Below are 115,980 nucleotides of genomic sequence, written 5' to 3' on the forward strand. Positions count from 1 at the left end.
TATAGCAATGTGATAAGTTGTGTAACCAGAAGATGTCCATCCACAAGGGGATTAGAAGTGAAATCGGCAGGAGCGACAGAGTATATAAAAAAAAAAAGTGCCGCCAAGTGTAGCATTATGGTTACTTTTTTTAGAATTCCTTTTATTTACCAAAGAAAGTTGCATGTAACAGACAAAGAAAGCAATGTACACAGTATTGCAGTTGAAGAAACATTGAGGCACTTGGGAGCCAAGTCAGGAAACGGCCCAACGGTGCACGGAATTTTCGATCTTAATGTGTACAGTTGCAGAGATATTGCTCATCGTGCTGGAACAATTCTCAAACATTTAAGTTTAAATATGGTTACTTTAAATGAAGGTACAACATTTAGCAACTCACACTTTATTTAAAAAAAAAAAAGTTTGACTTGATAAATGAGATGTCTATGTAGCTTTGTGGTTTATGATTAAGAGGCGCATCTGGGGTAAAGCTGTCCACATAGACCATCCTCCACCTCCGGTTCGCACTGCTTTTAGTCTGCAATCGTGACCGGGAAGACTACCCTGCAGTAAAGCGATCTGAAACCGAGGCTTGAAGCACTCATGGAGCGCAGAGTGGAAGGGATGACATTGATGTTGGTGCAGAGGACGGTCTATGTCAGGGGTGTCCAAACTTTTTTCAAAGAGGGCCAGATTTGATGAAGTGAACATGCGTGAGGGCCGACCATTTTGCCTGACATTCTTTGAACCATTAAAATTCGGTCCAAGTGTGTTTGCCCGAGCACTAATACATTGCCCAACAAGAATTCTCTTGCCTTTGTGGCTGTGTGTGGTGAAGAAATGAGCTTGGGCGTGTTATTTGGATATACCGTATTTATCGGCGTATAACACGCGCCTTCACTTTAGGAGGGAAGTTTCAGGGGAAACAAATGTAAATAAAGGACTGTGAAGCAAAATAATGCCGCATACACATGATTGGTTCGTCTGATGGACCGTTTTCATCGGACGAACCGATTGTGTGTGGGCCCCATCGGTTTTTCCCCATCGGTGAAAAAACTTAGAACCTGTTTTAAAATTATCTGATGGTTAAAAAACCGATATAAAAAAACGATCATCTGTAGGGAAATCCATCGGTTAAAATTCAACGCCTGCTCAGAATCAAGTCGACGCATGCTCGGAAGCATTGAACTTCATTTTTCTCAGCACGTCGTTGTGTTTTACGTCACCGCGTTCTGACACGATCGGTTTTTAACTGATGTTGTGTAGGCAAGACTGATGAAAGTCAGCTTCATCGAATATCTGACGAAAAAAATCCATCGGATGAACCGATCGTGTGTACAGGGCATAAGGGTATTTTCCCATCAATGCAGCCAAATCAGTGCCCATCTGCAGCCTCTCCATTGCCATAAATGCAGCCTGGTCGATGCCCATCTGCAGCCTCGGAGGGGAGGGACGAGCGCCAACAGATTACATACAGGAGAATCGCCTATTTACACAGCAGCCTCTTTAATACAATGTCCTGCCTCCTATGATAGACAGAGGAGTCGTCCAATGGCAGCCCAGGAGACAAGACTTCCTATTACAGATGCCACCAAGTAAACAGGAGATTCTCCTGTATGTAATTTGACAGAACTCGTCCCCCCTCCCTGTCCCCTCCGAGGCAGCGCCGATAAATACAGTATATATCCAAATTACCAGGGGGGCCACATTAAACTGGAATGGGGGCCGCAATTTGGACATGCCTGGTCTATGTGAACAGCTTTACCCCAGATACCTGCATACTTTAGATGTGCCTCTTTTAGTCATCAACCATGATGTGACTTGTTAGCCTTTTTGTTTTTCCATTCGTCGTTTTCACATTCGCTGTAAAAATAATGGTCCCAAAATGGTGTCAAAAATGTCCCGATATGTCCGCCATAATGTCTCAGTCACGATAAAAATCGCGGATCGCCGACCATAACTAGTAAAAAAATAAAATTATTAATAAAAATGCCATAAAACAGTCTATAACTTTTGCTCAAACCAATTAACCGGTTAACCCCCGGACCTTTAGGCAGCTAAATGCCCAAGCCAGGTTTTGCGATTCGGCACTGCGCCGCTTTAACAGACAATTGCGCGATCGTGTGACGTGGCTCCCAAACAAAATTGGTGTCCTTTTTTCCCCACAAATAGAGCTTTCTTTTGGTGGTATTTGATCACCTCTTCGGTTTTTATTTTTTGCGCTATAAACAAAAATAGAGCGGCAATTTTGAAAAAAATTCAATATTTTTAACTTTTTGCTGTAATAAATATCCCCCAAAAACATATATAACATTTTTTTCCCCTCAGTTTAGGCCGATACGTATTCTTCTACCTATTTTTGGTAAAAAAAATCGCAATAAGCGTTTATCAAATGGTTTGCGAAAAATTTATAGCGTTTACAAAATAGGGGATATTTTTATTGCATTTGTATTGATTATTTTTTTTTTACTACTAATGGCGGCGATCAGCGATTTTTTTTCATGACTGCGACATTATGGCGGACACTTCGGACAATTTTGACACATTTTTGGGACCATTGTCATTTTCACAGCAAAAAATGCATTTAAATTGCATTCTTTATTGTGAAAATGACAGTTGCAGTTTGGGAGTTAACCACAGGGGGCGCTGAAGGAGTTAGGCTTCACCTAGTGTGTGTTTACAACTGTAGGGGGGTGTGGCTGTAGGTCTGACGTCATCGATCGAGTCTCCCTTATAAAAGGGATGACTCGATCGATGCAGCCGCCACAGTGAAGCACGGGGAAGCCGTGTTTACATACGGCTCTCCCCGTTCTTGAGCTCCGGGGAGCGATCGAGAGGGGTTTCCGACCGCCGCATGTACCGGGGGAGGGGTCCCGATCGGACCCCCGACCCGCGGAAAGACGGGGATGTACATGTACGCCCATATGCCTGTACGTGCCATTCTGTGGACGTACATGTACATGCGGCGGTCGGCAACTGGATAATAAACTCTTATTGCGATTTTTTTTTTTTTTACCGGAAATATGTAGAAGAATACGTATCGGACTAAACTGTGGAAAAAAAGTTTTTAGATTTTTTTTGGGGGGGGGATATTTATTATTGCAAAAAGTAAAAAATATAGCTTTTTTTGCAAAATTTACGCTCTTTTTTTTTGTTTATAGCGCAAAAAATAAAAATTGCAGAGGTGATCAAATACCACCAAAAGAAAGCTCTATTTGTGAAAAAAAAGGACGTCAATTGTGTTTGGGAACCACGTCGCATGGCCGTGTAATTGTCAGTTAAAGCGATGCAGTGCCGAATCGCAAAAAGTGGCCCGGTCTTTAACCACCAAAATGGTCCGGGGCTTAAGCGGTTAATGAAACTCCTGGCTTCTCATTAAAATGTCTTTGGCACTACAAAGATGAGATCACCCTGGCATTGTTTTTACCCATATTGAAGCCTGGTCTGTACCCATCCACATTGGGGTATTTGCCTCCTGCTGCATTTTCCATAATATAAAGTAAATAAAAAAAGTGAGACTCTTTATGCTCAGTTAGAAAGCTACACAGGTATGTCTAGGCCTAACTTCCCATGAATTTTGAATTAGGACCCACTTGCCTCCTTAAGCTGTGGCAAAATGCATATTATATGGCACATTAGCACAACGCAGGGTACATAAAACCATGGTGCAATGCACAGAGGTGACCTTTTGAATGACACACCAACACATTACATAGTAGCAGGCAACGCTCTGCAAAAAAAAAGAGTAAATACCCAATCTTCTTCTAATATCTGCTGAGATGTAGTAGTGATACGAAAAACCTCTGTACGCAGCAGATGACAGCTATTGGAAGCATAGGCATGCGCACAGGGTGTGCCCAGGCACACCCTAATCACCCTGTTCAGCACAGATTCCCCCTTCCTCCCACAGAACTGCTGGCTTCCCTCCTCTCCTTTCCCCCTGGCTGTTGCTGCAGAGATGTTTTAGGATTAATGGGGGAAGGTGTCGGTAAATATGTAATTTACCGGCCCCTTCTCTTTCTGAATGAACATTGTGAGTTATTGTAATACGTGTTTGAGCTTTGGGGTGCACACCCTAATCCAATAGGCTGCGCAGACCTATTTTTGGAAGTATTGGTTTCTCAGCCAGTTTCAAAGGAATATTTCTCTTCAACAGAGCTGTGTTTGATGGTGGAGGTAGTAGATATTTGCTCTTCTATTGTGGGGTGACAAGGTCACTTGAGGAACTAAATCCATTGATTTAACGGTTTCAAAAAACATTTACATTCCAGGCAGGGCCGCCATCAGGAATTATGGGGTCCCTTACACAGCTTCAGGCATGGGCCCTCCTGGAGCAGAGAACCAGGGGGGGGGGGGTGCTGCCGCCTGAAATTGAGAAGCGGGGGGGCCCCTTTACAAAAAAAAGAAGAAATAAAGAAATATATATATTAAAAAAGGGCCCTGGGGACCTCTGGGCCCTTTAATAAAAAGAAATTAAAAAAAAAATGTAATTAAAAAAAAAAATATATATATATATATATTTTTTAAAGGGGGGTTGCCATCTGGGGACCTCTGGGCCATTTAATAAAAAAAAAGAAACCTCTGGGCCCTTTGATAAAAAAATAAAAAAAATAAACATAAAAAAATATATATATAAAAATAAAAAAATATATTAAAAAAAGATTATTTTTTTATAAAAAAAAAGGGGGTTGTCATCCGGGCCCCTGGGGATCTCCGGGCCCCTGGGGACCTCCGGACCCCTAAAAAAAAAAAATTGGCCCTTTAATAAAAAATAAAATAAAAATATATTAAAAAATATATATATTTTTTATAAAAAAATAAATAAAAAAAAGGGGGGTTGCCATCCGGGGGCCTAGGTGCCTCCGGGCCCCTTACAGGTGTACTGCCTGTACCCCCCTGATGGCGGCCCTGATTCCAGGTATGCTGTTACATTTGCTTGTGCTCTCAACCAAACTGTCAAACCATCATGTCTGCTGTCATTACTGATCACATGTGCAGATCAAGCAGGGGCTAAGATGGCGGCTTCCTTGGCTGCAGAGTACAGGAGTGTTCAGTTCTGCTTTAAACCTAGAGCAGAGATCTTCCAACTACGGCCCTCCAGCTGTTGCGGAACTACACTTCCCATGAGGCATTGTAAAACTCTGACATTCACAGACATGACTAGGCATGATGGGAATTGTAGTTTCTGAACAACTGGAGGGCCATAGTTTGAAGACCCCTGGCCTAGAGTGTTTAACCTCTTCTGGACCACACCACGCAGATATACTGTGGCAGGACGGCCCTCTTGCGATAAATCGCAATCACATTGTGATTGGACACAGCAGGAGCCAATCAGTGGGTCCGGCAGACCTGATGTTCACTGGCACTCCTCAATCGTTCTCAGAAAAGGCAGACTGGCCTTCTGTGAGAGGGGAAGATGCAGATATTGTGTTTCTGCTAAGCAGAAAGACGAATCTCTATCTTCCCCCAGTCAAAGCATCCCCCACACAGTTAGAAAGCACTCCCTAGGAGCACATTTAACCCTTTGATTGCCCCTGATGTTAACACCCTCCCTGCCAGTGTCAGTACAGTGACTGCATTTTTTTTTTAGCACTAATCACTGAGCTGACTTTGTATTAGTGTCACTGCTTCCTAGAAAAGTGTAAGTTAGGTGTCCGATTTATTCGCCACGATGTCGCAGTCCCGATAAAAATCCATAAATATATACCATAGGTGGAGATGCTAAAAATTGGGTAAAAAATGTTATTTTTTTCAAAATTGTCAGGTTTTATAACGCAAAAAATAAAAACTGCAGAGGTGAGCAAATACCACCAAAAGAAAGCTCTATTTGTGGGGAAAAAAGGACATCGATTTTATTTGGGTACAGTGTTGCACGACCGCGCAATTTTCAATTAAACGAATGCAGTACCAACAAAAATGGCCTGGTCATGAAGGGGGGGTAAACCTTCTGGGGCTGAAGTGGTTAATGAGTTTTGTAACAATGTCTGTCAGTTTGTTTAAAATGGAAACAAACCCAATTAATTAAAGTTTCTCAAAACAGTTATGTGGACTTGTAATGGTTCCCTATGGGATCGCGTCTGTTAGCGGATGGAGCATCCGCTAACGTCCGCGACCATCCGCGTCCGTCAGGATCCGCTTTTGCGGACGGAAGAAAACCCTATTTTTCTTCCGTTCGGCGGAACGGATCGGATGCAGGCGGACAGACAGTCCGTCTGCATCCGATCCCACATAGGGGAGAGCGGAGGAGAGACAGGGCGGTCTCTGCACTGTGTGCGGGGACCGCCCTATCCGCCGACAGCTCAGCTGAGCTTTTGCGGACACACGGAGCGGACACAAAAACGGTCCGCTCCGTGTGAAAGGACCCTAACTGTTCGAAAAACGAGCAAACTGTCTAAATGACCGAGTTTCGGACGATTTTTCGTATAGTGTATGGCCAGCATTACATTCAAGGCAATGCCGTAAATAAGGGCCCTTTCACACTGGTGCGTTTTTTCCGCGTTTTCACTGTAAAAATAGCGCTATTAAAACGCCCATAAAACGCTCCCCATGCCCCCTCCATTGAAATGAATTAAAAACCGCTGTAAAAACGCGGCAAAAACGGAGCATTAAATTTGCGGTAAAACACTGCGATTTTACTGCGTTTTTAATTCATTTCAATGGAGAGGGGCATGGGGAGCGTTTTAATAGCGCTATTTTTACCACGAAAACGCGGCAAAAACGCAATAGTGTGAAAGAGCCCTAACTGTCACAGATTCTTTTTCTCTCAACTTAACTGTCAAGCCATCAAATAGCAGGTGGTATAACTGATCACATGTGCAGCATCATGACAACTGCAGATCAAACAGAGGATAAAGAAGAACTAAACCCATCTATTTACCAGTTTAAAAAAACAGTTACCGTACATTCAAGCATGGGCCAGGATTGTAACTGTACCATTTGCTTGTGCTCTCAACCAAACTGTCAAACTATCATATGGCTGGTGTCATAACTGATCACATGTGCAGCATCATGGCAATTGAGGAAGCTAAGATGTCAGCTTCGCTGGCTGATAGGAAACGATAGGAGAGTTTAGTTCCGCTTTGGCTTTAAAGTATTGGAAGCTTTGCCTCTAGATTTAGTATCTTGGGGGCCCTGACGCTTATTTGCTTCCCCCTTTCGGTGGAACATCTGGCACCTTTCTAGAGGGAGGGGGAATGGGTACCTGTTTTTCAGAGGTACTCTTCCCTACTTCCAGGAGACATCGCCAGGGCGCCGTTGTAGTGTCACATAGTGTGTGGTGTAGCAAGATGGCGGCGACGGAACGTCACTTCCGGAGCAATCTGTGATGGGGAACAGAATGTGACAAGACACCGTCCCTCGAAAGTTCAGCCCCCTCCTCCTTCCCCACCGCCGGGCCAGTTAGAATGGGCAGCGCGCTCCGCGGATTCGCAGCAGGGAACCAGCTGTGGAGCTGAAAGGCTTCACTGAGTTTCCCTTACAAGAAATGGGGGTGGTAGCACCTCAGAGTCGATCTGAAGATTGGCTGGGGTGCCGACATCACGGGTACCCTGGACAGGTAAGTTTCCATATATTAAAAGTCAGCAGCTACAGTATTTGTATCTGCTGACTTTAAATTTTTTCATGGGGGGACGATGACGACACACTCCTTTTCAATTTGCAGGGCTTGATCTCACTTCCTGTTTTGGCTATGGGACAGGAAGTGAAGGGAAATCTCCCCAATAGAACACAGATGGCAAAGAAAAAAACCCTCCCTTAGACCCCTTTCACACTGGGGCACTTTTCAGGTATTTTAGCGCTAAAAATAGCGCCTGTAAAGCGCGTCTCATGTCTCCCCAGTGTGAAGGCCGAGTGGTGGGGTGGTGCGCTTGTGGGACGGGAAGAAAAAGTCCTGCAAACAGCATTTTTGGGGCAGTTTAGGAGCAGCGTATACATCGCTTACCAAATCGCCCTGCCCATTAAAATGAATGGGGAGCACCTGCAAAGCAGTTCGGCAGCGCCGCAACATGGGCGCTTTTAACTTTCCTCAGCCGCTAGCGGGGATTAAAATTTCCTGCTAACTCTGGCACTGCCCCACTGAGAAAGTACCCTAACTCTATGTAAAATTAAAATAAAAGTTTTGCCTTTAGTCCTGTTTCTATGGTATTGGACGCGGGAATTGCAATTTGGTTTACTCTCCCCTACATGTGAAAATGAACATTTGGGAACACAATACAAGTCCATGTAAACACATGTATGAGAGAATTAATAAGGAAGGGCAATATTAACACATTAGAGAATTGTATGCTCCCCCCCGGGATATGAACTTGGTTCCTTCCTCGTCGTTTCCCTCAGAGTGGCGGTCTGTACCAAGTCACTGCGGAAGGTGGCACCGTGTCTGTCCGTGTAGTGGGCCCGTACCCCGGGACTGGAGTAGCTCTGTAGTCCGGAGAGGGGACGGACTGACTGACTGACAGGAAGGAAGGAACCATGTTGTCCCGACTGCTGCGACCTGGCCGCGGCTTCCCGAGAGTTTTGCTCGGTCTGGGCCTGGCCGTGGCAGCGGCGAGCGTTTCGGAGAGCCCCGGGGAGGAGGACGGGCAGAGGAAAAGGAAAAGCCGGGCGGCCTACGGCACGGCTATAGATAGGAGCCGGGAGTTACTGAGGAGGGTGAAGGTAACCGAGGAGGGCCGGGGGACTTCATACACTACAACTCCCAGCATGCTGTGCGGGAAACACACAGTCAGTGGAGGCGCCTAGTCTCCTACACACATGATGAACGCTGATATCAGGCTTCAGGAAGCCCTTCTAATGGGCACATTGTATGTGTGGGGAGAGGATGTGTTTATATTGCCATTAGTGGGCACGAAGTACTACATGTACAATCAAGTCCATCAGTGATCATACATGCATTGATTTTATCTGATCTGCAAATGGCTGAATAGACATAACCCTCCAATGCCATAGATTTGGGCTTCCTTCCAGATACGGTACACCTGTCCAGGCCAGGCCGTGTTTACCTGCACAGGTGTTCCATGTATCCCGTGCTGTTGATTGGGTGGTGGGGCGTGGGGGGCTGCAGCTCGCACTGTCTGTATTCAGAGCCCCCCACCCACACAGATGCCATATTGGGACACAGTGGCTGTGTCTGTGCCCCAATAGATATCAATGGCACACGGGCACATGGAACGCCTGCGCTGGTAAATCTGGCCCTGCACGGTATTGTACCCTGAGTGAACGAGACCTAAGCCTAGGTTCAGACTAGTGCGATGCAGAAACCAGCGTGATTACAGCGCTGTATCTCTCCTGCAGGCAGTTCACGCCGCTCTCTGCGGGTGTCAATACATTGGTAATGACACCCCCAGAACGGTTCACAGAGCGCAGTGCGGATTCGTACAGAAATCGTATGGCACCCATGCAATCCCATTCCAGTGCGGAGTGTGGATTGGTACAGAAATCGTATGGCACCCATGCAATCCGATTCCAGTGCGGAGTGTGGATTGGTACAGAAATCGTATGGCACCCATGCAATCCGATTCCAGTGCGGAGTGGGGATTCGTACAGAAATCGTATGGCACCCATGCAATCCGATTCCAGTGCGGAGTGCGGATTCGTACAGAAATCGTATGGCACCCATGCAATCCGATTCCAGTGCAGATTCGTACAGAAATCGTATGGCACCCATGCAATCCGATTCCAGTGCGGAGTGTGGATTGGTACAGAAATCGTATGGCACCCATGCAATCCGATTCCAGTGCGGAGAAGAAAAAAGTCCCTGCGCCTTTTTTCTGTGCGAATCCAATGCAAGTTCAGCCATACATACATCGCATATAATCAGCACCTATGGTGTGGGTGCAAATCGCACGCCATGTCTGAGATCACACTAGTCTGAACCTAGGCTTAGACTCGATTTTACAAAAACGATTTTACAAAAACGATGGATTGTGTTGCATTGATCAGTAGAACCGAGAAGCTTTGGTCATGATTAAGGATGAGCTCCGGCGTGTTCGCATAGAACACGTGCAGAGCCCGCCAGGAAGTCGGCACCCGCGCTGCGCTAATCACAGCCAGGGAGACATTGTCCGATGCTCGGCTGCAGAGATCGGGAAATGTCTCCCTGGCTGTGATTAGCGCAGCGCGGGTGCTGACTTCCTGGCGGGCTCTGCACGTGTTCTATGCGAACACGCCGGAGCTCATCCGTAGTCATGATTTGAGCCCCTGGTTCACACTGGTGCCATTTGACATGTCAAATTGGTGGCATTTGCCGGCAATGGCACCGTCCTAATCGGTGCGACACCGCATCTGCGGCGCTGCTCTGATTTCAACAAGTAGTTTCTGTACTATTTTTTGCGTCTTCGGCCCGCGATTTACAGAGACGTCTCTGGAATCGGGGCTGACAAGTGGGAGTGAAATCTTCATCTTCAAAAGCTTCATTCCCGCAGCTCAGTGTGAACCAGAGTCATATTTTCATCAGATTATCAGATTGATAACTTACAATTCTATCTTCCAACTATCCATTGAATTGCACTTCCTCATGTGCTAGCGGGGGTTAATACCGCACAGCTAGCGGCCGAATCCCGCGGCAATTCTGACTGTATAGCAGCGCTATTTTTACCGGCGCTATACCGCCACCGCACCTCCCGCCCCAGTGTGAAAGGGGTCTAAAGATCACATTTCTCGTGGCGTTACATTATACAAAAAAATTGGGTTAACTTTACTGTTTTTAGTTTTTTTTATTTATTTAAATTTTTTTTTTTTATTCTTTTGTGTATTTTTTATTTATTTTTTTAAAAAAATTGCATTTGAAAGACCGCTGCGCAAACGACCGTCATTTTATTTTCTAGGTTCTCTGCTAAAAAATATATAATGTTTGGGGTTCTAAGTAATTTTCTAGCAAAAAAGGTACTGTTTTTTTAACTTGTAAGCAACAAGTGTCAGAAAAAGGCTTAGTCTTTAAAGAGGAACTTCAGTCTGCTCACATAACTTGTAATAAAAACATCTTTGCCATTCTTAAGCTTCTCTCCAACCACTTTGCATATTATTTTATATATACTGCGATTCTGTAATTGCCAAATATGCTGCAGAAATCTCCCTCCGCTGAGTCTCGCTGCATCCATTTTAACTGTGGGCAGCTGAAGCTGCTGCCTGTTCACTTCCTGAATTTACACAGAGGAACACCTCCAACTCTGCAGCTCTCGTTGGCCCTCTTACGACTCACCCCCCTTCCCTTCCTGACAATGTCAGGAGCGTGAGAGTGAGAGCTGTGCATGATGACATAAGCCTAGGCTAATAACCAGACAAGAAACAGGAAGTGGGATGTATAAGCTATTTAGGGAAAAAAATTGTACCTTTTACAACCTCTTTAAATCTTCTGCCCTTGTTGTTTTAAAGCGGAGGTTCACCCTAAAACAATTATATACCATTACATCCAGCATACTTCCGACATGTACAGTATGCTGGTATGTTTTTTTTTTTTTTTTGTTTCGCCGCCTTATAGTTCTTTTTCACCCGTCTTCCGGGTTCTCACTCGCGCCGGGAGTAGGCGTTCCTATGAAGAGGCGTAGATGATGGACGTGCGAATAAGCGCACGGCTATATAAAGCGCCTGCGCAGTCAGCTCTACACCGCTCCTAGTCTGTGCGCAGGCGCTGTATAGAGCCGAGTCCCAGTTTGGCTATTTTCGGAACGCGTGACGCGCCTTATGCGCACGTCAATCATCTACGCCTCTTCATAGGAACGCCTATTCTCTGCGGGAGTGAGAACCCCAGAAGCCAGGTGAAAAAGAACTATAAGACGGTATGTACAGCGAAAAAATAAAAAATACCAGCATACTGTACATGTCGGAAGTATGCTGGATGTAATGGTATATACATGTTTTTTTAGGGTGAACCTCCGCTTTAAAACAACAAGGGCAGATGATTTAAAGGGGTTGTAAAGGTAATTTTTTTCCTTTACCTTAGTACAGTCCTCCTTCACTTACCTCATCCTTTCATTTTGCTTTTAAATGTCCTTATTTCTTCTGAGAAATCCTCACTTCCTGTTCTTCTGTCTGTAACTCCACACAGTAATGCAAGGCTTTCTCCCTGGTGTGGAGTGTCGTGCTCGCCCCCTCCGTTGGACTACAGGAGAGTCAGGATGTCCACTAACACACAGCTCCTTTCTCTATCTGCAATGTAGAGAGTATCCTGACTCTCCTGTAGTCCAAGGGAGGGGGCGAACACGACACTCCACACCAGGGAGAAAGCCTCACATTACTGTGTGGCGTTACAGACAGAAGAAAAGGAAGTGAGGATTTCTCAGAAGAAATAAGGACATTTAAAAGCAAAATCAAAGGATGAGGTAAGTGAAGGAGGACTGCACTAAGGTAAAGGAAGCTATTTAGGAGAAAAACAAATTACCTTTACAACCCCTTTAAATTCGTGAGGGGGGTTGAATCGAGACAAATAATCGTGCAGTTCTAGTGTATGGCCACCATGAGAGAGGCCAGCTTAGCCAGGGTTCTGTCACCTATATGCTGGAAGAGATGGCTGGAGATCAGGTATGTTTGGATCCCCCGTTCACATTGACTGCAGCTTTGAAATTGTGAGACTTCATCTGAAATCGCATGATTTCAAAGCTGCACGTCAGTGCGACTTCTGTGCAACTTTGAAGACATCTGTGAGGCTTTATGCACAGATATCTATTCAAGTCGCACCCACAATCGCCAAAAGTAGTGTAAGTACTACTTTTTCAAATCGATGCAGCACCACAAAGTTGGCGTGGCACCCTTTTGAATAGTGTGATTGCTGGCAATAGGATGTGACTGTCAAATCGTATGACAAGTCGCTCCAATGTGAATCCACCTGAGTTATCCCTCCAGAAGGCTGTTACTGCACACTGCCAATCCTAACTGGCCGAGGTGTTCCGCGCTCCAGAGCTGCACACATACAAGGGGGGTTTATACACGGGGGGGGGGGGGCAGAGATTGCCTCAGCCACTTATGATTGGTGGTGTGCAGTGACAACTTCCTGGCAGGATAGGTCAGGCAGGTTTGGACTAGGATATGAACAAGCTTGAGCTCATCCTTGATGGAGATTCCCTGGAGGAATTAAATGACTGGCACCAGGCTAAAGTGAGCTTTGCTTTTTTTTGTACCCCATGGGGGACGATTACCTGGCAGTTCAAGCTGCATAAACAAGCGACTGATTTCCTGTGTACAAACCTGGCTAGGCTTGATTTGGTTGGGCACATTGGGCCAAATCCTCAAAAGGGATACGCAGGCGGAACTGCTGTTCAGCCTGCGTATCCCTGTGCCTATCTTTGGAACTGATCCTCAGAAGCAGTTTTCCAAAGATAGGCAGAAGATCCGACATCTGTAAGAGACTTACACTGTCAGATCTTAGGATGCAGTACCGCATCCGCCGCTGGGGGCATTTCGTAATGAAATGCCGCTTTACGTATGCAAATGAGGACTTACGGAGATCCACAAAGCTTTTCAGCTTTGTTTTTTCTGCGTAAGTTTACGTTTGCATACGTAAAATTAGGGCTGCTTTTACAAGGTGTAAACTGTTTACACCTTGTAAAAACAGACCTTTTTTTCGATCGCCGCGATTTTTTTTAAATTTTGAATTTTTTTTTTACCCGACGCAACTTTATTGTCCCGTCGCAATCCACAAAGCCCGGCGTAACGTAATTTCGCGCGCTGCCCGGCGGGAAAATTAAGTCACGAGCATGCGCAGTACGGCCGGCGAGGGAGCGCGCCTCATTTAAATTGTCATCGCCCCCTGCAGAAGAGGACCGCCTTGCGCCGGAGACATTTAAGTTACACGGCCGAAAATTTCTAGGTAAGTGCTTTGTGGATCGGGCACTTAGGTAGAAATTTTCCGCCAGTGTAACTTAAATGGTAAAAGTTAAGTTACGCCGCCTGGCTGAGGATTTGGCCCATTGACACTGCCATGGTGGTGTGTTGCGTTAAGGCAGCCTAATTAAAGGAGAAGTCCAGCCTGAGCTCGTTTGGCTGGGCTTCTCCTGAGAGCCGGTTCACACTGCGGCGGCACGACTTCGGGGGCAACTCTGTAAGTCGTCCTGAAGACGACTTCAGAGGCGATTAGCAAAATGACTTCTGTATAGAAGTCAATGCAAGTCGCCCCCGAAGTTGTACAAGAACCTTTTTCTAAGTCTGAGCAACTTACGTCGCTCCTATTATAACTGTTTTATTGCATAGAATGGGACGCGACTCGAGTCGCCCCAGTGTGACCTGGCTCTTAGGGTCACAGGAGTGCAATTCGTTTTTCACTCCTATGACCTGTTTTCAGCAGAGAGCAGTCTGAAGTCTGCTCTCTGCTGACGTTCTAGGAATTGGTTCAGGCACCGTGTCATCCCGACAAATTCTGCATCTGCCAGGTACCTGGACTGATGCCCATCTTAACCTCTCAGCGAGCCGCCCCTCCAAAGCTCAGCGCTCCAGTGAGCGAGGAGGAGCAGAGAGGAGAGCTGCTGATTGACAGTCAGCAGCTCTCCTCTCAGGGATCTGTGAGAAGTGAGCCATTGTCTGTGTTCGATCACTCTGCTCTCAGTGCAGAGGTGCCCGGGGACCGATGCTGCAACCACCTAGATAAGGCTGGATTCGCACCTATGGCATTTTTTGTGCTTTTTGCATTTTGCACTACAGTCCATTTAACATGGTTTCCTATGGAACATGTTCTGTAGTGCAAAAATGCAAAAAGCACTAAATGCCATAGGTGTGAATCCAGCCTAAGTATGAATGGGCAAAAAAAACAACCCAATACTTCTCTTTTAAATTAATGTACCAACGCACCAGAATGGGCAAAAAACCCATAAAATCAACAATTTGCAATGCAGCACACCACAATGCACAGTAGAGAGTTGCTGTACATTGTGATATACTGTGATGAATGTGTGTCGAAGGCACACTGGAGTGTAATTTGAAATGAATGGCACTACAACACATAAACCCCTGTAACATGCGGTACTAACATATCGAAACGGAGAACTGTAAGTGAGCCGTAAAGCTTATGTATGATGGTGCATCAGACATGACCAGACGACCACATCATATTCTCGCAGTATGTTCTGTGAGGCCGCAGTGTAGGTTACAGTGTGTAATTTACCAAAAAGTGTGGTTTGCTATGGAATGTATGCTCCAGTGTGCGAGTATATGCCAGCTAAGAGGTGGCGTGCCTGAAATAAATTCTTTTCTCCACTATTTTTAGGTTTGTCCGGCCACGGTTAGCTTTTTACATGTGCGCCTCGTGTAGACACAACAACCCTTGAATTATGTACTGATATTGAAAGTGACTGAAAAAAACATAACCTAAGCAAGCCGTCGCCAATGTTGTAGTGGGGGTACGATGGGGACATCTGCAGATATGTCTGCTGTGGCTGTGACACAATCACATCACATGATCGCATGCTGCTGCTCGGAGAGTTTGGCTACTTTCACACAAGCGCCCCATCCCATTGAAATCAATGGGCAGCGCCGCTGGGCTGTTTTAACCTGTCAGAATATCACTGCAAAAACGACGGTAAAGCAGCGCTAAAAATATCGGCGCTTTATCACCGATGCCCCCATCGCCCAAGTGTGAAAGTAACCTTTTAGTTAGGGTTATCCCGGACTTCCATTTTAAGTGGTTGTAAAGGAGTCGGCATCTCTGTAATTTCCAAAATAAACCCTAGTTAACCGGAATGATTTACCCCTTAATGACCAGGCCATTTTTTTGCGATACGGCATTGCATCGCTTTAACTGACAATTGCTTGGTCATGCGATGCTGTACCCAAACAAAACGTCCCTTTTTTTTTTTTTTTTCACACAAATAGAGCTTTCTTTTGGTGGTATTTGAGCACCTCTGCGATTCTTATTTTTGAGCTATAAACAAAGAAAGAGCGACAATTTAAAAAAAAAAGTAAGTAATCTTCTACATATTTTTGGCAGAAAATCACAATAAGCGTATATTGATTAGTTCGCTCAAATGTTTTGGCGTCTATAAAATGGGGGATATATTTATGGCATTTTTATTATAATGGTTTTCTTTTTGTACTAGTAATCTGCGATTTTTAGAGGGACTGCAACATTGCGGAGGACAGAGCGGACACTTTTGACACTTTTTGCGACCAGTGACATTATTGCAGTGATCAGAGCTAAAATGTATTATAACTGTATAAATGACACTGGTAGGGAAGGGGTTGTCACTAGGTGACGATCAAGGGGTTAAGTGTGTCCTAGGAAGGTGTTTTTAACTGTGGGGGGTGGACTGACTGTGAGTAGAGAGAGATCACTGTTCCCTGATCACTAGGAACAGACAATCACACTGTACTCCTCTGTCAGAACGGGGATCTGTTTTTTTTTTTTTAAACCGGCAGATCCTCGTTCTGGCTCTCTGTGGAGCGATCACGGGTGGCCGCCGACCACGCGCATTGGCTCCGGCAACATGCGGCGGGCTATATCTATTAAACAGACTGGCATACAGCTGCGGTTTTTCGCTCAGCTGAGCCAACCTGCCGCGGCTGGTTGACGAGGGGTTAAAGTCCATGTAAAATTATTTAATCCGCTCTGTAAATGTACAGTGTGTTTCTTTATATAACATTGTAGAAAATACCTTATTTAGAGCGCCGCTGGGCCTGCTTCCTGCTCCGAGCACTGCTGAGGGAGATGCCGAGATCCCCGCTGACGTCTGCCTTATTCTGAGCACTGTAGGGGGAGGGACCGCTGTCGTCGGCCTTGTTCTGAGCACTGTAGGGGGAGGGACCGCTGACGTCGGCCTTGTTCTGAGCACTGTAGGGGGAGGGACCGCTGTCGTCGGCCTTGTTCTGAGCACTGTAGGGGGAGGGACCGATGACGTCAGCCTAGTTCTGAGCACTGTAGGGGGAGGGACCGCTGTCGTCGGCCTTGTTCTGAGCACTGTAGGGGGAGGGACCGCTGACGTCAGCCTTGTTCGGAGCACTGTAGGGGGAGGGACCGCTGACGTCAGCCTTGTTCGGAGCACTGTAGGGGGAGGGACCGCTGACGTCGGCCTTGTTCTGAGCACTGTAGGGGGAGGGACCGCTGACGTCGGCCTTGTTCTGAGCACTGTAGGGGGAGGGACCGCTGACGTCGGCCTAGTTCTGAGCACTGTAGGGGGAGGGACCGCTGTCGTCAGCCTTGTTCTGAGCACTGTAGGGGGAGGGACTGCTGACGTCGGCCTTGTTCTGAGCACTGTAGGGGGAGGGACCGCTGACGTCGGCCTTGTTCTGAGCACTGTAGGGGGAGGGACCGCTGACGTCGGCCTTGTTCTGAGCACTGTAGGGGGAGGGACCGTTGACGTCAGCCTAGTTCTGAGCACTGTAGGGGGAGGGACCGCTGTCGTCGGCCTTGTTCTGAGCACTGTAGGGGGAGGGACCGCTGACGTCGGCCTTGTTCTGAGCACTGTAGGGGGAGGGACCGCTGACGTCTGCCTTGTTCTGAGCACTGTAGGGGGAGGGACCGCTGACGTCTGCCTTGTTCTGAGCACTGTAGGGGGAGGGACCGCTGACGTCTGCCTTGTTCTGAGCACTGTAGGGGGAGGGACCGCTGACGTCAGCCCTGTTCTGAGCACTGTAGGGGGAGGGACCGCTGACGTCGGCCTTGTTCTGAGCACTGTAGGGGGAGGGACCGCTGACGTCAGCCCTGTTCTGAGCACTGTAGGGGGAGGGACCGCTGACGTCAGCCTTGTTCTGAGCACTGTAGGGGGAGGGACCGCTGACGTCAGCCCTGTTCTGAGCACTGTAGGGGGAGGGACCGCTGACGTCGGCCTTGTTCGGAGCACTGTAGGGGGAGGGACCGCTGACGTCGGCCTTGTTCTGAGCACTGTAGGGGGAGGGACCGCTGACGTCGGCCTTGTTCTGAGCACTGTAGGGGGAGGGACCGCTGACGTCAGTCGAGAGGAGAGCTCCGGCGGGTCACATGAGCGCTGTAATTAAGGTATTTTCTACAATAATTTTACATAAAGACACACACTGGACATTAAATAATCCTTTTACAGCGTGGGTTACATGATTGTACAAGGACTTTAATAGGGATTATTTTTGGGGTAGGGCTTATATTGCAGCCATCTTAGAAAATCGAGAGTGGTCTTATTTTCGGGGACACTCGGTACCTACTGTGCAAACAGCAGATGCTAATGTTGTGTTATGATGAGCATTACTTCTGAGCATGCGTGTCTGTACTTTGGACTTTTGTGTGAAGGACTCCTGTACACACAATCGGATAATCCGACAACACACATTTGTTGGCGGACAATTTTAAAGCGTGCTATCCCACATTTGTTGGCAGAAAAATCTGACAACAATTGTCCGATGGAACATACAAACGGTCAGATTATCCGACAACAGCCTGTCCTCACACAATTCCCGTTGCATTATTCGATCGTGTGTACAAAGCTTTAACTAAACTTGTTCAGAAAAGCTTGTTGTAGTCTGCCATGACGTTTTCTCCCAAGAGACATGTAAAAGGTAAGAAACATTTTCGTAGGCATGCTGTGTAAATGGGAACACATAACACATATATACAGTAAAACCTTGGATTGTGAGCATAATTAGTTCCAGAAACATGCTTGTAATCCAAAGCACTTGTATATCAAAGCAAATTTCCCCATAAGAAATAATGGAAACTCAAATAATTTGTTCCACAACCATTTATTCATCGATTTTTCAGTTTATAGTCCATATAAAAAGATTATAGCAATGTGACCAGGTTGTGTAACCATAAATCTTAGGCCCCGTACTCACGACCAAACATGTCTGCTGAAACTGGTCCGCGGACCAGTTTCAGCAGACATGTTTGGCCGTGTGTAGGCCCGATCGGACCATTTTCGGGCGGATCGGACAGGTTTCCAGCGGACAACTGTTTCCTGGACTTGCTTTAAAACAGTCCGCTGGAAACCTGTCCGCCCGGACATGTACGGTCGTCTGTACAGACCTACCGTACATGTCTGGCCGCCCGCCATCCCTCGCATGCGTCGAATGACTTCGACGCATGCGTGGAAGCATTTAAAAGGCAGGCCCGCCCACGTCGCTGCGTCATTGTCGCGGCGACACCGCGTCATCACCGCGGACACGCCCCGCGTATTGTTTACGCGCGAACTTCTGTTCGATGGTGTGTACAGCCATCGAACAGAAGTCCCCGGGCAGACATGTCCGATGAAAACGGTCCGCGGACCGGTTTCATCGGACATGTCTGCTCGTGAGTACAAGGCCTTAGTGTCCACAAGGGGATTAGAAGAAAAATCCAGCAGGAGGTACAGAGTAGTAAAGAGAAGAGAGGCGCCTCTAAGTGTAGCTAAATGTTGTACCTTCATTAAATGTAACCATATTGCTAAACTTAGAGGCGCCTCTCTTCTCTTGTATTCAGTTGTGACATGACATCGCTTGTGTATCAAGTCAAAATGTATTAAAACATTTAGCTTGTCTTGCAAAATGCTCTCAAACCAAGTTACTCTCAAACCAAGGTTTTACTGTAATGGGGTTTTCTCAAATCTGAATGGAAACAAAATATTGCATACCTACCTTTCTGGCCACATGTGTGTTAAAACTTGGCCCTGTTGCTGATCCTCTGCATCATCAGTGACGTCATCCATGTGCTGTTGCTCCTTTTATTGTCCAGTCAGCAGGATGAGCTTCTTGATCTCAAAGTATCTAAAACATTTTTTGTAATAAACTCCTTTTTTCATTAAACTGAACTGAGGGGTTAAACGCTGAGCCTCCTACTGAAAACAGATAATGAGAAGATGAAAGGGGCAGGACGGCAATTCTAAGCACTTTTATTTTTACAGATGATGGCTTTCATTGAGGAACAAAGCGTCTATTATTTCTCTAATATGGCAACACACAAAGTTACTGTGTACAGAGAACCTAGCTACCTTGTACAAGTTTAATGAAGGTCACAAATGAGGAATACATATGAGGACAATTCTACCTGTTTAGAAAGAGCTATGAAATCAAACATTTTATATGTTTTTTGATCTGTATTATTTTTTATTTTATTTATTTTTTGCTTTTTTTTTTTTTTTTGTCCATTCACAGCTAAATAGGCAGATTCCTTTTCACCAGTGCCGGGATACAGGTTGAGATTCCTTTTCACCAGTGCTGGGATACAGGTTGAGATTCCTTTTCACCAGTGCTGGGATACAGGTTGAGATTCCTTTTCACCAGTGCTGGGATACAGGTTGAGATTCCTTTTCACCAGTGCTGGGATACAGGTTGAGATTCCTTTTCACCAGTGCTGGGATACAGGTTGAGCGTTTCAGAGTCGCTTGCAGTCCATGAGCCCTCTTTAGGGTTGCACATATTGGGTATTTTAAATCATAGTTTCATCACTATTACCAATTAATGTGTAGTTACTTTAAAATGATAATAATGCTTTGTTTTTTTCTTTTTTTGTTTTTTTAATAACAAACCTGTTATACTTGCCTTCTCTGTGTAATGGTTTTGCACAGAGCATCTCCGATCCTCCTCTTCTCGGGTCCCCCACCGGTGCTCCTGGCCTCTCCCCCCTTGAGCAGTGGCTCCAGAACTGCTTCATGCTTGCTCCTGAGCTGCTGTTGTATGTGTCCATATAATACATAGAGCCATAGGCCCGGATACTCGTACCTCGGCGCATAGTTTTGCCGGCGTAGCGTATCGAATATACGCTACGCCGACGTAGCGCAGAGCGGCGAGCACAGTATTCACAAAGCACTTGTTCCCAACGTTGCGCCAGCGTGATGTAAATTCGTCGGCGTAAGCCCGCCTAATTCAAAGTAGGTGGAAGGTGGGCGTGATCCATTTAAATGAAGCGTGACCCCATGCAAATGATGGGCCGAACGAACGGCGCATGTGCCGTCCCGTGGACGCATCCCAGTGCGCATGCTCAGAATCACATCGGAAATACTCCTTAAGATACATTGAATCGCTGCCTACGACGTGAACGTAACCTACGCCCATCCCTATTCACGTACTACTACGTAAACTACCTAAAATACGATGGCTGTTTCCTGGTCCATACCTTAACATGACTTACCCCTGCTTTATGAGGCTTAACTTTACGCCGGACGTAAGCCTTACGCAAACCGTGTATATGATGCGCCGGGCGCAACTACGTTCGTGAATCGCCGTATCTCCCTCATTTGCAATGAGGCGGCCAGCGTAAATATGCGCCCAAGATACGCCGGCGTAGGAAAGTTACGTCGGTCGGAGGTAGCCTATTTTCAGGCGTATCTAGTTCTATGGGTACGGCGCAGAGATACGACGGCGCACATTGATACTTACGCGGCGAATCTCAGGATACGCCAGCATAAGTGCTACGTGAATCCGGGCCATAGAGGTTTTTTTAAAATCGAAGCAGTACTTACCGTTTTAGAGAGCGATCTTCTCCGCCGCTTCCGGGTATGGGCTGCGGGACTGGGCGTTCCTATTTGATTGACAGGCTTCCGACGGTCGCATACATCGCGTCACGATTTTCCCAATGTAGCTGAACGTCGGTGCGCAGGCACCGTATATTGCCGCACCGACGCTCGGCTTCTTTCGGCTACTCGTGACGCGATTTATGCGACCGTCGGAAGCCTGTCGGAAGACTGCCAATCAAATAGGAACGCCCAGTCCCGAAGACCATACCCGTAATAGGCGGAGAAGATCGCTCTCTAAAACGGTAAGTACTGCTTAGATTTAAAAAAAAATACCAGATTCCCCTTGACAAAATGAGCATCAATCTAAGGTTAAAAAAGAAGAACTTTTGAGATAAGATATCAGCAGCATGGGAAACGCATTGTTTTCAGTGTGTCGGTCCACTCATGGACATGCATTGTGGGAAGCCGCGCATTCCCTTTATGCCAGCAATTCATCGGTTTCCCTTAAATGAGAAGTACAGCCAAAGCTGTTTTGGCTGTACTACTCCTGGGGATCACAGGAGAGCTTGTTCATTCTGCACTCCTGTGACCTATTTTCAGCTGTCAGTGGGCTAAAATCCACTGTCAGCTAATATCACTTAGCTGGTCAAGGCTCAGGAAAGCTCCTGACTTTATAGTCGGGATCCACCCAGATGCCTGGACAGGCCGCTGGCTCACCCTCTCAGGGAGTCGCAGGGAGACTGAGCTAGCCACTCCTTCCTCCTCCACAGTCTGGTACTCCTAGGTGGTGCTAGAGGAGCAGAGAGCTGAAGACTGATCACAGCCTCTCTGCTCGCTAAAGACTGAGAACGGAGAGCGATCAGCAGTCTTTGAACACTCAGTTCTCAGTCTTATGCCGGCCACATACACGGTGCAAATTCGCTTGATTCTCCCATCAACACAGACAATGTTGACAGGGTGAATTCCTCCTGCTGAGTCATTGTATTCTTCTGTGGGGACAGCTTCCCAGAAGACAGTGATTATTGCTAGTGGCTATACCAGCCGCTAGCAATAATCACATGTAAGATCCGACAGGCTGATTGATCAATCGATCAGCTTGGTACATTCAGCCTGCCCATACGTGGTTTGAATATATCAACAGAATTGGTTCAGCAGGAACTGGCCGCTATTCGAACTGTCTATGACCGACCTTAGAAGTAGTGAGGACAGTTGAAGCATTGGATTGATGCTGCAACCAACGAGGTGACTATAAATGTTTATTTAAAAAAATTATTAAAATGCTTCTCTTTTAAACTTACAAGTTTCATTTCCTTTTGTTCATTTATGATCTCACTGACAACAATACAGTATAATTTCCCTTTTAAAAGTTGTAAACAGCAGGGGGGTTTCATGGTCTTTCCAGTCATATGATCACTGTGATAGGCTGTAACAATGATCATGTGATCCCATCTTACCAGCTCTTTATTGTTGCTGTGTGACCAGGAGCTTTCGGTGACAGCATGGTCACAGAGCGCTGGGGGGGCACGCAATTAATAATTATTTGCTCCTCTTTATCTTTCTCCTCATCTTGTGGGAATAGCAGTTATCCGATGACAGTCCTCTCATGATGTGGTTACCTTTGCTGAAAAAGAACTTGCTAAAGCAGGGGTCTCCAAACTATGGCTGTAGTTGTATAGGAACTACAATTCCCATCCTGTAAGTGAATGTTAGGCTGCATTCACACCTTGGCGTACCTAATCGCGTTTTGTCCCGCGAATTGCGGCGAAAAATTGCGGCGTTTTGTACCGCGATTTGCGGCGACAAAACGCAGCGATTGTGAATGCAGCCTAACCCCAGGTCCACATCTCCTATGCCGAACGCCGAAGCCGCCTGAAAAAAAGGGTCCGGGACTTGTTTTGAGCTTCAGGCGTTCGGCGTGGAGATGTGAACCATCTCCATAGAGGGCAATGTAAAATCATCCCTCCAGCGTATTAGGGGCTGCTGCGGCGTCGCGCTTCAGGCGTATATACGCCTAGGTGTGAACAGAGCCTTATGCTGCGTACAACAAATGTTCGATGTGGGCTTGTTGTCGGAAATCTGACCGGGTGTAGGCTCCATCAGACATTTGCTGTCGGAATTTCCTGACAACAAAAGTTCTTGTTGGAAATTCCAAACTTCTGTAGCCAATTCCGACGCACAAAAATCTTACGCATGCTTGGAATCAACTCGATGCATGCTCGGAATCGTTGAACTCCATTTTTCTCGGCTCGTCGTAGTTTTGTACGTCACCGCGTTCTTGACGTTCGGAGTTTCCAACAACATTTGTGTGACCGTGTGTATGCAACACAAGTTTGAGCCAACATTCCGTCGGAAGAAAATCCACGATTGTGTTGTCGGAATGGTGTTTGCACTATTTGTATGTATGTATTCACTTTAGCGCTAATCATTTATTTATATATACTTATTATTGTGTTGTCGGAATGTCCGATCGCGTGTACGCGGCATTAGAGTTTTACCACGCCTCATGGGACGTGTAATTCCACAACAGCTGGAGGGCCGTAGTTTGAGATCCCTGTGCTAAAGGATACTTTTTTGTTTTGTGACTTTAAGCTGATCATTTTTTTTTTCCTATGTAGGACGAGGTGGGATCTCCAGGAATAGTGGTGGGTGTGTCTGTGGATGGTGAAACTGTTTGGACAGAAGGTAAGTGTGTCTGGATTACTACTCTTTTAATTCATGAATGATCTGCACATTATGTAACAGCTGATAGTCTGGAGACAAATCTCATTAGTCCCTTTGTTTGCACAAAACACAATTTCAAGAACGTTTTCTGTTATGAAAACTGACTGCTTAAAAAAAAAAAAAGCTACACAAAGCTCATTTGTTTTCATGCTGGTGTGTCTTGGGAGCTCAGATAAAGATAGTTTGCACTTATAGTATCTAATATTTCATATTTAGTTTGGTTGCAGAAATGTGTCATTGTCCTGATCAGATATTTATGTTGTCAGTGTAAATACTTATAAATCCATGTTATAATGGTTTCATTTATTTTCCCCAGCCAGTGACATTTGACGTACTTTGCTTTTGAAAGAAAAGTGATGTGCGCTATATTGTCATGTTTTAAAGACATTCTGAGACAATGGGGTTGATTTACTTAAAGGGGTTGTAAAGGAAAAAATTTTCATAATAAGCATCCTTTACCTGCAGACATTCCTCTTTTCACTTCCTCATTATTCGTTTTTGCTCAGAAGTTGCTCTATTTCTTCTGTTTTGTTCACTTCCTGCTTGTCTGATTTTATTGACCACCGTGAAGGGAGGCTTTACTGCGGTGGTCAGTGATTTGCTCACCCCCTCCTGGGAACTACATCTGTACGTGTTAGAGACTTCAACGAGGTGTGAATTACTGGGTGTGCCGCAATTCATACTGGGAAATGTAGTTCTTACATGAACGAGCGCCGCAAACCAGGAAGTGAATGAGAAAACAAACTAGAACGCCGGAGGTGATAGAGATGAAGGAATTTAATAGGTATTTACTCGTTTTTTTAACAGAATCATTTTCAGCCATATCTGTGCAGCGTCTCCCTGTAGTATTATCAATGGATGAAGGAGATTACGCATTACTAGCATTCGACAATTTTAGTTTATTATTTGTTCTGTTCTTCTGCACACATACTGTACATTCATATAGATTTATACACACATATGCTCACATACTGTGTACACAGTCAAACATACATTGATACAGACCTATCACAGGCGCTTCTCTGCAGTCTTGGGCGTGAGCAGAGTAAATAGGGAGTACTCAATTTTTTGCTTCTGTTGCAGTCAGAAATTTTGTATGACGGGGCCTTCCCTGCTACATCGTAGCATGGCTCCCTCCCTAGGACACACAAGAATGCCCCTTTAATGTATCACTACTCATAGCTCATACAGCCAGATGTCTGCAGTAGGAAATAATCAACCTGTTGCTTGCTCTTACTTGCACCGCTCCTAATGTCTGCAGCCTATTTCAATATTGATGACCCCTAAATGTATTCATGTAGCCCCAAATAAGGTCATGACTTATGGGATACAAACATTGCACTTATGACAAGAATTCCAAAGCTCCTTCACTAAGAGATCACGATTTAGATGATTTATAAAAATCCATAAAATAACATACATCGCATTGCATCCTGTACTCTGTTCCCATAGGGCTTGGGTTTGCTGATGTGGAGAACCGGATTCCGTGTTCAGCAGACAGTGTCATGCGTGTAGCCAGTATCAGCAAGTCTTTTACTATGACGGCAGTGGCCAAGCTATGGGAGGAGGGTCGGCTAGATCTAGACGCACCAGTGCAGAAGTATGTACCGGAGTTCCCAGAAAAGGAGTTTGATGGTGAAAAGGTGTGAAAAGTCACAAGGATTTATTCTCATTGCAATAATGTTGGAGCTTCTCAAATTTGCTAACTTTTGCCAGTCAATCATATTTTGTATAGGGCAGAAGTATATTTTTAATATAAGAATATCATATAAATTAATATTGAAATGGTTATACTGATGGGTAACAAGACTCTGTTGCTTTGCTCATTTGGGGCAAAGTGAGCGTCTCGTAAAAGAACAATCCCTTTTTGTCATTGTCACTTTCGGCACGTTGTTCTTCTTCTATTCTTTTGTTCAGTTGGAGTCATACCCTGTGTAAGCTTGTAAGCTCTGTGTTGGGCGACGTTAAAGCTGATTTGATGAAGACAACACCTCCCTCTTGTTCAGGCCCAAACATTACATACTGGGAGGAGGTTTTTATGATCACTTGTACATATGTAAAGTGGATATATAAAGTTTAAGCACCCCTGGTAAAATTCCAGCTTTCAGTGATGTAAAAAAATGAGACAAAGATAAATAATTTCAGAACTTCTTCCACCTTTTAGACCCCTTTCACACTGGGATGTTTTTCAGGTGCTTTTGGGCTAAAAAGAGCACCTGTAAAGCACCTGAAAAACGCCTCCTCGGCAGCCCCAGTGTGAGTGCCCGAGTGCTTACTTACTGGGGCGGTGTGCTTGCAGTATGTTAGAAAAAGTCTTGCAAGAGGCATCTTTCCTCCACCGCCCCTGCCATTGAAATCAATGGGCACCGCTGCCAAAGCGCCTGAAAAGCAGCCCCAGAGCATGATGCTGCCACCACCATGCTTCACTGTGGGTATGGTGTTCTTTTGGTGATATGCAGTGTTGTTTTTGCGACAAAAATTTATTTTGTAATTATGGCCAAAAAGTTCAACCTTTGGTTTATCCAAACATAACATACAGTATTTTCACACATGCTTTTGAGAGACTTTGGATGTGCTTTTGCAGAATTTAGCCTGGGCTTGGATGTTTTTCTTAAGAAAAGTCTTCCGTCTTGCCACTCCACCCCAGACATATGAAGAATATGGGAGATTGGTGTCACCTGTACCACACAGCCAGTACTTGCCAGATATTCCTGCAGCTCCTTTAATGTTGCTGTAGGCCTCTTGGCATCCTCCTTGACCAATTTTTCTCTTGTCTTTTCATCAATTTTGGAGGGACGTCCAAATCTTGGTAATGTCACAGTTGTGCCATATTTTCTTTACTTGATGATGACTGTCTTCACTGTGTTAAATGGTATATCTAATGCCTTGGAAATTCTTTTGTACCCTTCTTCTGACTGATACTATTTAACAATGAGATCCCTCTGATGCTTTGGAAGCTCTCGGCAGACCATGGCTTTTGCTGTAGGATGTGTCTAAGAAAATGTCAGGAAAGACCTACTAGAACAGCTGAACTTTATTTGGGGTTAATCAGAGGCACTTTAACCACTTTCATACTGGGTCTTTTCTGGAACTTTTTGTTTACAAGTTTAAATTAGTATTTTTTGCTAGAAAATTACTCGGAGCCCCCAAACATTTATTTATTTCTTTAGCAGAGACTCTAGGGAATAAAAATCCCCTTAAGCTTGAAATAAAAAAAAATAGAAATAACCTGTCTCAGCCTTTTCCAGAAGTGTCCTCGGCATTGTTTACTTCTGCCGGGCCTGACGTGACATCATAACGTCGCGCCAGGGCCTTCGAGGGTCATGGAGATAACTGGGGACCATCTGGTCAACAGAAATCTCTATGCTCAACTTCTGGCGGTGACCAATTCATTCTCTGGGTCGCCAATCACACAGGGAAAGCTGGTAGAAGCACCGGAGGGGCGGTGTCCCCTCGTCCCGCCTGTAAGAATGATCACCCCCCCCCCTATGATTAAGGTCAAAGGCAGAGCTGCGCTGTTGTAAGCTAAAATGTGACACTAGTGACAAAGTGCTAGATAAATATCAATTAAAATTATGAAACACCGACAAGAAGGGGTTAATTCCTAAATTAGGTAGAAACTTGAAAATTATCAAGTGAATAAATAGCAGTCCGTGTGAACAAACCAAAAAAATTCTTAGGAATACCATTAACAATAACGTCAATCGTAAAAAAAATGTGAATATATTAAAAAATACTAATGCAGAGTGTCCATATAGACTTAAATATCCCCAGTGTTCAACGAATCCAATAGTCCAGGAAAAAGTGCTGACAGGATAGTGCCTCCACCAAACAAAAACACTGCCGCTTACCAGATGGATGTGATCTCTAATTATAGGAGATCAATATGTGCATATGGTGGATATCCCAGCCTGCGGTCTCTATTGGTAGCATAAATCCCTCAGTGTAGTTCAATATTGCATAGAAGATATCTCAAACATGTAGCAATTCAGGATGCACCACATAAAAAAAAAAAAGGAAGGAACTGGTATAACGTAAAACCATTACATTTTTTTTATTTTATTTTAATAAGTAACATAAAAATGCACACTTGCATCGAAGAAGTGAGATAAGGCATATAATACAATCGAGCCGGCCGGCTCTTCAATTTAGCAGCCCGTATCTTCCGGGTCTGGCGAACAACGCGGTGACGTCAGAACGCCGTTCCTCCCAAAGTTTCGTCACTAGAGGGACGTGGTCACGGGATCCCTCGAGTGACGAAACGTTGGGAGGAACGACGTTCTGATGTCACCGCGTTGTGCGCCAGACCCAGAAGATAGGGGCTGCTGAATTGAAGAGTCGAATGGCTCGATTGTATTTTAAATGCCTTATCTCACTTCTTCGATGTAAGTGTGCATTTTTATGTTACTTATTAAAATAAAATAAAATTTTTTATGGTTTTACGCTATGCCAGTCCCTTTTTTTTTTTTTTTTTTTTTTTTATGTGGTGCATCCTGAATTGCTACGTTGCTTGAGACATCTTCTATGCAATATTGAACTACACTGAGGAATTTATGCTACCAATGGAGACCCCAGGCTGGGATATCAACCATATGCGCATTTTGATCTCCTATAATTGGAGATCACATCCATCTGGTAAGCGGCAGTGTTTTTGTTTGGTGGAGGCACTATCCTGTCAGCACTTTTTCCTGGATTATTGGATTCGTTGAACACTGGGGATATTTAAGTTTATATGGACACTTTGCATTAGTATTTTTTAATATATTCACATTTTTTTTTTTTTTTTTACCTTTGACGTTATTGTTAATGGTATTCCTAAGAATTCTTTTGGTTTGTTCACACGGACTGCTATTTATTCACTTGATCATTTTCAGGTTTCTACCTAATTTAGGAATTAACCCCTTCTTGTTATCTTATTGAGGTTTTACAGATATAATTTTTTTTTCACTCAGTCGATGTTATATCATTTTAATTGACATTTATCTAGCACTTCATTGTCACTAGTGTCACATTTTAGCTTACAACAGCGCAGCTCTTCCTTTGACCATTATTATTAGTGTTTGTATAACATTTTTAGTTCCTGCTTTACTATTTATCGAATTAGCGCAGTACACCCCTCTTCTTCCCCATAATTAAGGGGCTGAACTGCCATTATGATTGTATTCTTACACTGCAGAGAATCACGGGCTGAAAAAAATGATATTTGAATGATGTCTGCAGCTGCAGGCATCATTCAGATATCCCCCCTCAAAGTCAAAGACGTCATATGATGTCCTTGGGCTGGAAGTGGGTTTAAATGATGGCAGGCGTGTACTGACTCCTTTTTACCATGAGTTTGAATGTGATTGCTTAAGGCCCATTTCACACTACCGCAACTTCAAAGTCATGTGGTTTTTCTGCAATTTTACGAACGCGATTTTAGGGAATGCCTGTGTAAACTTGAGGTCTATGGCCTCAATTCGCATCAAAATCGAGCCAAAGTAGTACAGGGACTACTTTTGAAGTCGGTTCGACTTGAAGTTGCACATATATGAATGGCACTCTTTGGAACTCATGGGGTATGACTTGACATGAGACTTTGCAGTCCCAAGTCGCAGGACAAGTCGCACAAGTGTGAAAGGGGCCTAATTCTGACACGGCTACATCCCCAGTTAAAAGTGGGTGTGCACACTTATGCAACCACATTATTATTTTATTTCTATTGTTTTTTACTTCCCCCTGCAGCCAGAATTGCATATATATACTTGATCCTGCACACAGCTGCTACAAGTGCTACAGGGCGGTTGAACAAGCTGATGTTAGAAGCTGATTGGCTCCCATGCACAGCTGATGGAAAGTAGTATAAGCTTTCAGTCTTTGATAGAGAGAGAGGCAAAAGGTAAATCCTGTGTGTGCTTTATAGTTGTGCCTCATGCCCCGAACACACAAACGGTTTTCCTGGCGGTCCACCGGGAAAACCAAGGGGAAAGTCGAGAACCTGTTCGGCAGCTTTCCCCCCCCTACACACGGCCGGTTTTCCTGGCAGCAAAACTGCCATGAGAGCTTTGGCCGGGAATCCCGGCCGTGTGTATGCTCCATCGCAGTGTTTCTCATAGGAAAACTGCTGGGAAAAAGACAGCCGGGAATCCCGGCAGGAAAAAAAAAACATGTTCTCATTTTTTCCGCCAGGATTCCCAGCGGTTTTACTGTCGGGAAAACTGCCATGGAGCATACACACGGCCAATTTTCCCCTGCCAAAAGCTGTTATGGCAGTTTTCCTGAAGGGGAAACTGGTCGTGTGTACGAGGCATAGCTGGCGTTTCTTGTCCAGATGCTGTAAAGGACATTGCTGTAATTTAGACTTCCTATTTCCCTTCTGCTAGATATTTTCATTTTACCTGTCACACTGTACACTTTTCCACATTGCTGGAAAGCAAGGCCACGTTTTCAGTTCATTATGTGGAACCTTTTTCCTCCACGGTGTATCATTCATGCAATGAGCTGTAATGCAACCAACCAAAGATCACTTTTCTTGTGTTCCTGCTGTAATGTCTGAAATATGTACGATTATCTTCATGGGAAGCTGTCCGCTGTCCACTGTTCCTCATACTGTTTTGTATCATTTATTGTTGGCATTGTATGCCCTTGATGTCCATGTTTCATATGTAAAGCCATATGTCATGCGTTTTCCAAGTTGACATTAATATGTACCTTTTAAATATTCATCCTAGTTATGTTGTTCTATGCACAGCTCCATTGTTTCGGAGAGCCACCACACATTGTTTCATGTCATTAAACATGTTTTCCTTTTATATAATCCCACCCTGTCCGGATCCTCATTTAAAGTCCCAATCTCCTTGCTTTTCTAATTAATTAGAACTACCAAGTTTGTTGCTTGTATGTCTATGTGCAGTATGTAGGTTCTAGTTTGTATTTACTAAATGTTGGCTTGTATCATAGGTGTCAATAACAACAAGGTTGTTGGCCTCTCACCTAAGTGGGATCAGACACTATGACAAGGACATCCAGAAAATCAGGAAAAGAACTGCAAAAAAAAATTCTAAGGCTGTAACTTCCTCAGAGAGCAGCACAGAGAAAGAGCGGTGTGATAATACTGGACGGAGTAAAGCGGAAGAACAAGGCAAGACCAAGGAAGCGGGCTGCAGAAAATCCAAGAAGGCTATAGCTCTTGATCCAGAAGAGTTTTATATCAAGGACAAATTTGACAGTGTGATAGATTCCTTGGAGCTCTTTAAAAATGATCCTTTGGTGTTTAAGCCAGGTATGTATGGTGTAATGAAGTGTCCAGTACTATACATAAAAGCTGTTTTTTGTTTTTTCTGTAGAACAGGATTACAGGGTCCAACTACACAAATGTACATGTGTTATGCGATTTTTGTGTACAATACTATATTTTTTGTTACCAGGGAACAAAATGATTGGGAAGGTTATATAATGAATACGTGTGTGTGTGTTTGTGTATGTGTGTGATATATGTGTAATATAATACACAAACATACATACACATATATATATACACACACACAGTGGGCCGGATTCAAAGAGATTTGCGCATTTATTACGGAGGCGCAGGGCAACGATTTTGCCCTGCGCCCCCGCAATTTTTTTGTGCTGCCCTCGATTCACGGAGCATAAGCTCCGTAAATTGCGCGGGCGCGCCGGCAAAATGCGCAAGAGCACGCAATTTAAATGATCCCGTAGGGGGCGGGAATCATTTAAATTAGGCGCGTTCCCGCGCCGAGCGTAGAGCGCATGCTCCGTCGGGAAAGTTTCCCGACGTGCATTGCGGCGAATGACGTCGCAAGGACGTCATTTGCTTCAAAGTAAACGTGAATGGCGTCCAGCGCCATTCAGGATTCACTTACGCAAACTACGTAAAATTCAAATTTTGCGACGCGGGAACGACGGGTATACGTAACATGGGCAGCCTTGCGCGAAAACCGCTGTACGTAAACGACGTAAATTGCGTACGCAGGGCTCGCGCAACGTTGTGAATCGGTGTTGGTATGCAATTTGCATACTATACACTGAGCACAACGGGAACGCCACCTAGCGGCCATCGCTAGAATGCAGCCTAAGATATGCGGGCATAAGAGCCTTATGCCGCGCAGATCTTGGGCTGCAGTCGGCGTAACGAGGTTCCTGAATCAGGAGCACTCGTTACGCCGGGGCAAGTAAGCAATTGCGCTGTGCAACCTATGGTTACACAGGCGCAATTGCTTCTTGAATCCACCCCAGTGTGTGTAAGTCGACTTTTTCAGCACATTTTTTTTTCTGCTGAAAAAGCCCCCCTCGGCTTATACTCGAGTGATGGTCTGTCATTCAGTCTTAACTTTTCGGTGGGCATCCACTGTAACAAAGCCCCCGTCCGTGATAGACTGAACACTGATACAATGCAATGCTGGGAAACTGAATCAGTGTTCCGTCTATCACGGAAGAGGAGGAGGCAGGGCTTTGTTACATTGGACGGCCCCTGAACAGTTAAGATTGCATTACACAGCAAGAGACCGTAATCAAAGGCACAGTGAGGCTGCAGGTGGGCACAGTGAGGCTGCAGGTGGGCACAGTGAGGCTGCAGATGGGCATTGTTTACCAGTAGCTGCTGCATTTCCCACCCTAAGCTTATGCTCCAGTATACTGCCTGTGATTGATGGCCTCAGCTTTGCATGTTTTCCTATAAGATTTGATGGGGGGGGGTGTTATTCCCTTGGGTCCTCACCCACCGCTCCCCTTTGAGCTGTGCAGTGTGTGAAGTCAGATCCCCTCCACCTGCCTCTGGAAGCTCAGAAATGCTGTGTAAATTCTGGACATTGAACTGATGTAGAGGAGAGAGGGCTGCAGATAAAATAGGTATTACTGTATGTAAGAGGATTTGTTTTATCTCCGTGTATCACCTGAGGCTAGTCACTGGGTAAGGGTTTACAACCACTTTAAAGGGAAACTCTCAATCAACATTGACTATTTGAAATCCTTACGCTAGTCGCATTGGTAAACAGAAAGGTATATATTTGTTTTAAACTTTATATTTATTTATTTTACATTTTTCCAGCTACTTCCTGGTTTCCATGCCTAGGCAAATGTCATACATCCCAGTCTTGAGAGGGGATGGGTGGTTTTCTCAGCTAAGCCCCATCTCCTGCATGCATGCCTGAGCTAAGGGCAGATGGGTTCCAGGAAGTAAATGATGCATGAATCATCTGGCCTTACTCAAGATGGCCATGCCCAAAAACGCTACTGGTGTTTTTCAAATTAATTTCTCAGAAGAATAAAGCATGGAGACATGGATGAATGGGGGAGATTTACTTTAAATATAAAAAAATTATTAACCACTTCAGCCCTGGATCATTTTGCTGGTCAATTGCTTTAACTGACAATTGCGCGGTCGTGCGACGTGGCTCCTAAACAAAATTGGCGTCCTTTTTTTCCCCACAAATAGAGCTTTCTTTTGGTGGTATTTGATCACCTCTGTGGTTTTTATTTTTTGCGCTATGAACAAAAATAGAGCTACAATTTTTTGAAAAAAAATGAATACTTTTTGCTGTAATAAATATCCCCAAATATATGTTTAGGCCGATATTCTTCTACATATTTTTCTTTAAAAAAATTGCAATAAGCGTTTATTGATTGGTTTGCGCAAAAGTTATAGCAAAAGTTATAGACCCGGATTCACATACATCAGCGCATATTTATGCGGGCGTAGCGTATCTAATATACGCTACGCCAACGCAGCGCACAGAGGCAAGCACTGGATTCACCAAGCACTCGCTCTTAAAGATACACTCGGTTTTCTCGGCGTAAGCCAGCGTAGGTGGAAGTGGGCGTGAGCCATACTAATGAGACGTGACCCCATGCAAATGATGGGGCAAGTGCCATAGAAGTACTTAAAATGAACGGCGCATGTGCTGTCCCGTGGCCGCATCCCTGTGCGCATGCTCAGAATCACGTTGGAACTACTCCCTAAGATACGACGGATCACTGCCTACGACGTGAACGTAACCTACGCCCAGCCCTATTCATGTACTACGTAAACAACATAAAATATGGCGGCTGTGTTCCCTGGTCCATATCTTGGCATGAGTGCGCCTCATATATGGGGAATAACTTTACGCCGGACGTACGACTTACGCAAACCGCGTATGTTATGCGCCGGGCGCAAGTACGTTTGTGAATCGGCGTATCTCCCTCATTTGCATATGTGCATAGAAAATCAATGGTACGGCAAATGCGCCCAGCGTAAATATGCGCCCACGATACGACAGCGTAGGCAAGTTACGTCGGTCGTAAGAAGCCTATTTTTAGGCGTATCTCAGATTGTGGGCACGGCGCACAGATACGACGGCGCATAGTTATACTTACGCGGCGTATCTCGAGATACGTCGGCGTAAGTGCTTTGTGAATCCGGGCCATAGCGTCTACAAAATAGGGGATAGTTTTATGGCATTTTTATTAATATTTATTTTTACTAGTAATGGCGGCGATCTGCGATTTTTATCGGTACTGCGACCTTATGGCGGACACTTTTGACACATTTTTGGGACCATTGGCATTTTTATAGCGATCAGTGCTATAAAAATGCATTGATAACTGTAAAAATGTCACTGGCAGGGAAGGGGTTAATTATGTTCCCTGGGTGTGTTCTAACTGAAGGGGGGTGGGACTGACTTGGGGAAATGACAGATCGCTGTTCATACATTGTATGAACATACGATCAGTCATTTCTCCTCCTGAAAGGACTGTGAGCTGTGTGTTTACACACACACAGCTCCCGTTTCTCGCTCTGTAACAAGCGATCGCGGGTGCCCAGCGGTGATCGCGGCCGCCGGCACCAGGCGCGCGCCCCTAGTGGCTGAAATGCAAAATCGCGTAATATTATGTGATTTTGCGCAGCCGAGCCGACCTGCCGCCGTAAAACTACGGTGGGCGGTCAGCAAGCGGTTAAATAGTGTTATTGGTGTTCAGATGCAGTGTAGTTTCATTTCAATGTGTAATAGACACTAGTGGCACTGCCCTCACCATGGAAATTATTGCACAGTGATTACATCTATTTTCAAATGATTTCTAGAAGTACACATAAATACGTTTTTGTGTCTTTTTTTTTTTTTTTTGACCCACGTTTTAGTAAGTGTCTGCATATTTTCTGGAAAACAGTCTTTAATAATAGCATGTTTGTTCATGATTCAGCTACATAAAATAAATGAAAACTGGTAATTTGTAGTTAAATCATGGGCACGTGTCTGGCTACCGTCTTTTGAATGTGTATACATTTTTTTTTTTTTTTTTTAACAATAACCACAAAGAACAGTTTTTGTTTGAACCAGAAAACAAAACCTGAGCTTATCATCACTGTTATGGCTTTATGACTTTTTCCAAGAAAGTGTGGGTAGGGTGATCTATGGTGTGTCTCTAAAGGCTGCGCCCATATGGCCCAGTCATGGTGCTTTGCTCAGGTGCCATGTGACAGGGTAGAGTTACTTTATAGTGTGTGGCTTTGAAGACCTGCATGCCACTAACTGGCCTCAAAGTTGATCAGCTTGGGTCTTGCCTCATAATCGGCAAATAAAATATCAGCTGGCAGCTAGTAACCACAATCTTAAGTTTTAATACATCTGTCGTTTTATAACATGCAGTAAAGGGATGGCTGGCATCCAACATGTGTTTATTTACCATGTACAGTACATTGGTACTGTTTGGTTATTCAATGAACTACTTATTAGAATCTAAGACTGAGCTTTTCTGAATTCTTTTTAAAATCTAGAATGTCATTACAAGTATAAATTGATCACAAAGGTCTTTTAAAAGTTGTACATGTTCTGGTAATAGGCCAGATGGTGAATGTTGCTACCGTTATCGGTTGTATTTTGTGTACCTTCATAGGTAATGCAAGGGACGGTGGTCACTTTAGCACCTGTATTTCTCACCTAGTTTATGCTTTGCAAGAGCAGCTTCTGAGACCTACAAATGGACCTGCTCCTATAGCTTTTCAATAGATTGTTTCTCTTTTGTTACAGATTCTAACCCCAAAACACATTTATATCCCTTGTTTCCTGATATTTCTTTCATTCTGCACATGTGTGTTCATTTTTAAGCCTGTTCCTTTCCACTCCAGGGACACAGTTCCTGTATTCTACCCATGCGTGGACTTTACTAAGCGCTGTGGTTGAACGTGCCTCTGGAAAAAAGTTTGTGGATTACATGATGCAGATGTTCCGGGATCTGGGCATGAAGAATACTGTGGCTGAGGAACATGAGCCTATTATATACAACAGAGCCAGGTAATACCATACTGTATAGAAAACATAAATGAGGAAGGGTAGTGTTTAAAAAGAGAGTACAATTTCTAAAAATTCTTTCTATGTACCTTTTTTAAAGACATTTGATGTAGTATTGATCCTTTTTTTTTTTCTGGTAGGCTTCTTTTATATCAGGGATAGGCAACCTTTCAGAGGTTGAGATATACCTGGACAACATGAAGTAAAGCAAAGATTCTCAGGGGGCAGGCGGGCGGAGGGGGGGCATGCACATCATTCAAGCTCTCAATAAAAAGACAGCATGAAGAACACATAGGGCTAGATTCAGCAAGAATTTACGCTGGCGTATCTATAGATACACAGTGTAAATTCAAAGCTGCACCGGCGTATCTTCTTTCTGTATTCAGAAAGCAAGATACGCCGAAATTAGGCTAAGATCCGACTGGCGTAAGTCTCTTACGCCGTCGTATCTTAGGATGCATATTTACGCTGGCCGCTAGGTGACGCTGCCGTCGAGTTCATCGTAGAATATGCAAATAAGCTGGATACGCCGATTCAGAAACGTACGTGCGCCCGGCGGATTTTTTTACGTCGTTTGCGTAAGGCTTTTTCCGGCGTAACGTTACTCCTGCTTTATGAGGCATAGCCAATGTTAAGTATGGACGTCGTTCCCGTGTCGAATTTTAAAAATTTACGGCATTTGCGTAAGTCGTTCGCGAATAGGGCTTTGCGTAAATTACGTTCACGTCCAAAGCATTGACTATTTGCGACGTGATTAGGAGCATGCGCACTAGGATACGTTCACGACAGGCGCATGCGCCGTTCGTGAGAAACTTAATTTACGTGGGGTCATGTTTTATTTACATAAAACACGCCCACCTCCTGACAATTTGAATTTGGCGCGCTTACGCCAGCAGATTTACGCTACGCCGCCGCAACTTACGGAGCAAGTGCTTTGTGAACAATGCACTTGCCTGTCTAAGTTGCAGAGGCGTAGCGTAAATAGGATACGCTACGCCCGCATAACCTTACGTCCCCCTACCTGAATCTAGCCCATTGTGTGTTGCAGTAGTGTAATTTGCCCCCGTTCATGTCACCCTCACACAGTAGTGCCCTCTGCCCCCCTTCACATCACCCCCAACAGTAGTGGCCTCTGCCCCCCTTTATATTACCCCTAACAGTAGCGTCTTCTGTCCCCTGCACATCACCCTCCCACTGTAGTGTTCTCTGACCCTTCACATCACACCCTCTACTGTAGTGTCCTCTACCCCCCCCCCCCCCCTCCCACCATAGTAGTATCTGTACCCCCCAATGCAGTGTCCTCTGCCCCCCCCCTCCCATCATAGTAGTGTCTGTACCCCCCAATGCAGTGTCCTCTGTACTCCCTTCACATCACCCCCCTCCAAAGCAGTGTTCTCTACCTCCCTGTCCCCCAAAGCAGTGTTGTCTGTCTATTTCTCACACAAAATCCCCCCCCCCCCCACTGTAGTGTGCTCTGTGCCCTCTCCAACAGTGTCTCCTCTGTCCCACACATGCACGCACGCACATGGGCACACACATCGCTGTGTAGGTAGCACTACCTACCTGCCCGCATGTGTACAGCAGAGATTGGGAGATGGCATAGTGCTGGGTGGAAGGCAGAAGTAGGGGCTGTTGGAGTTAACATAATGGCAAGCTGGTGATTGGTTGCTAGGATCGCCTAGTAACCAATCACTGAGGTGGCTCCGGCCCTCCATCCAGTACTATGATGCTCTCCACTCTCTGCAGAGAACATCCAGGGTTAAATTGACAACCCTCTACAGCAGAGGTGGGCAAACTACGGCCCGCGGGCCGTATACGGCCCGGCGGACCTTTTAATCCGGCCCCCGGGCGGATCACTAGAAATAGCATTGTAGTGGACGGCCGTGGCGGAACTACTGCCATAGCGACCCACGCGGGCGCTATGGGTCCCGCAGCTGAGTGAGGTTCGGGGGGGCCCGCAGTCCGATATTTGTTTATGACCGGGCCGCACAGCGGGAGGTAAGCGGGGACCGCGGCCTGGAGAGGGTTAACACAGGCCGCGGTCACCGCTTACCTCCCTTTATGCGGCTGTGCCTGTGTCTCCTCTAGTCTCCAGGCTCTCCTGCCCAATGTCATCTATCATCAGAGCAGGGCTGGGAGAAGCCGGAGAAACTCAACAGCATGAGTGCTGTGCAGGGATCCGTGGTTGCTAGGAAGCAGGTCGGATCCAATCAAAACAGCTATTGCTGTCCCCGCACACGCTCTGCTGCCTGCAGTAGCTAGGCAATGCCGACGCTGCCAGGGCTGGGGCCGCTGATGACGTATGACGTCTGGAGACCCCGCCCACCCAGACAGATTACGTCCATTCAAAAAACAACAGGAGGGAGGAAGACACGTGTGAAGTGAAGCCATCAGATCGGGAGACAAGTAAAGGAGACACAGAAGAAGCAAAACAGGTAAACGAGAAAGGGGGTAATGGAGGAGGAGACAGGAAAGTGTAAATCGATAAAGATGAATGGTGGCACTGGCAAAAAGGAGATAAAAAAGGGGGAAGAAGAGGGAAGAACAGATAGAAAAAAAAGGGGACTATATAAAGAGAAAAATAAGGAAAACAGAAAAGCAGAGGAAAATAAGAGAAAAATACGAGTGAAAAATAAAAAGATGATAGAGAAATGAGAATAGGAAAAAAGGAAGAAATGAATGGGAACAGGAGACAAATTAAGAGGATAAGGTACAACTGAGAAAAATGTATGAAAATAAACTTTAAAAAAAAAAACTGGTGGCACACTGGCAGCAATTGATGGCACACTGGTGGCACACTGGCAGCAATTGATGGCACACTGGCAGCAATTGATGGCACAATGGCAGCAATTGATGGCACACTGGCAGCAATTGATGGCACACTGGTGGCACACTGACAGCAATTGATGGCACACTGACAGCAATTGATGGCACACTGGTGGCACACTGGCAGCAATTGATGGCACACTGGCAGCAATTGATGGCACACTGGTTTATGTATGTCTTAGTGATTAACATCACAACTTCATTGATTTGAAATTGGACCCTTATTTTTTGTATGATTTTTGCTTTTGCTCATCACTGCCACACACATGCAGCCATGCATTGCACATGTGTGGCAGTAATGAGCAAAACTAAAAATCATACAAAAAATCATACGAAAAAAAGCTATCAATGAAGTTGTGATGTGAATCAATCACTAAGACAATAAGACATACATAAACCATCATTTTCACTAATATGAGTCACAAATAGTGAAAAATGTTCATTGTTTTGGGAAATTTTGTTTAATAAATTTTTTTTTCTTGTAAGGCAACCTCACTTTTTCATTGTTTAACTATAACAAGTACTTGTACCAGTTGTCCAACAATGATATTTACTGCTTTTTATAAAGAAATACAATTGATTTTATGCAGTATTGAGTTTAGCCTTTTGGCCCGGCCCTCCAAAATATTTTTAGTTTCTCATGTGGCCCCATCGAAAAAATAATTGCCCACCCCTGCTCTACAGTGTAGTGGAGCCTGACTAGCACCCAATGTGCCATTTCCTTTCCATTCCTAGTCCTGCTGTGCAGAGGACTATGTGGAGCTATTTATAGACAGACACAGTTACTTACACTGTCTGTATTTAATTATTATACGTATAACTTGATTAAATTGCCATCTTTTACTCTCCCAGGAGTTCAGCTTTAATATTTTCTTAAAGAGAGCAGCTTACATGTTTGTAAATGATGCAAATACATTTAGGAAAAGGGCAGCAATAAGGAGCATTAACCATTAATACAGGGACACTTGTGATGTTTCAACAATGTTTGTGACAATATACTTAAAGATGGGGAAATGCGCATTTTTTCCAAACTGAGCCTCTGGCAAGACAGAAAAACAGGTAATTTTATGGTGAAAAATATAAGGAAAGTACCAAAATTAAAGGAATCGTATGAATGAAATGTGAGGTATGGTCTGACAGTGTATGTAAAGCCTGGTACACACTATAAGGTGTTTTTTGTTTGTTTAACTTAGCAGGTTGATCGAATTAAAATGAAGGAGCTTGGGATAAGCTCGCTATACTAACTATGCGATGTTAGTACAGCGATCTATCCACTGGGCTATTGTGTTCTGACAGGGGGACTGGCTGCCAGTGCTGATTGGATGCTGGTTTTCCAGCATGCCTGTTTGACAGAAGCCTGTGTGTACCAGGCTGAAATTATTTAAAAAGTGAATGATGACAAAAAAGTAGTGCTGAGCAGAGAGAGAGAGAGTTTAACTCCTTCAGACCAACCGTATGCAAATATGCAGCCCCACTGCACTGGGCTTTTTCTGAGGGGCCACATATTTGCGTAACCCCCTTTGTGCAGGGCGCGCTCCTAGCATGGGGACTTACCGAGACCCCCGGGCCCCATTCTAATGATTGGGACCCAGAATGGCCGATTTCAGATTACCTGATCGCTGTGATGACCTCTGATTGGCTGTCACAGTGATCAGTCACATGATTTTTTTTATTTTTAATTGGTATCTGTGTCGGTGTGTTTGAGTGCCAGTTCACACTTGTGCGAGTTGATACCGAATGCGATGCGCTAAACACAAACTAGATTCGCATGTCATCCAAAAAGTAATTGTTTTCAATGATGGTGGTTCACATCTATGCGTTGCGATTCCTCTCCAAATGCGATGCGATGAAAAAAAGGGTCTTGTGCAAGTTTACAGCGTTGCGAATTTAGTCTCAATAGACATCAATGTAAATTGTTCTGGAATCGCATTTTATGGTTCACATATGTAAGAATTCCACCACACTACTCTCCGCAAAAAACAGGAAGTTAACACTTTATTTTTATTTATTTTTTTACATCATGATTCCATTGGCTAGAACATTAATGTCCCACTCCTGAAATTTGCATTCAAATCGCGGTAAATTCACAGTAAATTCACGGTAAATTCGCACCTGACTGATAAAAAGGAACAAATTCACAGTGCAGCAGTGTGAACCGGCACTTAGGTAGGATTAAAAAGAAAGAAAAATGCGCACTGTTGTTTTTTGGGCTGGACTATGGTACCCATATGTGGTATCGCTGTGATCGACAGGAGCAGGAGAATTTTATTTTGGGTTGTTCTTTGGTAGTAGGTTATGGTATTGGCAAATAAAATTGTTTAATTTAAAAAAAAAAAAAATTATTTACTATTTTGGGCCAGTTTTACCATTTTACCACCAAATGAAAGCCCAATTTGTCCTGGAAAAAAAGTTGCGGTATAATCTACCTGGATGCACAAAGTAGTTGTAGTTATATGTACGGTTTTACTAACACATGTCAAAGTTGCAAAATTGGGCTTAGGCATTTAGATTTGTTTTACGCTTGGAGTGCTTACACACTGAAAGCCCCCGGCATCGTCGGTAAAAAGCCGATATTTTTAACGCCGCTTCACCATCGTTTTTTGTCCACTAGCGGGGCGTTTTTAACCCCTGCTAGTGGCCGAAAAAGTGTTAAAAGCACTTGCAAAGCACCACTGCAGAAAAACTCCTCCAGTGTGAAAGGGGTCTTAGGCGGGAAGAGGTTAAGTGATTGCATGTTTTGCTAATAAGTTCGTTTTTTTTTTTTTTTCTTGCTATATGTGGGAACCTATTTTAAAATAACTACCATTACTATTAACAAGCTTGATGGACTTGTTGGTAGAGGTGGTGAAAAGGAAAGGCAAACACTTCTAGAACCAAATGAGGGAAAAAGCGCAAATATAAAATCTTGGTATCCCCAGTTCATATCTGTAATGGTAGCAGTGTTGATGGGTATACAACGTTGTAAAGACTCAATCCTGCAGATATTTAGAAAAGTCTACAAAGTACAGAGTTTCACTGCCTATGGAGATAGGTTTGAAGTCTTCCGATATAAAAAAAAAAAAAGTCTCAACCACAAAATCTTCTCACAATTTTAAACACGTTGTTGACTCAGCTGTAGGAACTACAGGAGGGGTGGAAATGTAGAGAGCAATAACAGTCCAGCAAGGGAACAAAGAGATCTGTATTTCTGATATGTTGGGACCCTTCTGTAAAGTTTTATGCTGGAGAACAGACAGGGAAGCCGTGCTTTAATCACTGTATATAACCTCATTAGTCCTTTTCCGAAACATAAAATATGTAAACTATTTTTTCCTAATATGGGGCCATTCACAATGAAGCTGTAACAGTGAGCTGGGATTTATGTATATATTTTTGGTCTGTGAACAGGATTTCTTATCAAATGTACATTTTATACGTAGAACTATCATATCCAAAGGGACCCAGAGACGTTAAAATAAACACGTAAAAAGTCCCTGGGCATTTCAAAGAGGTTACCATTAGTGAAAACTGTATGTCAGAACAATTGGTTAATCCAGAGACATAAGAATCTTAGGCCCTGTACACACGAGGAGACATGTCCGATGAAATCGGTCCGCGGACCGTTTTCATCGGACATGTCTCCTGGGATGTTTTGGTCTGATGTGTGTCCCCGCGGATAGAGAACGCGGTGACTCGGCAACGTGCGCAAACCAGGAAGTTCAATGCTTCCACGCATGCGTTGAATCAATTCGACGCATGCGCGGGATTCCGGTCCGCTGGTTAGACGTACTAACCAGCGGACATGTCCAACGGACAGGTTTCCAGCGGACAAGTTTCTAAGCATGCTAACAAACTTTTGTCCACTGGAAAACGGTCCGATAGGCCGTACACACGACTGAACATGTCCGATGAAACTAGTCCGCGGACCAGTTTCATCGGACATGTTCGGTCGTGTGTACGGGGGCCTAAAAGTGAGAATCAAATCTTTTCTGGTAACATCAAGCTTGGCCCTGCTTCCTCCGACTTCCTTAACCTAGCTGTTGGTCACCCATGAATAAGCACTAAGTCAGTGCGAAACGTCGGTTATCCTCCTGTTTCTGTTGCTGTGATCTGGTATGTTTTGCTGTTCGTTTAAATAAAGACAACCTGTTTGGTTTGGAGTGCGGCCATCCATCCTTCATTTTACGCCCATGCTTGCCTAGTGCACTGCCAGCACCCTTGGAATCCTACACCTGTGTATGACCCTATAGCAGACCCACCTTGAGCGGTGATTTTCCTTCTTCTATAGCTGTTGGTCAGAGATGCTGCCAATCACATTAAAATGCCAATAAAAGAGCAATAGGGGAGAGAACAAAAGTCAAAGGGCCAGATCCACAAAGAACTTACGGCGGCGTATCTACTGATGTATCAAACGTACGTCCGCCCGGCGCATTTTTTTACGTAGTTTACGTAAGGCTTTTTTCGGCGTAGCGTTACCTCTGCCTCTATGAGGTTTACGCAATGTTAAGTATGGACGTCGGGACAGCGTCAAATTTTCCGTCGTTTACGTCAAACGTTTGCGAATAGGGCTTTGTGTAAATTACGTCCACGTCGAAAGCATCGACTATTTGCGACGTGATTTCGCGCATGTGCACTGGAATACGTCCATGGACAGCGCATGCGCCGTTCGTAAAAAGCGTCAATTACATGGGGTCATACCAGATTACCATACAACACGCCCACTCCAAGCCTGCTTTGAATTACTCGGGCTTACGCCGGCAGATTTACGTTACGCCAGCCCGCATATGGGAGCAAGTTCTTTGTGGATACCCTAGGAGCCACTCTTATTTACGGCGGCGTAGCGCATATGAGATACGCTACGCCCGCCTAAATATACGCCCGTTTTTGTGGATCTGGCCCAAAGCCTGCTTATCACTTAACTTGACTCTATAGCTATGTTGGAGACATGTTTACCCCCAAAGCTGTAACCCAGGTTCAAACAGAAATGTCCAGTAGACACTGCTTTTATTTCCTTGATGCAGACATTGTTAATCCAGTATATTGAGCAACATACATTCTCCTCCCAGCAAATCCATTATATTATCATAGGCATTTACAGTATATAGCAGTGCCAATTACATATTGTACATTCATAAAAGTCCCTACCCTCAAACTGCTTCCAATCCAGGGTCCCCATCTTGCATGCGAACACATACTAGGGACAATTTAAAAAGCAACAATTAACCTAGCAGCTTGGCTTTGGAATGTGGGAAGAAACCAGAATACCGAAAAACCTGGTTGGACTTCAAACAGGAGCAGGAGGGCTCCACAGAACAAATAGAAAATAATCTCAGCCACCGCACACCAATCAAGCTCAGCGTGTAATAGGTGATGGCCTCAGCCCAACTCCTTCCAGGCCACAGACCCCGACACGTTTTACCCCACCCACGAGCTTAGTCATGGACAGGGGCAGACTGACCATTGAGTCACTCGGGCACTGCCCGAGGGCCCCATGCCACTAGGGGGCCCCCACCAGGGTTGCCAGGCTCAGTAAAACCAGGGACAGTATGTAAAAATCTATGTTTTTTTTTTTTAGATCTGTCCCTGATATGTCCGAAACTGACATGCTTTTGATGTGAAAATCCCGAGATTTTAGCTGCCCCGCCTCTGCACTGCCTCCTGGCGTGGTGGCCATCTGTAAGCCCAGGGGCCCCATAATCTTCTATTGCCCGGGGGCCCTATGAGTTGTCAGTCTGCCCCTGGTCATGGAGGTAAGGTGGGTGGGGAAAAACACGTCGGGATGTGTGGCCTGGATGGAGTCAGGCTGAGGCTCCTATCACCTATTTTTACTGCAGATGTTGTGGTTTTTTTTCTTTTTTTTTTTTTACGTAAGAATACACAGTGTGTATGTTGTGTGTGTGTGTGTGTGTGTGTGTGTGTGTGTGTCAATATGTAGTCATCGAAAAATACAGCAGCATATCATTGCTTTGCACAGTTTAGATTTGCAGTTGGGGGTTGTCGTTACATGCCGAGTATGACCAAAGTATTGCATCAGTGAATTAGACCACATTCTGCTTTCCCACACTGCAGCCTTCCTTCCTTGCTGCATCCTAGGACTCCACACAACATCATGAACACCAAACAGTGTTTTATATTTCTTACTTTATTCAGATTGATGTCTCCCTAAAAAAAAAAAAAAAAAAAAATGGCCAAGGAGACCAAAACCTGTTGTTTCACTTGTGTGCTGCTAAGAAGCAACCCATGTGCAGTTAAAGCAGGACTTCAGCCAAACACATGAATACACTATTTAAATAGTGTGTGTGTATGTATGCGTGTGTATATATAACACACAGCGGGTAAAATAGGAATTGAACACATCATCCTTTTTCTAGGTAAATATATTTCTTGGAGCCGGTTCACACACAGGCGGCACGACTTTGGGGGCGACTCGGCAAGGCCATCTCGAGGCAACTTGCAAAATGACTTCTGTATTTTTTTTTTTTTTAAATTCTTTATTTATTTCAAGCATTGCTTTACAGGGTTATACATTGTGGTTCAACCACTTATATAAACTATATCATCAAATTATTGGAGAGATGGTAAGGAAAAGATAAGTACCCTACCATTCCCCCTCCCGCTTCCATCCCTTTTCGGCAATACTTCTTCTCCTTTCCTTCTTTTTCCTTTCTCATTTCTCTCCTTTTTTTTTTTCTCTTGCATCCCTACCCTCTCCCACCCCCATTCCTTTCCCAAAAAATAAATAAATAAATAGATAAATCAAAAAACGGGATAAAAAAAAAAAAAATAATAATAATTCTGCTGGCTATTCCCCGCTCCCCCTCCCCAACCCCTCCCTGTACCTCTCATATGGGGCCCACATCGATTGATATCTCTCATCTTGATCTTTCAGTGTCAAAATTAGGTTTTCCATTTGTTGGATTTCTGCCACTTTTGCGAGCCATTGTGCTCTTGATGGAGACATCTCCTGCTTCCACAAGACTGGGATACATGCTCTTGCAGCTATGATAAGGTGTCTTAACAGCGAGTTTTGATATTTTTCCATTGTTATTGGAATATCTAATAATAAAACCGCCGATGGTTTGTCCGTCAGATTAAATCCTGTAATTTTATCAATTATTTCTATTACCATTTGCCAGAATTCCTGTATTTTTCTACACTCCCACCAGATATGCACTAGTGTCCCTTTCGCTTCCTTACATCTCCAGCAGACTTCTGACGTCTCTGGGTATATTCGATGTAGCACCGCTGGTGTTCTGTACCATCAATAACAATCCATGCAATCTGCACATGAAAATAAACGAAAACAAATACGTTCAGAAATTAAAGAGGAAGTAAACCCTGATGGGATTTACTTCCTCTTTGTTCCCTGCAAAGTAAAAGCATAATGGGCTAGTATGCTTTGCAATCTAGTCCATTATGTGCCACTTACCTGCAGAAGAAGCCCGCAATGTCAGCGCTCTCTAATCGCGTCCATCTTCAACCCCCTCTTCTTTCCAGAGCCATGGACTCATGACGTCACTCCCACGCATGCACGCAGGAGCTGACGGTCACGGCAAAAGCACTATAGAAATGGCACGGATCATGCCCTTGCTTCAGTGCGCATGTGCCGTTTATGCCGGTGCTGGTGTATATGGCGAATATCTCCTAAACCGTAGAGGTTTAGGAGATATTTCCAGTACCTACAGGTAAGCCTTATTTAGGCTTATCTGTAGGGAAAAGTGGTTGTACAAGCAAAGAGCTCTCTCAAGACCTTCGCAAGCTTATTGTTGTGTACGGGTGTACCTAAAACATACCAAAGGCATTGGTTACAAAAGGATTTCGAAACTTCTGAATGTTCCAGTGAGCACTGTTGGGGCCATAATTCGGAAGTGGAAAGAACATGATTTCACCATAAAACAACCGGCCTGAGCAGTCCTCGTATCTTTTTTTTTTTTTTATTTAAGTGAGATAAAATTGGACAGACAGAGAAATAGGAGTCCATTTCCCCCCCTTGCTGTGAGTGACAGGTGATTTGTATATCTCATGCCTGAGAGAAACATTCTGTATATTTCAGATCCCCCTCCTCCTTTTTTTCTCCAGCTCTCCCCAGATTGGCTGTGCCGCACCTCAGCATTATTGGGCATGCTGAAGTCACGTGGTTTCTTTTCTGGGTTTTGACTGGATGTTAGTGATCCTAGCAGAAGTTCAGTGTAAGAAATACACAGGAGAAAATGCATGTTGACAAGGGGAGTGTAGAGGTGGGCGGGGAGGCTATTGACATCACGACTCCACCCACCGAGCTCCGGACAACAGACCCACCCACAGAATCTGCCGTTTTTCGGGTCTCATAACAGAGGGGTGACATTTGACAGGTAAGGATACATGCAGGAGGCATCTATATCCTTATAGATCAGCACTATGGCAGTAGTTTGGAAAGGATGAGAGTGGGGTTACATACACTTTAAGATAAAAAAACCTTCTGACTTTACAACCCCTTTAAGTTCCCTTTCTTCCCCATTCTGGTACTCGGTTAGACTTTCAGCAAGTCGACTTCACCACGTCTAGATGCCTAAATGCATTGAGTTGCTGCCATGTGATTGGCTGGTTAGCAATTTGTGTTACCAAGCAATTGAACAGTACCTAATAAACTCGCTGGTGAGTTTATATTTACTTAGTAAGGTGGTACTTGTTTTACCTATATGTGTGTATATATTTACCTGCAAAAGGTTTTGTATTTTTGGCCTGACATTCTTGTAATACTTGTGCCTCTGTTCAGCTACTTTAGGGGGGGGGATGCCTAAAAACAGGTGACTGAGCTGAACCCCTCAACTACTTACCTAAAATCTAAACAGCAGCTGTAGGTAGCTATTCACATGCAGGGGCTGCAATGATTTGCACCACCTGTCAAACTTAGCCATTAAAGTCAATGGTGCCACACTGCAACCATGACCCAAATGCTTGGCTTGCCATTGCTGTGAATTAACCCAGGGCTTGACAAATCCCGGTCGCCATGGCGACTAGAAATAGTGTCCTGGTGACTTGGCTTGTAAAGTGGGCAAAAAAAAAAAAAAATGTTTTTTTTTTTTGTTTTGTTTTTGTGAGCTGGCGCCATCTGGTGGTGAGCCGTTGGTATTACAAGTTATTACCACCAGATGTGAGCTGGCGCCATCTGGTGGTGGCCGTTGGTATTACAAGTTAAGCATTACAAGTTAAACAGCAATTCTAATGTCATTTTTCACTATTTTTCAATGCCATATTCTTCCCTCTAATTAGAACCCCCAAACATTATATATAGTTTTTATCCTAACACCCTAGAGAATAAGATGGCGACCGTTGCAATACTTTCTGTCACGACGTATTTGCGCAGCGGTCTTACAAGCGCACTTTTTTGGGAAAAAATTACACTTTTTTTAATTAAAAAATAAGACAACAGTAAAGTTATCCCCATTTTTTTTTATATTATGAAAGATAATGTTACGCCGAGTAAATTCATACCCAACATGTCACGCTTCAAAATTGCGTCCGCTCGTGGAATGCCGACAAACTTTTACCCTTTAAAATCTTTATAGGCGACGTTTAAAAAAATCTACAGGTTGCATGTTTTGAGTTACAGAGAAGGTCTAGGGCTAGAATTATTGCTCTCGCTCTACCAATCGCGGCGATACCTCACATGTGTGGTTTGAACACCGTTTACATATGCGGGCGCTGCTCACGTATGTGTTCGCTTCTGCGCGCAAGCTCATCGGGACGGGGTGCGTTTTCTGGCTCCTAACTTTTTTAGCTGGCTCCTAGATTCCAAGCAAATTTGTCAACCCCTGCATTAACCACATTATTAGCTGCAAAAAACGGGATGGGCAGTTAGAAGGTGGCGGGATCACCCCCTGAACGCCTTACTACAAACTGTAATTTGTAAAATGATCCACTGAAGATTGCTTGTCAGAGTTTGAACCTAGCTTTAGATGAGGCTACTTCTTGCTTCCTGGAGCTCTCCTTGCTCCTTGGACTGAAGTGATGGAGAAGTGGTATAGAAAGCCACAAAGCTGAACTATGTAACACGTGTGTCAGACTTGTGTGTGGTTCAGCTGGAGTTTCACTTTGACTACTGCTTCTTCTCTCTACTTGTAGAAAAGAGGAAAGAATCGCCCAGATTATCCCAATGAGTTAAAAAAAAAAAAAAATGTTGTCATAAAAACAATTGCCTTAAAGCGGAGGTTCACCCGCACATGACCCTTTTTCCCCTTAGATGGATGCTCGTTTTCTCTAGGGGAATCGGCTAGTTGTTTTAAAATATGAGCCGTACTTACCGTTTACGAGATGCATCTTCTCCGCCGCTTCCGGGTATGGGCTGCGGGACTGGGCGTTCCTATTTTGATTGACAGTCTTCCGAGAGGCTTCCGACGGTCGCATCCATCGCGTCACGATTTTCCGAAAGAAGCCGAACGTCGGTGCGCAGGCGCAGTATAGAGCCGCACCGACGTTCGGCTTCTTTCGGCTACTAGTGACGCGATGGATGCGACCGTCGGAAGCCTCTCGGAAGACTGTCAATCAAGAAGGAACGCCCGCTCCCGAAGACCCATACCCGGAAGCGGCGGAGAAGATGCATCTCGAAAACGGTAAGTACTGCTCGTATTTTAAAACAACTAGCCGATTCCCCTAGACAAAACGAGCATCCATCTAAGGGGAAAAGGGAAAAAAATATATAATTGGGTGAACTCCCGCTTTAAGTTGTGCCCATTAAAAGCTCAAACCTTACCCTTTGGCGGAAGGACTGTGCATTCTGTAGCCAGCCTACCTTTTACTAAATTACATTTGCTTAGCTTTCCCTTGGTTAGTCATTCATAATTGTCAGATTTTATTTGCCTTCTACTTTCCTTTTCACAATGTTGCTGTTGATGGTTGTGGGTGTATGGCAAAGCACATTCCAGAGAACCACACATCTGCTTTACCTTTAACAAAGTTCTCCGCTGAACACCTGGGACTTCCTTGTCTGTTCAATCTAAGATATCCAGACACAAGCCGGCTGAAGTCTACAGGAAAGGAAAGCAATCCACGCCCCAGGGCGGCAGAGAGAGATGTATGAGGAATCATTCACCAAGAAGGAATGCTGGTAGTGGTCAAGAAACCACAAGAAACATGCCACAATGATGAATTTTTCTCTGACTCTGCACAATAAATATGTGTCCTAAAGTGACCCGCAACAAGTACATAATCGGACTACTGTTACTGTCCTGAATTAGACCAGAAATCCAGATTTCGCCACTGAGAAAGAATTTGATTATCCACTCAGCAAGGTCGGTTAAGAAAGACCAGGCGTTTCATGCTGTGAAAAGTGTAATATGTAGAGAAAGCCCTTTACTAAAGTGTGTTTTTTTTTTTTTTTATCTGTCTTAGTTTATTTTGTTACAATTTTTAAAATTTATTGGCATCTTTTAGAAACCGAAAGTTCCTAAATTCAAGACACTTCTAAATGGGCTCCTCTGGGTTTATAGATTTTAGTTGTGAAATTGTAAGCGCTTTAAATTCTATTTCTTGTATATAAAAAAAAAAAGGAGCATTCAGGGCGGAGGAAAAAAAATCTGACTGGTCATTTTAACTTTAAAAACGAAAACTTTGTAGCAACTTAATGCCCAAAAAAATCTAATTCTCCATGTCATCTATACCAAAGACTCAAACTCCCACTTTTATCAGATCTTCGTACTCTAATACATCATTGTAGTGACCTCTGCTGGCTGTTTTTAGGAATTTCTGTTTTCATGGGTTTTCTAAAATAGACTAATTGATATTATTATTATTATTATTATATTATATATATATATATATATATATATATATATATATATATATATATATATATATATATATATATATATATATATAAATTATCCAAATCTTTATTTAGCACTGTCACAGCCTTTGTAGTGTCCAAATACTTCCAGTAATCTTGTGGCTGTTCAGAGGGATTTGTTACAGGATTTGAAACAATGGCAACTAGAGTCCAGAGAATCAGTAATTTTCTGGTTCATGGTTAAAGTCGGTATGCTTGTTCTAGAGCTTGGCAGGTGTTGAGCAAATGTATTTTCTTACAATAATGAATTATGTGTGTATAAAAGGAGTATTGATTTGCAATTAGAAAACCTTCTTATATTGTAGGTAATCGCTCTGGCCTGTGGTACTCTGCCAAAACAAGCAGAAATGAAATGTTAATAGTAGCTGTCCCACACTTTTGAAAAAGGGGGTAAAAAAAAAATGACCAATGTATTGTGAGTGCACATTCAGAGTTTTATATTGTCTTTTAGCCAAAAGTAGTTTTTGATTTTACATTTTTTTCATGTTCGCATTTTTGTAGATTCTTTTAAGTAGTTTTCTTTTAGGATTGATAACCTCAGACAAGACCTATAAAAGAGAATTTGTGCTTAAAGGTATGTGGAGGTTATCATGCTGATCCTCTAGCTTCAATGCTTTTGACTCAGGGACTTGAAACAAGAATGCAAATTTGGGTGTTTCGACAGCTCTCTAATGTGGTGCATTTATTATTTTTGGTCAGTGATTCAGGGAGTGCCTAAAGTCCAATGCCAGTTTTATAAAAGTTCCTAGAAGTATTGGAAAAAAAAAAAAAAAATTATATATATATATATATATATTTTTTTGTAACGAGACCCTTGCTCGCTCGCTTCCGCTCTCCCGACACTCCTCTGCTACTAGTGAGTCAGCTTGCAGATCGCAACGTCTGATGGTTCGGTCATCCAAGGCTCCGGGATCCGAACTACAGCTATGTGCCGTTCGGGATCCATTAGAACAAACACCAGGCAGGCTGTAATGTAAGTTCGAACAGGAAGAACTTTATTGGAAGTACACAACACACTTTTAAACAGAATTTGGAACAACAATCGCTTTCCTATTGGTCAATTGTAAAGTACACGTAGTTCTCCTTCAGGTCCTCCTTAGCCATGCAAATGAGTACTTGAAAATGAGTCAGCAGGGATTGGTCCGATAGCTTGAATGGAGGGACTGTTATGTGTAATGAGACAGAAGCCCCAGCGGGCAATCAATGTACACAATAGCCAGACACAGAACAATGGAGCCGTCTGGCCTTAAGACAGAGCAGAAGACCCCCCACTGTGTAACAGCTTTCAATAAAGAACACTTCTGCATTCCAAGGTCCATGACATATATATATATATATATATATATATATATACCCCTCACATTTTTGTAAATATTTTAATATATGTTTTCATGTGACGTAACTAAAAAATTACACTTTGCTACAATGTAAAGTAGTGTGTGTACAGCTTGTATAACAGAGTAAATGTTGCTGTCCCTTAAAGATAACTCAACACAGCCATTAATGTCTAAACTGCTGGCCACAAAAGTGAGTACACCCCTAAGTGAAAATGTCCAAATTGGGCTCAAAGTGTCAATATTTTGAGTGGCCACTATTATTTTCCAGCACTGCTCTAACCTTCTTGGGCATGGAGTTCACCAGAGGTTCACAGGTTGCCACTGGAGTCCTCTTCCACTCCTCCATGATGACATCACAGAGCTGGTGGATGTTAGAGACCTTGCACTGCTCCACCTTCCATTTGAGGATGCCCTACAGATGCTCAATAGGGTTTAGGTCTGGAGACATGCCTGACCAATCCATCACATTTTATCTTCAGCTTCTTTGGCAAGGCAGTGGTTGTCTTGGAGGTGTGTTTGGGGTCGTTATTATGTTGGAATATGGCCCTGCGGCCCAGTCTCTGAAGTGAGGGGATCATGCTCTGCTTCAGTATGTCACAGTACATGTTGGCATTCATGGTTCCCTCAATGAACTGTAGCTCCCCAGTGCTGGCAGCACTCGTACAGCCCCAGACCATGACACTCCCACCACTATGCTTGACTATAGGCTTTGTACTCCTCACCTGGTTACTGCCACACCCAGTTCACACCATTTAAACCAAATAAGTTTATCTTGGTCTCATCTGACCACAGGACATGGTTCCAGTAATCCATGTCCTTAGTCTGCTTATCTTCAGCAAACTGCAGGCTTTCTTGTGCATCATCTTTAGAAGAGGCTTCTGTAACGGACCTATGCATGCTGCCGGGACATCGATAATCTTCATGCAGGGAGGACTACAAGGAACTGCATGGCTTGTCACAATTGGATGTACCACATTGTATTCTTAGCTCAAAGGGTTAATGGGACAATGGTCTCTTTCACTGCTGAATGCTAATGTTCCCTTTGCATAGCTAATGAACGCTCTTTTGTGTAGGTAACAGCCCCCTGTGAGGTGTATGCTGATGGGGATTATGTGTGAGTGATAATTGTTTTAAAGGTTAATTGAATTCTCTTGTCTGATCACGCTAAGTTTAGGAGCCAGAACGGCTAGCGACTGATTGGCTCAAGTGAATGTCATTATTTCAAAGTATGTGTATTGAAGCCCCCCCTGGGTGGGGGGGGGGGAGTGTCATTTGTTTCTTTTTTTTTTTTTTTTTTCTTTTTTTTTTTTTTTTCCACTTCAGACTAACCCCAGCAAGAGACTTGCTCATGATTTTATTCATAATTCTGTCTCTACTTCCGGTTTTGCATCATTTGTGGTTTATATGCATGTTTTTATGCATGTTGTTCTGCTTTTTATATCTCATTTCCCTTTTTTTTTTTTTTTTTTTATATTGATTATGCCTACCATTTCATTGTCCCTCTACTTGGGACTAAGGCGTTAAACACAAAGACCGAGTTACTACATGTATTTATCCTCAGTGGGCCAAAAAAAAGAAAAAAAAAAACATATATATAATCATCCCCTCTCCCCAACCCCCCCCCCCACCCCCCGACCATCTCACGACTCCACCTGAAGAATCTATTCCCTTTATTCCGACTGTTTCTCTAATCCTCTTTCAGGTTTTCTGCAAAACTCCAAGATTTTTTGAATTCTAACCAAGAAACCCAGCTGCCCTTGCACTCCTGCTTATTTTTATCTGTACCAAGTTTTATTTTCTCCCTCCTATATGTATCCTCAACCGAGTCGATCCACTCCCACATTTGTGGGGTATCCGACTCCCTCCATTTTAGCGGGATCAAGCGTTTCGCTGCGTTCAACAGGTGAGGGATCAGTGAGGCTTTATATTCTTTAACTGACCCCTCCCCCCCATGAAAAAGAACTACCCATGGGTTATCTTCTACTTCTTTTTTAGTTATGATTTTTATCAGGGACAGGATTTTTTTCCAATAAATTTTAACCTTTGGGCAATTCCACCACAAATGTGCCATTGTTCCCCTATGCCCACATCCTCTCCAGCATTCCTCTGACTCTCCTTCTCTAAATTTACCCATTTTGTCTGGGGTAGCGTACCATCCCGTCAGGCACTTAAAGTTCATTTCCGCGGTTCTTACATCAACCGCCGAGGTGTGAGTTAAATTCAGGATTCTTCCTATAGTTATCTTTCCCCTTGGAACATTCAGGTCTCTTTCCCACTTTTGAATGTATTTTAACGTATCCGTCTCATCCATTTTTTGCAAATATTTATATATTTTAGAGATATTCCCTTTTGAACTTTTAGTGCCACACATTTGTTCCAATATGGTGTACTCCTCCTGTGACCGTATAGGGTGTGGAAGATGTTTGACGAATGATGACAACTGCAGGTACCTCCACTCGTCAAGCATCATAAAATCTATCATGTGTTTAATTTCGTGAAATGTCATTATTTCACCTTGTAGTGTTATATCTTTTAACTGAACTCTGTTTCCTATCCAATTACCACCTACTTCCCTTGTCCCTGGTGCAAAATATTTATTTTCTTTTAGATCTAAAAAAGGCGAATTGTATTTTGTTTTTAATTGTTTGTGTACTCTCTCCCAAATCCTCAACTCGTTGTGTGTGATTGCATGTGCTGACGTGTGTATATATCTAAATTTTGGAGGGTTCCAAATCAATCTCCCTAACTGTGCTCTAGCTAGTGAACATTCAATACTTATCCATCTTTTATCCTGTGACTCTTTAGCCCATTCTATAACCCTTGAGAGAACTGAAGCGTTATAATACATTCTAATGTCTGGAACCGCTAGGCCCCCCTTATCTTTGGCCCGTTTTAAGGTTTGGGCCGAGATCCTATGTTTTTTGTTGTTCCAAATATAATTCATAATAAGGGAATTAAGTATTTTAACATATGGTGGAGGTAGATAAATTGGTAGCATTTGAAATTTGTATATGATTTTAGGCATTAAAATCATTTTCGCAACATTAATCCTTCCGAACCACGAAATAGGTCTATTATAAATATTTTTGATTTCCTTTTTTATTTCGTCGAGCAGAGGGATATAATTTATTCTATAAATTTTATTTAGGGTATTTGCCAATTTAATGCCCAGATAATTTATCTCTTTCTGCCATGAGAAGCTATATTTTTTCCGCAAGTATTGTTCTTCCTCTTTGTGGATATTGACATTCAAAATTTCCGTTTTCGCTGTATTCATTTTGAAGTTGGAGACCTCCCCATATTGTCTTAAGGTAGCTATTAAATTTGGAAGGGTGACTCTCGGGCTACATATAAAAAACAAAACGTCATCGGCAAAAGCAGCCAGTTTATGCTCCTCTTCTCCTACTTCTACTCCATATATTTCTGGGTTTTGTCTGACCATTGCCAATAAGGGTTCTAATGTTAACACAAAAAGAAGGGGGGACAAAGGGCATCCCTGCCTAGTCCCATTTCTCATCTCAAAAGGGGCTGATAGGGATCCGTTTATTTTTATCCTAGCACATGGGTGCTGATAAAGAGTTTTAATCCACCCTATCATCCTTGGGCCTAGTCCTATGGTTTCTAATGTTTGTATCAGGAACCCCCAGTCTACCCTGTCGAACGCTTTCTCAGCGTCTACTGACAGGAGCAGACCGGGGGTCCCGCTTTCCCTCAGCTGTTGGAGGAGGAGAAGAGCCCTGACCCCGTTGTCTTTACCTTCCCTTCCCGGGATAAATCCAACCTGGTCTGGATGGACCATGTCTGTCATCACTCCCTTCATTCGAACAGCCAGAATTTTCGCGTATAACTTAGTATCCGCGTTCAGGAGCGAGATAGGTCGGAAGCCTGAACAGGTCGTATTATCCTTCCCCTCCTTTTTTATCACTGTAATTGTTGCTGTTAATGCCTCTCTACTCATCTCGTAGTCTGATCCCAGTCCATTAAAGTATTGACAGAGTCTAGGCACTAAAATAGTGCTAAATCTCTGTAGATACGCAGACGAAAAGCCATCAGGCCCAGGACTTTTCCCCTTGGGAATAGTTTTTAGTACCTCATTTATTTCCTGCTCCGTTATAGATTCCTCCATTCCTACTATCTCATGCTCTTCTAGCTTCGGGAGATTGGCTTGCTGTAATACTTCCCTGGTCTTATCCCTTTTTTCACTTGGGTCCCTGATCTTTTGTTGGACACCATATAATTCTCCATAGTAGCTTCGGAAGGCTTCCGCGATTTTATTTGTAGCGTAGACTAAATCCCCATTACCATTCCTGATTTTTTCAATAAAATTCCTAGTTTTCTTTTTTCTTACCATTCTAGCCAAATTTTTACTAGGTTTATTTCCCCAGACATATCTTTCTCTCTCTGTCCTGTCTATGAATTTCCTAGATTCTTGTTCCACCAAGGCTCTATATTCATCTCTTGTTATAATTAGCTTATGGAGTATTTCCCTCTTTTGCCCCTGAGATTTATGTTCCTGTTCTAGTCTGAGAATCTCCTCCCTTAACGTTTTTAATTTATTCGTTCTTATTTTGTTTTTCCTTATCCCTTCTGCAATAAAAATCCCTCTAATATAGGCTTTATGAGCGTCCCACAGGGAAGCTCTTGAGATACCCTCCTTATCATTCTCCTGGAAGTAAAATTCCAGCTCTTTCTGTATCCTCTCGACCACATCCTCGTCTCCCAACAGACTCTCATCCAGTCTCCATTCTGGTGGAGAAGCTCTTGGTATAGAGGTGACTATTTTCATGGTTATAGGCGCGTGGTCGGAAATCGTCATGATCTCACACCTTACTTCAATCACACTCTCCAGAAGTCTATGGTCAACGAGGACGTAATCGATCCTCGAGTACGTCCCGTGAACAGGTGAAAAATACGTGTAATCCCTAGCCTTGGGATTAAAGATTCGCCAAACATCCACCATTTGGTTTTGTGTCATTTGTCTTGTCAATATCTTTAGCTGCTCACGATTAGTTCCCTGCACACCGGACGTACTATCAAGGTTTGGGCACATGCAGAAATTGAAATCACCCATTAATACTACGTGGCCCTCTTCAAATTCTTTTAATTTTCTCAGAATTTTACTTATATATTTAACCGCATTCACGTTAGGAGCATAGACATTTGCCAAGGTATATACCTCCCCACCTAGTTTTATTTTTAAAAACAGGAATCTCCCCTCGGGATCTGTCTGTCTGTCCACCAATGTGAATCGAACTCTACTAGCAAACCCTATCGCAACCCCGCGGGATCGAGATGAAATTGTGTCTCCATAGTACCACACTGGGTATTCTGGTGAATACAACTTTATGTTGGACTCCAATGTAATATGGGTCTCTTGTAAATAAGCAATATCCGTTTTATATTGTGTTAATTCACTGAGGATTTTATGTCTCTTACTATGAGAGTTTAAACCTTTTACATTGTAAGAGAGGAACTTAAACTCTGTCATATAACTTTTTTTTTTTTTTTTTTTTTTTGCGCTTTAAGGAATTCTCCCGTGGAGTCGTTCAGATGGTCCCCCTCCCCCTCCCTAGCCCTCCTCCCCCCCCCATTTTCCTCCCGCCCCTCCCCCTGCCTACCCACCCCCCCTCCCTCCCTCCCCCACCTTGGCCCACTCTTGGCCTGGGAGCCGCTGGTAGAAGACTCTTCGCCTTCATCCTTGGCTCCTCAATCGTGGTGGTGCTCAAGATACTCCCCTGACCCCCCCCCCCCCCCCCCCCCCCCCCCAGATCCCCGTCTAAGCTATGCCCGACTAATCCACCCAATCTGGGAGTTCAGGTATTGTTATGTCCATTCTAGAACAGAATTCGGTCAAATCCTCCGGGAACCTTAATCGTGCTGTTTTACCCCCTTTTATGCCTATGAGGCACGCCGGAAAGCCCCATTGATACTTTATATTATGTGCCCGCATGTGGTCTAAAAGGGGTTTCAAGTGTCTTCTTCTAGTCAACGTTTCTTTAGACAGATCTGAAAATATTTGTAGCTCAATGTCTCTATGTCTCAGGGGAGGTTTTCCTCTGAGCCTTCCCCAGATTTCTGCTTTATCGACATAGTTCCTGAAACGGACCACCACATCCCTTGGGCCGTATCTTTCTATCTGTTGGGGATTCCCCACTCGGTGTACTCTCTCGATCTTGAGGGATTTAGATTCAGCTGCTCTCTCTAATAGAGGATTAAAGATTGTGTTCATGGTGTCTCTGAGATCCTCGTCCTTTTCTTCTACAATCCCTCTGATTCTAAGGTTCTGTCGCCTATTACGATTTTCCTGATCCTCAATCCTATATACCGCCAGTCTCTGGTTTTCAGTCAGGGTCTTTACTTGTTTTTTCAAGAGGCTTATTTCCTGTTCCTGCTCCTCAATTCTCCTTTCCGTCTCTACCACTCTGTCGTTGAGCCCCCCTAAGTCTACTCTTATCTTATTGATTTCTGTCTTGATGTTTTCCATGGAATTTTCCATCCTCAATAGCATTGCCTTCATCTCTGCCTTTGTCGGGGGGAGCGTATCTTGGGCTATCTCCTGTACATTATATTGCTCTTCTTCACTTTCAAGTGTCATTTCACCTCTAGAGCTCTCGGTGCTGCCTGTTCCTACCCCCTTTTTTGTAACAGTCTTTTTTTCATTTTTTTTTGCAGAGCCAGGGCTTTTGAGGGTCCCTTCTGGCGTCATGTATTGCTGTATGGAGCTATTCCCCAGTTTATTCTTAGTTGGTTTTGTAGTACCCCCTCTCGTTGATCTATTCATTTTGTTGGCGGGTCTAATTCTCTTCCCCAGTTTGGAAGTGAAGCTACTAGGAGGGGATAAAGGGCGAAGTGACGAGAGAGAGATAACCCCCCGCGTCCAGTCAGATCCGTTTTTCCAGGCGGCCTTGTCTATTCACCTTAAAATTACAGGATCCCTTACTACTTTTGGGCTGCGTTTTCCTCAATTTACCAGTTTGTCCTTTTATAGTAATACTACCTTCAGTATTTACCAGAGATATCTTCCTGTGTTACTTCAGCCCGTTTTTCCTATATGTTCTTGGGACAGGGTAGTCACCTATGTCAGGGAGGTTCTTAATATTTCTTTTCACAGTCCCTCTTTAATCAGCCCTATGATTTTACTCACTTCTCTTAGTCACTTGTGGGTATACCTGTACAAATAACCCATTCCCGATAGGGGTTTTTCCTCCGGGTGCTGATGCTAAATTGCCCTGGCCTGTTGGTATATTGATAATTCAGCTATAGAGAAGACCAGCGGGACATCAAAATTTAGATCCACTCCCAAGTTGTCTCCCTATTTATCTCCCAAAACAGGTATGCTTCACTCCGGGCTACTTCTTATAGTTCTATTCAATAGAAACAGAGGGCCAGACTCTTAATATATCATAAGCAGTCCGCAGTATAGAGAAAGCCCAGAAAAGGAGAGAAAAAAAAAAAAAAAAAAATCGCATTAAGTGTATTGCTACATTAGTCCAGATATGAATCCAGTACCTTTTCAATTTCTCTTCAAATACAGCCCTGACAGGTAATATCCCCTTTAGTAGTCCAGAAACTGGATGTAATTCTTTTTTTTCCTTTCCCTTATCCTTACACAGAAGTCCCTTTTGTGCTGAAGGGGTTCGCACCCCTGGGGGGGGGGGAATACAATTACTGTACTTTCCTTTCGGCAAGGGGGGCCCTAAGATAGGTACAAGTTCACCTCCTGTAGTCTGTTCGACCTGCCCCTATGAGCACTTATAAATTACAGTCCCATTTCATCACTAATCCAAAAAAAAAAAAAACACAAAAAAAAAAAAAAAAAAAAGCAAGGAATCAGTGGGAATCAGTATGCACAGCGATCCAAATTTTCCTTAGCATCATCTGCTCATTTATGTTCCTCTTTTATAGTCAACCCTATTGTGAGAGAAAACATGATCTGTCGAGGCAAAAACTGAACACCTTCACGTGCGTCACGTCCGCATGACGCTCCCAATGCATAAATCTTAATAAGAAGTTACTGTTCATTCCTTACATGCATCCTATGAGAGCCGACAATAGTTTTAGCATATAGGTATCTACATCATTTGCATTTAAGGTTTGCCTTTTTCATTTAAGGTATACGGTCTATACTTCAGGGACAATAAGAAGACAGGGGGGTCTGGGGGGGGGGGGGGGGGACCCGACCTAACTCGGCTCTGCTGAGCGCCTCACCGGACCCATGGGTTTCCTCCAACCGCTGCTGCAGACCATGAGCGTCAGGGCAATCTCAATAGGGACCGCGCTGTACTTATACAGCATGTCCCCCTTAGAGTCTTCTGCTCAGCATTCTCCCAGCTCTCCCAGCCGCGTAGGACTCCCTCTGACCGTGCAGCTGTTCAAATTTCCCGCACAGCGCGGCACCTCACGTGGGGACGCCGAGTCACTGGCATATGTCGGGTCCTGGGGAGGGATGGATCACCCGCTCGATCCTCGCAGCACCCGGCCTCTCACTCCGGTGTCTGCGGGGCCTCGGAAGACCGCGTTGGAGCCTCGATGCGGCGGGTGTCTCCTGGAGCCATGGAGCCATCCGACACCTCCCACCTCACTCACGTCACGTCATCCCCGCCAGCCGTGTCATTTGTTTCTGTACAGTTTGTAACCAGATATAAGCAGGTAAAATGTGGCATTAAAAGTCAGTCCTGCTTGACTCTGCAAACGTAGCCCGTCTCGTTTCTTGAAAGGGCGTTCGATGGGATATACGAGCGGTACCTGCATATCGCAGCTTGCCAGGGAAAAGGACGTCTCCAACGGCTGAGACCCTCTCACTACATGGGTAGCCGTTACAGCTTCATTCTGGGACGACAGCCATGCAGACCAATTTGATGCAGTGTGCAGCCTATGGTCTGAGCACTGACATGCTGACTCCCCCACCCCTTTAACTTCTGCAATAATGCTGGCAGCACTCATACATCTATTTCCCAAAGACAACCTCTGGCTATGACGTTGAGCACGTGCACTCAACTTCTTTGGTCGACTATGGCAAAGCTTGTTCTGAGTGGAACCTGTCCTTTATGATCTTTGCCACCATGCTGGAGCTCAGTTTCAGGGTCTTGGCAGTCTTCTTATAGCCTATGCCATCTTTATTTAGAGCAACAATTCTTTTTTTCAGATCCTCAGAGAGTTCTTTGCCATGAGGTGCCATGTTGAGCTTCCAGTGACCAGTATAAGAGAGTGAGAATAACAACACCAAATTTAAACCACCTGTTCCCCATCCACACCTGAGACCTTGTAACACTAATGAGTCACATGACACCAGGGAGGGAAAATGGCTAATGGGCCCAATTTGGACAGTTTCACCTAGGGGTGTATTCACTTTCTGTGCCAGCGGTTTAGACATTAATGGCTGTGTGTTGAGTTATTTTGAGGGGACAGCAAATTTGCACTGTGATACAAGCTGTACATTCACCACTCTACATTGTAGCAAAGTATCATTTCTTCAGTGTTGTCACATGAAAACATATAATTAAAAAAATTACAAAAAGTGTGAGGGGTGAACTTATTTTGTGAGCTACTGTGTGTGTATGTGTATATATGTGTGGGTGTGTGGATATATATACACACATACACAGTGAGAGGGGAAAAAGTATTTGATCCCTTGCTGATTTTGTTTGTTTGCCCACTGACAAAGAAATGGTCAGTCTATAAATTAATGGTAAATGGTTAAACGGAGTTCTCCTAATCTCATCTTGTTACCTGTATAAAGGACACCTGTCCAGAGAAGCAATCAATCGATCAGATTCCAATCTCCCCACCATGGCCAAGACCAAAGAGCTACCCTAGGATGTCAGGGACAAGATTGTAGACCTACACAAGGCTGGAATGCAGTGTTAATTTTGGCAACAAACTTTGATTTAGTTTTAGTCTTAGGACTAAAATGGCATTTTAGTTTTAGTCCCATTTTAGTCTTCTGCAATTGTTTGTTGACTAAATCTCCAGTATATTTTAGTCGTCTAAAATCGAATGGGTGAAATTAAATTGTAATGCATTAGTTAACATTTTTCTACAGTTTCCAAACTCATTTATATACTGCTGGTGTGAAAAATTGAATATGTTATTATATATGGTATTGAGGTATGAACATGCACTACAGACAGTGTTAATTTTGAAGTAAAATATCAATTTATTTCCAGTCAGAGTCTTTTGACTAAAATAGCATTTTAGTTTTAGTCATCTCAATTGTTTTAGTTTGTCATATTTTAGTTAACTAAAATAGCATTCATTTAGTTGACTACAATGTTTTAGTCGACTAAATTAACACTGCTGGAATGGGCTACAAACCATCACCAAGCAGCTTGGTGAGAGGGTGACAACAGTTGGTGGGATTATTCACAAATGGAGGAAAGACAAAACTGTCAATCTCCCTTGTTCTGGAACTCCATGCAAGATCTCACCTCCTGGACTTTCAATGATCATGATAACGGTGAGGAATCAGCCCAGAACTACACAGGAGAATCTTGTCAATGATCTTAAGGCAGCTGGGACCATAATTGCCAAGAAAACAATTGGTAACTCACTACGCTGGAAAGAACTGAAATCCTGCACTGCCCACAAGGTCCCCCTGCTCAAAAAAGCCCATGTACAGGCACGTCTGAAGTTTACTAATAAACATCTGAATGATTTGGAGGAGAACTGGGTAAGAGCCGGTTCATACTGGGGCGACTTGGGATCCGACTTGAAGTCGCCTCAAGTCGTCCCAAGTCGTGCTGTCGAGAAAAACAATGCAAGTGAATGGGAGCGGTGTTAATACACACGACTCGAGTCGCTCCGACTTCAAAAGAAGTTCCTGTACGACTTCATTTACGTCTTATAGGCGATTTGTACCCATTGATTTCTATGGAAGTCGCCTCCAAGTCTGATCACTGTCTTAACTGAAGTGACTTTCCAGGAAGATAACATACATTTCTCAGGCAAACCTCTCCCTCCCCCTCCCTCCGCTAGAGCTGATTGTTGTTTGGCCACTGGAAAGTCTCCTGTCCTGGAGACGACTTCAAGTCGTGTTGTAAATCGCCCCAGATCGCCCTGTGGTTCATGCTCAAGTCGTGTCGGAGTCGCCTCTGAATGTCGCGCTGGAAGTCGTTTCGCCCTAGTGTGAACCGACTCTAAGAGTGTTGTGGTCAGATGAGGTCAAAATCAAGCTCTTTGGCATCAACTCAACTCGCTGTGTTTGGAGGAGGAGGAATGCTGCCTATGACCCCAAGAACACCACCCCCACCGGTAAACATGGAGGAGGAAACCTTATGCTTTGGGGGTGTTTTTCTGCTAAGGGGACAGGAAAACTTCCCCAGAACAAATGGAAGATGGACGGGCCATGTACCGTCAAATCTTGGGTGAGAACCTTCTACCCTCAGCCTAGGCATTAAAAATGGGTAGTGTATGGGTATTTCGGCATTTACAATGACCCAAAACACATAGCCAAGGCAAATGAAGGAGTGGATCAAGAGGAAGCAAATTAAGGTCCTGGAGTGGCCTAGCCAGTCTCCAGACTTTAATTCCAAAGAGATGTGTGCAAACTAGAGGTGTTGAAAATAATCGGCGCATCCATACGCCTCTAATGATTCTGCATCGATGCGAAAGCCACCTGAATCGCGATTGCACATTACGTCATCTGGCTCTGCCCCCCCATGTGGAAGGGCTGTTGTGTGCGGGCTGTCGACACTCCCAGCCCCTTTGCCACCTCTTAAAAGTCCCATAGAAAATATGTAAAGGGAGTTGAAGGTTCAAGTTACCTAACATCAGCCTCGAAACCTTAATGACTTGGAGAGGATCTGCAAAAGTGGGACAAAATCATTCCTGAGATGTGTGCAAACCTGGTGGCCAACTACAAGAAAAATCTGACCTCTGTGATTGCAAATAAGGGTTTTGCCACCAAGTACTAAGTCATGTTTTGCAAATGGGTCAAATACTTATTTCACTCGTTAAAATGCAAATCAATTTATAACTTTTCTGATATACATTTTTCTGGATTTTTTTTTTTTTTTTGCTACTTACTGTTAAAATAAATCTACCATTAAAATTATAGACTGATCATTTCTTTGTCGGTGGGCAAACATACAAAATCATCAGGGGATCAAATACTTTCCCCCTCACTGTGTGTATGTGTGTGCGTGTGTGATATATATATATATATATATATCTATCTATCTATATCACACACACACACAACTGCGGAACCTTGGCTTACGAGTAATGCAGTTAACGATCATATTGAAAAACGAGTAACTTTTTTTTAAATTCTGACTAGGTTTGCGAGTGTTGTCTCGCAAAATTAGCAAAATTCAAGCTAATGGGGTGTGCAGTACCACATTTGGCCAGAGGTGCGTGGCATCGGTGACACTCTTTTGCTCTCCAAATATTACATTTTACATTGCATGCCATTGACTTCAATGGCATGCAATACCGCATGTGGCCAGAGGTGCCCAGGGAGACTCGAACATGCTCAGGGACAGCTCAGCTGACCTCGGAAACAGAGTATTTCCGAACGACCCTGAACCGTTCGGAAATACTCTGTTTCCGAGGTCAGCTGAGCTGTCCCTGAGCATGTTCGAGTCTCCCTGGGCACCTCTGGCCACATGCGGTATTGCATGCCATTGAAGTCAATGGCATGCAATGTAAAATGTAATATTTGGAGAGCAAAAAAGTGCGGGACTTTAAATGAGACACCCTAGATAAGCATCTCCATCCCTAATCAATTTAATAACAAAAAGGACGAGGTTCGGGACTTTGAATGAGGCACATAAGTGGAACAATGGATCAGTTTGAAAAAAGCAAGTTTAATAAAATGAGCACAGGTTATACAAATATCTTGGCCAGCAGGCTCCATACAAAGATATAGGTTAACATCAAATATAAAAAATAGCTAAATCACAACATATATGATAACATAATGCATCTAGGATGGCCTATAGATTAGAATGGCCTGTTGGCTCGACGCGTTTCTGCGACTATATCGCCTCATCAGGAGTAATGCATATAATCTGAAAAAAATATATTATATGTGTATGAGGGCCAGTAAAATGTATTAAAGACTCTCCAATTGGGGTGAAATAGAATATAAGGGGGAAGAAAAGGAATAAGGATATGGAGGAAATAATCCTGCCTCATATATACACATTAAAGCACTCAATGTGCTGGTGGCGCCATACCGGCGGAAATCATGAGGGGACGAGGAGCCCCACGGAAACCGGACCCCAACATTGAACCTCCAACGGGATGGTAAAGCCCACACTAGCACTGTAGATGATGCTGGGAGGTGGCCTTGGAAGTTTCTAAGGAAATATGAGGGAAGAAAGTGTAGGGAAGGTAAGAAGTGTGCAATTATATAAGCTCGGGGTGATGAGCTTTGTAATGTTAGGTAACTAAAAGTGGGATAATACTGTATTAAACAAGTCTAGGAGTATAAATGAAGGTGAAGGGAATGTGTTATGTGAAGAGCACATGGATATGGTGTATGTGTAGAGAGGTGAGTGGTTAAAATGATTATAAAGAAGGAGCCACTATCTCCAACTAAGATACAAAGAAATTACCTGATATGTGTCAAAACCATACTCCAAGTGGTGAAGTGTAGTGGGGAACCCGGCATCAGCAACCAGCAGACAGTGAGGATGTTCAGACCACATGGGGAGCTATGATACATTTTACTGGCCCTCATACACATATAATATATTTTTTTCAGATTATATGCATTGCTCCTGATGAGGCGATATAGTCGCAGAAACGCGTCGAGCCAACAGGCCATTATAATCTATAGGCCATCCTAGATGCATTATATTATCATATATGATGTGATTTAGCTATTATTTATATTTGATGTTAACTTATATCTTTTATATGGAGCCTGCTGGCCAAGATATTTGTATAACCTGTGCTCATTTTATTAAACTTGCTTTTTTCAAACTGATCCATTGTTCCACTTATGTGCCTCATTCAAAGTCCCGAACCTCCTCCTTTTTGAGATATATATATATATATATATATATATATCTATATCTATATATATATATTTTTTTTTTATTGTGTGTGTATGTGTATGTAATATATATATGTGTATATATATATATATATATATATATATATATATATATATATAATTATTTTTCTGTTTATAAAAAAAACATAAAAATTTAAAAACAGCTTCCGACCAGCCATACACAGAGCAAATTTCTTTCCTGCCTGCAACCACGGTTTGCAGCAAAGAAGTTAGCTTGATTTCCCCCGCCAACACAGACCGTGTTGATGCAGGAATTCCTCCTGCCGAGCAATCGTCTTCTCCCGACGGGGGCAGGTAGGGGAAGCCGTCCCCACCAGGAGAAGATAGTGATTATTGCTAGCAGATATAGCAGTCACTAGCGATAATCGCAAAAGAATCCATAAGACTGGTTGATCGATCAACTTGGTACATTCAGCCTGCCCATTAACGGTTCGAATCTCAGCCGGTTCCTGCTGAACCGGCCGACATTCGAAACATGTATGGGGCGGTTTTACCCTATATCCGACCCTGATCCAGCATCTTTCCTCTCCTGTTTCCCCAAGGATTACTACTCTGGAGCTGGAACACCCCTCTTCTCTTCCATTGAACTCGCAGGAAGGATTGTATGACCAGATTGTTTGTTTTTGTTTAGGGCAGATTCCACCTACTGTTCCCTAATGTCTATAGCTGACTTGAATTAGGCTGCTTTCACATTGAGGCGTGCAGCCGCGGTGACGGTATAGCCGCGCTATTTGTAGCGTGGCTATACCGTCGTATTTACTGCGATATTCGGGCGCTAGCGGTGAGGTTTTAACCCCTGCTAGCGGCCGAAAAAGGGTTAATACCGCGGTATTACCGCGCTTTCCCATTGATTTCAATGGGAAGGCGCGGTATAGGAGCAGTGAACACACCGCTCCTATACCGTGGTAAAGATGCGGCTAGCAGGACTTTTGGAGCGCTCCTGCTAGCGCGCCGCTTCAGTGTGAAAGCCTTCGGGCTTTCACATTGAACACTACAGGGCATGATTTTTCATGCGGTATAGCAGCGCTATTTTTTAGCGCTGTACCGCATTAAAAACGCCTCAATGTGAAAGGGGCCTTTACTGCTGTGATAAAAAAAAGGAAAGACCACTTAGAGATTGTATTTTTTAATGACAGTGCCTTCTGTTTAATGTGTTTTTTTTTATTTTTATTGAAAGAGCATTTTCATTTTTATAGTTTAACAAATTAATGCTGTGGTGTTTCTTGCAGATAGTTTTTCCTGTAGTTACATAGTTAATCATACAGAGAGTTTGCATTTATAAATCTTTCCTCAGGATCCACACTGGCCTCTGTTTTAATACATATTTTACAAATTATTTATGGCAGAGAAGTCAAGTTTTGAAGGGCTGCACAATATGTAAATCGCTGAGAAATTTGAGTTTCAAAATCACTATGCAAATCATTTCACTGCAGAAAAGTACAGGGCCAAACCAGGATGAACATGTGAGAATATAATGTATGTGGGAGCTTCTACCTGGTTCATTTGTAAAGTGCAGGCTTCAAAGCTGTGATCCTGATGTTGGCTTCACTACCTGACACGGCACAAGTATACAGAACAATAGTTGCAGCTTTTTAGAACACTAGATAATAAATCCAGGATGGCAGAATATACATTTACCTACATATGTATACCCACAATGCCAGGTGCTTCTAAAGCGTTTCTTACCCTAAAGAAAAAAGAAAAAAAAGGATGCTTTTAGCATGTTATACAGCACAGTGCTTATGTGTAATTTGGCCCCTTTTATCACCTGAAATACACTGAGGGGAAAAAAAGTATTTGATCCCCTGCTGATTTTGTATGTTTGCCCACTGCCAAAGAAATGATCAGTCTATAATTTTAATAGTAGGTTTATTTTACCAGTGAGAGACAGATTAACAACAAAAATATCCAGAAAAACGCATTTCAAAAAAGTTCCTAATTGATTTGCATTTTAATGAGTGAAATAAGTATTTGATCCCTCTATTAATCAGCAAGATTTCTGTCTCCCAGGTGTCTTCTATACAGGTAAAAAGCTGAGATTAGGAGCACTGTCTTAAAGGGAGTGCTCCTAATCTGAGCTTGTTGCATGTATAAAAGACACCGGTCCACAGAAGCAATCAATCAGATTCCAATCTCTCCACCATGGCCAAGGCCAAAGGGCCATCCAAGGATGTCGGGGACAAGATTGTAGAAAGGGCCATCCAAGGATGTCGGGGACAAGATTGTAGACCTACATCGGTAAGCAGCTTGGTGAGAGGGTGACAACAGTTTGTGCGATTATTCGCAAATGGAAGAATCACAAAATAACTGCTTCTTCGGTCTGGGCTCCATGCAAGATCTCACCTCCTGGATTTTCAATGATCATGGGAATGGTGAGGAATCAACCCAGCACTACACAGGAGAATCCTGTCCATGATCTCAAGGCAGCTGGGGCCATAGTCACCAAGAAAACAATTGGTAACACACTACACCGTGAAGGACCGAAATCCTGCAGCGCCCGCAAGGTCCCCCTGCTCAAGAAAGCACATGTACAGGTCCATCTGACTTTGCTAATAAACATCTGAATGATTCAGAGGAGAACTGGTTGAAAGTGTTGTGATCAGGTGAGGTCAAAATCAAGCTCTTTGGCATCAACTCAACTCACTGTGTTTAGAGGAGAAGGAATGCTGCCTATGACCCCAAGAACACCATCCTCATCGTCAAGCATGGAGGCAGATACATTATACTTTGGGGGGGTGTTTCTGCTAAGGGGACAGGACAACTTCACCGCATTTAAATGGACGATGTACAGGGCCATGTACCGCCAAATCCTGGGTGAGAACTTCCTTCCCTCAGCCTGGGCATTGAAGTAGGATCGTGGGTGGGTATTCTAGCATGACAATGACCCAAAATACACGGCCAAGGCAACAAAGGCGTGGCTCAAGAATAAGCACATTAGGGTCCTGAAGTGGCCTAGCCAGTCTCCAGACCTTAATCCTGTAGAGATGCGTGCAAACTAGAGGTGTTGAAAATAATATGGGCATCGATGCATCACGATGCAGCCTCTAGCGATTCTGCGTCGATGCAGAAGCCATCTGAATCGCGATTGCGCATGATATCATCCAGCTCTGCCCCCTACGTAGAAGGGCTGCTGTGTGTGGGTTGTCGGCACTCCCAGCCCCATTGCCGCCTCTTCGAGTTAGAGCGATTCCAACTCTGCCAGAGCTGCTCAGCTGCTTCGGAGTGATGAGAGATGTATTCGGCATTTAGATTGAGTATTGGTTACTACAGAGGAATATACAGTGGAATTGAAGCTGGCAAGGTGATCTCTGCACAGTAATGAGTCGAGGAATTTGAATCCAGGAGAGGAAGTGACCATGCTATGCTACTCCAAGCTTTCATTGGGATGTGTTTAGTTAAATATAATTGTGTCTTTCATTTACAGGCAGATCCTCATTTATTTATTTTTTTCATTCAAGTGCTGGTAGACTGATACTCCCTCTGCTGGTGGGAGTTAGTCATAACACAAGACAGTCTGAGACTGGAAGCTGCTCCTGTCATTAGTATTAGTGCTGCATGTCATTGAGCTAGAAGTGTTTTGGCTTTGGAGGGGGTAAGCACAGGGCAGCATTTCAGCCAGTGGGATGCAAAGAGGCCTTTTACATCTGTGTGTAGCCAGAACACGTTGCTGCACCATACAATTTGAATGGCAACCCAATATACTAAACAATGCAGTGTGCCACAATGCATATAATACGCTGTGTTAAAAATGTGGCACATCTGATTTTTGGTACATTGCCAGCCCATTGATTTCAGTGCACGTTAACATGTGACAAAATGTACATTAACGCACATCACACCACATAATTGTAAATGACCATACACAGAACAAATTTTATTGGGAATCAGATGTCACAACAGAGGAGCTACTCCGCCCTGACATCCCCCAACCCTAAACTCCAGGAGGAGACCATCGCAGACACCCCCAACACTGCCATGTACACAGCACAGGGGGATCCTCTACCTCTGATATTCCTCACCTGCAGGAAACCAGTGAAGATGCGCTCCTCTAGTGCAAACCTGGTGGCCAACTACAAGAAACGTCCGACCTCTGTGCTTGCCAGCAATGGTTTTGCCACCAAGTACTAAGTCATATTTTGTAAAGGGAGCAAATACTTATTTTACTCATTAAAATGCAAATCAATTTTTAACTTTTTTTTAAAATGGGTTTTTTTTTATTTATTTTTTTCTGTCTCTCGCTGTTGAAATAAACCTACCATTAAAATTCTAGACTGATCATTTCTTTGTCAGTGGGAAAATGTACAAAATCAGCAGGGGTTCAAATACTTTTTTTCCCCTCACTATACCTAGTTGATCCTGGCTGGTTCTGCCCTCCCCTCTGTGAACTGACCACGGTTTATCATGGCTTCTGAGCCCTGACACTGTGGTCAGTTTATGTGCCTCCATCATTCATAGCAGGGAACCAGGAAGTGAAGCCGCAAGTCTTCACTTTCTGATTCCCTTACTCAAGATGCCGGCGCCTCCACCCGGGAGCCGAGGGAAAGGTCGGCTTCGGGTGAGGACATTGCGGGTGCCCTGGACAGGTAAGTGTCCTTATTTTAAAAGTCAGCAGCTGCAGTATTTGTATTTTTTTGGGCAGAACTCCACTTTAACAACCACTTTAATTGTCATTAGAGGGCTGTTAGATTTCCAATGCCTTCTTTGCATGCAGATGAGGGATGCAAAATCCCTGATGATCTGGTCAGGAAGTACTCAGAATTTACCACTTTTTAGTTCACTTAAGAGATAAAAATATATTCTTATTATTGTGCTTTGTGTAAGATTCCACCTGTTACACCATAGCTGACACTTTGATTATAAACAGAGGGCCAGATTCTCGTAGATACGGCGCCAGGCATAGTGTAAGTCATTTACACTACGCCACCGCAACTTACTGGAGCAAGTGCCGTATTCTTCAACCACTTGCTCCGTATTTTGCGGCGGCGTAGTGTAAATGGCCCGGCGTATCCCTGCGTAATTCAAAGGGGGCGGCTTGTATTTAAATTAAGCGCGCCCCCGCGTCGATTGAACGGCGCATGCGCCGGGCTGAAAATTGCCCAGTGTGCATGCTCCAGCTCACGACGGAAAACGTCAATGACGCCGACGTGTGCGTCATTGACGTAAAGTCGTATTCAAGAACGACTTAGAAAAATGACGTACCCGACGGGAAAAGACGACGCAGACTCGACGCCATACTTAACATGGCATACGGCGGACTGGCGTAAGGTTACCCCTCATATAGCAGGGGTAACCTTACGCATACGAAAAACGACGTAAGCGATGAGTACGCAACGCAAATTTGTTTGGGAATCGGCGTATCAGGCTCATTTGCATAGTCAAATGAGACCTGAACGCAAACGCCACCTAGCGGCCAGCGGCGAATTACATTTAAGATCCGACAGTGTAAGTCACTTACACCTGTCGGATCTTGGCCGTATCTATGCGAAAATGATTCTAGGAATCACTCGCATAGATACCCGGGCCAAAAAACAGAGATACGACGGTGTTTCCTGAGATACACCGTCGTAACTCTCCTGAGAATCTGGCCCAGAGTAAATTGGGTAGTATCTACACCTCCTTCCATCTGAAAGCAGCTAACAGTGCTCCTGGTCTCACACAGGAACTGAATAAGTTCTGAGGTTTGGAAGGGGAGCCAACCACGCTACATTGTCCACATGTAGAAGTGATTGAGCAGGTCCACTTTCCCATCCATCACTTCTACAGAATGTAGCAGAGGAGAGCGTGTTAAGACCAGGCCCCCGATTATACACCATGTCATAGGCACCCATTGACTTGTGGGTGATCCAGACCTCGCTGATTGATGAATGTTTCCCATTGTCAGAAGACTTTTGAGGCTTAACAACTTATTTTTTTTCCCCACAGGTTTTACATCTTTAGTGACAAGAAGCGGCTTAAGAACAGTCCATATGTTGATAACTCCTACAAATGGGCAGGTGGAGGTTTTTTATCCACTGTGAGCGACCTTCTGACGTTCGGCAATGTGCTCCTTTATAGTTACCAGGCCCAAAATACAACTGGGAGTCTTCCAGGATACCTTAAACCGGGCACCATCGGCATGCTGTGGAAACAAGTCCCCAATACTGAGATGTCTTGGGACAAAGATGGGAAATATGCAATGGGTTGGGGAACTGTGGATAGAAAACAGGATTATGGGCAGTGTAAGCTTCAGAAACATTACATTTCACACACAGGAGGGGCAGTCGGAGCTAGTAGTGTCTTATTAATTATGCCTGAAGATGATCCCAGATTATGGGACAGTCAGACAATGATCCCACCAAGAGGTATTGTGGTGACTATCATAGTCAACATGCAGCAAACAGGGCTCAATGCCACCGCTTTAAAGATTGCCCTGGAATTTGAGAAAGCCAAGTTAGACTAGTTATAAAAAAATTGTACATTAGTACTGAAACTGTACACTTCATTAATGATCAGTTCTGCATATTTTTTTTAATGACTATGCACAAGTTTCAGATTTATGGTGATGATCGTTGAATAAGGAGGCAAGTCTTCTAGTTCATAAAATGATGTACTGGAAGTGCAGTGTATAATGACACCAGCCAAAAATAACGTTTAGGGTGCAAAAGGGACAGATATCTCCTGTACAGTTACCTACTACATTTAGCTGTACTTTTTAACTTTTTTTTATTATTGAATTTTTAAACTGATGCAAAGTTAGGAAGAAAAGATTTGTAAATTTACATGTTCATAAAAACAATGGAGTTAGTTCTGTTATCAGGAAGCTAGTCTTAATATGGCAAAGTAAAAACCACACCATTGCAGAATACAGTAATGATGTGGAGGTCAGCAGGAGGAACTACTAATAACACTCCTGAAGGCTCCATTCACATCTAGGCGGACGAAATCGCGGCGTTTTGTCCCGCGAATTGCGGCGGCAAATAGCGGCGTTTTGTACCGCGATTTGCGGCGACAAAACGCCGCGATTGTCCGCCTAGATGTGCCTCTCTATGGAGATGGTCCCCGAACGCCGAAAGCCGCCTGAAAAAAAGGTCCGGGACCTTTTTTCAGGCGTTCGGCGTGGAGATGTGAACAATCTCCATAGAGGGCAATGTGTTTCCAGCCCTCTGGCGGCAGCGGCGTCACACTACAGGCGACAAAACGCCTAGGTGTGAATGGGGACGAAGTGTGAACTTCATTGTAGACTTCAGTAGAAGATTTCTCAGGATGAGAGCAGCAGGCAGCAGGAAAGGAGCACGTGTAGTCTTCTTGTACAGTGTGGCTTTCTTTTAAAATATTCTAGTAAACCTATGCACCCCGAGGTGTTTTATGTTTCTTTTGGAGCTCCCCAAACTCCCAGAATATGAGGACGCACTGATATGCAGATAAAGACCATCTTTATAGGTTGGCAGCTCAGCCCTGCCGATTTTCTCATCTATTTATTGGTTAATGAAGGCATCCCATAATAGGGAGGAGGGGGGATCCTTGTGCGTCTGTCTCATTTCAGTCCATTGGGACAGGGATGAAAACCACTGATATAGAGGACACAGCAGCTGTGTTCATGCACCCGCATATCCCAATAGACTAAAATGGGACACCGGCATGGGGAACTATGCAGTACCTGTGCCAGTAAAAGACGGCCTTTCATGGAGCACAGAGCAAATCACCCCATAGGAACAGGGCTTTATTGATTAAAATTGTATAATTTCTGATGTGTTCTATAACAGGTATAACAATGCAGGATAACTTTTACTGTGCAGCTGTGAATAAATGTGCACATTTATTGGCTTTGCAACCCCTGCATTATGACATCATCTAATCGAAGGAACATTTTGTAATGTTTTTTTTTTTTATTTCAATGTGCACTAATCTATAAAACATGCATAGTTCCACATTTGACCACAAGAGGGATTACTGACAACAGAGCCAATGTGCCAATTATTCATTTCTGGTGTACCCAACGGCAATGCTTTTGAAAGTGATATTATCTAAACACAAAACCTTTTTTTTTGTTTTGGATATAATCGGTAAGGATTAACCTCTGCCAGGTATTTATTGCCATCTGTGGACCTATTAAGGCAATTCACCCCTCTTCTTTTTATCCTGGTGATCATGACCTGAACCAAAATTTTAGGTTGTCACTAGAACAGGAATAAGGCCTGATTCACACTTGTGCAGTTTGCATATTGCAGGTGCATTTTGCGTAAACCATTGAAGTCCATGACTAGAGTCTATGTCAGAACCTATAACAGGCCAAAATATGGATGCTGTACTCACGTTTAGGGCAATATGCAGGTATACATCCCTGAATGAATACCAGGGTAAACATGAGTACTGGCTTGGTACAGGGTCCAACTGCCACATATTTCAGCCTGATTTTCGATAAGCTTTTGGAAGTAAGACCGGGCACTGCACCTGTGCCTTCCGATGACTGAAAACCGGAATTAGATCCTGATGGGCTAAATCACCCATGTACAGTACATGTAACCTCAAGTAGAACTGACGTTTAACCACTTAAGGAAGGTTTTACCCTCTTCCTGACCAGGCCATTTTTTCCGATACGTGACGCTGTATGTGTCCTTTTTCCCCCCCACAAATAGAGCTTTCTTTTGGTGATATTTGATCACCTCTGCGTTTTTTTCTTTTTTTGCTATAAACAAAAAGACAGACAATTTGGGGGAAAAAAATATATTTTTGACTTTCTTCTATAAAACGCATTCTAATAAAAAAAATGAAAAAATATAATTTCTTCATCAGTTTAGGCCAATTTGTATTCTGCTACATATTTTTGGCAAAAAAATACAAATAAATCCCAGTGTATATTGATTGGTTTCCGTAATAGTGTCCATGGGATTTTTTTATAGACTTTTTATTGTTTTTACTAGTAATGGCGGTGATCAGCGAATTTTAGTGGGACTGCGACATTGTGGCGGACAAATCTGACGCAAAGTGACACTTTTTGGGGTTAACTGTGTTCCCTGGGTGTGCTTTCTTACTGTGTGGGGGATGGACTGCCTCGAGAAAGAGACACATCTGTGTTCCTGATTAGCAGGAATAACAGATCTCTCTCTTCCTGTCTGACAGAACGACAGTCTGCCTTGTTTATATAGGCAGACCACTGTTCTGTCTCTCCAGCGAACAATCGCGGGTTGGCTCTCGCTGTGTCCAATCAGAGCTGATGGAAATATTCACATACCTCACCACGTACATGCGCGCCTCAGAGCCGATGGAAATGATCACGTACCTTATTAATATTGCACAGAAGAGCTGCCCAGAAAAGGCTGATGCAGTGGGGACCACACCATGTAATAATCCTGTTGATTTATAGTAAGCAGCCTGTAGTATTTTGTGTTTTTTTTTCCATAAGTGGACAGAAGTTGCACGCACATTTTTGTTTAACAATTTACTTACAATCGAATGCAGTAAAAATTGTATATATACACACGTACACTGGATATCAAAATTAAATAACAATTTATGAACACTTGATTTTTTTTTTTTTCAGAAATAATGTAATCTGCATTGCTCAGCATTTGATGGAATTTTTGTTGTGTCTATACCATGATAATAGAACAGTGTTTTTTCTAAATAACCAATAAAAAAACTTTATTATGTAAAAAAAACAAAACACAATAATAAAAATTAGAGAACAGCAAAAGATTTCAACTAAAATTTTTGAAGGTTACAACAGTCCACAATTAGGAAGTGTACAGACCATTGCTTGGAATGACTTCATCACATCTGCAGCCACAGGACATCACTAATCTCCCCCACTACTCTGGTGTGATTTTTGCTCCGCTCTTCCAGAGTTTGGTGACTGTAGTGGGTTTCTTGTCTACAACTTTGTCACCAAGGCTTTTCCAGAGGTTTTCTATTGGGTTTAGATCAGGACTCTGGGCAGGCCTATTCATTAGTTCAATGTTTTCAGCTTCAAGGAACTGCTTTACCCATTTTGCTGTGTGACAGGGGTCGTTGTCGTGCATTAAAATTGCTGGCTGATTGGGTGAGGAACACAGGGAAGAAACCGAATGTTGTCAAAGAAGATTCTGATAAACATTTACACTCATCGCAATCGCTGTATAAATGTCAATGGTCCGATCTGTCTGCCGCAATGTCACAGTCCCGCTAAAAATCTCAGATCAACACAATTACTAGTAAAAGTAAATAAAAAATACCATTAACCACTTCATTACTGGGCACTTAAATCCCCTTCGTGCCCAGACCAATTTTCAGCGCTGACGCTTTTTGAATGACAATTGCGCGGTCATACAACACTGTACCCAAATTATATTTTTATAATTTTTTTCCCACAAATAGAGCTTTCTTTTGGTGGTATTTAAACATCTCTGCGATTCTTATTTTTTGCGCTATTAACAAAAAAAGACAGAAAATTTGGAAAAAAAACATAATATTTTTTAATTTTTGCTATAATAATATCCCAATTAAAAAAAAAAAAAATTCCCTCGATTTAGGCCGATACGTATTCTTCTACATATTTTTGTTAAAAAAATCGCAATAAGCGTATATTGATTGGTTTGCGCAAAAGTTATAGCGCCTACAAAATAGGGGGTATTTTTATGTTTTTTTTTTACTAGTAATGGCGGCGATCAGCGTTTTTTTTTTTGTCAGGCCTGCGATATTGCGGCGGACGTATCGGACACTTTTGACACAATTTTGGGACCAATTACATTTATACAGCGATCAGTGCTATAAAAATGCACTAATTACTGTATAAATTTGACTGGTAGTGAAGGGGTTAACACGGGGGGGGGTGAGGAAGGGGTTAAATGTGTATCCTGGGTGTGTTCTAACTGTGTGGGGGGAGGGGACTGACTGGGGGAGGTGACCGATCTGTGTCCCTATGTACAAGGGACACAGATCAGTCTCCTCTCTCCCCGACAGGACGTGGAGCTCTGTGTTTACACACAGAGCTCCACGTCCCTGCTGTCACCGGCGATCGCGGGTACCTGGCAGACATCGCAGCCACCAGGCACATGCATCGGCCTACCAGCGATGCGCCGGGCACATTATTTTCAATGCTGCGCGCCACCAGCGGCGCGCACGGGGAATGTCAACAACAGGACGTCCAGGGACGTCCACTCGGCACTTGAGAGCCGAGCTGTGGACGTCTTTCGTCTATAGCGCGGATCTCAAGTGGTTAATCTAGCCCATTGTTTGTAGACACTTTAACTTTTGCGCAAACCATTTAATATACTTATTGCAATTTTTTTTATACCAAAAATATGTAAAAGAATACATATTCCATTGCCTCCACCCACTAACTCAATCAACGCCCAGGAGATTGCCAACCACTTCAAACAGAAGATTGATACAATTCGCATGGAGATCTCTACTGTTCAGACATCCTCCACACCTCACACCTCACGCACACAGGTACAGTCACTACTTCCCTCGTTCAACCCCACCACTACAGACGAGGTCGCTAAATTACTAACTAATGTCCATCTTACCACCTGCGCTCTAGATCCTGTTCCCTCACAAATGCTACGTTCACCCTCTTGCTCTATTCTACACTCTCTTACCCACATCTTCAATCTCTCCCTCTCTTCTGGCATCTTCCCTAACTCTTTGAAGCATGCACTAGTCAGCCCCAAACTTAAAAAGCCCTCACTGGACCCATCCAATCTTGACAACCTACGCCCCATCTCCTTGCTCCCCTTTTTATCCAAACTCCTTGAACGTCTAGTCTACAACCAACTGAGCATACACCTTGCTGACAATAACCTTCTTGATCCCCTTCAGTCTGGATTTCGTCCACAACATTCCACTGAAACTGCTCTCCTAAAACTAACAAACGATATACTAACGGCCAAAACTAAAGGACACTATTCTGTGCTCCTACTCCTGGACCTCTCTGCCGCCTTCGACACGGTTGACCACCCACTCCTCCTCAAAAAACTCCACACCTTTGGTCTCTGTGACTTTACTCTTCGCTGGTTCTCTACCTACTTATCCAACCGCACCTTCAGCGTTACTTACAACTCTACTTCCTCCTCTCCTCTACCATTCTCTGTTGGGGTCCCCCAAGGTTCTGTTCTTGGACCCCTCTTATTTTCAATCTACACCTCCTCCCTGGGTCAGCTGATAGCCTCCCACGGCTTCCAATACCACCTCTACGCTGATGACACTCAAATCTATTTCTCTGCCCCTCAACTCACTCCTTCATTTTCCTCACGTATCACTAATTTACTATCAGATATATCACTTTGGATGTCACGTCACTTCCTCAAACTCAACCTATCCAAAACCGAACTTATCATTTTTCCTCCCCCACGTGCCTCTTCCCCTGATCTTTCTGTCAAAATTGATGGCACAACTATCAGCCCATCCCCACATGCCAAGGTCCTAGGTGTAGTCCTGGACTCTGAACTCTCCTTTAAGCCTCACGTTCAATCACTGTCCAAATCTTGCCGCCTCAACCTCCGCAACATCTCCAAAATACGCCCCTTTCTAACCAATGACGCCACAAAGCTCTTAATTCACTCCCTGGTCATCTCTCGCCTTGATTACTGCAATTCCCTTCTCATTGGCTTACCGCTGCATACTCTAACCCCCCTTCAATCCATCATGAATGCTGCAGCCAGACTTATCCACCTTACCAACCGCTCTGTCTCTGCTACTCCCCTCTGTCAATCCCTCCACTGGCTTCCGCTCACCCAACGAATTAAATTCAAAATACTAACTACGACCTACAAAGCCATCCACAATTCTGCCCCCAGCTACATCACTGACCTAGTCTCCAAATACCAACCTAATCGCTCTCTTCGTTCTTCTCAAGACCTCCTGCTCTCTAGCTCTCTCATCACCTCCTCCCATGCTCGTCTACAGGACTTTTCCAGAGCCTCTCCAAGCCTATGGAACTCCTTACCCCAAACTATCCGTCTATCTCCTTCTCTTTCAGCTTTTCGAGGATCCCTGAAAACCCTCCTCTTCAGAGAAGCCTATCCTACCCACACCTAACAACTGTATTTTAACTTTGCCCACCTGATCACCCCCCACATCTACTACCCTCTGTTCCACTTCACCCTCCCTTCTAGATTGTGAGCTCTAACGAGCAGGGCCCTCTGATCATTCCTGTATTAAATTGTATTGTAACTATAATGTCTTCCCTGATGTTGTAAAGCGCTGCGTAAACTGTTGGCGCTATATAAATCCTGTATAATAATAATAATAATATTGGCCTAGACCAAGAAAGATTTTTTTTTTTATTTATTATACCAAAAAGTAAAAGATAGTTTTTTTTTTTTTTTATTTAGCTTTTTTTGTTTATAGCGCAAAAAATAAAAGCCGCAGAGGTGATCAAATACCACCAAAAGAAAGCTCTATTTGTCGTAAATTACATAAATGTTGTTTGGGTACAGCGTCGCACGACCGCGCAATTGTCAGTCAAAGCGATGCAGTGCCGTATCACAAAAAATGGCCTGGTCATTAAGGGGCAAATTCTTCCGGTCCTTAAAAGAGAAGTATGTTTTTATATTCATACTTACCTAGGTGGATGCAGCATCAGACCGCTGCTGCATCCATCCCCCAGTATCTCTGCACTGAGGATCGAGCCACTGAACACCTCCGATGGCTCCGTTCTCACTCCTCCCCAAGCAGAGAGATGTTGCCCATTAGTCAGCATCTCTCCTGCTCTGCTCCTCCCCGCTCATTGGAGCACGGAGCTGTGGCGTGGCAGGGAGCCGTCTGCTGAGACTGCCATCAGATCCAGAAGTTAGGATGACGCGGTTCCTCAACTGATTGCAGTGATGTCATTTTGGAAGTGCGTTGGAATGCCATTCACAATGAATGACAACACAGTGCACAAATGTGTGTTGCAGTATCGCACAATTTTATGGCAGTGTGTATGTGAATGGACCCCAACGACAATTGGTTTACTAAAGCACTGTGTATCATAAACCTTTGCTTTTTTTTTTTTTATAAAATACTGTTTAAATCCTTTTTTTTTATAATTCTTTGTTGCATTTCAGTATTGTAGTTCTCCTGTATCCTCTTTGAAACCCCTTCCTGTCTAAATGCATGTATTACTGTATGGCTTTTCCCAGGGGAGGTTTTCCAATTGTAATAACTGGGGACCATGCTATGTAATGTTGAAATGGCCGCTTGTCTCCATTGAATGTGAAAGGGTGACAAAGGAGCAAAATTTGGGGATCATATTGTCAGAAAATGTTTATACAAGGACTTTCATCTTTCATGGCGGAGGGGGGTCAGAGATGAGCCTCTCTGTGGCTGCAAAGAGAAGTGCAGGATCTGCCAGAGGAGGTCTGTCCTCCACTCTGCTGACGACAGAGACAAGGGGGTTGCTTCAGCTGCAGGAGAGGTGCAAGGGCCACATGTGTTCGACACCAGTGCTATAGGGTCTCTGCCAAATATACAATTTTTTATATGTTTGGGAGTTCCCAGTAATTTTCTAGCACCAAATGTCAGAAAAAGGTTTAGTCTTTAAAGCGGAGGTTCACCCATAGCCAACACCTTTTCCCCTTAGCTTCATGCTCTTTTTGAAAACGGGTAAGTACAGATCATATTTTAAAACAAATTGCCGATTCCCCTAGACAAAACGAGCATGAAGCTAGGGGGAAAATAGAAAAAAAAAAAAAAAAAAAAAAAGAATTGGGTGAACTCCCGCTTTAAGTAATTAAACTGCCCTCGTTTACAGATAGAAGTTCATTCCATCGATCTGCAATTACAAAATGTTTCTTTATCTCCACCTAAGCAATGTGATAAACTTGACAGGCTGCCTGTTTTGTTTGTTTTTTCCTTTAACAATGCTTTAAGATCGCGAGTGGGGTAGAATTACGATCTTGAGTCTAACGATTAATTGTGCAGCTCTAAAGTATACCTAAACACAAAAAAACATTTGTAGCCAGGTGCTTGGACAAGAATGAGAGAACAATGGCTGTAGCTAATAAGAAATAGAAAAATCGTGCTACCCCTTTCACATTGAGGAGTTTTTCAGGCGGTACATCGCTAAAAATAGCGCTGCTATACCACCTGAAAAACTCCTGCACTGCATACTCAATGTGAAAGCCCAAAGGCTTTCGCACTGAGGCAATGCGCTGGCAGGAGAGAAAAAAATCTCCTGCTAGCAGCATCTTTGGAGCGGTGAGAGGAGCTGCGTGTATACCGCTCCTTCCCATTTAAAACAATGGGAAACCGCGGCAATACCGCCCGCAATGCGCCTCTACAGAGGCGCATTGCGGGCGGGATTAACCCTTTATCGGCTGCTAGCGGGGGTAATACCACACCGCTACCGGCCGAATCCCGCTGCAAATCCGACGGTATAGCGCTGCTATTTTTAGCGCCGCTATACCGCCAATTTGACATAAAAAAAAAAAAATTTTATATATATATATAATATATATATATATATATATATATATATATATATATATATATATATATATATATATATATATGCTGTATTATTGAATATAGTCCATAAATGATATATCAGTGGATGCTGTACACCCGTGCTCTGTGCCAAAATCCAACAATCTGATAGGAAACTGTCCAAAAAAACACCGACTCTGTTCACCACTGTATCTATGGGGACAGACAGATGCCAAATATGTCTGCCCTTCAAAATCTCCATTATTTGGGGAGATAGGAAGATTAGTAGTTAATCCAGGATCCATATAAAAGCTGATGAAAGATCACGTGGCTGTTCCTCCATACTCAAAGGAGAGCAACACCCAAAAGGGGAAGTTCCACTTAAGACCTCCTCTTTTAGTAATGATAACCTGGTTTTGACAGGTCCATTGCTCCTACTCTGATCACCAGAGTGTAAGTTCTAATACAAATGCCACCCCTGCATTCTTCTGGAACATGTCACATCACAAGTCTCAGAAGACTACAGGACCTTTCACAATGACCAACAGAAGCCACAAGCCGTCACAGCCCACAGTTGAGACGTTGGCACTGGAAACAGAAGACTGATGGAAAAAATGGCTTTGGTGAGCACAACGCTTGATCCTGGGACAGATGAGTATTAAAAGTCAGCAGTTACAAGTTTTTTGTTTTGTTTTTTTTTTAAGGAAAAAGTTGATGGGAGGGATCTCCAGCACAAAACCTGGATTAACATCATCAGCTCTGTTCAGTTAAATCTGATGGCGATCATTTGTGGTCCTCAGTCTTCAAGTGATTCCACAGATTTTCAAATGGGGTTTAGGTCTGGGCTCTGACTAAGCCACGCAAGGACATTCCCTTTTTCGCCTTGAAACCAATGTGTGGTTATTTTTGCTGTGTGCTTTGGGTTAGTGTCATGTTGAAGGTAAACCTTCCCATTGACAACTTTATGGCAGCAGATTATCCTCAAGCATTCAACAGTATTTTGCCCCATTATTTGTTCCTTCTATCCTGACAAGTGCTCCAGTCCCTGCTACAGAGAAACACCCCATTACAGGATATTAGCACCTCCATGCTTTACTGTAGGAATGGTGTTATTTGGATGGTGGCGAGCTGCATTTGATTTCCACCAGACATAGTTTGGTGTAGAGGTCAAATACTACAATTTTAGTTTTATCTGACCAGAACACCATTTTCCATGTTGCCTTAGAATCTTCAAGGTGCATTTTGGCAAAGTTCAGTCATGACTGCATGTGGCCTTTCTTGAGGAGCAACTTTTTTGTTTGCAACCCTCCCATACAAGCCACATTTGTGGAGAATTTGTGATATTGTCACATGCACACAATGACCACTCCTGGTCAAAAATCCCTGCAACTGCTTCAGAGTTGCTGTAGGCCTCTTGTAGCTTCTCTGATCAGTTTCCTTCTGGCTCTGTCATCCAGTTTGGATTGACGTCCTGATCCAGGGAGGGTCTGTGTTGTACCAAATACCTTCTTCTACTTAATAGACTTTACTGCGCTTCTAGGCATTGACAAAACATTCGAATTTTATTTTTTATCCATCTGGCATTGTGCCTGTCCACAACTTTATCCCAGGGATCCTTTGACTGTGCCTTGCCACCTATAGATGATGGTTTGCAATACGAGGGACTGAAATGCTCCAGGAAAACTCTTTATGCTGAGCCAATCAAAGTGACCACAGCAGATCATAGTTGACAGTCAAACAGCTTTGTGTGCTATTGAGAAGGCAATTAGCTACACGGGAGGAGGTCCTTGTATTTTTATAAGTGTGCGCAGTAACTTCTACTCAACCAGATGAGTCCAGGTGTACAACAGAGAACCCAAATTACTAAGCGGCTCCTAGTCAGCGATTCTGTTGAAATTTTTTCTGACATGGTGTTCTTTTACTTGGATGCTATAAGAAAATACAGCTGCAAAAGCAAAAAAGGTGATTTTAAGGAGGGCCGATTCTTTTCTATACCCACTGTATATCTACAAATATACCGTAACATTAATCACAACATGACACAAAGTAGTCAATTGTAAAGGTTTTATTTATTTAGGAAATGGTTTGCACATAATCAAACTTCAACTGCAAAAAATCTCCCTGAATTACAAAAGCCAACAAGACAGACGTAATATACCACAGTGAAGAAAGTGGTGCAAGCAGGACATAAGGCGAATCATCCTGAGGGGCAATCTGCAAGGTGCGGCAGCATGTCACAGAAACGAAGATGAAGAATTTAGTGTTGCTTTCGTCTGAAAGAACAACCTGTAAAGATAGTGTACAGTCAGTTTTGCTTGATCAATACAAGGATATATATATAAAAAAAAAAAAAAAAAAAAAAAAAGTCTGTACATGCGGTTACTTTGGCACGTTTTAACTTGTCATCACCAAGCAAGTCTGTGCTCCCAAAAAATAAATGTATACTGACTTTCCACAAATTCCAGGTACCTTCAACAGGCGTATGTAGAAACGCAGTGACTGACATTCACCAAACATTCAGTGCATGTGAATCCTTCTGATGCATGCCTTTTAAGTTACAGCAATTACACCTGTAGTACTTAGTGAATGTCACATGTACTCCATAATGTGCATTTGGTACCCAGGATCTTCTGTAATGCAACCAAATCCCCCCCCCCCCCCCACACACAAAGTTTATAGTCACTGTAAAGTGTTTATTTTTATTTTTTAAACAAGAAAAGCCCCAAACCTCTTCTCAGTGTGCCACCACAGGAAGCAGCTTCATGGCATACATGCAAGCTCAGTCCTGAGCCATGCTGTCTGCATCTATTGAAACAGACAGCGTGGCTGCCAATGGCTCCTGCTGCTACCTCTTAATCTCTATGTGAAGAGGGAGAGAAGGATCGAGCCAGGTATAAGGGGGTGAGAAGGTAGGGAATGCATTAAAAAGAAAAAAGGTATAGGCTTTAGAACCACTTTAACAAATATCAGTAACAAACGATAGTGTAATCATAAATTCACTGTATTTACTGCCATCTTACAGGAGAAATGGACACTGGCAAAAAAAAAAAAAAAAGTAACCAAGAATAACCGCTCTAATCTTCTGATCAACATCCTGTAGCTTTGGATGATTTGGCTATCTATGAAGCATTGCACCACCCTGCTGGAAAATCATCCAGTCTGGATTCAGTTGGACAACACTGCAGCGGTGGTGTACATCAATCAGGAAGAAACCAGGAGAAATCTTGCTGTGGCAAGAGGTACATTGAATGCTTGGTTGACCGCCACATTCCAGCCTTGTCAGCCGAGCATACATGGCAGGCAGATTTTGTCAGTCAGCAATCCTTCAACCCAAAAAAGTGAACAGCTCACCCTGTATTCAAGTTGCCAGGACCTGTGTCGTGGGGGGGGGGGGGGGGGGGGGGGAGAGAATGTCAAGGACACCAAATGTAGACTTCCTGGCCTTTCGGTTCAAATGCAAATTGGGGAATCCTCTAGACCAGCGTTTCTCAACTCCAGTGCTCAAGGCAAGGCACCCCAACAGGTCATGTTTTCAGGATTTCCCTGAGATGAAACAGCTGTGGTACTTACCAAAGGCAGTGAAACTGATCAAATTACCTGTGCAAAATAATGGAAAGCCTGAAAACATGACCTGTTGGGGCACCTTGAGGCCTGGAGTTGAGAAACACTGATCTAGAGACTAAACCTATTTATCCCATGACAGTGTGTTGAAGGGGCCTGGGGTGGAATCAAGCCTAGAATTCTACAGTTTATGAACTGTACAGTCTGAGAGTGAAGAATTAGAAGTTCTTGAGACAGAAAAACTCTGGCTTGAGCTTTGTCCAGGATGAGACTCAGATACTCCAAAAAGACATGTCGGCTACAGCGCTGAGTTCTGAAGGTTTAGGATCCAATCAGTCAGGACTGTCAGCCTCACATTGTCAGTATTTGTGCCGACTGCTCCCTTAGTAGGAGGTCGTACAGATATTCACAATGTGAATACCCTGGGATTGTGGCATTGCTAGCAGGGGTGCTAAAACTTTTGTGAACTCGTCGGTTGAGGAAGACTGACCAGACGGTATGGCTGAAAACTGTCAGTGTTGTGTTCCTGTAGCAAATTGGAGGTAGTGTTAAAAGTACTGGAAAGATAGTGACGTGCAAGTATGCATCCCTGATGTCCATAGAGCCTTGAAATCCTGTGATGGAGGGAGACCGACAGATCTTCTGGATTCCATGGAACATTTTTCAGATTTGAAGACATTTAAAGCTTTCAGGCTTTAGTAAATAGGTCAAATGCCACCTTTTAGCTTTGGTACAGTGAAAAGGTGGGAGTACAACCTTGAACCCCTTGTGCTGATGAATAATTTCTTCGCCCTGAAGATATGTAAAAGCAGAATGGAGGAGGTCTACTAGTCTGTGCAGCAATGAAAACAAAAAGGGCATACGAGTGTGCTAAACAAGTGTATTTGCTCACTAGCATTGTGTACCCAATGTGGGCCGTGTTACTTTAGTCCGAGAATACTGCATATAAACAAAAATGGGTAGTGTAGTCTGTGCGGCAACACAGGCAGATTGGACAACATGAAGATGGAAAAGGGGAGAGAGGAGGATTCTAACTTGTAACTCTACAACTCTAGCACAAGCTTCCAAGATGCTTTCTAACAGTTTTTGCAAAGACCAAAATACTTTCAAGTCTACAAACAAGTCCACTTTAGCATAGGAATACACACACACACGCTAAAGTGGGGGGGGGGGGGCTTTATCTGTAGATTTTAAAGTTTTAGGGGTATGGACTTTGTGATTTAACAGAGTTTGGGTCGGGCCTCGGAGGTTGAAGCAAAAGAAATGAAAAGGAACTCTTCTTGGCCTTAGAGGATGAAGAAGCCTTACCAGTTTGTGGCTTAGGCTTTTTTTGCTGGGGTAAATGGGTACTCATCACCAGCGACATGCTTTATTAGTGCAAATAATGGAAGCACCAAAAAAGCCACGCACAAGTGTTTTTTTGCATTACTGTTCCACAGACCAACATTTCATCCAAAGAGTTCTCTGCATAAGTTTTAAGAAGATAAGAGAACATCAGATCCACAATGGAACGGCCCACTTCTTGATAGTTGCTTCCTCAAAAACGGGTCCAATAGCCACCCCCTTCCTGGATGATAGGGAGTTGCCATACCAAAAAAAGCCAAGAAAGACACCAAAAAGTGTTTGGACTCAAGTAGAGGACAACAAAAACAGGCTGTAGTTTAGTTCCTGAGGGCGGTCACTACAGGTAGACCTGAAACTTGGTTGATAATTAGCTGAAAAAAAACCTGACTTGGCAGGACTGCTCTGTTTGCACTTGAGATCAGACATGTTGCACTGCTTAACAGAGACAACTTAATTAGAAAAAAAAAAATGAAAAAAAAAAAAAAATGAAACCAGGAGAGGAAAATATGGCTGGAGGTGACCAGGTCTCTCAGGGCGAGTGCAAGGCTTTTTGTCTAGACAGGCGAGGTGCATTTTGGTGCCCCCCCTCAAACACAATCAAATCAGCAATACATCCCATCTGTACTGCTTTTTGTGGGACCTTCCTGAGATCAGAACAAAATCCCACAAATCTGGACTAAGGGCCAGTTCACACCAACACACAGTGCAGGAAGCTACACAGTTGCGATCTGCAGTGGGTGTCAATGTTAACTCAATGATAGCCCAAAACACAGGTCACAAATGTAATGCGTTTACCTGCACCAGATCATATGGTTCAGTAGTACCATGTGATCTGGTTCTGCCAGATGGCTCCAGTAACTTGCTTGGCATGTTGCATTACTGTGGTTGCTCCACATCTTTAGTGATGTGCCTAGATTGTCCCTTATGTAGCAGCCAACATCTCTCTTTGGGGGTGGGGGAGTTTGGGTAAGAGGATACTGCATGTGCAGGGGGACATTTTTGGAGCGAGGGTGGTCAGATTTAATTTCCAACTATCTCCCCCACCTTCTAGGACAAGTCCTCCATCCTCCCAAAACACTCCCATGCACATACAGTATCCTCTAACCCAACCTCCTCCACCCCCAAATCACTGCCAGTATTCATTTGTCAGCTTCAGTCCAGCAGGGTCCAGGTAAAGGCTCTAAAGCCAATTACTATGTATATAGCGATCCAGGCAGCTGCACAAGGATCCCAGCTGAGCAGCAGGGACAAAACAAGTGAAGCATGTGCTGGGAGTAGGAGGGGGTTATACCTGGCCGGCCAACTTTTTTGGGTGTTCTATACCTCCTGTTAGCAGTAGAAACCAATTTTCCCAGAAAAACTGAATCCTGTGACCCTTAATGAATGAAAAAAAATCCCATTGTCCAGAATTCAAACTTGGTATTCTCAAAAGGAGTTTAGAAACTGACAGTTACCTTCTGTGAGCCTGGCTTTTCCACCTGTGGGCTGGCACAGGACTGTCGAGCATCCTACACAAAGGACAACCGTCTGTGCATGGCTGAATACAGTAGTGATCTTATAGCAGCCTGAAAAACAAAACAAAAAAAACATAACTACATTAAAACAACAAGTTAAGGTAATCATTACCGTTCAGCTGAATAGGTAGGTATATACATTTACAGCAAGCTATTTACAACTGTCAGTCACCGGAGAACTGAGCGATCTAGGATTTCTCCATTTTCGGTCTAGAGGCTGCGGGGGAGCAACAGACAATAGAGCAACACTAAGGGCGGATTGCAGGCGCTACTTTTAATGCTATAGCGCCTGCAATACGCCCTCAGTTTGAAAGGGGTCTCAGGTTTGAATGGTGTGGTGAAGAATTAGAACCCTTGGAGGGATTTTGCTGTTGTCGGTGTTCACTCTCTTCTTGTCCTAAAGGCCATGGTCACCAGTACTAAAAGGGAGGGAAAAATCCTGCATTTGCAAGTTGGGTGACATCTGCCTGAGGAGATTTTCCTCACTTTGAAAAGCTTTTCTGTCATTTCCTGTTCTGTCTATAGGGAAGTAAAGGAATATCTCACCAATGGGCTACAGATGGCCAAAAAAAAAAGTTATTAAAACATTTATTTTTTGGGGTTTTAGAAATACATTAAAACAATTTGCCGACCGCAGGACATTTACAGCGAATGGAGCGGACAAGTTGAATCACGTACATGTATGCAATTTAGCCTCACCATGCCTCCTACTAAAGTACCTCAGACTGTTGCTATACAAAAATGGGTCATTTAGCGGGGGTATATATATATATATATATATATATATATATATATATATATATACACACACACACACACACACACACACACACACATACATATATACATATACACACACACACACACACACACACACACACACACAGTCCTGGAATTTTAAGGGCCTCAAGAAAAGACAAATCAGTACCGATTCATTTTTCGATAGAGATATAATTTTACATATACAATCGTTTGTAAACGCTATGACTTTCACACAAAACCAATATATAAAATGCCGATTTTTTTTAACCAGACATGTAGCAGAAGTTTGACCTAAATTTATCAAGACATTTTATTGGATACTTTTTACAAACAAAGTAAAAAATGTTGGGTTTCTTTTTTCAAAACGTTTGTTTATATAGCAAAAAATAAAACCCAGTGGTGATAAAATACCAATATAAGAAAGCTCCATTTGTTTCAAGAAAATGTTATAAAAATTTATTTTAATAATATAACATTTATATTTGTTTACAGTGTTGCATGACTGTGCAATTGTCAGTTAAAGTATTGCAGTGCTGAATAACAAAAGCGGCCCTGGTCAGAAAAGGGGTAAAAGCTTCTGGAGCTCAAGTGGTTTAGTAATATGTACACTGCTTTTGTGACAAGCATGGCAACAGCACACAATTAACCACTTAAGCCCCGGACCAATATGCTGCTAAATGCCCAAAGGCGTTTTTACAATTCGGCACTGCGTCGCTTTGACAATTGCGCGCTCGTGCGACGTGGCTCCCAAACAAAATTGGCGTCCTTTTTTCCCCACAAATAGAGCTTTCTTTTGGTGGTATTTGATCACCTCTGCGGTTTTTATTTTTTGCGCTATAAACAAAAATAGAGCGACAATTTTGAAAAAAAATTCAATATTTTTTACTTTTTTCTATAATAAATATCCCCCAAAAACCTATAAAAAAAAAAAAAATGTTCCCCTCAGTTTAGGCCGATACGTATCCTACCTATTTTTGTTAAAAAAAAAAAAAAAAACCCCAATAAGCGTTTATCGATTGGTTTGCGCAAAATTTATAGCGTTTACAAAATAGGGGATATTTTTATTAATTATTTTTTTTTTACTACTAATGGCAGCGATCATTATGGCGGACACTTCGGACAATTTTGACACATTTTTGGGACCATTGTCATTTTCACAGCAAAAAATGCATTTAAATTGCATTCTTTATTGTGAAAATGACAGTTGCAGTTTGGGCTTCACCTAGTGTGTGGCTGTAGGTCTGACGTCATCGATTGTGTCTCCCCTATAAAGGGGATGACACGATCGATGCGCCGCCACAGCGAAGCCGTGTTTACACACGGCTCTCCCCGTTCTTCAGCTCCGGGGAGCGGTCGCGACGGAGCGGCTATAAACGAATAGCCGCGCCGTCGTCCCGGATCGCTCCCCGAGGGAATCCGCCCTCAGCGGGGGGGTGGTCCCGATCGGACCCCCCACCCGCTAGAAGGCAAGGACGTATATATACGCCCTTCTGCCTGTCCGTGCCATTTTGCGGATGTAAATAGTCGTGCGGCCCGCGTGAAGTGGTTAAAATGGTGCAATGGGTATTTAAAAAAAAAAAAAAACACACACAAACACACTGCAGCAGTCCCCTGTCGGCTCCAAGCCCAAGAATGGAGCGATCACGTGGCCACCGATTGCTCAGTTCTCAGGTCCGCTCTGTGCTCTGCCCCTCTGGTGCTCAGGCAGGAGAGGGAATGGGGACAGCTGGCTCAGGCTCTCAGCAACATGCTGAAAGGCTAAATCGGCTGCTAATCCGGCATCTAGGTGGATCCTGACATTGTCTGGATATAGAGGCTGAAGCAGCTCTGCGATATCAGTTGATAGCAGGCTTTAGCCCATCGTTGGCCAATTCTGGGTTACAGGAATGCACAAGTGCCCTCATTTTGTCCTCTTACCAAAAACATCTGTTGGGATGCCTGGTCACTGCCCCCCACCATTTCTTCTAAAAATGTATAAAACAGGGGATTGGTCTTACCTGGGCATTTAACATCCATAAAGTAGGAGTTTGGGCTCTGTACCAACCTCTTCTTCTTATGTCTAGTCTTCTCCTCATCAGAGGACGGATGCAGTAAATCTTTGGCCAGCTGAAAAGAATCAAAAATACATTTGTATCCCCAATGAGAACACGCAAAAGGTATCTGAAGTTACCTAAAGATGTCGTCAGCTGTGATTTTTGCATAGGTGTCACAAAAAGGTAACAAATATCATCAATAACGTATTTACCATGCTGAGAAAAAAAAAAAATAAAAAAAACACTACGCTGTTCCTCCGATTGTGTGCAATATAATATAAAACTAATGCAACTTTTCTGATGACTAAACTGGAAGAGAAGGCAACACATCTTATATCATCTATATAGTAATCATTAACCTCAGCAATGACTTCATTGTTTTATGGCATTAACTTTTCACTGGAATGCAGCCAGATGAAGAGGTTTTCCACGCACCATAAAAAACCATTACTGGAGCATCATACACACGATGAGACTTCCATCTGACTTGTCTGTGGATTTTTGTTCGAAGGGCGTTGGACGCGAACTGCATACAGATGGCAGAACATTTTTAGCCACACCAAACCACGCGTATTTTTTTTTAGTTCTTTGCTGCCACCCTTTGGGCAACTTCTGCTATTGTTGTCTGATGTTTAGCATTGGTTGGGAGCATGTGCTTTTGTACTGTGGAGCATACACGCGGTTGACACAACACGTCCAGACAATTATTGGCGTAAAAATTGGATCGTGTGTACGGGCCTTTACAGTACACACTATAACCATTCATATACCGTACCGTATTTTCCGGCGTATAAGACGACCTTTTGGATGCAAAAAAATGCATCCAAAGTCGGGGGTCATCTTATACGCCAATGACAGTCGCCGTCAGGCTGCGGGCATCCATGATTTAAAAGCCGCGCCTCCTCCTCAGACTGTTCTGCGATAGGCGGAACACAAATTTTCCCAGCAGGGCCTCTGTTCAGTGTTCTGCCTATCACGGATGCCTTCTCATCCTCGGCCTTGGACGAAAGGACATCCGTGATAGGCGGAACACTGAACAGAGGCCCTGCTGGAAAAAAAGGGATTTTTAATACAGCTTACCTGTAAAATCCTTTTCTTGGAGTACATCACGGGACACAGAGCGGCATATTCATTACTATATGGGTTATATGGAGTACCTTCAGGTGTTGACACTGGCAATCTCAAACAGGAAATGCCCCTCCCTATATAACCCCCTCCCATAGGAGGAGTACCTCAGTTTTGTAGCAAGCAGTATGCCTCCCAAAATGGTCCCCAAAAAGAGGGGTGGGAGCTCTGTGTCCCGTGATGTACTCCAAGAAAAGGATTTTACAGGTAAGCTGTATTAAAAATCCCTTTTTCTTTATCGTACATCACGGGACACAGAGCGGCATATTCATTACTATATGGGATGTCCCAAAGCAATGCTCACAATGAGGGGAGGGAGAACATCTCCAAGACAAAAGGATTTAATTTAGAGAATACTCAAATCATAATAAATCCAACTTAGTTGAGAAAAATAATCTTAAATTTTAAATTTAACTCAAAAAAGAGGAGCCCCCGGAATCCGAGGGTCTCAAACTGCAGCCTGCAGCACTGCCTGCCCAAAGGCTGTATCAGACTTCCTTCTTACGTCCAACTGGTAGAATTTTGTAAACGTGTGGACAGAAGACCAGGTTGCCGCCTTGCAAACTTGAGCCATAGAGATCTGGTGGTGTGCTGCCCAGGAGGCGCCCATGGCCCTAGTAGAATGAGCCTTTAATGATACTGGAGGAGGCAACCCTTTCAAGCCGTAAGCCTGAGTGATTAACTGCTTAATCCACCTCGAGATGGTGGACTTTGCAGCTGCCTGCCCCTTCTTGGGCCCATCCGGTAAAATGAACAACACATCCGTTTTCCGGATCTTCTCTGTAGCTTTAAGATAGGCCTTCATGGCCCTGACGATATCCAAGGTATGCAGCAACCCTTCCTTTCTGGAAGTAGGTTTAGGGAAGAAGGATGGTAATACCAAATCCTGGTTCAAATGAAAACTGGATACAACCTTCGGTAGGAAGGAAGGATGAGGGCGGAGAACGACCCTGTCCTTATGAAAAATAAGATATGGTTCCTTACAGGATAAGGCCGCCAGTTCCGATACTCTTCTTGCGGAAACTATGGCGACCAAAAATACTAACTTTCTTGTCAGTAAAACCAAAGGAATTTCAGCCAACGGCTCAAACGGTTGTTTCTGTAAACTTGACAGAACAAGGTTTAAATCCCACGGGCAAAGCGGGGATTTAACTGGAGGTTTAATACGTAAGACCCCTTGAAGGAAGGTCTTAACCAGCGAGTGGGTGGCCAGCGGCCGCTGAAACCACACTGACAGAGCAGAAATCTGTCCTTTGATTGTGCTTAATGCCAATCCTTTATCCACTCCTAGCTGGAGAAAACTTAATACTCTATCGATGGTAAATTTGCGAGAAAGCCATCGCTTGGACTCACACCAGCCTACATAGGCCTTCCAGACCCTGTAATAAATCACCCTAGAGACCGGTTTCCTGGCTCTGATTAGGGTAGAGATTACTTTCTGAGACAGACCTCTACCCCTGAGAATCAGAGATTCAGCTTCCAGGCCGTCAAATTTAGATGCCGTAAGGCAGGGTGGAGGATCGGACCTTGCGATAGCAGGTCTGGCCGTAGAGGAAGAGTCCAAGGGTCTCCCACTACCATCCTTAAGATTAGTGAGTACCATGCCCTTCTGGGCCATGCTGGAGCTACCAGGATGACTGGTATGTGCTCCACCCGGATCCTGCGCAGCAGGCGGGGTAGTAACTGGAGCGGGGGAAACGCATAAAGAAGTTTGAACCGATGCCAAGGGCAAACCAACGCATCGGTTCCGCAGGCCATTGGATCCCTTGAGCGGGACATGAACCTGTCTAGCTTCTTGTTGAGTCTCGATGCCATGATATCCACGTCCGGCACTCCCCATCTTTGGCAGAGTGCTTGAAAGATTTGTGGATGCAGAGACCATTCCCCCGGCAAAAGAGTCTGGCGGCTTAAGAAGTCCGCCTGAAAGTTGTCCACTCCTGGAATGAATATTGCCGATATGAAGGGCACATGAGCCTCTGCCCATAGGAGAATCAAGCTCACCTCTCTCTGAGCGGCTTGACTCCTGGTTCCCCCTTGGTGATTTATGTATGCCACGGCCGTGGCATTGTCTGATTGAATTCTCACCGGGAACCCCTGCAATTTTGACGTCCAAGCCCTGAGGGCTAGTCGAGCAGCTCTGAGCTCCAAGATGTTGATGGGCAACTGCTTCTCTGGCGTTGCCCAAGTACCTTGGCGAGTGCAACCATCCAAAATTGCTCCCCAGCCCGTCAGGCTGGCGTCTGTGGTCACTATCTTCCAAGCCACTGGGCTGAAAGACTTCCCCTTCAGTAGATTCTGAGGGTCTAACCACCAACACAGACTTTGTCGGACTCTTGATGAGAGCGGCAACGGGATATCCAAGGCCTGTGGCCTTCTGCTCCATGCTGACAGGATGGCTGCCTGCAGGATGCGAGTGTGGCTCTGGGCGTATGGTACCGCCTCGAATGTGGCCACCATCTTGCCTAGTAACCTCATACATAGGCGAATAGTCGGTTCCTTCTTGCTTAGAACCAGTAGGATTAATTCCTTGCCTAGTAACCTCATACATAGGCGAATAGTCGGTTCCTTCTTGCTTAGAACCAGTAGGATTAATTCCTTGATGGCTTTGACCTTCCTCAGAGGTAGAAACACTCTTTGTTGTTCTGTGTCTAATCTCATGCCGAGATATTCCAACTGCCTTGTGGGCAGGAAAGCTGACTTTTCTCGATTTAGGACCCAGCCGAACTTCGAGGTATTGGACCGTGAGGGCCACTGCTCGCTCCAAGCCGGGAGACGAGTGATCTATGACTAGGAGGTCGTCCAGGTATGCTAGGATCGTGACCCCTTGGATCCTTAGTTTGGCTAGGATTGGAGCTAGGACCTTCGTGAACACCCGGGGGGCCGTAGCCAACCCGAAGGGAAGCGCCACGAATTGGAAGTGACGCGAAGCCACCATGAAGCGTAGATATTTTTGATGTGGCTGATAAATTGGAAGATGAAGGTAGGCATCCTTTATGTCTATGGACGCCATGAAGTCGTCCTTTTGGAGTGTGGTAGCTGCTGACCGCACGGATTCCATCCGAAATGAGCGGATCTTTAGGTATGTATTTACCATCTTTAGGTCCAAAATTGGCCTGACATCTCCATTGGACTTCGGGATGATGAATAGGTTGGAGTAGAAACCTAGCCCCTGTTCCAGGACTGGTACCTCTACTATTACTTCCTGGGAAAGTAGATGATTTAATGCCGACATTAATGCGGCTCCTTTCTCCGGATCGTTTGGAATCCTCGACTCCTGGAAATGAAGAGGAGGAAACCTTAGGAAATCTAATTTGTAGCCCGTGGCCACGGAAGACCGTACCCACTCGTCGGGAATGCTGGCTTCCCAAACCTCTGAAAAGAGTCGCAGCCTTCCCCCCACCTTCGTGGGTGGGGGCGTCCCTTCATAAGGTCGGCTTGGGGGCTGGTTTTGCTGGTTTGCGAACCCACTGCTTTCTGCCTCTAGCAGCCTGTCCTTGTGATTTGCTGTTGAAGCTGAAGTTTGCTTTCGCAGGAGGCCGTCGATACTGTTTGGCATTAGAGGGCCCCTGCCCAGGGGAGTACTGTCGTTTAAACGCAGGCCCCTGAAACTTCCTCTTAGTTGGCAAGAGAGTACTTTTGCCATTTGAAATGGTTTGAATGTATTTATCTAGGTCTTCTCCGAAGAGTCGTCCTCCATGGAAGGGGAACCCTACCAGGAGCTTCTTGCATGGGGGCTCGGCCTCCCAGCTTTTTAACCATAAGAGTCTTCTCATATGGATAAGGGATAACGATAAACGTGACGCTTGCTGGATAGAATCCTTAATTGCGTCTACTGTAAAACATATGGCCCTAGGGACATCCGAAAATTCTTCTGCCTGCTGGGCAGGAATAAGTTTAAGCATCTGCTTAACTTGATCCGATAATGCTTGAGCAACCCCAATCGCAGCCACGGCTGGCTGTACTACTGCCCCTGCAGTAGTGAAGGAGTTCTTAAGTAGTGCTTCCAAGCGTTTATCAACTGGATCCTTGAATACCTGTATGTTTTCTACAGGGCATGTTAATGATTTGTTAATACATGAGATGGCTGCGTCCACTGCAGGAGTAGCCCATTTCTTGGAAAATTTATCTTCCATAGGATATAGGGCAGAGAATCTTTTAGGTGGTAAGAAGATTTTATCTGGCTTGTTCCAATCTTGGAACAAAACTCCCTCTAGTAGAGGGTGGATCGGAAATACTGCATTGCTTTGAGGCGCCCTCAGTGAGCCCAAAGCTGAAACCGTAGACACCTGGAGATCTGGTACTGGCAAGTTGAATGCATTATGGACCAAGTCCGTTAAGGCTTGAATCCACCAGCTCTCCCCTTGGGAGACTGCTCCAGACTCCTCTGTATCCGGATCTTCGATCCCTGAACCTACTTGGTCCTTGTCCAAGAGGTCGTCCAATTCCCATGAGGAAAGGACCTCCTCTTCTGAGGGTCCGCGCTCGGGCGACGGAGATCTAATCCGTTTACTGCCCCGCATAGCTGTGGCTATCATTTTTCCCATTCTTTTCTCCATCTCTCTTAAAGAGGTGAGTAATACCTCGTCCGTGACCATCTTAGGGTTGGACTGACCCGCGCCAGCTCCAGCCCCAGATCCCGATGGCCCCAAGGCTCCCTGTGGGGAAAGCAGCGGCATAACTTTGTCCGAGACCTCAGACTCTCTGGGGGAATCCCCACCTCTTGTACCCTCTGACCCGGATGCCATGGTACAATACCGAGGTACACCTGCTACCTATTGGTATTTGGAACTATAAAAGTTAATTGCCCAAACACCTGTTTGGGGGATAAAAAATGCTTCCTCTCCCCTAGATGACTTTTCTTTTTTTTTTTTTTTCGTTTTTGTTTCAAATCCAGGAAAGAAAAAACATTCTGTCCCCCTGAGTAGTATTGCAAAGAAAAACTATGAGATGGAAAAGAAACAGCCTATTTCTAGGCTTGAAAAACAGTCTTCTGAAGACTGCAATATCCTTTCTGGCCACTGTGTGTCCTCGGCGCCCCGTGCTGCCGCTCTGGTCTTTCTTCCCCAGTTCCAAAGTATTGAATGGAACAAACAAGGAAGGGCCGCCCCTTCCTTAAGCCACTGACCCGCCCTTCCCCCCCCAGCAATCTCAAACAGGAAATGCCCCTCCCGGGTTTGGGAGGAAGGGACCTCTCTGTTCCAGCAAACTGCAGCCTGCAGCCTGGAACCATGAGGAGGTCAGCGTTTTGCCTGCTTTGCAGGCTCTGAGGAGGAAGACTGAATGGAGCATCGCCTGGAGGCTTGCAGGTAAGCACAGCTCTCTGACACACATATATACTTTTATATCACACAGGCCCCACTCAATGCTTTTCCAACACTACAAGGGAGGTCACATCTTATGGGGAATAATACATATAGAGCCATCCTATCTTTATGATATGTGACTAGTTTGCCAGATGCAGTGCATAACTTTAGGCATGTCCCCTGTGACCCCCCAGAAAAAAACCTGCTAAGAACCAAGTTCCGCAAGTTTTCCCCTCACTTACCTGCTCCATGCCGCAGGACTTTCAAGCAAGAGGCCCAATCTTCCCCCATCTCCGTGGGGATGTCTAGACCTTCAGGCCCTGGGTTCCTATGAAGGATCCACTGTCCTGGGCCCATATAGCACCCTGGCAACAGAAAACATTAGGCACCCAAAGGTTTCTAAGTTCTGGGCCCAGGGTCCAGCTCTCTAAAAAGAAAAGCATTATGGGCTATACCCCAAGGGTTTGGGGTCCGGTTACTGACCACTTTAGCGCTGAGGCTTTTTTGGACAGAACCGGTAGCTCACCTAATCCCAAGGATGCGGAGGCAAGCTAAACCATGACTAACACCTAAGACACTGGCGTAAAAACTGAGGTACTCCTCCTATGGGAGGGGGTTATATAGGGAGGGGCATTTCCTGTTTGAGATTGCCAGTGTCAACACCTGAAGGTACTCCATATAACCCATATAGTAATGAATATGCCGCTCTGTGTCCCGTGATGTACGATAAAGAAATTTGTGTTCTCCTTTAGACTGTTCCATGATAGGCGGAACACAAATTTTCCCAGCAGGGCCTCTGTTCAGTGTTCCGCCTATCACGGATGTCCTCTCGTCCAAGGCCGAGGATGAGAAGGCATCCGTGATAGGCAGAACAATGAACAGATGCCCTGCTGGGAAAATTTGTGTTCCGCCTATCACGGAACAGTCTAAAGGAGAAGGCACGGCTTTTGAATCATGGATGCCCGCAGCCTGAAAGCCAGAATCTGCAAAAAAAAAAAAAATATATATATATATAAGGTAGGGAGATCGTCTAGGCCGGCACAGTGGGGGCATATGATGGCATGTAATGTAATGGCACAGTGAGATTTGAAAAAAGCCTGTTTCTGTCAGCGGTTGTTCCGGCTACCCCTCAGCTTCCAGAAAGACTAGTCGGAAGGGGGGGGGGGGTAGTCTTGTATGGCGAGTATATCCCAAAACCAAAATTTTCCTGGAAAAATAGGGGGTCGTCTTACACGCCGGCAAATACGGTAGTGCCTGTACTACTTTGGTCTGACTTTCATGTGAGTTGAGGTCCATAGACCTCAAGTTTACACAGGGATTCCCTCAAAATTGCACGAAGTCGTGGCGGTGTGAAAGGTTTACAGGTTACTACTTTAGATTTACACAGTGGGTCTGGTGCTAGAATTCCTGCCCATGATCTGACATTGTGGTGATACCTCAACCAACATTTGCATGTGGGACCGATGCGTGCATCATCCTACGCGTGAGCACAGGGGTGTTTAAAACTATTTACAAAAAAACAAACACACACACACGTTAAAAGTTTAAAATTTGTGTCCATAGGCTGTAGAAAATAAATTCTATTTAGAAAAGTACAAATATGTGACATAATGGACCTTCACCATAACACATTATTCATATCACCATGCAATGTGGAATTTACACTTTGGGACTGGCCCAGTAAACAAAGCACGGTGAACATGTTCAGACATGTCCCAGCACAAGCTGCCAAAGACTCCAGCAGTAATCATTTCATATCTCTGCATGTAAACTCATATAGTCAATTGCCTTCTATTTGAATCACTCGGTGAACAGTCATATTTTTCACAAACATTTTAAAGTGCTACTAAACCCAGGACCCTGAATTCACTATATCTGGTTTTCCACAGAACATGGAAATGCAACCATTTTATTAAATATAAACGGCTAAATAACTCCCCCCCAGCTTATCTGCGGGGAAAAAAGTTTAAAATTTTAATTTAATGTGATTGTAAAGTGATCTTATAAATGGGCTGCCCAGTGAATGGCTGCGCAGCAAGGTGGGGGTGGTGTCAGTACAAGTCTGATCATTGGAGGAGAGCAAGGATGAGCTCCGGCGTGTTCGCAAAGCCCATGTGCAGAGCCCGCCATGAAGTCGGCGCTGCGCTAATCACAGAGGCAGTGAAACATTTTCCGATCTCTGCAGCCGCGCATCGGGACAATATCTCACGGCCTGTGATTAGCGTAGCACCGTGCAAACTTCCTGGCGGGCTCTGCATGTAGGCTTTGCGAACACGCCGGAGCTCATCCTTAGAGGAGACCACAGAGTTCCCGGCATAGCTAGAGAACCGACCACTGTGTGCTCTCCTGCTTAGTGTAGTCAGTTTTTACCAAGCAAGCAGAGGGACTGGCAGGGTTACCAGGGATTGCACATGAAGGAAGCAATACAAAGAACAAGATACTTTCTCATACAAGTACAGCAGACACATATCAGGAATATGTAGTGTTGTGGTAAAACAAAAATGCTACCACTGCAGGGTCCATTCACATGGGTGTCATCCATTCAGTCATGTCTTTGCCAAGAAAAACCTGATTCAGTTTACATCGGTCTTTAGCTCAGTTCTCATCAGTCTGCACTTTGGTTCCTTTAAAGTGGATATAAACCCAAAAAATGTATTTATTTGCTGTCATAATGTAGAGTATAAGATTTCCCATCATCTGTGCCCAGTCTTGCCACAGAGAGTTAATCCAGCTCTGAGCAATCCTCTTTTATTGTTCAGTGAAAATTAACAGACTTCCAGATAAAACCCTGTCTAAATAAAAAGTCCTTTCCTCTCTCCTTGCTTTGAGTGACAGGTTATGTACATATCTAGCTTGGACATGTTTATCATATGTTATGTTTATCATAATATGAGGTGATCATTGTATATTACCAGGATGTGTTATGTGGGGGAGGGGTGATGTCTCACTGTTAATACTGTGGATCACCTCATATTATCATAAACATAACATATATGATAAACATGTCCAAGCTAGATATGTAAACAACCTGTCACTCAAAGCAAGGAGAGAGGAAAGGACTTTTAATTTAGACAGGGTTTTATCTGGAAGTCTCTTAATTTTCACTGAACAATAAAAAAAAGGATTGCTCAGAGCTGGATTAAAGGAACATTAAAGGCACAATTATTTTTTTTTTAAATAACAAACATGTTATACTTACCTCCACTGTGCAGCTCGTTTTGCACAGAGTGGCCCCGAATCCGGTCTTCTGGGGTCCCTCGGTGGCTGTCTCGGCTCCTCCTCGCAAAAGCTTTCCACCTTCATGCGAGCTCGCATGGTGGAAAGCTTTTGCGAGCGTGCTCCCATGATACAGTGGCGGCCATAGCCGCCGACTATCACTCGGCCCCGTCAGATGTTTTTTTACCTTAATGCATAGGAAGCATTAAGGTAAAAAAAACGTTTACCTTTACAACCCCTTTAACTCTGTGTGGCAAGACTGGGCACAGATGATAGCAAATCTTATTCTCTACATTGTGACATCAAAAAAAAAAAATATTGGGGTTTACATCCAATTTAAGATCAATCTGTATTTTTTTTTTTGGTTACCGTCAACAATAAGAAAAGCCAAATAAAATAAAACGTATGCGTATACCAATCAGAGGTGACAAAAGTATAAACAAAAGGTTTCTTGCCTAAAAACTGACATAAATGGAATGGATGTAAACAGACTGCATCAGTTTACATCCATTCAGATTCATGGTGTGGCCGGTGTTCCATCGAATAATGCCTCAGACAGATTGCGCATGCACAACGTCGCTCAAAATGATGTGACGATTGGCTGGCGTGATGTCAACACTGCGCAGATCATCTGAGGCATTATCCGACGACGTGCAAAGCGCAGAGGGAAAACGCAATTGCCAGATTCTGCCTCGCTGTTGCAGGGCGGGTTTTGTTGCGCATGCAGACCATCGGAGGCATTATTCGATAGAACACCGCTCAGCAGCACACCAAAACCTGCCCTGCAACAGCGAGGCAAAATCTGACAATTACCTTCTTCCTCTGCGCTTTGCAGATCGTCAGATAATGCCTCCGGCCATCTGCGCATGTGCAGTGTTGGATGTCACGCCAACTGATCGCCATAACATGTACTGCGCAGACACTTCTCAATAGAACACGGGTTTACACTAGACCTCCAGGTTGTGCCGCACAGTACTGTGGTACCATGCAGTTTGGTGGCTGCAAACGTGTTTGGGGTGCCATATACAGGTCACAACGGGGCGACTTGGTCGCCTGACAAGTCACATTCCATGCGGTGCAATGGAACTGTTCTGATCTGAGCGACTCAAGCCGCTCTGACCTAGAAAAAGGTTCCTGCGCTACTTGGGGGCGACTTTGGCGCAGCTTGCATTGCCTCCTAATAAAGAAATCCTTTGCAAGCCGCATTGTGCGGCTTGAGTCTCGGGCGACTTTGAAGCCACCCCAGTGTGGGCAGAGCCTTAATGTCACGCACATGCGACTTGCAAGGGCAGCGTGTTTACTTGTGATGCAGGAAAAAGAGGAACGCGCCTTTCCTGCACCATGTTTTAGTATGAACCAGCCCTGAGAGTCCATGAGAAAACAAATGTAGTGTGTGTTGGCATACAATATCCAGTATATGACTGGCACACACTGTCCAGCACTGATCCATATGGTACAGAGTGGTCTGTAGGGGGATACCCCCTGAAGGTGAATCTAGATTGAATCCATGATCCTAAAGAAGGTGGGGTGTGAACAATATTATATTACGAATAGTGGGTCCTCTCTGATCACAGGGCACTCGTTTCAAATAATGAGCAGGCCTTGCGATCGGAGCTGTGTGATCGGTCAGCGATGTATTGTTTACAAGCCACAGATCAGCCCGGACAGCACACACACTGACCGATCATCCATACACCCGCCGATCACACAACCACACTGCAGCTGTCACATGTCAGCAGGACCCAGGACGGGGTCACGTGACGTCGCCTAACTCCAAGTCCATCACGGCACTTTGCCGCTCCATACACGGCGCCCGCCTGCGAACATGCCGCAAACACCTCCGTCTAACAGGGACATGTGCGAAAGATAGCACCCAAAGTGCGCCACAAGCTGTCAACTTACAGGCATGGCTTTCCCTCGTGGACATCAACACACTCCACGCAAGATCCGAGTTCCGGGCAGAAGGGGGGCGTGGAAAGCTATAAGGCGGCTGCGCTAGATAAGCGAGTGGGCGCCATGTTTGGTGTGGGCACTGCTGTCGCTGCACGACAGAAACGTCTCTGCACAGGGGGAGTGAAAGGCTTGCCCTTAGTAAACATGGCTTCCTGTTATTTGTGCGGTCACCCTGCCTGTTTCGATGTGGACACCTTCTGGGCATTTGATGGAAGTGAAGACATGGGAATATTAGTCTGTGTTAAATAAACATTGCACTGATTATTAGTGGAAGGATTTTGTTATTCCTGTACAGTGTACACTCACTTCATCATAGTATAGCATGGTTCACTTTCCTGTCTCACAGCTGCATTTCTATACTCCATGCATCATACCTCCCAACATTTTGAGATGGGAATGAGGGACACCTACTAACAAACGTATGTAGGCATAGTTAGGACATGCCCCCTGCCACACACCCTTAAAGGAGAATTAACCCCAAAAAACGGTTAATTAAATCTACAAGGTCTTTTTTTTTTACGACTACTATTCCTTTATATTGGCTTTTAAAATGTACAAATACAGCGATTTAGAAATTGGATGAAAGGTTTACCACTGGGGAACACTTTTTGATAGATAAAAAGTGCATTTTATATACAACTATGTGGATCAGACCAAAATGAGGGACAAATGAGGAGGAAAGAGGGACAGAGGGACATTGCTCCAAATCAGGGACAGTCCCTCGAAATCAGGGACAGTTGGGAGCTATGCATGCATTCAATGTACATTTTCTACAATGCATTGTGTTTGTCCATACTTTGCACATTATGTTAAACTTACCTTAAAATGACGCTTTCCAGCGCTGAGCTGTCACCGCTGCAGGCGCTTCTATCTCCTTCCAGGTCCACGGACTCCAGCTGTGTGACTGGGCGGAGCCACGATAACTTTACTCCCACGAATATGATTAAAGCACTCAGCTGGCCATTCCTTCAGAGCGTATGCACCGATGACATCATCATCTGCATGACAGTAAATATCTCCTAAACGGCATTTAGGAGATATTTACATTACCTGTAGGTACACCTTATTATAGGCTATCTATAGGTAAAAGTCAGAGATGGGAGTTTACTCCCACTTTAACCAGATGACGACTGCCCCACGCACATTTACTACAGCAGGGCGGCCACTCTGGGCAGAATCACGTACCTCAAAAGCTTGACTAAACTACCCCCCCCCTCCCCCCCTGAAGGGAAACACCCAGCCAATTGATTTAAGGGCTTGGCTTGTAGGTGTTGAAGAGGGCCTCCATAGATCAAATTATTGCCCATTCCAACAGTAAATGGGTGAGTGAGTGAGTGAGAAACTTGTATAGCGCAACACATGCGAACTGAATCGCCTATGGGCGCTTAGTATCCATTCCCTGAGTAAACTTTTTTTCCCTCAGAAGAGATGGGTTTTAATCTTTCTTCTGAAGGCCAAGTAGTTCACCTCCAGTCGGGTGCTGGTTGGTAGAGCGTTCCATAGTCTAGGTCCTTGGACTGCAAATCTTCGTTCTCCTTTGGACTTGTATCTGGCTTTGGGTATCTGGAGTAGATTTTGGTTGGTGGATCGCAGAACGCGATTGGGGTTGTGAGCTTTGAGTTTATCGCATAGATATTGGGGGGCATTTCCTTGGACACACTTATGTGCCCTGAAAGTGATTCTGTCTTTTACTGGCAACCAATGAAGGGATCTCAGTGAAGGTGAGATTGATTCCCATGTTTTTTTCCCAGTCACAAGTCGAGCGGCCGTATTTTGAACGACTTGCAGACGAGTGATTTGGTATTTAGGGAGTCCGAGATAGAGGGCATTTGCGTAGTCCAGTCTGGAGTTGATAATTATTCCCACCACCACTGCTATGTCTTCTTTTGGGATAAAGGGAGTGAGTCTGCGTAGTAGGCACAGCAGATGGTGCGATCCGCTGACTACTGACCCTATTTGTGCATCCATTGTCATGTAGGTGTCGAGAATGACTCCTAGACTTTTGACTTTGGTGCTGGGGATGATGATTTTACCCAGAATGGGCGGGGGGGTCCAAGTTGTTGCCGGATTATTCTTTCGATTGGTGTGAAACAGGAGAAGTTCTGTTTTCGAACCGTTGAGTTTAAGATAACTCTTTGTCATCCAGTTTTCTATTAAAGTAAGGCATTTCTCTAGTCCGAGATAATGATCCTTTTTGTTGCAGATGCGAAAATACAGTTGTGTATCATCTGCATAAGAGTGGTGAAGTAACTTCTGGTTACTAATGATTTCAAAGAGAGGGCGGAGATAGATATTGAACAGAACGGGCGACAGAGGGGATCCCTGGGGGACTCCGCATGATACGTGCGTTTTTTCAGAAGTGAAAGGACCAAGTTTCACTATTTGTAATCGGTTTTCCAGGAAGGAGGAGAACCAAGATAAATCACATTCCGCGACTCTGGCTACTTCAGCTGGCCGAGTCAGTAATAATTTGTGGTCTATAGTGGATTTGGATTTGGTGAATGTTGCTGTATGTATGGCACTGTCTTATCAAGTGTGAATTTTGTTGTCTACTAAATCAATTCTGACTGCTGAATAATTCTCAATGGATATAAAAATGAAAGAATGTTGCACAAACCTGACTTAAAGTGGAGTTCCACCCTTTTTTTTTTCCCCTAAAAATCTTAAAATACAAAAATAAAGAAATTGAAAAAACATTTATTTTATACTCACCTGAAAGGGCGGTTGCTATGCGGAAGTAGCTCTTCTGCCTCTTCTTCCACCGCGGTGGATCTTCTGGCTCGTCCTACGTCGCCGTGTCTTCTTGTGAATAAGCCGCGCTGTCTTCTAGGAACTGTGGGCCAGATTCACAAATGAGATACGACGGCGTATCTCCTGATACGCCGTCGTATCTCTGTTTCTATCTATGCGACTGATTCATAGAATCAGTTACGCATAGATAGCCATAAGATCCGACAGGTTTAATTGTTTTACACTGTCGGATCTTAAGATGCAATACCGCGGCCGCCGCTGGGGGGAGTTTGCGTCGTAAACCAGCGTCGGGTATGCAAATTAGGAGTTACGGCGATCCCCGACGGTTTTTCGCGTTCGCTACGTCGCCGCTAGTCTAGTTTCCCGTCGCAAAGTTAGTCTTTTTTTTGGTGCCTTAACTTTACACAGCACACATATGTGCTGTATAAAGTATGGCCGTCGTTCCCGCGTCGAAATTTAAAAAATAACGTCGTTTGCGTAAGCCGTCCGGGAATACGGAAGTACACTACGCGCGTGTCGCCGTTCGAAAAAATGACGTCACGGCGCGCAAAGCACGGCGGGAGTTCGGAAAGGGAGCATGCGTGGTAGGTCCGGCGCAGGAGCGCGCCTAATTTAAATGGCACACGCCCATTTGAATTGGCCCGCCTTGCGCCGGAGGCCGCCGGCGTAGGTTTTCATCGCAAGTGCTTGGTGAATCAGGCACTTGCGATGAAAAATTGCGGCGGTGTAACAAAACTAGGATACGTTACGCCGCCGCGATTCTACATGAATCTGGCCCTGTGTGTATCCCAGGAGGCATCCGCCCATTCACAAAGCGACGTGCGAGTCACACATGCACAGTAGGAAACGGGCAGTGAAGCCGTAAGTCTTCACTACCTGTTTCCCTTAGTAAGGATGGAGGCGCCAGGACCGAGCAATCACCATCGGGGGACCGACATCGTGGGTGACTAGGACAGGTAAGTGTCCTTATTAAAAGTCAGCAGCTACACTGTTAGTAGCTGCTGACTTTTAAAATGTTTGTAAACCTCTGAAAAAAAAATTGAACAAAGCATATCCTTCTATAATGTGTACTTGCCTCAATCCAAAGCAGTGAGTGTGATTTATAGCTTTTCTCTCCTTCCTCTGCTCATTGCATGAGACACTTTTGATCATTTATCCTCACACCCGACAATTCCAGGACACGCCCCCCCAGCACACAGCATGTGATGGACAGTGTCACGTACCTTATAGGAGACTGAAATGACGAGGTTGGCCTCTTTTGCATCACAGGTGTATTTGTTTACATTTTTTTTTTTACAATATTGTTTTTTATTTTTTACATTTTTTTGGAAGCCCCGTTGGGGGGTCTTTGGTGAAAAATCAGCGGTCTGAGAACAGAGATTTCCCAGTCCCTTTCTCTGTAGCCAGGCAACAGGGGAAATCTGCACAGCACAGGGTGATTAGCCCCCATTCACACCTATGCGTAGTGTTTTTAGCCAGAAAGTCGCATGATTTTACCGTGTTTTTTGCCTTGTTCTTTGGCGCGTTTATGCTGCGTTTTTGTACATCACTATTGTAAAAAGCAGAAAAACACCTGTAATTTGCCTTAAAAAAAAGTTCCAGAACTTGTTTGAGCTTCAGGGGTTTTGAAGCTTCTGGCTTAAGGCGTTTTGGAGTGGAAATGTGAACCATCTCTCCATAGAGAATAATAGATTTTTTTCCCCTCTAGCATTTTGTAGCCTGAGGCCTCAATCCGCAAAGCGCTCAGGTGAGAATGGGGCACACCTGGCACTCCATGTGCTCACGCCTTTGGCTCCCAGTGAGCTTATAGCAGGAACAGACAGAGATGGCCAGAGCAGATGTTTGATGTACTCAGAACAGGTACTTTATAATAACGTTGCGCAGAATCGGAGACAGAAGCATAGTTTTGTGGTCAGCCGAATTCAGCAGTGAGCGGGCAGCGAGGTACAGAGTCATAAGTAGGATCAGATTTGTGAACGGAGCTGAGGTCAGGAACTGGTAGACAGTGGTAGAAGCAGAAGCCAAGATCAGGTCAGGAGTAAGCTGGGGGGTAATAAGTCAAATACAGGACAGGGTTCAGCTGAAGATCAGTTAGCACTGACACTGGATCAAAGCATCTTTTAATATGCTGTATGACGCCAACATTTATTGTAGATGCGCTCTTGCATCTGCGAGTACAGCCACACACACTTCTGCGTGCATTTAAATGCCTGATGACAGTTCTATGTGCAACACCATGCATGTGCACATCTCCGAGAGGGCTGGCACATAAGAATTCCCTGATAGACAACCTCAGCTGTGCATGTTTCCCTATGAGACTGTGTAGAGGGGAATGTTTCAGATTACACTCAGCTTTACTCTCTGAGCTGTGTTGTGTGGGACCTATCCCCACCCCTTCCACCTGGAGCTGGGAAATGCTGTATAAACAGGTACACAGGGCCGATCCTAGGGTCACAGACGCCTGGGTGCAGAAATATTGCTGGCACTCCAACATGGGCGTGGTCATCTTACTAACTCCTCCCCTTTACAAATGTTTCTATGGCTACGACTCGGAGAGCATTTCTGGGAGTGCATGGGATGATTGGCAGCAGCTCCGGCCAACCCAGAAGCCTCTCATCACACCGCCTATGGGAGAAGAGCCGACACGCGCAGAGGGGGTGGGGCAGACAGGAGACTGCTCCACGCGCACCCGACAGAATTAGTTAGTGGAGCCTAGTACCGGTACGTGTTCCGGTACTAGGCTCCGCTGCGGTACCTAGGCATGTGCAAAAGGGAAAATTTCGTTTCGTTTCGTTTCGTTTTAATTCGTTATTTAATTAATTTCGTTAAGTTAGGTTCGTTACATGTGTTAAATTCGTTTTCGGAACTCGTTCGTTTTCGACCGAATTTCGAAAAATCCGGTCGAATTCGAAAGTATTTCGACCGGATTCGACAACAAATAGTCTCTTTTCGAATATAATTTCGAAATTCGATCGGAATTCGAAAAAAAAAAAAAAAAAATTCGAATTTCAAATCGAAAACCCGCGGACGAAATTCGATCGGAATTAAAAAAAAAAAAAAAAATTTGTTTTCCGAATTCCAAATCGAAAACCCGCGGACGAAATTCGATCGGAATTCGAAAAAAAAAAAAAGAAAAAATCGATTTCCAAAGACGAAATTCGATCGGAATTCCAAAAAAAAAATAAAAAAATTTCGAATTCCAAATCGAAATTCGATCGGAATTCCAAAAAAAAAATAAAAATTTGAATTCCGATCGAATTTCGTCCGCGGGTTTTCGATTCGGAATCGAAAACGTTCGGATTCGGTAAATTCATTAATATTGCAATTCGGGAATTCGTATGCATCCGAATGTCCGAATAATGAAAAATTCGTCCGAATTTCGATTCGGAACGAAACGAAATGCACATGCCTATCGGTACCCTACCCGGATTCTGAGGACAGCAGGAGGTATGCGCTCTTGTCAGTTGCCAGCGGAGAGAGCAAGTGGGATGGGGAACCGCAGAACCCGCTACATGCGCTCTGCCTCTGGACACAGACAAGGAGGAGGGAGGGGAGCACTTTGGAGCTTCGGCGCCCCCAACTCTGTGGCGCCTGGGTGCGGAGCACCCCACGCACCCTGCCTAGGATCGGCCCTGCAGGTACATCTTATGTAGGTTTTAGTTTAATCTCTGTGTGTCACCTGAGGTCAGTCACTTCATTGGGTATATGTAAGAGTTTACAACTACTTTAACTGGTTAACAACCGGCTCACACACTTATACTTTGTCAGAATGGCACGTCTGGGCAAAGTGATGTGTATATACGTCACTTTGAATTTCCCTCCGTGCGGGCGCACGTGCGCCCCTGCTGCGAGCTTGGTGACTGTGCCCGCGGGACCCACAGACTCGATGTCCGCCGGTGTCCTACGATTGGGTCACAGAGCTGCAGAACGGGGAGATGCAAGTGTAAACAAGCATCTCCCCGTTCTGCCTAGTGACACTGTCACTGATCGTATGCTCCCTCTCATCGGGTGCAGCCATCGGTGACGTGTCACTCGTAGCCATGCCCCCTAACAGTTAGAATCACGCCCTAGGACACACTTAACCCCTTCCTAGCCCCCTGGTGGTTAACCACTTCACTGCCAGTCACATTTATACAGTAATCGGTGCATTTTTATAGCACTGATCGCTGTATAAATTTGAACGGTCCCAAAATAGCGTAAAAAGTGTGCGATATGTCTGCCATAATGTCGCAGTCATGATAAAAATCGCTGATCGCCGCCATAACTAGTAAAAGAAAAATATTAATAAAAATGGTATAAAACTATCACCTATTTTGTAGACGCTATAAATTTTGCGCAAGCCAATCAATAAACGCCTATTGCGTGTTTTTTTTACCAAAAATATGTAGAAGAATATGTATAAGCCTAAACTGAGGAAAAAAAATATTTTATATATATTTTTTGGGGAATATTTATTATAGCAAAAAGTAAAAAATATTGGGCCGGATTCATGTAGGGGCGCGCATTGTTACGGCGGCGCAGCATATCTTATTTACGCTACGCCGCCGTAAGTCAGAGAGGCAAGTGCTGTATTCACAAAGCACTTGCCTCCTAAGTTACGGCGGCGTAGCGTAAATGGGGCCGGCGTAAGCGCGTGTGATTCAAATGAGGATGAGGGGGCGTGTTTTATGTTAATCCTTGGTGACCCGACGTGATTGACATTTTTCCCGAACGGCGCATGCATCGTTCGTGGAATTTCCCAGTGTGCATTGCTCCAAAGTACGCCGCAAGGACGTCATTGGTTTCGACGTGAACGTAAATTACGTCCAGCCCTATTTGCGAACGACTTACGCAAACAACGTAACAAATTCAAAATTCGACGCAGGAACGACTTCGATACTTAACATTGCGTACGCCTCATAATAGCAGGAGCAACCTTACGCCGAAAAAGCCTAACGTAAACAACGTAAAAAAATAGCGCCGGGCGTACGTAAATTTGTGAATCGGCGTATCTAGGTCATTTGCATATTCTACGCCGAAAACGACGGAAGCGCCACCTAGCGGCCAGCGTAAATATGCACCCTAAGATACGACGGTGTAAGAGACTTACGCCAGTCGGATCTTAGGCTAATGTCGGCGTATCTTGCTTTCTGAATACAGAAAGAAGATACGCCAGCGCAGCTTTGAATTTACGCGGCGTATCTATAGATACGCCGGCGTAAATCCTTGCTGAATCCGGCCCATTGAATTTTTTTCTAAATTGTCGCTCTATTTTTGTTTAAATAAAAAAAATAAAAACCGCAGAGGTGATCAAATACCACTAAAAGAAAACTCTATTTGTGGTAAAAAAAGGATGTCAATTTTATTTGGGAGCCATGTTGCACGACCGCGCAATTGTCAGTTAAAGCGATCCAGTGCCGAATCGCAAAAAGTGGCCCGGTCATTTGGCAGCCAAATGGTCCGGGGCTGAAGTGGTTAACAATCATGCCCTCCTGGCCAATTGCTTTGTCCTCCAAGACTAAGAATAAGGTTCTGTATTTGGCATTTTTGGATTTTACCGAATCTACTTGTAAACTGAAAATGCACAATGGAAAAAATAAATAAAACAAATGTCAACTTCTGCTGTCCATTAACATAACTCCCTAACGTTGGATTTCTAGGAATGTAGAAGACAGGGCACTAAAACAATGAGCTCATTCATTGCTCAGATACCGAATCTCTGATTAAAGTTTAGGCTATGGACTATGCAACAAAATTACATAGAACAAATAGAACAGTCATTTGTAGTATCCGTGGATTTTATAATGGGATATATATTTATAAAACATTCCAGGGAAACTTTCAGACCCTTCAATGGGAAGGTCAGAGGTGTCTCCGGAAAATGAAATAATCCACCACGCCTTCTGGTGCCTATAGGTCAAAGGATCAGCATGTTACTTTCCACTCTCATACAGCCAATAGATAGGAATGCTAAAATTCTCAACCATTCTGAATTCATTCATTCCGTTATCAATGATCATAAAGATAATTGACAATAGGGATGAGCCGAACATACCCGGGTCCGGTTCGCACCAGAACGTTTGAACAGACCGCGGGTTCGCGCGAACATTTAGAACCCCATTGAAGTCTATGGGACTCGAACGTTCGAATTCAAAAACGATTATTTTAAAGACCAATATTAAATTTAATGTTGGAAAACGTCTTTCAGAACCCGGGTCTTGCCCCAGGGAACATGTATCAATGGAAAAAAAAGTTTTAAAAACTGTCGTTTTTTTCTGGAGCAGCGATTTTAATGATGCTTAAAGTGAAAAAAATTAATGAAAAGTTCCTTTAAATATCACACCTGCTGGGTGTCTATAGTAGTGGCACGTGTTCAGGGCTGGTGCAAGGATTTTTGACACCCTAGGCCATGGGTGCTCAACCTGTGGCTCTCCAGCTGTTGCGGAACTACAATTCCCATGAGGCATTGAAAGCCGCTGACAGGTACAAGCATGTCTCCCAAAGGCTGAGGCATTATGGGAATTGTAGTTTTGCAACAGCTGGAGAGCCACAGGTTGAGCACCCATGCGGGCCTAGGCAAAACCTTATTTTGTTGCCCCCTTTGCTCCTCCCCTGACCCCACCCCCTTTGTGCTTGCCCTGACCTTTTTAATGGCTGCTCAAAAACAAAATAAGAATACCTTCAAAGTTGCTGCTTTCTCCACAAACCAAACTTCTCCTGCAATCCTCACTCCCAGCACCCTGCCATTCCTGCTCCCAGCAATCCTCACTTCCAGCACCCTGCCATTCCTGCTCCCAGCAATCCTCACTTCCAGCACCCTGCCATTCCTGCTCCCAGCAATCCTCACTTCCAGCACCCTGCCATTCCTGCTCCCAGCAATCCTCACTTCCAGCACCCTGCCATTCCTGCTCCCAGCAATCCTCACTTCCAGCACCCTGCCATTCCTGCTCCCAGCAATCCTCACTTCCAGCACCCTGCCATTCCTGCTCCCAGCAATCCTCACTTCCAGCACCCTGCCATTCCTGCTCCCAGCAATCCTCACTTCCAGCACCCTGCCATTCCTGCTCCCAGCAATCCTCACTTCCAGCACCCTGCCATTCCTGCTCCCAGCAATCCTCACTTCCAGCACCCTGCCATTCCTGCTCCCAGCAATCCTCACTTCCAGCACCCTGCCATTCCTGCTCCCAGCAATCCTCACTTCCAGCACCCTGCCATTCCTGCTCCCAGCAAACCTCACTTCCAGCACCCTGCCATCCTGCTCCCAGCAATCCTCACTTCCAGCACCCTGCCATCCTGCTCCCAGCAATCCTCACTTCCAGCACCCTGCCATTCCTGCTCACAGCAATCCTCACTCCCAGCACCCTGCCATCCCACCTCCCAATATCCTGCCATCACTTAGCCCAGCCTGCCACCTCTGTGACATGTGACAGCTAATGCGTTTAGTTGCTATTAAACAGCACACGCGCAGTAAGAGCGACTGCGTTTATGTGCAATTAAATAGCAAACTTGCACTTACAGTAAATGCGCTTACGTGCGATTACACAGCAAACGTGCACTTACAGTAAATGCGCTTACGTGCGATTACACAGCAAACTTGCACTTACAGTAAATGCGCTTACGTGTGATTACACAGCAAACTTGCACTTACAGTAAATGCGCTTACGTGCGATTACACAGCAAACGTGCACTTACAGTAAATGCGCTTACGTGCGATTACACAGCAAACTTGCACTTACAGTAAATGCGCTTACGTGCGATTACACAGCAAACTTGCACTTACACTAAATGCGCTTACGTGCGATTACACAGCAAACTTGCACTTAAAGCAAATGCGCTTAGGTGCAAATAAGCAGGACAATTGCAGTAACACCCAGTACATTTAGGTGTAAACTAAACACAGCACACAGCCACAGGCAATACAACACGTTAGAGCACTGCAGCTATGCACAATCTCCTGCCTGACAAATACTAAGAGCAGATCTAGCTAAGCTATACAGTGTATAAATATATGTACAACTCCTAGGGATGTATATATATTCTCTGTAATAAAGGTAAACTGACTAGCCTTCCTGCTCTATCTAGCTAGCTAAAGAGATAATCTCTCTGCCTCTCTGACTGCTCTCTTTAACAAAGCCGGAACACACTACACAAGGCCGCCCGGAAGGCGGCCTTTTATAGTGTGGGGCGTGTGCTAAAGTCCTGAGCCATAATTGGCCAAAGCACCCAGGCTCGTTTTTTGGGCGCTGTGATTGGCCAAGCATGCGGGGTCATGGTGCATGCTTGGCCAATCATCAGCGCGCAACGCCGCAGTGAATTATGGGCCGACGCGCGTCACTCGAATTTGGCGCGAACGACTCGTTTTGTTCGATTTTCGACGAACGATCGAACAGGCAATTTTCGAGTCGAACATATGTTCGTATCGAACGCGAAGCTCATCTCTAATTGACAATAACAAACTGAATTATGTGAACCAAGTATAGGCAGGGTGTACGCTCTGGTCACAGCTCTATTTACATTCTGGTACGCATATACGTGGCTGCTCAACTTTAGGGCCCATCTGCTATAGGTGCCGCATATACACTATATTACCAAAAGTATTGGGACACCTGCCTCTACACGCACATGACTTTAATGGCATCCCAGTCTTAGTCTGTAGGGTTCAATATAGAGTTGGCCCACCTTTTACAGCTATAACAGCTTCAACTCCTATGGGAAGGCTGTCCACAAGGTTTAGGAGTGTGTCTATGGGAATGTTTGACCATTCTTCCAGAAGCGCATTTATGAGGTCAGGCACTGATGTCGACGAGAAGGCCTGGCTCGCAGTCTCTGCTCTAATTCATCCCAAAGGTGTTCTATCGGGCTGCGGTCAGGACCAGTCGTGACCAGGCCAGTCACGTTTCTTTACTCCAAACTCGCTCACCCCTGTCGTTATGGACATTGCATTTGGTGGAGGGGGGATTATGGTGCGGGTTGTTTTTCAGGGGTTGGGCTTGGCCCCTTAGTTCCAGTGAAGGAAACTCTTAAGGCGTCAGCATACCAAGACATTTTGGACAATTTTATGCTCCAACTTTGCGGGAACAGTTTAGGGATGGCCCCTTCCTGTTCCAAATGATGGCTGGGCACTGCGGGTCTCGTTCTGGGTGGACTTCATATGACGGCCGCCCAGAATGACCGCTCTTGCGTGCCCCCGGGGCAGGAAGCGCCGCAATTGCGGTCGCGCCGTGTTGCTAGGACACGGCATGACCCCGATCTGTGTAAAGAGCCGTGGCTCTTTAACCATGTGATCGGCTATGACCAGTCACAGCCTGTCACATGTAAACACGGAGATGCCGGTAATTGGCTCTCCTCGCCTCACACTGACAGAGTGTATGGAGAGGAGAGCCGATCAGTGGCATCTCCTCACAGGGGACAGCTAGGTTTGTAATCAGGGCACTGATCATCAGTGCCTTGATTACAATTAGGTGCCCACCAGTGCCTGCAATGATTGCTCACCACTGCCAGAAATCAGTGCCAACCAGTGCCCATAGTTGCCACCAATCTGTGCCCAAAAGTGCCAGAAATCAGTGCCCACAAGTGATGCCAGTCAGTGCTGGCTATTAGTGCTACCCATCACTGCTGCCTGTCAATGCTCATCACTGCTGCCCATCAATGTCACCCATCAGTGCTGCCTATCCATGCCACCTATCTGTGCCTACCAGTGCTGCCTATCTGTGCCCTCCAGTGCCCCCTACATGTGCCCACCAGTGCTGCCTATCTGTGCCAAGTGCCCACCAGTGCCACCCATCAGTGCTGCCTATCAGTGCTCATCAGTGCCACATATCAGAGCAACCTATCAGTGCCCATAAGTGCGGCATATTCGTGCCTCCTCATCAGTGCCACCTAATCAGTGCCCATAAGTGCCAGTTCATCCGTGCCCATCAATGCAGCCTATCAGTGCCCATTAGTGCCTTCTCATCAGCGCCCAGTGAAGGAGAAAAAAATTTTATTTGCAAAATTTACTGACAGAAACACATTTATGTTTAAAACCTATGAGTGATTAAATACCACCAAAAGAAAGCTCTATTTGTGTGAAGAAAAATGATAAAAATTTCACATGGTTACAGTGTAGCATGACCGCGCAATCGTCATTCACACAAAGTGTGAAAGCGCTGAAAGCTAAAAAATGGCCTGGGCAGGAAGGGGGTTTAAAGCAGTGTTCCACCCAAAAGTGGAACCTCCGCTTAATCCACTCCTCGCCCCCTTACATGCCACACTTGGCATGTAATTTTTTTTGGGGGGGGGGGGTGGGGGCTTCAGGAGGGGTGGGACTTTCTGTCCCACTTCCTCCTTCCGCCCAGGGACTGCTTAGGCAATACATCATATCACCTATGGCGGCCCCCTCTGTTGGCGATCGCCTGGGACACGTGACAGGTCCCATGCGATCGCCTGTCCAATCAGGTAGCGCAGCGCCGCTCGCGCATGCACAGTGAGTGCCTGGCCGTGAACCCGAAAGCTGTCACGGCTGGGTGCCCACAGTTAGGATGGAGGCGCCGGCGGGCGGTGCGTCGCTGGACAGTACAGCAGGTAAGTGTATGTTTATTAAAAGCCAGCAGCTATGCTTTTTGTAGCTGCTGACTTTTAATAAACATAAAAAAAGGCTGGAACTCCGCTTTAAGTGCCCTGTATTGAGGTGGTTAAAGTTCATGTATGTGTAAAGGCAAGCTTCCCAATACTTTTGGTAATATTGTGTATGAGTACCACCAGCATGAAGCATGAAGATTTAACCATGAATAAGGCTTGGTTCGCACCCACAGGTGCATGTTTT

General features: G+C 44.4%; 2 protein-coding genes across 2 annotated transcripts; one reads left to right on the forward strand and one right to left on the reverse strand.

Annotated features, from left to right (window-relative positions):
* The first annotated feature begins 8,307 nt into the window (after positions 1–8,307).
* On the forward strand, positions 8,308–73,059 carry LACTB (lactamase beta). The gene is made up of 6 exons (XM_040343071.1): positions 8,308–8,631; positions 23,906–23,972; positions 25,464–25,654; positions 30,951–31,272; positions 36,118–36,283; positions 72,192–73,059. Exons 1-6 carry the CDS (start codon positions 8,446–8,448, stop codon positions 72,706–72,708), a joined length of 1,449 nt encoding a protein of 482 aa, XP_040199005.1. The 5' UTR covers positions 8,308–8,445; the 3' UTR covers positions 72,709–73,059.
* A 10,626-nt stretch (positions 73,060–83,685) lies between these two features.
* RPS27L (ribosomal protein S27 like) lies at positions 83,686–102,505 on the reverse strand. The gene is made up of 4 exons (XM_040343072.1): positions 102,396–102,505; positions 90,814–90,922; positions 87,995–88,105; positions 83,686–83,921 (listed from the first exon to the last, which is right to left on the reverse strand). Exons 1-4 carry the CDS (start codon positions 102,399–102,401, stop codon positions 83,893–83,895), a joined length of 255 nt encoding a protein of 84 aa, XP_040199006.1. The 5' UTR covers positions 102,402–102,505; the 3' UTR covers positions 83,686–83,892.
* Between the last annotated feature and the right edge of the window lie 13,475 nt (positions 102,506–115,980).

Source organism: Rana temporaria, chromosome 3 (genome assembly GCF_905171775.1).
Source record: "Rana temporaria chromosome 3, aRanTem1.1, whole genome shotgun sequence".
Lineage (NCBI taxonomy): Eukaryota > Metazoa > Chordata > Amphibia > Anura > Ranidae > Rana > Rana temporaria.

Bases quoted from the DNA above. Each gene is read 5' to 3' on its own strand.
- LACTB (XM_040343071.1), top strand. From the start codon at position 8,446: ATGTTGTCCCGACTGCTGCGACCTGGCCGCGGCTTCCCGAGAGTTTTG. The intron at 23,973-25,463 runs GTAAGTGTGTCT...CTGTTCCCATAG, and splicing joins TGAAACTGTTTGGACAGAAG to GGCTTGGGTTTGCTGATGTG. The intron at 31,273-36,117 runs GTATGTATGGTG...TTTCCACTCCAG, and splicing joins TCCTTTGGTGTTTAAGCCAG to GGACACAGTTCCTGTATTCT.
- RPS27L (XM_040343072.1), bottom strand. The intron at 88,106-90,813 runs GTAAGACCAATC...TTTGTTTTTCAG, and splicing joins TATGGATGTTAAATGCCCAG to GCTGCTATAAGATCACTACT. The intron at 83,922-87,994 runs GTAACTGTCAGT...CTATCTTTACAG, and splicing joins AAAAGCCAGGCTCACAGAAG to GTTGTTCTTTCAGACGAAAG.